The sequence below is a fragment of the Ovis aries genome, chromosome 9, assembly GCF_016772045.2.
Source record: "Ovis aries strain OAR_USU_Benz2616 breed Rambouillet chromosome 9, ARS-UI_Ramb_v3.0, whole genome shotgun sequence".
NCBI classification, from domain to species: Eukaryota; Metazoa; Chordata; class Mammalia; order Artiodactyla; family Bovidae; genus Ovis; species Ovis aries.
In genome coordinates this window covers 74,484,908-74,629,086 of record NC_056062.1, presented here as the reverse complement: position 1 = coordinate 74,629,086, position 144,179 = coordinate 74,484,908, and the positions used below count along the sequence as shown (strand labels likewise).

The window sequence follows — 144,179 nt, the reverse complement described above, 5'->3', positions numbered from 1 at the left end:
TAACCTCTGAGCCACCAGGGAAGCCCAACATTGGCAGTGGATATATTCTACCCTGCAGCCCACAGACCCTCCCTACTGATTGCCCTCAGGAATCACCTGGGGAGCTGCAAAAACAACAGCAGTTGGGCCCCCGCCCCAAGGTCTGCGTTAATTGGCCTGGGTTGGGTCCCGGGCAGTGGAATTTATTAAAAGGCCCATAGGTGGCTCCAGTGTGTAGCCTGCATTGAGAACCTCTACAAGCCTAACCTACTATATACACCTGCCCCCTACCACAGGTAACAAGCGGAGTTTATACGAGAGTAAGGGCTTCGCAGTTGTCACTGCTAAGGGGCAGAGGTGTGATGGGAACTCATATCTGACCTCAGAACTGCAGCTTCCCCATCAAGCACACAAAAGCCCATCCATTGGGATGCCCTAACTGGAATTGCTGGGGATTCTGTTTCAGAAGGCTAGAGTCCCCCAGCTCACTCTCACATCTCAGGGGCACCCCATTCCTTACCCAGGGAGGCCAGCGGGAGTTCATGCTACTAATAACTGCTACTAAAGCTGCCATGTGTAAGCTCTTCCCATTCACAGAGCTTCTCCCACATATTATTCCTGTTTGGTCCTCACACTTGCACCACGAGCTGAACCCAGTGGGAATGATTAAATCCTCTCGACAGTGAAAGGAACTAAATAATTTGGCCAAGGTCACAGAGCTAATTACTTGGCCCAGGGGAGACTAGAATCCAGGTCCTCAGTCTCTAAGAGCAAAACTTCTTTTCCTAGCTTGTTCCTGAGCTGGGGTTTTGACATTTGGCGGCTCAGAAGGTAAAGAAAGTGAAAGTGAAAGTGAAATCGCTCAGTCGCTCAGTTCTGAGATGATCAGTCTCCAATCCTCAGCTCAGGCTGAGGGCCCTTCGACCAGATTCCTGCATCCAGGACTGGGGGACTAGAAAAGCAGGGAAGGATAGGAAGGGTTAAGGAGAGGAAAGAGAGAGGGAAGGGGGGAGAGGTCAATAAAGTCTCTTGTTCCTTACCGGTCAGGGCACTCTGGCCAGTTGTCCGCGTCAGGAGGAGACCAGGGACAAAAGGGTCCCAGTTGCGGCCGCTGGTTCTGGTCCATTGACAGGCAAGCTGGCCCCTGAGTACCCCGAGTGGTCAGGATGTCAGTCTCAGCGAAGAAGAGTCCCCACCAGAGTTGCCATTTGTTGTAGGAAGAGGGACCCCTTCCAGGGCCCGAAACTGGGCTCTTGTCTAACACTCGGAAATGAATTGTCCGAGGAGACACATGTGCTGACAAAGCAAGAGATTTTATTGGGAAAGGGTAGACCATCCCCATGGAAAAGAAATGCAAAAAAAGCAAAATGGCTGTCTGGGGAGGCCTTACAAATAGCTGTGAAGAGAAGAGAGGCGAAAAGCAAAGGAGAAAAGGAAAGATATAGGCATCTAAATGCAGAGTTCCAAAGAATAGCAAGAAGAGATAAGAAAGCCTTCTTCAGCGATCAGTGCAAAGAAATAGAGGAAAATGACAGATTGGGCAAGACTAGAGATCTCTTGAAGAAAATTACAGATACCAAGGGAACATTTCATGCAAAGATGGGCTCGATAAAGGACAGAAATGGTCTGGACCTAACAGAAGCAGATGATATTAAGAAGAGGGGGCAAGAATACATGGAAGAACTGTACAAAAAAGATCTTCACGACCAAGATAATCATGATGATGTGATCACTAATCTAGAACCAGACATCTTGGAATGTGAAGTCAAGTGGGCCTTAGAAAGCATCACTATGAACAAAGCTAATGGAGGTGATGGAATTCCAGTTGAGCTGTTTCAAATCCTGAAAGATGATGCTGTGAAAGTGCTGCACTCAATATGCCAGCAAATCTTGAAAACTCAGCAGTGGCCACAGGACTGGAAAAGGTCAGTTTTCATTCCAATTCCAAAGAATGACAATGCCAAAGAATGCTCAAACTACCACACAATTGCACTCATCTGACACGCTAGTAAAGTAATGCTCAAAATTCTACAAGCCAGGCTTCAGCAATATGTGAACCGTGGACTCCCTGACATTCAAGCTGGTTTTAGAAAAGGCAGAGGAACCAGAGATCAAATTGCCAACATCCGCTGGATCATCAAAAAAACAAGAGAGTTCCAGGAAAACATCTATTTCTGCTTTATTGACCATGCCAAAGCTTTTGACTGTGTGGATCACAATAAACTGTGGAAAATTCTGAAAGAGATGGAAATACAGACCACCTGACCTGCCTCTTGAGAAATCTGTATGCAGGTCAGGAAGCAACAGTTAGAACTGGACATGGAACATAAGGCTGGTTCCAAATAGGAAAAGGAATACGTCAAGGCTGTATATTGTCACCCTGCTTATTTAACTTCTATGCAGAGTACATCATGAGAAATGCTGGACTGGAAGAAACACAAGCTGGAATCAAGATTTCTGGGAGAAATATCAAGAACCTCAGATATGCAGATGACACCACCCTTATGGCAGAAAGTGAAGAGGAGCTAAAAAGCCTCTTGATGAAAGTGAAAGAGGAGAGTGAAAAAGTTGGCCTAAAGCTCAACATTCAGAAAACGAAGATCATGGCATCCCGTCCCATCACTTCATGGGAAATAGATGGGGAAACAGTGGAAACAGTGTCAGACTTTATTTCTGGGGGCTCCAGAATCACTGCAGTTGGTGACTGCAGCCATGAAATTAAAAGATGCTTACTCCTTGGAAGAAAAGTTATGACCAACCTAGATAGTATATTCAAAAGCAGAGACATTACTTTGCCGACTAAGGTCCATCTAGTCAAGGCTATGGTTTTTCCAGTGGTCATGTATGGATGTGAGAGTTGGGCTGTGAAGAAGGCTGAGCGCCAAAGAATTGATGCTTTTGAAGTGTGGTGTTGGAGAAGACTCTTGAGAGTCCCTTGGACCGCAAGGAGATCCAACCAGTCCATTCTGAAGGAGATCAACCCTGGGATTTCTTTGGAAGGAACGATGCTAAAGCTGAAACTCCAGTACTTTGGCCACCTCATGTGAAGAGTTGACTCATTGGAAAAGACTCTGATGCTGGGAGGGATTGGGGGCAGGTGGAGAAGGGGCTGACCGAGGATGGGATGGCTGGATGGCATCACGGACTCGATGGACATGAGTCTGAGTGAACTCCGGGAGATGGTGATGAACAGGGAGGCCTGGCGTGCTGCGATTCATGGGGTCACAAAGAGTCGGACACGACTGAGCGACTGAACTGAACTGATATAGTCCTTGGGGCTGCAAAGAGTCGGACACGACCGAGTCACTTGCAGTTTTCATAGAAGAAGGCACAGTTGGCGACAGAGCAGGCAGGCCAGCTCAGCATGGTCGGCGGCAGGGCTGCCCTTGAGTAGCCTAGAGAGCTGTTCAGCCACTCGGTTGCATCCAACTCTTTGTGACCCTACGGACCTCAGCACGCCAGGCTTCCCTGCCCTTCACTATCTCCCAGAGTTGGCTCACACTAATGTCCACTGAGTCGATGATGCCATCCAATCATCTCATCCTGTCATCTCCTTCTCCTCACTAGAGAATGGCATTTGGGAAAGTGCTTACGGAAGTGTTGGTTACTCGGATTATTATTACATGGCACCAAAGTGTTCTGGGCCCTGCTGAATCAAAACCAGGAAGTAATGCACGGCAAGTTCAAGCTTTAGTGGGATTTCTTTCTTTCTTCCTTTTAAATCAAGATTGAAGACCTGTTTGTATGTATCTTTGTTTTGAAGCAAACTCCTGAAAGGTCACCGCACCACCCAGGGCAGGGTGTGAGTGGCTTGGTCTCAGAGCCTTCCTGCCTGCTGGAGAACGCGCTCTCTGACCTCTGGCAAATCCTGTAACCTTGGCAGAGGTGAGTCCGTCCTGTTGGAAGGGGTGTGGTTATAAACCAGCTTGAATGTTGCAGGATGAGACTTCTGGGTGGATAATTGCTGCTTGCCATAGGCCCCGGGGACTTTTGACTCACCTGTCTTGGCTATATGGCATTGTTAAGAGGCCTGAGAAGGAGGATAAGTAAAGAGTAAGAGCTGGAAAACCAGGAGACAGATTCCCACGTGTCCTCAGCTGACCCCGCCAGAGCGGGAGCCTGAATTCCAGAAGAGGTCCAGTGGCACAGTTGGTTTCTCACACAACTTCCATTCCTCGTCCAGGCTGCTCGGATCCCACGAGGGCACGAACAGGAACATGAGGGCAGGTGGAGGGTCTAGGCCGCCAGGGGACCTGGGTGCCCAGCCTCGCCCACTGCTGGAGAGCAGCCCTAGGAGGCTGCCTCTATATGCAGCTTTCTGTTCTAAATGCATCTCTCTGGGCTGAACTTGTGGAAGTTCCATTTCTTTTTTTTTCCTTCTTTTTGCTGGCTCACAATTTCTCAGTTGAAAAGTGAGTATAGCCCTGGAGAGGGTTGCATCCAACCACTGAATTCATTTTAATAAACATTGAAATCGAGGGATTATGAGCTTGCCCAAGGTACAAGGTACAGAGTGAGAAAGACCCCACCTTTGCCCCGAGGGAGACCGGATTCTCTACTTTGCCCTGACCTCTTTCCCTCTTCTTCTCCGTGTGCTCCCTACACCACCCTTCACCCTCACTGAGGCTGCCACGGTGCTGCCTGCCCTGATGCCTTTGCACAGGATGCTTGATGTTCTCCCTCCCTTCCCACACCTACCTCCAAAGGCACCAAGTCTTCGAGACTGAGCATCATGAATAAATGATGTTTGTGTGTGTTAGTTGCTCAGTCGTGTCCGACTCTTTGTGACCCCGTGGACTGTAGCCCACCAGGCTCCTCTGGTCCATGGAATTCTCCAGGCCAGAATACTGGAGTGGGTAGCCCTCCCCTTCTCCAGGGGATCTTCCCGATCCAGGGATTGAACCTAGGTCTCCTGCATTGCAGGCAGATTCTTTGCCATGTGACCCACCAGGGAAGCCCAACTGATGTTTACTGAGGACCCACAAAGTACCAGGCACTATGCTAAGCATTTTATGGTCATCACTCCTCAGCGCTCAGAGCAGCCTTGTGCGGTCTGTACGGTTAGCAACCCATTTTACGGATGACATTACTGAAGCTGGCTCGGCTAGTTACAGGTAACTCTAAGTGGCAGGGCTGGATTCAAAACCGGTGCTGCCTGATTCCACACCTGTGGCCTTGCCAAACAGCCTCTAGGATCACCTAGGAAGTGAAAGGCTCACTGCAACTTAAGATGCAATTAATTAATGGCCTTGTAACTCAGAGTTCCCTCTGCCCTTTGCACACGTGGCAGTCCATACCTCGTTCTGGTGTGACTGCTGTTCATGCTAATTGCCCCATGTAGGAATTTCTAAAGAGTAAGTTTTCCGTTTGACCTTTGAGTTTCCAGAGCCTAGCAGAGTGCCTGGTATGTATAACATGCTCAAAAAATGTTGACTATTATTGAACAAACGTAGAGTGAATGAATAAATAGGCAAATAATGCAGAAGACAGATTATGACAAATACTAAAAGAGGGATCTGAACAAAAACAAGAGGAGTTTGGAGCAGGAAGTGGTCACATATGGGTGGGAAATCAGGAAAGCTTTTCTGAGGGACGGGGAAGTGGGGTTTGGTCTAAACTTCAGGCCTGGCTGGGTCTCAGTATAGTGAGAAGGGAGGGAGGGAGTCAGCTAAGGGAACAGGCAAGTCAAGGCCCAAGTCCAGAGTGTGGTCACAGCTGGGGAGTCAGGGGGACACAGCAGCATGCTGGGGAACTGTGGGAGAAGAGCATGCATGGAATATGCTGGTGTTATGGGCTGAATTGCGTCCTCAAAAGATATGAGGTCCTAACCCCCAGTACCTGTGAATGTGACCTTATTTGGGAATAGGGTCTTTGCAGATGACCAAGTTAACATGAGGTCATTCCAATATGACTGGTGTCCTTCCAAAAACGGGAGATTTGGACAGAGACAGATCAGCACACAGGAGGAACACCACCTGAAGAAGAAGGCAGAAGGACTTCCCTACTGGTCCAGTAGTGAGGACTCCACACTTCCATTGCAAGAGGCCTGGGTTTGATTCCTGGTCAGGGAACTAAGATCCCACATGCCTTATTGTATGGCCAAAAAAAAAAAAAAAAAAAGGATGAAGGTAGAGATTGGGATGATGTGTCCACAAGCCAAGGAATACCAAAGATTGCCTGCAAACCATCAGAAGCAAGGAGAGGCCTGGAACAGATTCTCTCAACCCATAGAAGGAACTGCTCTACCCGGGGGAATAGCACAGCTGCAGCAGGACCCCACTGGCCCACTGTGGGGGGTTGGACCCTGGTAGCCAAGGGAAAGTCCGTGAAGGCTTCTAGGCAGGAATGGTCCCAGTCAGGTATTTGTCCATCTGTTCTGCCCTGATGGCAGTAGGGGATTCTCTGGGTGGAAAGGTCAGTGGTGGCCAGCATGGAAATGAGCTGAAGGAAGCTAAGGATGGATTACACAGCCTGAGCTCAGCTCTCCCCTAGAGGCTGAGAGTAAGAGTTACGGTGTATGTCCTCCACTGCTCACAGTGGAGCTGGGAGGCAGGAGAAACATGCAGGGATGGTGGTGAGTAACGCAGCTCAAGGATGGCATCCAGCATTGGGACGGGGTCATGCATGACGATGGCTAGAGAAGAGGGTGGGCACATGGCGGCAGCAGCCCTCCTCCTGGCTCTGCCCGGCCTCGGGTAGTATATTCGTTCAGGTTTGAGGGGATTCCAAGCTACAAAATACAATTCTAACTTGAACAAACAGAGGAATTTATCGGGCATATATAATCAGTGTGTGAATAATGGTGAATACAGGTTGAATGAATGGAGCTGAGTTGGCACATAATTATATGCAAGTCAGTGACAAATACTAAAAGGCAGATCTGAACAAAATTCTAGGAGGCAGGATGTGACCACATGTGTTGTAGAAATCCAGAACCATCTCCCGAAGCTCCCAAATGAAAGGAACGGCTGCCCGCAGGAAGGATAAGAACTGGGCAGCTCTGGAGAGCCCAGTGGGAAATCTAGAGGTCTCTAAACAGGGGCCGTCAATGCAGAAGCTCTGAGTGCCTCCCCCAGGATGCCAATTCTTAGGAAGAAACTGACTGGCTTAGCTTGGGCCACGGTGCCATCCCTGGGGGTGGGGCCTGTGACTGGCAGCTCAGGTCAAAGGGCCTAGTTCCTGAAAGGAAAAGAAGACCATTCATTAAAACCAGGTGGAGCTGCAAGGGATTCTAGACAGGCAAAATAGCCAACACCCCGCGCAGGTGAGGAGAGGGCTTGAAATTCGGGAAGCTGAATGACAAGGCAAGAGTTGGAATGAGTCATGGGTGAGACTCAGACAGGGAGGAGACACACCTGGTCTCCCAGTGGCAGCGTAGGAGTAATGGACACCTGCCCTTTCGTCTGCCCGGAAGCCGCACCCTACACCTCTTCCCTCCTTCTGAGAACTTTCTCTCCCCTTCTCTGCCCCTACCTGCATCGATTTGGTTCCCGTGGTAGCCTCTCTTATATCCCAGCCTAGTGGATCAATCCGGGGCTCCCACCAGACCCAGCCTGAGCCAACCACGGTCTTTACCCCAAATCCTTCCTTCCTAGTAGGTCTCTCCAGGAGTTTGAATTACATTTCTGCCCCTCATGGTTGTCTAGATTTAGGGTCTTATCAATGCACAGTCCCTGCACTCAGGGAGCTCAAAACAAAGTAAGAGAGACAGACGCTGCTAGAAAATAGTATGAGTATACTTCTCCTGTATTGACTTGCACGTTGAGCACACAGGGAAATACAAGTCATATACATGCATTCATGTTCAGAGGTACTGGAAACAGATGAAACTTCCTAGCCAAAGAAGGACATTCCAGGAGCAAGAAGAGCAAAGGGTGGAGGTAGGAAAGCACTTGCCAGTTTTGAAGAATTTAGTCCAACATGACTGGGGTATGGTGTAGGTGTCAGGCAGTGGCTGGAGAGGAGGTGAGTCTGGTTCCTGTGGTTCAGGTGTAGACTTCATTCTTAGACACAGAAATGGAGAGCCAGGCAGGGAGCTGTGCCTTGTGACTGGCATGCAGCTGTGATGTGGAGAGCAACTGTGCTCTGATAATCAAGACCCTCCCCTATCAGTTGGGCAAGCAGAGAAGCCCAGAGCTAATGTGAGCTTGGGGGCCAAGGGGTCTCAACAGTCAGACAACAGACGCCAGGACCAGTATCTAGAGATGTGCTGAGGGTCAGGCCAGCAGCTCCCAAACTGAGTCATCAGTCCGGAGGGCTGGCTGTCAAGGATGGAGGCCCAAAGGAGAAGTTGAGAGGGCAGTACAGACTGGGAAGAAGGAAAAGCTAAAAGCTAGGAGTGGCAGGGCTGCAAACAGGAAGTGAGCGGAACCAATTTTGGAGCTAGGTGGGCTCCCAGCAGCTCTTCATGTGCTCTTAGAGGGAACTGCAGGAGCCCCAGGTCCACTTAAAGGGGCCAGAACTGGACAGGAGCAGAGCCAACAGCCAGGAGGCTCTTTTCCTACTTTAAGCAAGATTTAATAAGGACCTCTAGCAGTGGTGGTAGGGGTAAAGGGGAGGAGATAGCCCAGAAGCAGGTTTTAACTTAAATTTTAATAGAAAATGCATTCTCATGGTTAAAAATAAAAAGTGTTAAAAAGTATTCAGAGAAAAGCCTTGTTCCCACTGCTGACACCTAAACTTTATTATTAGATTTGGTGTATTTTCCCAGTTTTTTTTTTTTTAACAAAATAAATATTATTATTTCTGTTCTTTTTTACTCAGTTCTATAGATACTGTTTTACACTTTGTTGTTTTCTTTTCCCCACTTAATATATTTGAGATCTTTACAATACACAGAAAACAGCATTGTCTTTTTTGATATTTGCATAATATTTGCTTTTGTGAATATACCAGAATTTATTTAACTAATCCCCTGCTGATGGACACTTCAGTTTTTCCCAATCTCTTTTTATTTGAGACACCACCCCAGAGAAGAGCATTTGTTATTCCCCATCTGTGCAGAGATTTCTGTAGGATAGACTCTGAAGGAGGGATGGCTGCCACAGAGGACCTATGCCCTCTACAAGAGCTATACCAATTTATACAACCACCGGCAGTGTGTGAGAGTGCCTGTTTCCCCAGAATTGCCAGTAGAGTATGTGATCAAACTTTTGGATTTTTGCCAGTCTAGAGGAGAAGGCAATGGCACCCCACTCTAGTACTCTTGCCTGGAAAATCCCATGGACGGCGGAGCCTGGTGGGCTGCAGTCCATGGGGTTGCTAAGAGTCGGACACGACTGAGCAACTTCCCTTTCACTTTTCACTTTCACGCATTGGAGGAGGAAATGGCGACCCACTCCAGTGCTCTTGCCTGGAGAATCCCAGGGACTGGGAAGCCTGGTGGGCTGCCGTCTATGGGGTCGCACAGAGTCGGACACGACTGAAGTGACTTAGCAGCAGCAGCAGTGGGTGAAAATGGTATTTCATGGTTTTCAATTGCATTCTCTTATGAATGTAGTTGAGAAATATTTTCATGTAATTATGAACCATTTGTATTTCTTTTCTATCAACTGTTTGTTCATATACTTTGCCTAGTTTTCACTTAGGTTGTGACTTGCTTCTTTTAAAGTCAATTTCTTGGAGTTTTTGAACCAGGGCGGCCATAAGATGTGGAAACAGACATGAATATACATAATAAGTGGTTTATTAATATATTTCAATGCATGTTATATTCAGTGACATTTCATGGTATGTTCCATGTGTTATCCCTTATTAGCAACTGCTATGCAAAATGGCAATGGCTCTGGTACATAAATGTCACATCTCTATCAATTCCACAGAGGCACATGTCTTTCTGAAACACTGCCACAGATTACTTGCATCTCTTATTCTCACAGAATAAATCTACACCTCTTAGCACACTCCAAAGAAACAGATCAAGGGCTTCTACTTCCAGGCGTGGTGGAAATATCCTCCTGCCTTAAACAACTAAGAACCTGAACAAAACGTATGGGGCAATGGCATTAAGTCCCGGATAACAGCTAGCATAGAGAAAGGAAACAAACAAGATGAGCCCTGCACCTTAGCTTACTGCTTCAAGAGAATTTTCTGTCTACGAAACACAGGATGGGTACCCAAACAGAGCCTGGGATTTTTCCTGAGCTAAGAAAACAGCGTTCAGGCTTGGGGAGGCCCGTGTGACTGGAACTGTGGGGCAGAATACTGGAAAAGGGAGCGTTACACAGAAAGAACACTCTGGAGCCCTGAGGAAGGTCTCCCTCAAGTCTTTCGCTGAGTGCTGATCCGTGGAGGCAGGTAGGAAAACCATCTAAGGTCTGGGGGAGAAAAAAATCAAACACTAAGATGGATCAATCAGAACAATTGCAGAGCTCGCATAGGATCGGAAACAGTTCATGTTACCACTAGCCAGCCATTTCCAAACAGCCATTTACTCACAGAGAAACAAGGATAGTAATATCAGTAGACTTCTCATTGGAAGCACAAGTCAGAAGATGGTGAAAGGAGGGGCGGGGAAAACTGTCAGCCTATAGTCAGATAAAATATATTTCAAACACAAAGATGAAGCAGACTTTTTCAGATATACAAGAGCTGAAAGAATTCACTGCCTCCTCTGGGGCCCTGAGGGGCCTTTCCAGGAGGGCCTTCTTCCCAGAAGGAAAATTTAGGAAGGGACATCAGCCCCGGAACAAGAACTACGTGGAAGCTCAGAGACATCCAGAAGGGCTTTGCATCTCTCACAGGGCTCCCTCAGATTTCAGCCACCACAGCCAGCAGCGAGGGCCTGGGTGGGCACAGACTCACTGTGTCTTCCCTGGGGGTTTGGGGACTGGTCTGAGGGGATATTGGTCAGCATTGTCTGGTCACTGGGAGGTAGAGAGAGGTGGTGCAGAGGGGCAGGCAGGAGGCCTCTGCTCCCCGTCTTCTGGAGAAGTGTGGCCTTGGCATGGCCACGGGTCTTGCTCCAGCTTCTCCATCGTCCCTAAGTACAGACATCTATCCACAGTCTTTTTTCATGAGGCCTGAAGACTGTGAGGCAAGTAGGCTGGGCTGGGGCGGAGGGTGAAGTTTGCTACCAAGAGGTATTATGCTTCCTGCCTTCTATGGCTTCCTGTCTGAGTGACAAGGCATGAACGCAGAGTGGCCACAGGGACGGGCCACTGGGGCACTTCCTTGCCTTAGGAACTCTCACTTGGACGTGGACATCACGGGAGAACGAGGAAGTTCGTCACTCTGTGTCCCCAGACCCCCTAGTGAGTCTCACCCTGCCAGAGCAGTCACAATAAAGCTCCTTCCAGCAGCTTCCTGTCAGCTGAAATAGGTGGCTCCCTGAGGTGCTCCGTCTCCTGGAGGCTCTGTGGAGTTTTCTGAGCCTGCCAGGATGTTTCCTCTTCACCACCCTGACGGGAGCGCAGGCTCTGTCAAACAAGAGTGCAGGTCTGCGCGCTGCCTGCCTGCGAGCACAGCTGGGCCGGTGCACACAGCTGCCAGCTGCAGAAGGCTTATTTTCATAGCAACCCTCCCTGTTCTTGACAACAGCGGCCTGGGGCCCAGCTGCAGATGACAGGTATGGTCAATGAATTGCCGCAGTGGCTTTTGTCTTGCCCGCCCACGAGTGCCAGCAAGGCGTGTTTGTTCCCGTCCCTCGTGAGTCTGAGTCCGACTGATCCCCACACCCCGCTGACTCCACTTCCTTCAGAGCCCAGCCTGGCCTGAGCTCTCGGAAACTTCCCCTCACTAAGCCAGGGCCTAGGGAAATGTAGACCCATTCCCAGGAACTGACTCAGGAAGAGAAAACGTTACAGAAAACACTGGAGAAGAGAGAGTGTTGAGAAGGCAGTCAGAGCCCATGTTCCTCACGCCAGTGGGCCAGGCTCTATCCAGTGTGGGTTATGTCCCTGATGGCTACAGCCATGAGGGCACTTACCCAGCTTACCATCCTGAGCAAAGAGTCCTGGCATGGATCTGCCTAAAGATGCCCCAAACCAGTCCTGTCATCTAACAGACAGGCCCAGGGATGCCAGGTGAGATGCACAGAACCAGACAGTGGCTGGGTGGCTAGGCTAGCGTTAGAACCTGGGACCTACCAAAGCAAAGCCAGCAGAACTGACCTTCAACTTGCAGGCCCAACACACAGGCCTATGCATGCCCGTGCACATATATCGCAGGTGATCTTCTGGGACTTCCACGCCCTGACAAGAGTTCCCACGACCTGAGTTTGTCTGCATACAAATGTGGGCTCTAGGGGTGCCTGGAACCCACTCCATGATAAGTACAGCAGCTTCTTTTTATCACTCAGCTCTGTGCCAAGTATGGGGCCAAATGCCTACCTGCCTTAGCTCATGTAATCCTCACATCTCAGTGGAGTAAGGATTATCCCCAGTAATGCTCAAAATTCTCTAAGCCAGGCTTCAGCAATATGTGAACCGTGAACTCCCTGATGTTCAAGCTGGTTTTAGAAAAGGCAGAGGACCAGAGATCAAATTGCCAACATCCGCTAGATCATGGTAAAAGCAAGATAGTTTCAGAAAAACATCTATTTCTGCTTTATTGACCATGCCAAAGCCTTTGACTGTATGGATCACAAGAAACTGTGGAAAATTCTGAAAGAGATGGGAATACCAGACCACCTAACCTGCCTCTTGAGAAATCTGTATGCAGGTCAGGAAGCAACAGTTAGAACTGGACATGGAACAACAGACTGGTTCCAAACAGAAAAAGGAGTACGTCAAGGCTGTATATTGTCACCCTACTCTTTTAACTTCTATGCAGAGTACATCATGAGAAATCCTGGACTGGAAGAAACACAAGCTGGAATCAAGATTGCTGGGAGAAATATCAAGAACCTCAGATATGCAGATGACACCACCCTTATGGCAGAAAGTGAAGAGGAGCTAAAAAGCCTCTTAATGAAAGTGAAAGAAGCTAAAGCTCAACATTCAGAAAACGAAGATCATGGCATCCGGTCCCATCACTTCATGGGAAATAGATGGGAAACAGTGGAAACAGTGTCAGACTTTATTTCTGGGGGCTCCAAAATCACTGCAGATGGTGACTGCAGCCATGAAATTAAAAGATGCTTACTCCTTGGAAGAAAAGTTATGACCAACCTAGATAGTATATTCAAAAGCAGAGACATTACTTTGCCGACTAAGGTCCATCTAGTCAAGGCTATGGTTTTTCCAGTGGTCATGTATGGATGTGAGAGTTGGACTGTGAAGAAGGCTGAGTGCCGAAGAATTGATGCTTTTGAAGTGTGGTGTTGGAGAAGACTCTTGAGAGTCCCTTGGACTGCAAGGAGATCCAACCAGTCCATTCTGAAGGAGATCAACCCTGGGATTTCTTTGGAAGGAATGATGCTAAAGCTGAAGCTCCAGTACTTTGGCCACCTCATGCGAAGAGTTGACTCATTGGAAAAGACTCTGATGCTGGGAGGGATTGGGGGCAGGAGGAGAAGGGGACGACCGAGGATGAGATGGCTGGATGGCATCACTGACTCAATGGACGTGAGTCTGAGTGAACTCTGGGAGATGGTGATGGACAGGGAGGCCTGGCGTGCTGCGATTCATGGGGTCGCAAAGGGTCGGACACTACTGAGTGACTGAACTGAACTGAACTGAATGAAGGAGGAGCCTGGGCTTGGGAAGATTCCTTCACTTGTGCAAGTCATTCAGCAAGAAGGAGGCAGAGTCAGGATGTGTGCCTGGATCTGCTGGCTCCAGACCCATGCTCTCAGCCACTCCAGATCCACCTGCCTCAGACAGAACCTGCTTCTATTCCCCTCCCTCCAAGAGCCTCCCAAAGGGGTTCTCTGGAGTTGTCTTCTGGGCCTTTTCTGCAAATGCAGGCATATATTTTGGCAGAGGGGAAGGCCAAGGACTGTAAATTTTCAGGAGCATCAATCCACAAATAAGTGCATAAGAAGCTCATGGACCAGCATGGGAGCCACACAGACCCATCGAGAGGTTACTGGAATCTAGACTGGCCGGTGGGCTGAGAGGGGTGGGCCAGAGACAAGAAGGAGACTGACTTTGCAATGTGTGCTGTTTTATCTTTCAAATCTAGTACTGTATATATATTTTGTCTTTTTAAAAATAAAATAGATGTTCTTTTAAAAGTTACCCAAATGTTTTCAGAAGGGCTTATAACCCCGTACTGACTCGCAATACACGTTTTTTGTAGCTCAACCCTTGTGACAGCTGCCAGCCTCCAGAACCAGCCAAGCACTTCATGCTTTGGGGATTTATTGTGATAAATAATAACCTGTCACCACCTTGGTGGAGCAGCACAAATGGGTTCTCACATCTCCTGGCCCAGTTCACACTTTGACTAGCCTGAAAGTTCCACTTAGCAGAGGTCTGGGTGTTCTAGCCTCCTTCTTACTCATCCATGAAGACAGGTAGAGGTATAGAAGATACGGTTGTCATCAGCCACTACCCACCCACCCGCTCCGGCACATCGCCTGAGACTTTCTTCAGAGCACTTGTAACACTACTTGAGATGATCTCACTTGTGCATTGGATTCCTGCTAATCCATCTCTCCCCAGTGAGCAAGCCCCAGGAGGGCAGGGACTTGGGCCTCTTCTCAGCACCTAGGACAGTGCCTGGCACACACTGGGTACACAAGTAGGCAAACATTTATTTTAATAAATAAATGACCACACACAGATCCATAGATTGTCAGAGCAAAATTGCATCCCTACGTTATAGAAAGGACCTGACAGGTGAATGAATAATGATTGAATTCATCATGATGCATGATGAATAAATGAAGGGTGAGAGGGACCTTCAAGATAAATTGACCCAGGACTTTGCTGGTGGTTCAGTGGTTAGCAGTCTACCTACCAACGCAGAGGTTCAATCCCTGGTCCCGGAAGATCCCACATGCCCTGGAGCAGTTAGGCCCATGCACCACGGCTACTGAAGCCCAAGCGCCCTGGAGCCTGTGCTCCACAATGAGAGAAGCCACCGCAATGAGAAGCCCGTGCACCAGAACTAGACAGTAGCCCCAACTCCCTGCAGTTAGAGAAACCTGCATGCAGCAACAAAGATCCAGCATAGCCAAAAATAAATAAACTAGCCCAAACCAGGTATTTAACGGAAGACAGCAAGCAAAGTAAAGTGGCCTTGACTCATTTCATCCCCCTTTTGGTTATGAACCAGATTTTGGAAACTGCTAAGCAAGTATCAATTGCTGTCCCAGCCTCCACCCAGCCCTGTAGCCCACAAGAGCATTCAGATCCCTAGAGACAGCCCTACTCACCTCCAGCATCCCTGAAACAGCAAAGAAGAGCATCAGTCTTCCTCTTTCCACTGTCTAATGGGGTTTGGAAAGATCAACTTTTGACATTGTAGTCCCAGGAGCTATTGATTCTCAAGGGTCAAGAATCTCTCTGTATTCTAGGCATTTCAGAATATTTAAGGAGAGGCCAGTCTGGCCAGACAGTGTCTTCTGCTAGGGTCCCTTGGGCCCGGCTCCTACTTTAGCCTATTGGCCCTTGCAGCATCTCTACACCACACACTGAAAGCTTAGCCCTTGTTCTGCTCTTTCAATCTGACCTATTTGAGCTGGGCTGGAGCTCCCAGGCCATAATTCATATCTGAGCACAATTGTCCAGACTTCTCCTGAGTTCATCACTTCAGCGTTGGCATTTGCCCGTCATTTTTGCTTGCTCCCCAGCGTTGCTCTCAGCGTGCCCCAGGCCCAGAAGAAAACCCCGAGCACCTCCTGGAAGTCAGAGGTGAGCTAGGAGTACAGTTGATCAGTCACTGCCTCCATGGTTTCCAACCCCTCCTTACAAGGATGTGCACACACTAGGTGGCCAGCAAATCCAAACTGAACTGAATTTCCTTTCATTTTTCTCTCTTTGCAAAAGTCCCCTTCTGCCTGTAATCTAGTTACCTGGGTGGTGATGAGCACAAGTATTTAACAGAGGTGAGTAACCAGATAAGCTGATAGATTAGAAACTGGAACAGATATTCTGAGAGATTGCATTTTCTGCTCACTCTCCACATGCCAGCTACACATCTGGTTTCCTGTGGGTACAGACACCCAGGCAGGGCCAGACTGCAGCCCAGGCAAACACCCAGGAAGGAAGGCGGCTGGTTTCCAAATCAGAGGGAAGAAGTCTGTAAATCGCCTGAGTAGGCCATGGGGCAGGAAGAAGAGCTATGCAACTTCACCCTCTCCAGGTGTGGGAACAGGACAGTCCAGTTATGAACAGCAGGAAGCACAGCAAGGCAGAGGGCAAATGCTTGACTGGCATTTCCTGGTACACCCATCTGGCTTGGTAATTTCCTGCTCCTGGGACATGTGGGTGCTTGGGAACATTTTAACCCAGAGGCAAGTAGGGAAGGTTTTTGTCTTGATCAAGACTCTCCTGGCTAAGTAACAGAAAACCCACCTCCAGTAAAAGTAATGAGGTAATTTTGTATAGTGTTCACTGTCATCAGGCCATGTCTAAGCCTGCTATACCTTACCTGCTATTCCTCCCAACAGCTCCATGAGGAAGGAATCATTGCTGTCCCTATCTTACACACAGAGTCACGGAGGAACCTGCCCAGAGTCACAGAGCTGGGCAAGCCAGGATTAAAACTCAGTGATGCAGGGGAAGGGAGGTTCAAGAAGAGGGATGTATGTATACTAATGGCTGATTCACGTTGTATGGCAGAAACCAACACAACATTGTAAGGTAATTATCCTCCAATTAAAAATCAATTAAAAAAGAAGTTTCCATTCATTAAAAAAAAAAAACCCTAAGTAATGTGGTTCCTCCTATACTTTTCCTGCCTCTTCAGATCAAACAAGCAAAAAGAGGTCTGAGCCGGCTTGTGCCCCCATACCCCAGTCATACAGAGGTGGGGTGCAGGTGAGGCTCAGAAGACCGGGGACAGGACTCCCCTTCAGACTCCCCTTCTTGGTCTTTAATCCCTCTTTTCCTGGAAGCTGGACTAACTCTCAACTACTGCAGCCTGATTTCAGCCTGATTTCCTCCATACACAGAGGGGAGCTACCCTCAGTGCCCTCTCTCTGTGCTCTGAAGCTGGAAGCCTCCAGAAATGGCCAGTTAGCCCACTGACAGTGCTTGCTCCAGGCAAGGGGTGGGGATCTATCACAGAGTGGTTTCTACTATTCCAATTCTTGCTCAGAGCCGTGGGAGGTGCCAGTTCTAAGAAGAAGCGGGTAGAGTCTTTTTCCGGACCCAAGTGCCCTACGTCCACAGCCCAACCGATGGGAGTGAGAAAAGTCTCCAAATCCTGCCCCCAAAACACAGTGGCCAGGATCCTCTGGGGGCTCCCAGGGCAGCCAGGTGGGGCAGAGAGAAACTACAAAGGGCAGACGGCTTGCTCTGGAAGGCAGTGGGGTGAGGGGAGCAGAGGAGGGAAGGGGAGGTCAAGCATAGACGCTGGTCAAAATAAGGGCCCCGAGACAGGCTGGGAGAGGGCACGTGAATATAAAGGACAAAATGCTGGGATTCCCGGGTCAAGGGGAGGAGCCAGGGGCAGTCCTTGGAGCCTCTCTTTATTCTACTCCAACAGGCTCCACAGTCCATCAGCAGGCCTGCTGGAAATTAGTCCTCACCCTTCCTCCCGGCTTGAATGGGACTATTCCTGGATAACAAATGACCCCCAAACTTAGCTTGACAATGGTGTTTGTTTATTCTCTCAGTTTCTGGGACTCAGAAATCTGGGGGCTGCTGGACCCGGTGACTCTGGCAGGGGTTCTCTCATGGGCTCGTGGTCCCACCACGGCCGGGCTGGGTCACCTCTAAGGCCCCCATGCTCACAGTCTGCCTGGGTCGGGGGGTCACAGCCGGACCTCCTCGGCACTGCTCTGAGGCCTCTCCACGTGGCCTCCCCAGCCTGGCAGCTTCAGGACACCGGACTCCTTCCACATTGGCTCATGGCTCTAGGGGACACCACCCGAGAGACAAATGGAAGTCGCATTGCCTTCTATGATCTTATCTTGAAAGTCACACATCACCTCCTCAGCACTCGATTGATGAGGAGAATCTCAAAGGTCCACCCAGGTGCAGGGGGATGAAACACACTCCCCCCCATGGAGGAGGGTCAGGGTCATGCTGTCAGACGAACACATGGGACGGGACGCAGAAAGGCGCGGCCTCTGGAAACTGCACTTCTCCCAGCGTTCTTCAGCAGCAGCGTGATCTAGAAATAGGAAAGGAGCCAGGGCTGACGTTGCTGTCTCACCCCAACCGTGCCTCTTTTTTGTGGTAACTCAAACAATACAGACCTTAAAGCAAAAGGTGGAAATCCTCCTGTATCCTGCCACCCAGAGGAAACCTCCCTGAACCATTTGATATGCGTCCTCTCACATCCTTTTCTGAAGCATTTACAAATATGCACAGAAGTCTTAACATGCTGGCAACTTTTCACCAGCCCTTGAGGTCCCCTCTCCACACTTCTGCACTTGCTCTCCACCTGCCCCAGGAGGCTGACCCCCCAGTGATGACCTTCTGGCTTCCAGGTGGGTTTGGCAAATGCGGAATAGCAGGTGGAGACTGGCGGGAAGAGAGTGAGGTCAGGGAATTGATTTGCCTTCTCCCTCCTTGGCTGTCAGAGTGGGTGACTCTCAATTCCTGTGGGGTGACCCCTCCACACTGTTCTGTCTCTGGGTTCCAGCAGGCAGTGATAGAACTCCCAGTGTTATACTGCCTAGGGTACTGCAGCGCCATGCCTGGTGGTCTCACTCTATGCTGCCCACAGCTCTATGAGTATTCCTTTTATTAAACTCTCCTTGAATTATCCAGTAAGAGTGTGGCCCTGGTTGATAGAATATAACGTAGCCCCATATTTTAAAGGCATTATGCTATGCATATTATTTAGCAACTAGTCTTTTCCACTTTATAAATCGTGTATGCTGTTCCACATCAGCACATATAAGATCCACTTTACGTGTGGTTATTAAAAGGAGCAGTCCTTTTAATATCTACCTGTACCATCTAGAATGTTTGCAACCTAACTGGGGTGACCTTCCCCCACTGAGGGACATTTGGGTGGTTTCCAGCTTTTTCCTCTCTACAAAGACTGACACAGTGAACACAGGGTGTATTCTGGGTGTGAAAACTGTTTCACAGCCTGAGGTAACTTAGAGGTTAAAGGGGAGGGGGGCGGTTTCTGGAGCTACATCCCTGGGTTCAAACCCAGTCTCCTCTACCTAATATATCTGCTGTGCGACCATGGGTATATTTAACCTGCCCTTGACTCTTCCCTCATCTATTAAAAAGAAAATGATACTTTCTCTGTTGGGAGGGGAATCTCACAGGATCAGCCTAGGGATGATACGATAGGAACCTGTAAAACACCTAGCACATACAAGCTCTAAAACTCCAGGTTCCCCATCTGTAAAATGGTGATATTATTTCCCTGGTTGAGTGGTTTTGAAGACTAACTCTCACAAGGTTGTAAAGATTGAGATAATCCAAGTAAAGCACTTTGGACTGAACCCAGCCTACGGTAAGAGCTCAGTGGCTCTTGCTGTTAGCACCCATAATCTCTACTAAGTGTGATATTTTATTATAGGTATTAAGACTACTATATAGTTTTACAGCAGTTATATTTTATGTTGATTATAGTTCTTAACAACTAAAATTATTTGCTGAGAGTAATCTAGGCAGAAGATGCTGTTTAAATGGACCCTTTAGGGATAGAAATGTACATAGAAACATAGCTTATTAATTTGTTCTCTGTTATTTCCTGTTGGGGAAATCAACCAAAGTTCCTTCTTTAGCTACAATATGTAAACGAGCATTTGGGGGTTGGTGGGGTGAGCGGAATGGGTTCCTTTGATGATTATCCCCATAGAGACGAACCCCAGATTGATTTCTTCTTCCGTATCTGCTGCTTCCATATGTCTGGTCACTGGTGAGCTGAGGGGAGACGGGAGGAAGGCGTTTGTAGTTCTGGAACCTATAATATTGGACTAGAACGCCAATCCCACTGAGCGCCCGGGTCACCAGGGAATCCCTGCGGTGTCATGGCGGTTTCAGAATAGACTCCGCACAGCAGCCAGGTGGTTCACAGCTGTTGAAGAGGAGCCTGCGGTTTTGTGAAACCAATACCCCTACCAGAGAACTGCTTGTTTTAACTGCAGTCGTGACAGTGAAGCAAGCGACGGACGAACATATTGCCTCACACCCATCTTGTCCCTAGGCCGTCAGCAGCCTTCTTCTCGAACTTGACATCTCTATTGGCACCGCCTCGGCAATGGCGTCCATACAGAGAGTTCACCGGGAAGCCACAGGCATCGGGCAGGGGCTACTGCCCAGTGGGGTAAAAGCCACCAGCCTGGGCATCCAACCACGTGCGGCTGCGGACAGCCAGAGGCAGGCCGGGGAGGGAGCGTTCTTCCCCTGCAGGGCCCTCTCCGCCACGCCCCTGTTCCTGGCACACGGAAGTATGTACTCTGGACGGCTGTTTGCCTTGAGAAACTGGGCCCAGGCCACGGGCGTTCCAGTGCCTGCACAAACAGGGAACGTGATCCTGCCTGCCCAGCCCTCCACGGCCTTCCTTACAACATCCCCTGGTGGTTCTCAAACTCCAGCTGCCTCAGGCCGCCTGGGGCTGGGGGGTTGGGCCGGTGGCTGGGAGGGGGTGGGGCAGAGAGGAGGCTCGGTTAGAAGGCGGATTCCCAGGTCGGGGGGTGGGGGATGGTCCAGAGATGCTGCCTCTGTGAATGAGGCTCTGCCTCTGAGAAACACATCCCTGTCAGAATCAGACTGGTGAGCAGTTCATCAAAATGGGCCCCAGACAGTGTTTTTAAAGTGCCATCATGTAAAAAAGTATAGATTTCATATTAAAATCTTACTTTGATCCAGCGTGGCCAGGCCCAGTTCTATTCACCAGTAAGAAACCAGTGCTAAAGCAGCATCTGCCCCTTGAGACAGGACTGGTACCCCCTAGTTTGTCATAGCACCAACCCCCCAAAACACACACACAAATGCACGTGCGCTCAGCCCCGTGGTTCTCTCACCATGTCCAGTGCCCCTGAAGCCTTTGAGTTTGCAACCTCCCATGCACCCACCCGGGCAAGGAGAGGCAGAAGCAGCCCACAGAGCTCGCTTCCCTGCTCTTCCAGCTGCAGCCCAGTGGTCCTACTGTCCCTGCTAATGAACACAGTTCAGTCTCCTAAATCCATTCTCCTGTGTCATCCTCCCACCGGGATGGAACTGCCACCAAAGCAGAGCCTTAGTTGTGTTCTCCGTAGGATCCCCAGTGCCTAGCCCAGTGCCTGCCACACGGTAGGGGGTAAAAACCATGTACTGAGCGAGTCAAAGCCACCATGAGATACTACTTCACACCCACGAAGCTGGCTACAATCCCCAAACCAGAAAACAACAAGGGTTGGCAAGGATATAGAGAAATTGGAACCCTCATACGTTGCTCATGGGAATGTCAAATGGGGCAGCCACTATGGAAACAGTCTAGCAGTTCTCAAAAAGTTAAACAGAGTGTTACCATATAACCTAGCAATTCTAATATATGTATATAGATAGGTGTTCAAGAGAATTAAGTACAGATGTTCAAGCAAACACTTGTACACAAATGTTCATAGTGTCACTAAAGCCAAAAAGCTGGAAACAACCCACATGTCCATTGACTGATGAATGGGTAAACAAAATGTGATATATTTGGGATGTTATTTCAAATGGAATATTATTCAGTCATAAAAAGGATGGAGTTCTGATGCATGCTATGGCATGGATAACACTGTAAGTGAAAGAAGCAAGACAACAAAAGGCTACGCATTGTATGGTTCTATTTACATAAAATATCCACAGTAGGCAAATTCGTGGAGGCAGAAAATAAATTGATGGCTGCCAGGGCCTAGGGGGCTTCCCTTCCCTGGTCCAGGAAGATCCCCTGGAGGAGGGCATAGCAACCCACTCCAGTATTCTTGCCTGGAGAATCCCATGGACAGAGGAGTCTGGCGGTTACAGTCCATAGGGTCACAAGGGGTCAGACACAACAGAAGTGACTTAGCACACACACACATGCACACAGGGGCTGGGAGGAGAAGATAATGAAGAGTGACTGCTTAATAGATAGGGGGTTCTTTTGGGAGTGGTGAAAATCTTCTGGAGCTAGATAAGGTGATAGTTATACAGCAGTGTGCATATACTAAATGCTACTGACTGTACACTTTCAAATGGTTAAGATGATAAATTTTATCTACATGTATTTTATCAGTTTTCCTTGCCTGGAGAGCCAGGAAGAGGAGGAGGGACCCACGGTGGTGGTCAGGCTGGATTGCAAAAGAGCTCTCAAATTATCCCCAAGATGGTAGGGAGTCACCGAGGAATTGTAAGCAGAGCCCGTATCTGATCAGATTTGCAGTTTTTATGTTCTTTGAACCTACAAATGTTCCATGAGGCCCCCAAAGCAGCTGTAATGCAACCCAACTTCATTCCTCTCTGGACCCACACTAAGGGCCTTTCTTATAGGTCAGGCACCCTGGAAACAGACTTGGGAATTTGCATGTGAGGAGGCCTATGGGGAGAAAGCCAGAGCAGCACTGCAAGGGGGATGAGGGAAGCAGGATTAGGCAGAGGCAAGGCTGCACTGGGATGTGCTCACATGAGACACAACAGCTGATCCCGTGGGGAGCTCTGCAGCTGGGGTGTCATCAAAGGAGGCAAGGGGCCTGGGTCTTTGTGCCCCTCCTTATTGACTAGTCATTGTATGCAGACTGCCCTGTGGAGGGGACACAGCCTTGCACCTGGCAGCTCCCTTCATCAGAGGTCAATTCCTAGGGAAGGACTTTACTGTGAGCAGTCAGCAGACAAGCTTCCTGCAGCTCGGGGTGAAGTGCCTGAGCCCTGCAAGGGGATCTGGGTGGGACCCCACAGCATCCATCATAGGCCTCCCAGGCTCAGAGCTCTTAACAATCAAGTGTTCATTGAGCTCTACCCTTTCCCCCAGTTTCTGCTCCCTGCCCCTTTACTCCAGGGGGAGCCAGCCCTCTGCAAAGTTCCCCTCAAGGGATTCAGGACATCAGCTAGGACATAATTCCTGTCTTTTTCTCCCTTCTCTTTCTCCAGTCCTCCTCTTCCAGGGACCACCTCATCACTAGGTGCTATCACCGTAGCTGCTGAGTTCCTCCGCCAACACCCCACGTGGTTGCCCAGATGCAAACAGAGTTTCTTGGTGATCTTCTCCAGCAAAGTTGTGGAGAAGGGCCCCGCCCCTTTGTGAGAGATTCCCCTAGAGGGACCCTAAAGAACTCTTATGCCTCTGTTTCCAGGGTTAGCTCCTTCACTTGGCGCCTGCTGGGCTGGGGAGTAAAAGTACCTACAGCAGTGGTTCTCAGCCTTGACTGCCCAACAGAATCCCCTGGGAAACTTAAGAAAAATACCAGTGCCTGGGCTCCACCCCAGACCGATGGAATCAGAAACTCTTAAGGGAGGGGCCAGGCACTGGGAATGCTTTTTCAGTCTCCCCTAGCGATTCAAACACCCTGCCAGAGATGAGAACCAGAGACCTCGATTATTTTTTAAATTAAAAAAAATTTTTTTTACAAAGATCAGAAGAGTGGAGGACAGGAATGATTTAGGGGAGAGAAGTGAAGATTTGAGCTTCAGTAGAGGTGAAGGGAGTGGAAAAGATGAGGGTAGAGACTAAAGAAGGAGAATGAAACCAGGGTCGGAGTTGCAGGGTTTAGTTGGAGGAATCTCCTGGAGAGCCAAGAAATGCTCACATTTGGGCCCTGCTCCCCAGGGATCCTGATTTAACTGGTCAGAGTGGCTGAGCCCTGGAGGTGTGGGAGGGTATCAACTGACCCAGGTGATTCTGAAGCACAGGCCAAGCTGAGAGCCAGAGCTCTAGGCCATGTGACTGCCTCTGGCCTGGCAGTGCCTCTGAGCAGGTGTCCAAGGTATCCAGGTGACCTCCACCCAGTGGTGAAGCCAGCCGTGTTTCTCACCACCTGGCCCCTGGAGTGAGGTCTTGAGCAACCTCAATTTCTCTCCGATCTAAACTCTAACCCTGGCACTCCCAGCCTGCCTCCTGGGGACATGTCTGAGTGGAGCTTCTCAGCAGGACGTGGCATGAACAGCTGTGTGACTGTTGTTCTGGGCATCCAGCGGGGCTGTCTACCTTTCTCACCAAATGTTAGGTTTACCCAGTTCAGCGTTTTCTTATGCAGCTGGGTTTTTTTTGTTTTGCTCAGAAAGAAAAGAGCTATTTTTATCAAGATAAATGTAATACATGATTTAAAAAAAAAAAACAACCAACCATTTTCCAGAATATGAAGTAGAAAATGAAAATCACTCTTAACCCCAACACGCAGAGCTTTAAGATATACCGTTAAGAAAGAGCAAAGCAGCAAACCAGCCCCTGATGGCCGAAGCTGGCAACACTCTCACAACCAGGCCTTGGTCTTATGGACAAAGAATGTCGCCTGCCCTTCTCTTATTGAGCATATCCAGCTCCACAGAATACCCACAGTAGCCGAGGCCACTGCCACTGTAAAGATCAAGAAAAAAACCACTCTGTATTCGCGTCTGCACGAGACAGAAACAAAAGCATCATCCAAACCAAAAAATAACCAAACACCCCCATATTCTGGCTTATAGGTTACTGTTGTTTTTGTTTCTGTAACATCCACTTTTTAGCTGTGCCGGGTCTCAGTCGAGGCACGCAGGATCTTCTGTCTTCATTGCGGTGTGTGGGCTCCTTGGTTGTGGCATGTGGGATCTAGCTCCCTGACCAGGGATCATGTTTCCTGCATTGGGAGCGTGTAGTCTTAGCCACTGGACCACAGAGGAAGTCCCTGCTGTTTTTGTTTTGTTATTACCAATTATAACCTCATTCCATTCATCTTGATGCGAGTTATTAAGACAGCGAGTCATGAAATTACCCCCACTTCCCAGCAGCATGGAGTCCAGAGCAAAGCCCCGCTCGCCTGAACCATCCCCCAAGGCAATGACCACAAGCTGAAACCTGATACTAATTCCTTTCTAGAAGCTTCTTCTTGAGATGCCCCTCACTGCCCATAAACCCCACTATACATGTGTTCCTGCTGTTCTTTGGCTGATGAGCCCTGACATCATATATTTGGGGATATATCCTTCCAGACATTTTTTTCTTTGACTATAGATATATTTTCATTTAAAAAATGAAAGACTATAATTCTATTTCATGATCTGCTTTTTGTCAAATTAACAATCTCGTAAGAAAATTATTTTCAACAGCTGCATCTCCTGCTGTTTGGATGCTACAGACATGTTAATACCACTTCCTGTGTGATTCTATATCTCTCTGGTCACCTGATGTGAAGAGCTGACTCATTGGAAAAGACCCTAATGCTGGGAAAGATTGAGGGCGGGAGGAGAAGGGGACGACAGAGGATGAGATGGTTGGATGGCATCACCGACTCAATGGAAATGGGTTTGGGTGGACTCCAGGAGTTGGTGATGGACAGGGAGGCCTAGCGTGCTGAGGTTCATGGGGTCGCAGAGTCGGACACAACTGAGCAACTGAACTGAACTGAACTGAACTAAGCCCTGTGAGAGTAGGCTCATGTGCTTTTTTTCTTTTTTAAGTATATTTGCACCCACTCATTACTGATATTGGTCTTTGATTTTCTTCTTTGCACAGTCTTTATCGTCTCTATCGATTTGTATCACATTTACTTGAAAAACGGAATTTGAGATTTGTTTTCTTCCTTTGCAGTGTGTGTTTGTACATTCTCAGTCACGTCCGATTCTTTGTGACCCCATGGACTGCAGCCCGCCAGGCTCATCTGTCCATGGAATTTTCCAGGCAAGAATACTGGAGTGGGTTGCCATTCCCTTCTCCAGGGGATCTTCCTGACCCGGGGATTGAACCCAGGGATTGAACCCAGGTCTCCTGCATTGCAGGCAGATTCTTTATCATCTGAGCTACAGGGAGTTCCCAAGTTGTCTGGTGCAACCAAAAAAAAAAAAAAAGGTTCTAAAGAGTTTTGCTAACCTCAGGACTGACAAGTTCATGAAGGGTGACTAAGGGTAGGGAAAGACAGCAATTTAGAGACAAATCTCTTAACCTCCTCGGGGCAAGCGTTTCTCTAGACCCCCTTCTGCTTTTGGACCCTTGCTTCAGTCTGGTTAGGTATTTCTCATACTCCCACGCACTCCTCACTGCCTGTCACCACCTCTCCCACCACCTTGGTCCCTGACTGACTCCCTTGCCTCCACTCAGCAGGAACTAAGTTGCAGAGGGGCCCATGGATAGTATCAACTGAACAGTGGCCAGGCTTCTGGTGATCAAATTCTGCACTGAGCAGTAGGGAGCTTCCATTTTCTTGACCTGGAGCTGCGTGTCCAATATGGCGGCCCCCAGCCACATGTGGCGTTTACGGTTCACATTAACTAAAATAAAATTCAGCTCCTTAGTTGCACAAGCCACATTCACAGTACTCAAGGGTCACATGTGACTCATGGCTATGCTATTGGACGGTCCCATAAATGCCAAAGAATTAATGCTTTTGAACTGTGGTGCTGGAGAAGACTCTTGAGAGTCCCTTGCTCTGAAAGAAGATCAAACGAGTCCATCTTAAAGGAAGTCAACCCTAAATACTCACTGGAAGGACTTTTGCTGAAGCAGAAGCACCAATACTTTGACCACCTGCGGCGAAGAGCTGACTCATTGGAAAAGACCCTGATGCTGGGAAAGATCAAAACTCAGTGGACACGAATTTGAGCAAACCCTGGGAGACAGTGGAGGACAGAGGAGCCTGGTGTACTACAGTCCATGAGGTTGCAGAGAGTTGGACATGACCAAGTGACTAAACAACAATAATTACAACATAACATTTCCGTCTTTGCAGAAAGTTCCACTGGACAGGGCTATCTGGATGTTTCTCACTAACACTAGCAAGGCCATAGGGTAATTGTGTATGTTTTAGTCACAGGCACCCCTTCCTTAAGACACCTTACTAACCCCTGCAGGGAAAAACCAAGCAATAAATACTCAGATCTACAACCATGCGGTATGTGCCATCCACTGTTGTGCGGTTCACAGCCTGCTTCATCACATGTAGCAATCAATGAAAGTCCTTCATCGATCCTTTGAGTTTCATTTCTCTCTGCCTTCACCACTTCAAACCATGGCCCCTTATCTTTTCCTTTTCCTTTTAGGGTACAGATAGGCTGTGGTTTGCATTTGGTCCTTGTTATTAATTTCCTGTAACTGTTGAAACAAATTACCACAAACTGGGTGGCTTAAAACAACAGAAATGAATTTTCTCACAGTTCTGAGCAAAAAAATCCAAAGACAAGTTGTCCTCAGGACTGCATTCTCTCCAAAGTTTCCCTTCCAGCTTCTGGTGGCTCCAAGCTTGCTTCAGCTGCATAACTTCAGACTCTGCCTCTGTCTTCACTCGGCCTTCCCCTCTGGGTTTGCAAATCCTCCTCTTCTACTTTTTACGAGGACACTTGTCATTGGATTTAGGACACAGACAAATAATCCAGGATGACCTCATCTCAGGATTCTTAATGATATCTGCAAAGACTCTTTAAAAACAAGGTCACATTCACAGGTTTTGGGGGCTAGAACATGGACATATTTCTTGGGGAGCCACCCATCAACCCACTAGAGTCCTATTGTATGAGTGTCTTAATTGTAACCTCTGAAACAGGAGGGAAGGGGGCAGGATACAACCTTTAAGAGAATGACATAGTCATTGTGGATACAACATAAACTGATTAGAATCTACTAGACCCAAAATGGTGGAAGGTTTGACTTCCAGTAGACCTTGAGCCTCATTATACTCTCACTGTAACATATCCATATGCTGAACAACACCCCCTCTGGAGCTGTGACAGTTAGACCAACCACAGAAGGCCAAAAAGGGGGCAGTGGCTCAGTTCCTAGAAATCCCCACCCCTTCTCCAAAATGGCTGGATAACCCTCTTACTCATTAGCCTAAGAATTTACCCAGCCCCAAAAAACTAACCACTTATTCTGGGGCCTCTTGCCACCTGAGATGGCCTATACTCTGTCTCAATAAATCTATTGACACTTCCTACCTATCCCTTTGCCTCTCAATGAATTCTTTCTACACCTTGACACAAAGAACCTGATCTTCATTAAGTCCTGAGACCAGGTGTGTGATTTCAATGAAAAGACAGTGGGTTCAAGTCCCAGCTCATGGGTTCAAACCTCAATCAGAGTTTGGGCTGGGTTTGAATTCCACAGGAGTTGCACAGTTTCATCCCACGTGAGACCAGGTATGCGGCTTCACCTCCATCTGGATACACTCAGAAGTCCTCTGACTGATTCGTTTTTCTCTGAACTATTTGGACCCAAACCAAAGTTCCCTCATCACCAGGAGACACACCCCTTGCTCTAGGCAGCTGCACTGCTTTCAGTACAGCAGAGAGTGACTTGCTCCTTCCCACCTCAGAACCATCTGCAGGGGTCCCCACACCTTCCCAGAGGCGCATGTTCATCTCCACGGGAGAGTCTCCAGCCTTCCAAGGCCCCTACACCAGCCTGTAAGGACAGCTTTGCCCAGCCAGCCTGCCGAGGCTTTGGAGGACAGTGCATCGATAAAGTCTAGACTGGAGATGTGGAAGAAAAGGAAAGAGGAGACAGAAAATAATCCTAATATTAATAATAAGACAGCTGCTAACACTTCCATAGCACCTACCATGTACCAGGTACTATTTTAAGTCTTTTACAGCTGACAACATTGCAATCTCAACAACTCTGGGCTATAGATGCTCTCATCCCCACATCAGAGGCGAGGGATCAGAAGCAGAGAGGGATTGAGGATCACCCCCAAGTCTGAGAGGTTCAAAGGCAGGATGGGAACCTAGGCAGTATGGTTCCAATGGCCACACTTCAGTCAAGAAAAGACGTTGCGTAGGCTGGATGTTTCTGGAGTCTCAGAGGAGTTGCAAGCTGTGACAGAAGAAAGGGGCTTCTGAGAAATGCTACTGAGTCAACTCTCAGCAGAGGAGGTGCAAGCAGAGCTTGGAAGTCCTTTCTAACAATGTCTGGTTAACAAACATCTGTGAACAGACTTGGAGCCAAGAGCCACTGGGCTGGTATTACCACGTCCAGCCTCCATCTCCTCCCATGTTTCCCCATCCAGCCAACACACATGCATGAGTCAATAAAGGAAGCTCATGACTGGGAGAAGCAGAGCCTTCCCTCTCACCTCCCGGCCCCCACGCTCTCCCCACCGTGCTCAGACGTTTCTTGTCACCCTACTGCTGTGAGGTGCTGAGGGGGTGGGATGGTGACCCAAGGGGGCTGGAGTGCCAGAGACACTCTGAGAAATGCCCAAGATAAGGAAGGCTTGAGCCCTCTGTGGGAGACATCTAAGAAGGGCTAAGGGGCAGGGACAAGTCAGAGTGCGGGGCATCACGGCGGCCTATATCCTCCAGTTTAACCAAACTCAGCCAGCCACACAGGCTGTTTGAGAGGCTGGTTTGCAGTCTGTCAGGGATTACTGAGCGAGCCGTCCGAGAGCAGGGACCAGGGACAATCCCCAACGTACTGCCGAGACCACCACAGTCTTGCCCAAGAGCTCACTCGGCTCTGTGAGAGGAGGGTTGAGAGCCCAGGAGATGGGGTTCCCGGCGTGGACACAGAGAAGTACAGCCGTTTCCTTTCAGCATGATTTTCTAGTCGAAACTTCAGTCATGAGCCAAGTCTTAGGGGTAGCAGAGGAGGCAGGGACCTAACACAGTAGAAAAACAGAGTTGACAGTAGATATTTCCTCCTGAACTAGATCGGAACTCTCCTGGGCCACAAAGAGGCACAGAATGGACCCAGGTTTAACACTCAGAGAGGTCTGGCTGGGAATCCTGAGGCTAGCATTTCTGTGTCACCTGAGAGAGATTCCATGACCTCTCTGGACCTCAGCTTCATCTTCTGTAAAAATGGGACTAAGAGCACTTCACAGGAGATACTTATCAAAGCCAGGCTCCCTCACAAGCTGTCCTTCATTCCTTCCTTTCTCAGCACCCCAGGGAGTGCTCCCATCCAACATTTCAAGCTGAAACTTCCCAGGGCAGGCCTGCCCCTCTTCCTCCCGCCCTCTCCCCTCCTTGTTCGCTGGGAAAGGACACAAGAACGGCTCCCACACAGCTCTGGGAGGAAGGCCCCTGAGCAGGGCTAGCAGAGCAGGGGGGCTGAGGGGCTGGAGGGTCTTTGGCTGGCCCAGAGGCCTCAGGCAGGCAGGCTTCACCTACCTTCAGGGGAGAGATCACAGGACCCTCACTCAGGGGTTTCCCCAGAATCCTGGGGAGCAGACCCCTCCCCAGGGTACCTGTGGGCAGCACACACAACTAGTCGCCCAATGAATGCCCATGGATTGGCACCGCAGCCTTGCAGGAAAGGCCCACGGGCATTCAATGACTTCAGCCCCAGAGAATGTGGGGCAATTCAGCGTCGGGCCTGAAGGAGAGGTCAGTGCAGGCTGGCCCGTCTACAGCGTCAGCTGAGGTGTGGCTCGGGGGTCAGGGTGACCTCTCAGGCCCACAGGAGGTGGCCTGTGGTGTGGTCGGGGGCCCTGGCGCACTTGTAGATGTGTTGGCAGCTGCCCGGAGAAGCCTGAACTGTTTCCAGGTTGTTTTCCAGGCTTCCTTCTGCAGCTGCTGGGCCCTGCCTATTCCCTCCAGGGAGCCAGAGCTCCGAGAAGAGGCCCAGGGCCTTTTCCCAGGGTCCTGGGAGGCAGGCCTGGAGCCAGAAGCCTGGTCTCCCTGGAGTCCCTGACACAAGGCACCAGGCAAACAGGCCGGACTCTTTTCCAGAAGTCACTTCTCTCCCTTCCCCTATTGGAGTGGATGGGATGCCCATCCAAGGTGGCCAGATTGAGCAAATGAAAATACATGATGGCCAGCTCAATTTAAATCTCAGTTCAACAATGAATATTTTTTTTTTCATATAGGTATGTCCCATGCAATATTTGGACCATGCTTTTATACTAACAAAATGCTCGTTGTATTATCTAGAATTTACATGCAACAGGCCACGTTGTATTTTATCTGGCAACCCAGCCCCACCTCATTCTTCAAATTCTAAGAATATCCCCCTCTCTGCTTCTTATCTGGGAGGAGATATTTGAACCTTAGGGCACCCTGGTTATTTTTCATGTTATTGTGGATTTAACTTGGTTTTAAAACTCTGGAATATCACTGACATTTGTAAACATTTTTGAAGCTGATCTATTTTATTAACTGGCTCAGACAGTAAAGAGTCTGCCTGCAATGCAGGAGACCCAAATCCCTGGGAGAAGGGAATGGCAACCCACCCCAGTATTCTTGCCTGGAGAATTCCATGAATAGAGGTACAGTCCAGGGGGTTACAAAGAGTTGGACATGACTAAGTGACTCACACTTTCATTTTTCATTTCACAGTCACTTACTGTAATAAAAACCTCCGAAAATTTTTAAAAATCAAAAACTTCCAATGGATAATTTCTTTTCCTTCACATTTCTTTCTTACTTTTGTTACTCTTGTATGTTTTGGAAATGCCCTGCTAGTATATAGGAAAGCATCTTATTCTTGCCTTATTATCGGTGCTAAAGGAAAATACTCTTTCCCTTTCTCTTCTGTTGCTTTTAAGAAAAGTCCACCTTCCACCATGTACCCTGTTTCCCTTTGAAAAGGGAGGCTGCTAGGTTGGTCCCATCTCTCTCAAAAGGGGAGCTCAGAGGTGAATGACAGACACCCCGCGTGTGTGGACACTGTTAAAATTACTCTCTGGACTTGGAATGTCCTAAGGGCCAGGGCCAGAGAAGATCTCCAGTGAGGCATGCTTGGGGCTTTGGAAATGTGTCTCATCCACTTTTGCCTCCTGTTCCTTTTCCCACAACCCCACCCCTCCGCCCCCACCCAAAGTATTTCAAGTAGCAGCACTGCAACATCCCGCGGCACAGGGGTAGACACAGGCACAGAGGTTCCAGGGCTCTGCCTCTGGGCGGCACGGCAGGGACCTGAGTACGTCTTAGTCGCTCAGTCGTGTCTGACTCCACGGACTATATCCTACCAGGCTCCTCTGTCCCTGGGATTCTCCAAGCAGGAATACTGGAGTGGGTTGCCATTCCCTTCTCCAGGGGCTCTTTCTAACCCAGGTCTCCTGCCCTGCAGGCAGATTTTTTTACTGTCTGAGCCACCAGGGAAGCCCTAATGCAACACAGACGCTCTTAACACTGAGGGTCTGCCCTGGCAGCCCCCCGGCCCCTCCAAGACCCAGCTGTTCCTCTGGGTCCCTGGGGAAGAACCTTTGGGAACATCCAGACCTCTCCAGGCAGCACCCTGGCAAGGGCCCAGCCTGGGGCCTCCTTGCCTCACAGGGGAGCCACTGCCCACCCTGCCCAGCATCCTCTGACGCAAGCTGTCCTCAGCCATGCCAGGCAGAGCCTCCTGGGCCAGCCTGCACCACTCCCTCCCTCCTCCCCCCTGCCTCCTCCCACGCCTCCCTCCCAGGATTCCCTAAGACTTTGTCAGGAGTGCCTCACACCGACATCACACCCACCTTGGCTCACAGAGAATGTATCTGCCACCCAGGGGTGGCTCTGGTAAGCTCCCAGGTTGCCACCTGGGCAAATGACTTAATAGCACTCACCCACTTGCCCCACAGCCTTGCCAAGAGATTCTCCCCCCATTTTACATCATCTTCTTCCGTCTCTTAGGGAGCAAAGTGGGTAAGCTCCCAGTCTCAGATTGAAATAGCTGGGTTCTAATCCTGGCTCTCTAACCCACTAAGTGGTTGTTTGACCTCTCGGTATCTCCGTTTTCTTACCTGTGAAAGGGAGGTCATCATCAGCTCTGTTTCCTAAGGCTGCTTCGAGGATGAAATGAGGCAAGTAAGCAGCATGTAAGGAGCTCAGAAAAATTCCTGGCAGATAGTAAATGCTTATTAAACGTTAGCTGTTCACCATTTTCTAGACTTGCCAGATTCTTTTGTGGTCACCAACGTTTGGTCTCTGCAGTGGGCAGCACACACCACCAGGCACTAAAGGGGAGACAAAACAGCAACATGGTTGTTCTCATCCTCTGCTTGTGGGTCCCCTTGGAGAAAATCTGAAAGCACCTACATAGCAGATTCCTCTTGTGCTTTGTGGCCACTTTCCCATGAATCCTTTGAATGCTCTTCCTGTGTTTGGGTAAAATCCCACATTAGACGCCCATCCTTCCCAAGGTGAGAAGCCAGAAACTGAATTTCCCAGCCTGCCCTGCAGCGGGGCACAGGTTCATGACCAGGTTCCACCAATCAGATACATTCACCAGAGACCTGGAAGAAGCAGGAGACTGCAGGCACCTCAAAGGCAACTGACTTGCCTTCACACTTTCCTATACGTCTCTGTAGAGGTTGTTATGACTTGAATTGTGTCCACCTCCCAGAGAAGAAAGCACCCTGGAGTCCTAACCCTTTGTACTTCAGAACGTGACCTTTGTTGAGGATAAAGTCTTTCCAGAGATAATCAAGTTAATAAGGCCATTAGCTGCTGCTGCTGCTGCTGCTAAGTCGCTTCAGTTGTGTCCGACTCTGTGCGACCCCATAGACGGCAGCCCACCAGGCTCCCCTATCCCTGGGGTTCTCCAGGCAAGAACACTGGAGTGGGTTGCCATTTCCTTCTCCAATGCATGAGAGTGAAAAGTGAAAGGGAAGTCGCTCAGTCATGTCTGACTCTTAGCGACCCCATGGACTGCAGCCTACCAGGCTCCTCCATCCATGGGATTTCCCAGGCAAGAGTACTGGAGTGGGGCGCCATCGCCTTCTCCGAAGGCCATTAGGGTGGGCCCTAATTTTATATGAGTGGTGTCTTTATAAAAAGGGGAAATTTGGACACACAGACACACAGGGAGAACACCCTGTGAAGACGCAGAAAGAAATCGGGGTGACTCAGAGGGAGCCAACCCTGCCAAGACCTTGATCTCGGATTGCTAACGTCTAGAACTGTGAGAAAATAACATTTCTGTTGCTTAAGCCACCCAATCTGTGGTGCTTTGTTAGAGCAGCTATAGGAAATGAGTGCAGAGAAGCTCCCAGGCTTTTGTGCCAAATGTAAGCTCCTGAGAGCAGGAAATATTGTTTCTTTTCTGGCACCTAGATGGGTGCCTAATAAATATATGTTCAATACATGAATGTCCTCTTCATAGTTCACAACACAGGACAGAGAAAAGCCCTACGTTCAAAGACTGCCCACTTCTCATCCACTACCACTGGCTTCAGCGGTGGTCAGAGGACCATGCCTGCCCCTCCTGCTTGCAGAGGCCACAGGGCCCACCTGATGCAGTAGGGTTGCAGGGGCTGTGTGGACCGCCCTGCGACCCTGTGGCTCTCGGCCTGACTGACTGATGAAGAGAGCATAGAAAAAGTATTCTCTTAACTTTTTTTCATTTGATTTTTACCTTTTTTATTGGAGTAAAGTTGATTTACCAACTCTCATTGTAAAACCCAAAGCCCACCAGGCCCAGGGAAGGTTTCAGTAACTTCCTGACCCATCCTTTTCCCTGGCAGGGCATAGCTGCCCCAGGGGATCCGTGAGCATCAGCAAAGATATACTCTGGTCAGTACAATGGTTCTTGTTACACGTTGCTAGGCCTGACTTCTTTGGGGCCTAGTCTTAACTTCTTTGAGGCAACGGCCTGGGAAAGTGGAAAGGTCTGCACAATAGAGTTGACCAGTCTGAGTATAGTTGGGCGGGTCGTTCTCTCATTTAAACTGGGAGCTAATGAATGTGTGTGCATGTGTGTGTGTGTGTGTGTGTGTGTGTGTGTGAGCGCACACATTAGTGTGTCTGTGGTGGGGGAGGGGAGGGAACCTAAGAAGGCTCTTTCTCAGAGGAAGAAAAGGCAGATGCCCATGTCCTGTGGAGTTAAGCAGCCTGTCCAAGCCTTTCTCCATCCTCATGTGCAGACCAGAGGATAAGGAGGGCTGAAGCCACCCAGACGGGTCACCAGGAGTCCACAGTGGGGTGGTGGTTGTGGGGTGACGCCTGCCCAGCAGGCTTCAGCCTCCAGGCCACACCCAGGACGGTCTGGGAACGGGCCTCCTCCTCTGTCAGGAAACGTGAGGCTCCCGCTTGCACATGGGGCGGGCGTGTCCCTCACTTGGAGCTCTTTGTGCCCAGTGGGGAGAACGCTGGCCCTGGTTTGTTCTGGCGATTGCCCAGGCCCTGCCCACCTGCAGCCACCCCACCCAGGGGCTCCCTGCCTTTCTTCTCCAGCCACCCCACCCTTCCTCACAGCCGGCAGCCGCCCAGCGGAGGGCAGGGCTCTAGGGAGGAGGCCTGGGCTCCACCGGAAGGGCAACCTCGGGAGCTGCTGGCTGGAGACCCGGGATGACTCCGAGGACGGCTCCTGGCCAGGAGAGGGCTCTGGGGCTGGCTCCCCAGGAAAGCGTGGTGGCTGCAGACGGCCCCCATCTCCTGAGTACCGGCGCTTCCTGCTCACCCGCCCCAGGTCAGGCAGGAGACAGCACCATCTGGCTCGTTGCTGGGGAGATACTATCACCGGAGGAGGTCCACGATTATAGCTGCAGCCGTTCGTGTTCCTTTAAAAATTAAAAAAAAAAAAAAACACAAAAACAAAAACAAAAAAACACGACAAATCTCATGCTTGTCGGAGTCTTCCTCCTTCGCTGTCAGCTCCCATTATGAATTTGTGGCACTTTCTGTTGAGAGTTAATTACACGTTGTATGAAAGATACAGGGCTTCCTTTGACATTTCTTTCCCTCGATGGGCCCTAACCCTTTCAGAGGCCTTCCTGCGCTCCCTCCCAGTGCCGCAGGGAAGAAGGCCTGTCTGGCCCGGCCTCCCCAGCTCCCTACTCAGCCTGAAGGCTGGGGGCCTCCCCGAGCTGGTGAGCGGATGAGGATCCATCCACCCAGCTCTCATTTCCCATCCACTCAGGCCAGAGCGCTGGGGATTACAACACAGCACAATCGGAAGGTGTTATTGAAAGGTGGCCACGCACTTTGCCCACCTTTTTTTTGCCCCCCTCCAGCCCGCCCTCCTCCCACCCAAACAGGTTGGGTCAGGCACAGGGTGATCTGCTTCCTGAAGCCTGAAGCCATCGCTCTAGAGAGGGCCCTGGGAGGGGACGTGCCCTTTCCAGGCTGAGACAGAGTTCCACAGCTGCTGGAGCTCTCAGCTCTTTTTTTTTATAATCATGACTCCCACACGTGGCTGTCTTCATTCTCAGGATATTTCGTTCTCCCAATGGCTCATCTTTTCTCCCTGAAGCAACAAGTGTGGACTAATACCCTGAATGCTGGCCTCCTTGTGGTGTTGAGTTTCACCTACTGAGGAGATGGCTAATTGCACAGCTGCCTCCCTTCTCTCCCCCGACCCGAAGCTACAGCTCCTCTGGGTCTGGACAAGTCACAGCCCACAGGACCCAGAGGGTGTTCTCAGCCAGCCCCTGCCCTAAGCCGGCACACACCTCAAAGTAGAGAACCTTCCGTCTTCTAACATTGTTCCCCTAAACCATTCGTTAAGGGCATCTCAGTTCAGTTCAGTCGCTCAGTCGCGTCCGACTCTTTGTGACCCCATGGACTGCAGTGCACCAGGCTTCTCTGTCCATCACCAACTCCCAGAGCTTACTCAAACTCATGTCAATTGAGTCGGTGATGCCATCCAACCATCTCATCCTCTGTCGTCCCCTTCTCCTCCTGCCTTCAATCTTCCCCAGCATCAGGGTCTTTTCCAATGAGTCAGTTCTTCCCATCAGGTGGCCAAAGTATTAGAGCTTCAGGTTGTGAGTTAAAAGTGATCACATCTATAATTACGATGCTGAACTAACGGCATGTGGAATACATGCTTGGTAATAGGGCAAAGCTTTTCCTGTGGGCTGACATTCTCCTGCAACTGCTTTTCTTAATTCCAACCTAGGTTAGGGGCTTCCCTGGTGGCTCAGACAGTAAAGAATCTGCCTGCAATGCAGGTTAGACCTGGGTTCAATCTCTGGGTCAGGAAGATCCCCTGAAGTGAATGGCAACCCACTCCAGTATTCTTGCCTGGGAAATCCCATGGACAGAGGAGCCTGGCAGACTACAATCCACAGGGCTGCAGAGAGTCGGACACGAGTGAGGGACTAACACTTTATCACTTATCAGGCTAGAGTCTGGAATGTTAACTCGTTTTCATTATTAGCCTAACATAAATTAAGACACACCACCTGCTGTTGCTTAATTCCAAAATAAAATATAATTATGAATTTTCTATTATTTTGAATATTTGGTTTGCAGCTTCCTGTCCTAGGGACAACCAAGAGTAAACTTTAGAAAAGCAATAACTTCTCTGTTTATTTGGTTTTATTCCTCAAAACGACTGATGTGAGAAATCATGCTGGATCCATGCTGGATTACTGATGAGTGGGTATCCCTAGCCTCTAAGATAAGGGGAATTCAAACTCAAGTGTGCAGAGCCTGTAAGAATGCAAATTCCTGGGCCCAGTTTAGTAGGCCTGGGGTGGAGCCTAGAATTCTGCATTTTAAAATAAGCATCATGGGTAATTCTGAGGCAAGGAGCCATCCAGCTACATGTTGAGAAATTCTAGAGAGGTTACGGCTGTGGCTTATAAACACAGAAATCAGCTGGACACCCAGCAGCTGCTACTCTCCTCCCAGCTAGAACTTTCCTGGAATGTATATTCCAGGAAACTATTTATATATCTCTTTGTAAAATAACATTAGGGCTTTTTTCTCCTTGGTTATCAAGCTAATGCAGAGAACATATATAGCTCCATAATAATAATTTTTTAAAAAAATCACTCATAATCTCTCCTAAGAAGGGGGGAGACTGTTAACATTATATTGATTCTTTTCTTCCGTGTTCATTTTTAAAATAAAGTTGACAACATACAGAATATATCATTTCACTTTATCCATGCTTCAAATTTTTTTCCTGGAGATATCATTTCTAAAATCTATTAGCACCCCCTCATGTGGGATGCGGCTTATTTTAATAACCATCCTTAACTGTTGGATGTTGAAGTTGTTTCTAATAAACAACACTGAGAAGACCTCTGTGCATTAAGTTTTACAACATTTTTATTGCTTTTCTCCAGCTGGATTCCTACTGGTGCATCGCTGGATTAAAGGATATGAGTGTTCCTGAGACTCCTGACAGGTGGATGCTAACTTGCTGTTTCTATCTGCCCCCTTGCTGGCACAGGGCAAGACACCCATGTTGACTACCCTCTTGGCCTGTGCAGCAGCCCATTTATCAAAGGCATCACTCTTACCACATGTTACAGGCTGAACTGTTTTTCCTTAGAAGATACTGTGAAATCCTAAACCCCCTCCCCCCCCCGGCCAGTACCTGTGGATGTGACCTTATTTGGAAACAGAGTCTTTGCTGGTGTAATTAAATTAAGAAGAGGCGATTAGAGGACTCCTCTGATGGTCCAGTGGCTGAGACTCCGTGATGCCAATGCAGGGGGCCTGGTTTGCTCTCTGGTCAGGGAACTAGATCCCACATGCTGCAACTAAAGACCCTGTGTGCCACAACTAAGACCTGGTGGAGCCAAATAGGGTGGCACTAGAGATAAAGAACCCGCCTGGCAGTGCAGGAGACATAAGAGACGTGGGTTCGATCCCTGGATCAGGAAGATCCCCTGGAGGAGGACATGGCAACTCACTCCAGTATTCTTGCTTGAAGAATCCCATGGACAGAGGAGCCTGGTGGGCTGCAGTCCATAGGGTCACACAGAGTTGGACACAACTGAAGCGACTTAGCATGCACAAATAAACAAATAAATATTTTTAAAAAACAAACAAAGAAGAGGCTATTAGGGTGGGCCCTTATTCAACGTGACTGGGGTTCTAATAAAGAGACTGCCATGTGAAGACACATACAGAACGCCATGTGCTAACAGAGGCAGAGATGGGGGTGAAACAGCTGCAGGCCAAGGAATGCCAAGGATTGCAGGAGGTGTTGAAAGAGCCTAATAAATGCTTATTCATTGAGTCAAATCCAAGAGTTTGAAGAAAAAGTGCAGAGTTTATATTCTGGGTACCCCTGTGCCAGGTGAGATGTGACCCTGAGGGAAAACACTAAATCAGACCCTGCTCCGGTGGGTGATGGGTCCTAGAGCCTCATGCTGGGCCCTGGACTCACATGAGGGCCCTTCCTTGGAAAAGACAAGGAAGGATTCTACCCAGAGTCTCAGAGGGACCAGGGCCCTGCTGATAACTCCAGCCTCTAGAATTCCGAGCAAATACATTTCTGTTGTTTTAAGACAGCCAGTTTGTGGTTCCTTGGTTATGGAGTCCTAGGAGAATATACTATACATTCTCTGGACTGGTGTCAGATGGGCCAGAAAGAGCTGAAACTTAAAGTGTTAGTCACTCAGTCTTGTCTGACTCTTTGGCACCCCATGGACTGTAGCCGGCCAGGCTCCTCTGTCCTTGGGATTGTGCATGCAAGAATACTGGAGTGGGTTGCCATGTCCTCCTCCAGGGGGATCTTTCCGACCCAGGGATTGAAACTGGGTCTATCTGCATTGCAGGCAGATTCTTTACTGTCTGAGCCACCAGGGAAGCCCAGAAAGAGCTGAGGTGAGGTGCAAAGAACAGTTCTTACTCCCTCTCCCAATGGTGCGCAATGCAGCCCGTCAATCTGTCCTTCCTGGGAATGTGATCTGCTCCCATTCACAGAAGCAAGAGTCCAGGGCCCGGTGTGAGGCTCTGGGACCCATCATCCACCGGAGCAGGGTCTGATTTAGTGTTTTCCCTCAGGGTCACATCTCACCTGGCACAGGGGTACCCAGAATATAAAATTTTCACTTTTCCTCCAAACTCTTGGATTTGACTCAACGAATAAGCATTTATTAGGTTCTTTCAACACCTCCTGCATTAAAGGCTCAAACATGCCAATGTCTGGACAAAGGTCATCTTTGCCACTGATTAGGCCTCAGAATGATTCATTATCAAGTTTCTCTCAGGCCTGAAATCCATCACTGGCTGGCAGATTGTGCTGCTCTTAAATTCCTTACCTCTCCTAGAGATGTTGGTCTTTTTGCTCCAGTGGCTTCTGAAAAATAGCTCAACATTCTCTCAATTTGACGTTCTTGACCCTGGACAGAACCTAGACAGAACCCCAATGGAGAAGATTCTACACTTAAGGAAGTTGTTACCCCCAACAGCTAAACCATTTAATTTTTATTGGAGTATAGTCGGTTCACAACATTCTGATAGTTTCAGGTGTACACTGGGCACCCTCTGGGCCATCGATCACTTCCTCTGGCCCTCCAAAGAGCCCCAAGAAGTAGGTATAAGGATCTCTATTTTACAGAAGAAACCTAGGCACAGACAGATCAGCAGGTGGCCCAAGGTAGTGGAGCTCAGACACAGAAAAGCCAGAACTAGAACCACATTTTTCTCACACAGAGGGTCCCTGGCCCTCTGCTCCACTGGTCAAGGACAACTGGAGAAGGTTAGCTTTTCAGTGGCGTGACAAATGCTACCATGCAGTACCAGATGTTTTGAGGAGTAACGCCAAGTCCTTTGAGGGTGTTCCTAGTTTGGCTCGGTTTCCTCTCCAACTTTTCTGGCATGTGCAGTGATACAGAACTTGGTTACATGACTCCCTGAAAACAGACTGATCTCTGCCAATTCATCTCCTAAATTCGTATCTCACTTTCAATTTATCCATTCCCCAAAAGTTGCGAGGAAAACGAGTCCTCCAAATGCATATGAGGAACCTCATATTCAACAACACGCTTGGAAAATGTTTTGTAAAGGAAGGTAGCCCCTACTTTATCTGTTATAGCATTGCGGAATTTACACATGACATGTTAGCTTCAGTTAGGGCCACCTGCGTTCCTGGGTGCGCATGTACAGTCAATGGGCGGGTTGGCTTTAGTGAGGTACACTTAGGTCCCATCGATCCTCTGTCTAGTGACGCAGTCGTGTCTGACTCTTTGTGACCCGATGGACTGCAGCCCGCCAGGCTCCTCTGTCTCTGGGATTCTCCAGGCAAGAGTACCGGAGTGGGTTGCCATTCCCTCCTGCAGGGGATCTTCCCGGCCCAGGGATCGAACCCGGGTCTCCTGCATTGCAGGCACTCTCCTTACCGCCTGAACCACCAGAGAAGCCCATAGGCAAGGTTCTAAGGGGAGGCACACAGGCTCTTCCTGCTGAGCAGCTTGCAGGGGTCCATCAGGCAAACAAGCCAGGGTCACAAAGGCTGAGCTGAATCGTGAGGCAAAGGGCAGGGTGGGTCAAAACTCAGGATGAGGCTCTCATGGAGGCAGCAGACACAGCAAACAGGAAGCGCCCTCAGACACGAAGGAGGCTGCCAGGCCAAGCATGGAGCAGAAGAGGATGGAGCTGACAGCTAATTCACTTCCTCATGCGTTCCACCAGGAAGGAGTTGCAAAGATGAAACCCTGGGCCTTTTCAGCAGGCCTCTGGGTAGAGAGGGAAGCTGAAGACAGCAAAACCTCTCTCTCTCAGGCCAAGCAGAGCGTGGGAAGGCTGACAGTGCAGGTGCCAAGGGCCACAGGCACGCAGATCAGGGAGTGGGAGAAGAGAGATCGACAGAGGTCGTGATAACTGCCTCTCTGACACACACACACACACACATGCAAAAGCAGAATCTGAAACAGTGGAGGAGACAGCCCCTACAGAGGGCGTTCTCAGCATGAAGAAAGAAAAAAAAGTGGAAGTTGGGGGTTGCAGTGTTTGTGGCTTCAGTATCCGGGCCGGAGCCAGAGGCCCCTGCTGCACGTCGTGGCCTCAGCTCCCAGGATAAACCCCAGTTGGTCCAGCCCACCAACTTCCCCCGAAGCGCAACCACCCAGGGCCCAGGACCTTCTGCTCCTAACAGCGCCCATGAGGATCACCAGCCAGTCCTGCTCTTGGACGCCACAGGGCTCCGCATCTTGTCCCACCTCAGCAAATGAGACCCCTTGGTTTCCCAAGAGCTGTCATTTTTACCTCTTCTACAGAGGCCTGGAGGACAGAACTTCCCAGGAGTCCAGCTCAATGTGGTTTTGACCAGGCGGGAATGAGCCACCCACCTGCACACTTGGGAGAAGGCTGTGCACGAGGGGAAGGGGGCCGGGAGCTCTGCTCTGCCTGGGTCTGAACGAGGGTCACACAAGGTGAGAGGCAGCTCACGTGGTCCTGGGAGGCTGCACTGACAAACAGCTCTGCACAAACCCGGATGGGTTCTGGGCACCCAGCTGTTGTGCTCCTTCTGCCTGCAAGATGAGACCCGGACACCCGTCCCGGGGCTGGCATCACTTGCTGAGCCGTGGCTTTGGAAAGAAGGGCAAGTCAAATCCCGGAAAGAGATTGAGAATGAATTCCAGCTGGAAGCCCCCCACCCACAGCAGTTGTATAGGGTGGGGTGAGATGAGATGGACTAGGAGGGGAGGAAACCCAGGCGCCCGTGGAGGTCTGTTGCCTTTCTGTCTTCCTGGCTCCTCTCCATTCCTTCCTGTCTGACAAGGGCAGGGCAAAGGGTCAGGGAACTTCTAGGTGCAAGCGGGTGCTCTTTAAGAGGTCTTTTGTCCTTGAGCAACCTAGAAACCTTGTGGCTCAGCTGGTAAAGAATCCACCCACCATGAAGGAGACTTGGGTTCGATCCCTGGGTTGGGAAGATCCCCTGGAGAAGAGAAAGGCTACCCACTCCAGTATTCTGGCCTGGAGAATTCCACGGACTGTATAGTCCATGGGGCCGCAAAGAGTGGGACACAGAGTGACTTTCACTTTCACATCCTAGACCCGCAGGAGGCAGCCTCTCAAAGTGGTTGCTGAACCCAGACAGTGGCAGATAATCGCCTTCAGAGACTCCAGCCTCTTACCCAGAGCAAAAAAGGCCCAAACTCCACCTTCCTTCCTGCAGCTAATCCATTTTCTCTCCTCAGGATTTTGGCCTAGTACTTCAGGTAACAGGAAACTCACCTTTCCAAGGACTGCGGTTAAGTCCTTGGCAGGTTCTTAAGATTTTCCTTTCTTTTTGTGCTTCCTTTTTCCTTCCTACCACTCTCCTCACCGTCACTGGATGGCCACCCACCCCCAGTTTACTCAGCCTCTCAAATTCTTCCACCCCTGGACAGATATCCTCTTTGAGGTGGTGGTGGGCAGGGGCGGGGTGAGAGAGAAGACCCTTCAGCCTCAACCCCATCCCACCGCGGGCAGAGGAGGCAACTAGGTTGCTGCTGCTGCTGCTGCTAAGTCGCTTCAGTCGTGTCCGACTCTGTGCAACCCCAGAGACGGCAGCCCACCAGGCTCCCCCGTCCCTGGGATTCTCCAGGCAAGAACACCGGAGTGGGCTGCCGTTTCCTTTAGGCCAGGGCATTTCTGCAAGGCCATCCCTGGGCAGGCAGGGCCGGCCCTCCGAGGCTCGGCCAGAGCTGCTCCCATCAGAGGGATCTTGGGCCGCCTTCTCCAGACACGAAGGTCCCCGGCTGGCCTGGGGCCGAGCGTGTCCACCGCGGCGCATCTCCTCCCCGAGAAACGTGGCCTGGGGCCTTTCCCAGCAGCGGCCTCTCCTTCCCCCACGCCTCCGCGAGCCACCCACCCCGCGCCGGCTCCAGCACGTGGCTCTGGGCGCAGGTTTCCTCTCCGCCCCCGCCGCTCTGCAGGGCGGTTTTCACCCTCTCGGTTCCCCCTAACCGCCCCCGGCACCCCCCAACCCCGTGACTTCTTGTAAAAAAAAGCTTCGCTGGTCCCCACCCACCTCCGCCCTCCCGCGGCTGCCGGACCCAGCCGCCCCGCCCCCTCCGCCTCCCCCGGAGGCAGCGCTTTCTCCCCGCCCCTGGCAGCGGGCTCGGCTTCGGAAACTGTTGACTCAGAGGGTGGCCGGGCGGCCAGCGTCTGATGTCAGCTTGGACTGGGGCCAGGAGCGGAGAGGCGCGGGGAGGAGAGCACCGCAGGCGGGCGGGAGCCGGGGGTGGGGTGGGGAGGACGCTCGAGGCGGGAGGAGCCCGATGCCCCGCGCGGGGCGCGGAGCGGGGTCCGCCCGGGGCCGGTGGGGGTGGCGGGGGGGGCCTGCGCTCGGCGTCCCGACTCGGCGCTGCGCGCTCGGGGACTGCGGCTGCCCGGGCGCCCGTGAGTCACGGTGCGTCACCGGAGCAGATGCCCCGGCGCGGCTGGAGGCTCCCGGGCTCCCGCTGACTCATCAGAAAGCCCTGCCGCGCGGCCCGGGAGGCGGGAAGCCGGGGGGGTTGGGGGGAACGGGAGGAGGGAGCGGCCCGGGCCGGCGGCCGGCGAGGTCATCTGAGGCGCTCAGAGCCGGAAAACCCCAAGGAGGCGTCTGCGGCAGCGGGAGCGCTGGGGTGGGCGCGGCCGAGGGGAGCGGGGACCACTGGCAAGCTGCCGGGGTCACCTGCGGCGCGGGCCGGCGGCGGGCGACCGCAGGAAGGAACAAGCCCCCACACCGCCGGCACTGGGCGGGCAGCCTCCGGGACCCCCTCCCCTTCCGCGATCTGGCCGTGCGGCGCGGGACCCCGGGGCGGGTGGGCTCCAGGAGCAGGCGGTCCCGCGGCACCAGCGCTGGCCCCCGACTGCCCCCCGAAGTGGCGGGGTTCCAACCCCCAACCCTCTTTAAGACTTCGGGGGGGGGGTGTCTTGGGAAGAGACCGCACCAGCATGCAGGCCTCCACGCCCTCGTCTCCCGCCCCGCTCTCTCGACCCGCCCCTCCCCCGAGGAAGCCGCTCCGGTGCTGGGGACACCACGTGCTGGGTCAAGGCCTGGCCTCGGCTCTTTCCTGTCTTTGCCGGCTAACCACAAGCCCCCCCTGGCACTCAGAAAATAGAGCGGCCGGGCCATGGAACTAGCAGCAAAGGGGCCTGAGCGGAGAGGGTGGATCTGTGTGACTGTCCACCCTGCCTGGGAACAGGGACAACTTCTGTCGCATTCAGGAAATGCGTGCAGCCCCTCCTGGCAAGGCGCCCCCAACTCCAGGGACAGGCGGGGCAGGAAGAAGCCACAGAAGGTCCCTTCCTGCATCCACAGCCTGGCTGGGGAGACGACCCTGGGCACACCCTGGCAGTGTGAGCACACAGAGCGGGAAGTGGGGCGGGGGTGGGGAGGGTGGGGGGGAGGGACAGGCGCTTACAGAAGCCCCCGGGAGGAGGCTTCCTGGTGGAGCTGGCCTGAGGGCAGGGACCTTGAAGAGGAATGATTTGAACAGATGGGGGAAAGGACATTCCAGACGGAAACAAATGCCTGGAACCAAAACCTGGAGGGGGAGACAGCGGGCGAGTTCTGGGAACAGCAAGCAATCCAGTTGGACTGGAAGAACAGAGGCTCACAGCATCGGGGCCTGGCAGCATAGAGGTGGATCTGAGAAGCAGGCCTGGTGGCCCAGAGGGGACCTGGAGCTGCGGGGTCTCGCCCTCTGCCCCCCGGGGCACCGAGTCATGCCAGTTCCCAGACTGATGGATTCTTTCCAAGAATTTGTCAGCCACAGCTGCAGGAGCCATCCTGCCTTGGATGGCTTTTATTAGCTGGTCTCTAATGCAAATCCTCCTTTGTTCAGATTTCAAATACTTTCCTATTCTGTTCTTTGATCACACTCTGTATTGATTTCCCTCAGGATTTCTCAACCCCAACAGCACACTGAAATTACCTGGGGATGCTTTAGAACACACAGATGGTGAAGCATGGGCCCCCTCCCCACCAGGTGATTTCACCTGGCATCAGCATTCTTTTACTGGGGAGCCAGGGGTGAGAGCTGCTGATGCAGATGGTCACCATCGAGAGGGTCCAGACTCAGAGTAGGGGGCCCCAGGCCTGAGAGCCGCACTGACAAAGATCTCCAGGAGCAGTTGGACGCCCCAAGGCTGGAGTTGAAATGTGTTTCCCAAGCATCCACTCTGCAGCTGAGGCCAAAGTTTCCAACAGGAAGGGTGGGTGAGGCTTCTGTTTGTTTCCCAAGAGCCAACTGGCCTTTCAAACCAGTGATAACCACGGGGGAACCTCACCAGTGGGAGGACCAGGCAATGATAGGAACTGTAGCCATTTCCCGTTGACAATGCCACATGGCAGCTGGAAGGGGCCCTAGGTGGAGGTGGCACCACCTCCTGTGACACTCACTGGTCCTCAGAGGTGGAGGAGGATCCAGCTAAGGACAGACTGGGAGTGCCAGGCAACAGGACCTCTGCTTTCTCATGGGCAAAAAGGAGATGATTCCCACCTCCAAGGTTCTTCAGAGCCTTGGGATAAATCACCCCAGCATGGGGGTAGTTTTCAGTAAGCATTCTTTTCTTCCTGTTTTACTAGGAACTCACACATTGAGGGAAAATGTCCCTATCTGGGCCTCTCAGCTTTCTCAGCATCTGTCCACAGGATGACCCTGAAACCCTAGTCAGGGATAAAGGAAGGTCAGGTTGAGGAACTTGGCAGTGGCCCATCTCCTCCAAGAGAAATGACATCGATTAACAAGGGGGTGCAGATATATAGCCTTGAGCCTGGGGAGGATCTACAGCTCCAGAAAGAATTTCTTGACAAAGGGCAACTTTGCCAAAAGGACGCATGAGAGTCTGTGAAAGTGGGAGATTAATCCTGAGCACCCGATCCTGTCACCACCAAGCAGTGTTCCCATTTGACAGCTGAGAAAACCGAGGCCGAGTGACACTCCACAGCTTGGTGAAGCAGCCAGACAGCAAGTGGCAGAGAGCTGGGAGGAAAGACCAGCAGTTAAATGTAGTGGGGCTAGCCCTCCCCGCCTTTTGATTCTAAGATCCTGGGTTTTTTGAGTTTTTCATATCAAGCCTTGTCCGCAATCAGAGTCCTAGAAAGGCCACACTTGAAAACCTAGAGCTGAGGCATTTAACCCAAGGAGAAGGTGGGTCACTGAAATGCTGGTGCACTCTTCGCCCTTTGAATCCTCACCACCGAGAAGAAAACTATGAAGGGTAACCAGTGTTGGTTGGTCTCGATGCGAGCCTACTGGGAGGTGGATATCGACTTTTTCCATTTTACAGACGAGGAAACCGAGCAGGGCCGACGTTGGGAGTCGATTCTGGCTGTGTTCTGACGGCATAAATTCCTTCCCCGCTCCCTGAGGGTGGCCTGACCACCTACGGCGGACCCGACTGGTGACCTGGCCGCCCTCCCGGGCCAGACTCCCCGCGGCGGGTTGGCCCGGGGCGCGGCGGGGCAGACGAGCCGCGGGAACCGAGGCGGCGCGCGCGCGCGCGCACGCACACACGCGCCGGGGCGCAGGGCGGGGGCCGCGGGCGCCGGGAGGAGCGCGCGTCCCTTCCCCCTCCCCTGGGAACCCGCGCGCGGGGAGGGCTTGGCCGCTCCCCGCCCCGACCGCCAGGTGCCCAGAAACCCGGCCGCCTCCTCCCGCCCCCGCGCCTGTTCCCGGCGCAGCCCTGGTCTCGGCGGTCACGTCTCCCCATCCGGCTCCAAAGTACGAGTCAGCCGGCGGCCCGGCCGACCCCGCGGAGGGGCGGGGGCAGGGGAAGGGCGGCGCCGGGGGCGGAGGGGGGCCGGCGGCCGGGGCGCGCGAGGCCCTCTCCGCCCTCCCGCGCGGCGCGGGCGGGTCTTGCCAGGAGCCCAGCCCGGCCCTGGGGGCGAGGCGCAGGCGAGGTCGCCGCGGCGAGGCCGCCGCCCGGCTGGGGCGGGAGGCGGGGCGAGGGAGAGGCCCGGCGGGGGATGCCAGGAGGCCGCGCCTCCGGAGCGGCGCGCGGGCCGGTGTTGCTGGGGAGGAAAGCGCGGCCGCGGCCCCGCCCGGAGCTCCGCGGGCGCGGCGCCCTCTATTGCTGCGCTGTAGAACTGCACTGAGCCTCCTGCCCGAATCTACAGCTACGCCGCGGCGACTGCGGAGGGGGAAGACGGATCTGGTCTAGTTCATTGATACTGCTGGTTAATTAAAGATCACCATTCTCTTAAAGAGAATGGACTATAAAGAAAGCTGAGCGCCGAAGAATTGATGCTTTTGAACTGTGTTGTTGGAGAAGACTCTTGGACTGCAAGGAGATCCAACCAGTCCATCCTAAAGGAAATCAGCCTTGAATATTCGTTGGAAGGACTGATGTTGAAGCCGAAACTCCAGTGCTTTGGCCACCTGATGCGTAGGGCTGACTCGTTGGAAAAGACCCTGATGCTGGGAAAGATTGAGGGCAGGAGGAGAAGGGGACAACAGAAGATGAGATGGTTGGATGGCATCACCAACTCGTTGGACATGAGTTTGGGTAAACTCTGGGAGTTGGTGATGCACAGGGAGGCCTGGCGTGTTGCAGTCCATGGGGTTGCAAAGAGTCGAACATGACTGAGCGACTGAACTGAACTGATTCTCTTAAAAAAATAATAATTAAAAAACGAGTCCTGAGCACTGGAGGAAAATTTGGAAACGTGGAGGAGAAAAAAAATATTACTCATATTGCCTGGATCAAGAAACGCTCTTGAAATTTTACTGTCCGCCCTTTCAGAGCTTTCTATCTGCTAATCTGTGTGCACATCCTTTATAGAATTTTAAAAATACAGTTTTGTCAGTTTTGTGAACATATAGGGGTTGTGTTGTTCACTACCCTCCTCAGTGTCTAGGACGTTGTTTAGCAGTGTTCCGGGTGCTCAAAAAACAATTGTTGTTTCTACCAACATGAGATTATGTTTTTCACACTTTCAGGATCTTCATTTTTAGCATGGTTATGTTTTCTTGTATACTCCCCTGAGTAGTAAAAGATTGATGATAAAATGATCCACTAGCCAGCCCCCTTCTAGAATCTGAAGGAATGTGTTTAGAATTTAGATTTTTCACCGAGTAGGTATAAGGTAACCCCACCACCTCCACCACTAGCTGTGGGCTCTGGAACAACACCCTGTAATCAAACACCCCACATTCCTACAGCAAAAAGGGTAAATAAAGACTATAAACATCTTCACGTCCCTTCTGTCAGGTTATGAGGCCAAATGAGTTTACACCAAACTAAACAAAAAAACTTGTGAGTTTCCAGAACACTTTGAATTTGAAGAGACTGCACTGAAATCTTGGACACAAGCGTTTGGAGATGTGAGTGAGTCTCTGCTGTGAGCTTGTGTTTTCTCATTTACCTCAGTCTCTTACACGCTGCATGCTCAGTGTGTGTGTGAGCGCATGCGTGCGCTCAGTCGCTTCAGTCGTATCCGAGTCTTTGTCACACCATGGACTGTAGGCCAACCAGCACCTCTGTCCATGGGGTTCTCCAGGCAAGAATACTGGAGTGGGTTGCCATGCCCTTCTCCAGGGGATCTTCCCCACCCAGGGATTGAACCCGTGCCTCTTATGACTCCTGCCTTGGCAGGCAGGTTCTTTACCGCTAGTCACCTCAGTAACCTCAGATAATTGAGGGGCCAGCTGATGCGATGTGAGTGAGCATGGGGTGCTGTGTGAAAGGGTGAAATCTGGTTGGGTTAGACCTTTGGGTATGGTCACACCTGCGTCTCCAAGCTGCCACCTTCAAACCAACGGAGGTCACCACTTGTGCGGGTGCCTTGGTTTCTTCCTGGATTCACTTTTAGGGCTACCCTGGTCCCAGTGGACCCTGCCTGGGGATTCTGGAAGAGAGCCAAATTCCCCCCAAACTCCCCCAGCCCCCTAAAGTACTACTATGACCAAAAGGTCACAACAGTGATGTCCCCAGAAGGGCATGGGGACCGAGACATTCATCAGTTAACAGTTGCCGGTTGTGCTGTTATCACGTACGCAGGCCGTATGTGGCCTCTGGGCTGGGCCTCTCTCTGAGCTCCAGACTGAAAACCCAGCCTCCTACTGTTATCCCCACCCGAGTCGCCTCAAATGCCACATGTCCAAGACCACACTCACAGTCCTCCCCTCAAAACCTGGTCCTCTTCTCTGGGGACCCACGTGTCAGTGACCAAGCCCGTCATGCCGTTACACAAGCTGGAGGCGTAGTGCGCCTTCCATCCCCTCGTCCTTATCCAGCTCTGTGCCCATCTGCCTCTGAAACAGCCCTCCACTGCACCACCCCCATCTGGTCCCAATGCCAGAGTCTCATCAAGCTGCCACTGCCAATTCTTGCCCTCCCTCAGGTCCCTTCTCCAGAATGAAGCCAGACAAATCCCTCTGAAACACAAAAGTCAGTTACTTTATGCACACCCCCAGGAGCAGCTCCAGGACTCATGGCTGCTTCACTTAGGATTTCTGCCAAATCATTTGATGTCTCTAAAACACACCCCACCCCTAGCTATAAAAACAGTAATGCCACCTCCCTATTTCTTAGGATAAAAATAGAAATCCATAAAAAGGCCGGCAGAGCCCTGCTTGGGCTGGCCCTGTCCTGCACCATGCTTGTGCTCTGAGGCTCTGCCCTCCAGGGAAACTGGCCTGCTTCCTTAGCCGGTGAATTGCCATCTCCTGGACTTTTGTACTTGCTGTTCCCCTTGTCTGGAACATTCTCCCTCCATCTCTTTACCTATGTAAAGAGGTAGGTTCACTCTTTGTTCACATCTCACTGCAACTATCATTCTCCCAGGAAATCTGACCAAGCCATGTTCCCCATCATATGTTCTTTAGCATCAATGCTGCTCCCTCAAAGCTGAGGCTCTTTTGTGTAGCCTTATGTTGATTCCGTCAGGACACAGTCCTGTTTGGTTTGCCCATCACGGTGTTCCCAGTACCTAGCCCAGTGCCTGGCATAAAGTAAGTGCCTCAGTGAATTCGTGTGTTCCATGAATCCACTTCCCTGTCTGCTCACCCATCGTGGGACAAGCCCAGGAGGAAGAACCGGAAGCACAAAAAGGAAGGGGGTGTTTGTGAGTTCCTTCTCCTACCCTTCAAAGAGCTTCTGGTATGTGCCACACTCTGGGAATATGGAAAAGATACACCCCTGTCTTTAAGCGCTATTGGAAGATGGCAGACTGAGAAACCAGCTAACTGAGTGCCTTCAAGATCTTAACTTTAAGTCCTAACAACTGACCCATGGATCTAGCGAAGCCATAGCCACACAGGGAAGGTTCACCAAAGTAAAGTAGATTCCTTTTTTGAACCTGAACCAATCAACAGTCCCTTATCTCCTAACCCACCAGCCAACCACTTGGTCCTACAAAAACCCACCCTGACCTCAAAGACCGAGAGGCTCCCATGGCTTGCCTGGTGTGTGGGTTTCTTGTATGCATCAGACTAAGTTAACTTGGCTTTGTGTGACATAGGCATGTCATTGGTGGGCCTGACACCCCAACTTGAAGGAAAAAGCCGCATTCTAAATGTTAAGAACCACATTTCTTGAGCATCCAGATGTTCCAGCCTTTGGTTGTATTGTCTCAGCCCAAGAACAAGGGTTCCCCCTTGGTCTAAGAGTTGTCATGGTAACTTGTTAGTGGGCGCAGCTCCAGCAGTTGTCATGGTAACTGCAAACCTGTACTTTGTTTGGGATTTGCGGTGGCAAAAGCTCATGCTAATGAAGGTGGGTGGATGGAGGAGGGGAGGGAAAGTGAGGAAGAATCCTCTCTTCCTCCTGGCTCCCACCCCTCCAACCTCAAAACCCACTGTGACAGTACAAAGGACAGAGAGGCGGAGGTTTGTGTGACTTCAGAAACATGATAGAACAGACGAATTTAATAACCACGTGAAATCGGCTAAGAAAACGGAAAAACTGCTTGTAACAACGTCGAGGCGCTGCGAGCAATAATGATCCACGAGCGCCATCTAGTGGGAAGAGCAGCCATTGCCGCCCAACCCCTGAGCCCTCCTTGAGTGGCAGCTGCGTAAGAAGCCTGGTCGGTTCCCACCAACACGGAAGGCCAGCCACCTGCATCTGGGCCCTTGCTAGAAAAAAAAAAAAAAAAAACAAAACATTTTGGGCTTAATGGGCCCTGGCGTTGTGCTCTACACTGTGGAAAGAAAGCCTCACTCATATCCTATGGATGCTTTGAATTTTGTTAAACAGTTCTAAAATTTGAATTTAAAGTGTTTCCCTTTTAACGCTGGCTGCTAGGAACCTAGGAGAAGGCAATGGCACCCCACTCCAGTACTCTTGCCTGGAAAATCCCATGGACAGAGGAGCCTGGTGGGCTGCCGTCTATGGGGTCGCACAGAGTCGGACATGACTGAAGCGACTTAGCAGCAGCAGCAGCAGCTAGGAACCTAAGAGACAAAGTGGGGTCAAACCTTAGCAGGACCAAAAGCGGTGATCACTTCTGGATTAACCTTACCTCTGCTTTATCTAAAGTTGTTTATTTATTTGAAGTGGTTTCACAGGTTTTGCCATATGATAGCTTGTTTTTTTGGCTGCGCAGGGTCTTCATTGCTGTGCATGGGCTTTATCTAGTTGCAGCAAGAGGGAGCTACTCTCTAGCTGTAGTGCACAGGCTTCTGGTTGCAGAGACAGGCTCTAGAGCGCGGGCTCAGTAATTGTGGCACATAGACCCAGTTGCCCCCTGGCCTGTGGAATCTTCCCCGATCAGGGATTGAACACGTGTCGCCTGCATTGACAGGTGGATTATTAACCCCTGGATGGCCAGGGAAGTCCCTCTAGTTTCTATTTTATATGAAGGATATTTCAAATAATTTTTGGAAGAAGGTAGAGTCATCAGTAATTCCAGGCAGTCTCCATTACCAAAACATCTTATCCAGGAGTCATCAGGAGTGAGAGGTTTCTGAGCCCCAGGGATATCAACAAGCAGGAACCCAGGAGACACAATGGCAAACACATGCTTAAACTTTGCCACATGCTGAGCACTTTTCTAAGTACTTTAAAGGTAAAAGTTCAGTTCAGTCCAGTCGCTCAGTCGTGTCGGACTCTTTGTGACACCATGGACAGCAGCAGCACGCCAGGCCTCCCTGTCCATCACCAACTTCCAGAGTTTACTCAAACTCATGTCCATCGAGTCGGTGATGGCCTCCAACCATCTCATCGTCTGTCATCCCCTTCTCCTCCTGCCCTCAATCTTCCCAGCATCAGGGTCTTTTCCAATGAGTCAGCTCTTCACATCAGGTGGCCAAAGTATTGGAGTTTCAGCTTCAGCATCAGTCCTTCCAATGAATATTCAAGACTGATTTCCTTTAGGAAGGACTGGTTGGATCTCCCTGCAGTCCAAGGGACTCTCAGAGTCTTCTCCAACACCACAGTTCAAAAGCATCAATTCTTCGGCACTCAGCTTTCTTTATAGTCCAACTCTCACATCCATACACGACCACTGGAAAAACCATAGCCTTGGCTAGACAGACCTTTGTTGGCAAAGTAATGTCTCTGGTTTTTAATATGCTAAGTTGGTCATAACTTTTCTTCCAAGGAGCAAGTGTCTTTTACCTTAAAGGTAAAAGCTCACTGAATCTTATAATCTGTTTTTTATAGGTGAAGACATGAAGCTCAGAGTTTGAGTGCAGTTTGTTTTACATCAAAGTATGGAAGAGGTAACTGAGAATCAGAGAGGTTAAATAACTCATCCAGGGTCACACAGCTGGTAAGTGGTAGAAACGGAGTTAGGATGCCTCAAGTCCGTGTTCTTAACCACTAGGCTTGACTGCAGCCTCATGAACTCTGAGTCTGGCAGTAGGCAAGACCAGCAAGCAGAAACAAAGCTCCGTTTCATGGTCACAGGCTGGAGGAGGAAGCAGCAGAGAGTTGGGGAGCTGTGCAGCGCTGAGCCACCTGCGGTTGCTTGGTGTGCAGTTGTGTGAATATTACACAGTTGTGGACTCCTGCCCAGCCCCGCATGCTGGATGAGGGATATGGGGTGCCCTGGAAGGTCAGACCACTTACTGCAGCAGGCCTGAAGATCACGTAGGGGCTGGCCTCGCTCTCAGAATTCAGACCTGAGTTGAAAGGCTCTAGGACACCTCCTGGATCTTAAGTCCCCATTGAAAGACACTTTCAATCCAGGCTAGGGCTTGGGGGTATTTTGTTTACTGCCACCCCGATGCTGGAATAGTTCCTGGCCTCAAAAGATCAAAAATTTGTTGGAGAACGGACAAGCAAATGAACGAATGAATGATAAAGTTATACTCACCCCTGGGCACGGCATGAAGGAGCCACGCTGAGAAGCGCTGTGGGATCTCATGGGATGTGTAGCAAGATAGCACTGTCTGTTTGAAGGCTGACCAGGGCCTAGAAAGCACAGGTCCCAGACGGGACTGCGGAGATGACTGACTGTAAAGCAGATGAGTGATTGAGTCAGACCAGTTTCAGAAGCTCACCCAGCAGCCATAAGGATGGTGGCTCAAGGAGGAGACGCTGGTAGCAGATCAACTAGTAGAAACCATGTAATAGTTCAGGTCAAAGAGAGGCGGCAAGGCTCCAGATCTCGGTCTCAGGCTGCCTCTGGGCCCTGCCGCAACCTTGAGGCAGTTTGGCGCTGCGGATTTTCTGGGTCATGCTGTGTGGGGCATGGGTTTGATCCCTGGTCAGGGAACTAAGATCCCACATGCCACTTGATGGGGCCATTAAAAAAAAGGAGGTGGAGGAGGCTCATTTGGGTTGAAGAAGCTACTTCTTGGACATGCTCTCACACCTCCAGGTGTCCTCTGAGCCAGGCCTGACCTCAGACTCACGTCCCCGAGAGAACCATCTGGAGGGTGGCAAAGTCTTCATATCCCTTTGAATCTACCCTTTCTAGGCATTGCAAGTGCCCCCGAAGTCTCACCGGAGGGAGGGGTGAACTGACCTCAAGACAGTCTCCCCGGATGTTCCCCTCCAGAGTCATGGTGCCCCTGCAGGGCCTGAGGCCTGTTCTCTGTACTGTTAGAGATAAAAAGTTCAAGATGATTGGAAGTGGCAGAAGTAAAATGCTGGAAAGTGTGTCCAAGATGGTCAAACTTTTCCCACAAGGAGAAGAGGGGTGGGAATTTGAAATGAACGCAGGTATCTAGAAGGCAGTGCCACAGGAAAGTAAAAGCAGTGGTTTCTGCTGGAGAGTTTTCAGGTGGTTTTTTGGTCAGATTTTTTTTTTTTTTTTTTAGTTTATAAGAATTTTTAAATAATAAGAAAAAAAAACCCCACCAAATCCCTTAACCTTGTAGGGAAAAGGGAAGATAAAGAAAGCGGGAAAGTTTGAAAATGTGCTAAGTGAGGAAAGGGAGGGGGCAGAAGGAAGCAGCGGCTACTGTAGGGGAATGAGGTGGGCGGGGCGGGGGAGGGGTGCCCACAGGGCAATCAAGCCAGGGGTCAAGGGTCAAGCTAGTGCCTGGTTCCAAATAGCTACAATACATATCAGTTGTTATAGGTTGTGTTCCTCTAAATTCACATGTTGAAGACCTAATCCTCAGGACCAAGGGATGTGAACCTCTCTGGAAATAGGATCATTACAGACATGATGAAATTTCATCTGAAGTCATTAGGGAGTACCCTAATCCAGTATGCCTTGTGTCCCCATAAAAAAGGGAAGTGTGGAGACAGACTCATACATACGGGGAGAAGGCCATGTCCACATGAAGACGGCGGTCTACACGCCAAGGAGAGAGGCTTAGAAGAGACCCTTTCTTTCCTCACAGGCTTCAGAAGGAACTACCTTGACCTGGGACTTCCAGAACTGTGAGACAATAAATTTCTGTTGCTTAAGCCCCCCTAGTTTGTGGTACTTTGTTACAGCAGCCCTAGTAAATGGATACACTTTTTTTTTGGCTGCACCACACAGCAATGTGGGATCTCAGTCCCCTGACCAGGGATCGAACCCAGCCCCCTGCAATGGAAGCCTGGAGTCTTAACCACGGGCCAACCAGGGAAGTCCCTGATACACAACTTAGCAGAATTTGTGGTTCTGATCTTCTTAAGTAAATACTGAACATGATATAGTTGTTTTATTCTAATGACTGAGTACAGTAGAAACTCTGCCAAGAAGCTCTGAGGGCCAGTGGACCCATCCCTGCTACCAGCCTGCTGAAGGCTCAGGGCTGCATTCCTCACTGGGAACTGGCTCACAGCATTGTTCACCTCTGAGGGGAACTGCTTGCCCAAGGTTCTGTCTCTTCCCAAGGTGCAGCTTTGTAGCCAATGACTGGCTAATCCTGGGATACCAGGTCCCAGCCCCCAGTTCTCCATTTGGTCCAGTTCTGAAGGGCCATCCCAGCTCCCGAGCCCCACATAAGATCAGCTAAGGCCTCCGCTGGAACTACAGCACAGCTTGCCCTCTTTGCCCACTCCTGCTTTCCATGTCCTAGGAGCACTTCCAATCAACCTGCACACAGCTCTGTTTCCATCTGTGTCCAGGGAACCCAACCTAAGACAATGACACAGGTTTGTCCAGTCTTAGGTTCAAATCCCTGCTCTGATACATCCTCATTGTAAAACTGGGGGGCAAATTCCTTAACCTGTCTGGGTCTGCGTTTCTGCAAATGTGAAATGAAGAAATTAGAGGAAAATGTTTCTAGGACCCTTTGAACCCCTTATTTGCGTGTCACATAGAAGTATCATGAGGCTGCAGAGATGCTGGCCCTTGAATAAATGGCTTAGGTAGGCTTTTAATTCCACCGTGTCCTGTGTTTTTGCTTAATTGCCATCAAACCGCTGTCATTCAAGTGGGCTTGCAATAGTGAAGACGCTAGCATGATCCTTTATTATTGATACAGTCTTCAAACCTATTCCCAACAGCGTGCAGGAAGTCAGTTTTGAAACTGCTTGTTCCAGGGTGACTGGTTCACTGGGGATCAACGTTAAGGTAACATGAACTTTGTGGTTTTTAATATACAAATATGCAAAATACACACTCCTCACATATGGACCAGTTACCTCAGTTCACCAAGGGTGCAACAAGCTACACCCACCCATCAACTGGTGGTTCAGTTCAGTTCAGTGTAGTTGCTCAGTTGTGCGCAACTCTTTGTGACCCCACGCCACAACTCTGGACTACAGCACGCCAGGCTTCCCTGTCCATCACCAACTTCGGAGTCTGCTCAAACTCATGTCAAGTCAGTGATGCCATCCATCTCATCCTGTCTCATCCTCTCCTCCTGCCTTCAATCTTTCCCAGCATCAGGGTCTTTTCCGATGAGTCAGTTCTCATCAAGTGGCCAAAGTGTTGGAGCTTCAGCTTCAGCATCAGTCTTCCAATGAACATCCAGGACTGATTTCCTTTAGGATTGACTGGTTTGATCTCCTTGCAGTCCAAGGGACTCTCAAGAGTCTTCTCCAACACCACAGTTCAAAGTACCAATTCTTCGGGGCTCAATCTTCTTTATGGTCCAACTCTCACATCCATACATGACTACTGCAAAAACCATAGCTTTTGACTGCTATGGACCTTTGTTGACAAAGTAATGTCTCTTTTTAATGTGCTGTCTAGGTTGATCATAGCTTTTCTTTCAAGAACCAAGCATCTTTTAATTTCATGGCTGCAGTCACCATCTGCAATAATTTTGGAGCCCAAGAAAATAAAGTCTGTCATGGTTTCCATCGTTTCCCCATGAAGTGATGGGAGCAGATGCCATGATCTTAGTGTTTTGAATGTTGAGTTTTAAGCTAACTTTTTCACTCTCCTCTTTCACTTTCATCAAGAGGCTCTCCAGTTTCTCTTTGCTTCTGGTGGTACAACCTTCCAATTTCAGATAACCTCTCCCACCACTTCCCAGATAGTGCTAGTGGTAAAGAACCCTCCTGCCAATGCAGGAGACATGAGCCGCTGGTTCAATCCCTGGGTCAGGAAGACCCCTGGAGAAGGGAATGGCAACCCACTCCAGTATTCTTGTCTGGAGAATTCCATCGACAGAGGCTATAATCCATGGGATTGCAAGGAGTTGGACACGACCGAGCAACTAACACATCCCCACCCCTTCACAATCCACAAGCTGCAACCCTTCCATGTCCATAAAACACGCATGTTTTTCAAGGTAGTGATACAGTGGTTGTAGTATCTGTGTATTTAATGTGTACAACTGTACAGCCATTTAAAAGTGGTTACCATCAATACTGTACTGCTTCACTGACAGTGTGAGCACTCCCAACCTCATATTACCCATCTTTACACTGATCTCAGTGTAAAGGTTTTTAGGCAAGCGCATGCCAAGTTCTAGCAAAACTGACTGTACCTAAAGGGGGGGGGGGGCGCGGGGACGGTAGCATTGTGCCACTTGGGCAGTATATTTTCTACAATGTGAACTTTTCGTATGTTCTCAAATGAAGTTTTACACCCCCTCCCCTGATACCAACCTAAAATACTCTAAACCCAGTTCCAGCTGGGAGAACATGAAGGAAATGTTAGCTAAACCAATTTTTAAGAAACATTTCAATATGCTTTTCTTTGGGGCAACACTAAAGTTCTCCTCCCTCTCCCAGCAAGCTCTTTACGTGTATTCTTGTAGAATCAGAGGAAGCCAAACTTCAAAAACGCCCTTGCTTTCTTTATTCCTGTTGAGAACAGTAAGAGAGACCATTAAGAGGGTAAATGTAAGTCATAGAAGTAACTAGAGCTGAGGGGCATTGCTGAGCAGTCATACAAGGTAATTGCCTAAGTGCATTAAGAGTGGTTGGGCAATAAAAGCTGAGCGTGTGACTATACGTTGCACAAATTATAAGTTAAAAGCACCTCAGTAAGCTTAAAAGAATTTTAAATAAATGCAGAAATTAGTATGAAACTTTAAGCCACCCCCCCAAATTTAGCTCCATGAGCAGATGGATAATCTCCCCAAATTTAAAAGGTCTAATTTGACTGTCTATGCATGTAGAATATATTGAGACATGTTTACAATGGTGACGTCAAACATGTTTATTCCTGAACTAAGGCAAAAACAAGGATGGAACCATGAGAAGATGAAGTTGGAAAGTACACAGATTAGTTAATGATTCAGAACTGCAGGAACTGGAATCCCAAACCAGGGGCAGGGTGGGAGGTGGCAGGGGGTTGAGACACCCCCCCCCCCAAAAAAACCCCTCAAATTCCAAAACATTGCAGAGAAACTGGCAGCAGATCCATCTGGAGGTAGGAGCAAAATGATGGTCTGCAAGTCTAAGCATTCAATTTCCGGATCCCTTTCTCTGCGCTGCACAGCTGGGCAAGAAGAGCCCACTCATTCATCAGGACTGGAGACTCCTTGTCTCAAGAGGGCAAACAGGCCTCTGGAATAACAGACATGGAGCACTGCTAAGGGCAGGGGTAGCCCCCTAACTACACAATACGGAAACCCAACCCTTTCGACCCCACTTGTCTTCTCGAATGCTGGCAGATGGCCCATTACTCCTCCAGCAGGGGATATGAAAAGTAGTCACTGAAAATGGGCAAAGACTTCAGGGTGACCTAAGAGGTTTCCCAACAGCTTCACTAGGACACAGCACATTGAGTTGACAAGCCACACACGAGCTCAGAGCTTCCTATTAGCTTTTTAGTCCCCACTCAGAAGGGTTACTACACATCTGAAGAATGCCTCTAATGGTGAAAACATACAGTCCAATCCAAAAACAGAGACAAAAAGACTATCTAGGACTGGGTTAGAGGGGAACTTATGAAAAACTTTCTTGGAGGCCATTAGCTTGTAAAAGTTTCAGAGGTTAAAAATTAAGACTTGGAATAGGGAGCCAAGAAAATCTCACAGAAAATAATTTAAGAAACAAGAAAATAGATGAGAGGAAATCAGTGAAATCCAGAGAATTAAAAATTTTCTGAATTTCAGCTCAATTTTGTGTCCCCCCTTCCTCGGCATACTGTTGCTAAAGGCTAAGTGGGACAGGGTTGCAGGCACAGGCACGGGAAGAAGTCTGGCACCGTCATTTAGGAAAAGCTTTAACTAGACTCTGGGACTAAACTTAATCAAAGCCAAATCCTGCGAGTTCAGAGGATCTTCTCTTGCACTCTTATGCAACTCCTTTTCTATTGCCAGTGCATTATCCCTTCATCTGTTAGTCAACTGTGGATTAACTTTCCGATTTCTCATAATTGACCCAGTGCTAAATTTCTCACTAAGCCATCACTTGCTCAGGGTTTTGACAGGCATGAGCAGTAGTATGGTAGAACTGGGATTTGAAAGATCATTAAAATGGAACTGCTTTTGAAACTGAAGCCATACAGCTCAAGGAATTAAGCAGTCAGATGGTGCTTACCTGCTCCAAGCATCATACAAAAGCTGGGAGCTTATTCCTTTAAGTAGGTAGAGATTAGCCTCCAGCAAAAGCTAGACTACAACTAGTTGTGGTTTGTTAACCGTAAACCAGGTTTGTTCCCACAAAAGCCTGCAAGAGCCGACACTGTACACCATACTTCTATTCCTATTTCAGGATGGGTGAGGCAGGGATTAAAGTAAAGTATTTGTAGGATTTATTCACAACTTGAATATAGAAAATTACTAAGAAACTTTTTCTTTCACTCTTCCAAACCAATTAAGCAAGCATTCTTCACTATATTACTGATCAAGTTACCTACCTGTTAATTACCACAAGGAAATTGAGAGTAACTCCCCAGAAAGGGACAAAAAGAGAACTGGTGTGACTTTTTAAATCTAAATTTGCATTCACTGATATCAGTGCCCATCTTACTCAGAAGGAATCCCTAGCTTAATTTATACAGAACTATTTAAGTCTAAAAACTGTTAGGAAGCTGGTGAATTAATGTATCTAAAAAAAGTGACCCTAGAAAAATCTTTGTGACCATATATATATATATATACACATATTGATTTTATCAAAGTCTTCAGTATTCCATATGTAATACCCAGAATCATTTTACCAGATTCAATTTGTTATTATGTAATAAAGTAAGATTTTGAAAGAATGCTTGCAAGTCAATGTACACAAAGCTGGTAAGTAAAATTTCAACTCTTTCGCAACAAAAGCCAAAGCAAAACTAAAACGTAAGGAGGAATTAAAAACATTTTATCTGTGTATTCAGAATCACACACAAGTTACCTTTACAGTTCAATTTACCATATAGAAATCATTTGGGTTTTATATTTTCAGTTAAATTCTGAACTTACAATATTGATTTTTTTTAAAAAAGACTGTTACATTAATTCAGTACTTTTTTTAGCATACCAAATTGAAATACATTAAGATCAAACTTTAGATTTATGGCAAACAGTCTTCAAATACAACACAAACATTTTTTAAAGTTACCGTATCGTTCACATGTGGTACTTGCAACTCTGAGCTGTTATACACAGAATAGCTCTCCTTGAAATACGGCAAAACTGACATGCCACGAAGCTCAAAGTTATATAGTCAAGCCAAGGACTCAAAGTTGTACCATCTCTTAAAAGATTTGGCATTTCTGAACCAAAAAGCACAACATGTAAAGAAGGTTAGGAGCAATTCCTCCTCCTCATTACAGTTAAAAAAAGTTGCATGGTAGCTCGGAATTTTGCATAAAACCCCACATTATACCTTGGAAAATTCCAAGGGTAATTAGATGACAGTGGACTGGAGTCCTTTTTCAATTAATAGAACCCATAAAATTCAAATGGGAATTAATCAAATCAAAAATATTAAGCACCTACTGGTTTAAGAGATTGAAATTTATTAGATTCATGATCAATTTCTTTTCACCTTGAAATCAAGGTGTAAAAACCAGCTATTAAGTGCATCCCAAACTTCTCCTATGTAGCACACGCAGAATTTTCTGTCCATTGGCACCAAAGTGAAGTCACATTTCCTCTTGGGAGACAGAAATTCCACATCTGAACATAGAATAAGTTAGGAAAAAATGACCCCTGTTGTTTACTTTATTACTATTGTGATTCTGAGATCTAGGATTACTAATATACTAGCCATGAACAACGCAAATTCCTGGCAACAACTGTCAGGTTAGTGACTCTAACTCACTTCCCCAATCACCATAAAATTTTAGTATGAAAAGCATGAAAACTAATTACACTAAGCTGCTGAACAAATGGGAAATAACAGGAAACTAAGTGAACAACAAAACAAACCCTAATTTGAAATCACTGCAATCGAGAAACTGAAAATAGGTGTGCTTCACCCCATCCCCTCACAGCTCTGAATTTAAATAATATTCCGTGCAAAGGAGCGTCAGGTTTCTGGATATAGATGTAGCCCTTCTTTAAGATTTAGTGCGCAGCAGAGTATTCTGCATTTCCCTCCCCAAAGTTTATTCCAAGTATTTAATAGAATCTTCCATTTCAGCCAAAAGATTTGTGATTCAAAGATTTACTAAGGTACTCTATGCATTCTATCTATACAGAAACACCTATTAATTATTACAATTGGTTTATGCAGGATTAACATTTTTGGTGTTAAAATTGTTAAACATCATGCTTACTGCACATCAACTCTCCATAATGAATCTGAACATCACAACAATGATTTACCAAACATTTTACTTAAATTACTAATTAAATAACTGAAAAATGTACTAAGCCAAACTAAACTTAAATGGGCTATAAAGGAAAATAACCTTCGAAACAGCCCAGATACACATCTATTTCAAAACTACCTTTGCTAGCTAGCCCCTTTCCCAAAATTTTAGCCTGAAAAAACAGTAAAATCTACACAAAATTTTATTGCAATCATACAAGGTTACATTAGGTCAAATACAACAAATACTATGATGCAATTTTACATTTATTAAACTACAGTTCAAAGCACAAATTTACACATTCTAAATACACTAAACGTATCTAATGAAGTCACACTGGTCTTCCACTGACAGTTGATATATCTGGGTGAAAGACATTAACTTTACAAGACTTTTAAACACGAATCCTTAGTATAAAAACTGTGTACTTGTATGTAAACGGTTTAATGGGGAACCCAATTAATGGGCTTCCATCTCCACTAAGTCATCCATTTTGTTGCATATTTTATTTTAAACGCTTAAGGGGTAGGGCAAACTGGTAGGTTTAAATCTGGATACATTATCTTAATTTCCCAATTACCCCCAGTGAATTATAGAGCTGATTTTGTCTGGTCCCAAATAGTTATTACTAGTAGTTTTTGTTTCCAAGAGAATTAACAGAATAAGATTGTTTAAATTTTTTCCACACTGGAATGTAGACCAGACAAGCTTATTAACCTGCAACTTCAGATCTACAGAAGCGTTAATGCCTGCTTAAGCTTCAGTGGGAAAGTTGTCTTCTTGGCTCAGCTGAATGCAAGAAGGCACAAAGAAGCAGCTCTTCATCGTCGTGTCTGAAGTGATCCCAGCGTCTTGCATCTCATACCTAAGAGAAAAATTAAGACATCTGAGTTTAAGCACAAAGACCACACAACCACACAACAAACAGACAATGAAAAGAACTATAAAATAACTGGTCTTCCAATTACGCTTAAAAGATCATTCTGTTATTACTTTTAAGTTGTGCATTCATTGTAGAATTAAAACTAGCAAACCCTGTCACCTCAGATATCCAATCTGCTTTAAAAAAACAATCCATCTTACCAATCACTGTAGGACATCATGTAATAAATAGCTGGCCTCTGAAAATCATTGAAAGCAGATGGTTCATGGAGAGAATCTGCTCCCATGTTATCGAAGATAAGCCAATCTCCCACATTCAGCTCAGGAAGAAGACAGTTTTCCACAATTTGATCAAGCTCATCACAGGATGGACCCCAAAGGCTGCTTGTAAACAGAGGCTCATCTGCCTTGTATTTCTGTAGGACAAAAAAGTTTTCTTTTTGGTAAGCTTTTAACTCAGGCAGGCAATGAACTTGAAGGTGGATAAGAGCGTTCGTTTTTTCACCATTTCAAATCAAATGTGCCCCTGAAGAAAGGCCTAGAGCCAAGGGCAGTGATACTCCTCCTTAACTCCATCTAAGGAAGCAATTTACAGAACAAAGGACTTAACAGGACTCAGAGAAATACAAACCCCCCCAAAAGGGGCAACCTTCCCCCATTCTAAAATATTTCTTTGAAATTGGGATGAGGGCTTCCCTAGTGACTCAGTGGCAAGGAATACTGCCTGCCAACGCAGGAGAAATAGGTTCGATCCCTGATCTGGGAAGACCCCATGTGGCACAGAGCAACTAAGTCCATGCACCACAACTACTGAGCCTGTGCTCTAGAGCCTGGGAGCTCCTGGCTGCCACAGCTAGAGAAAAGCCTGTGCAGTAAGAAGACCCAGCACATCCAAAAATAGATACAATTTTTAAACTGGGATGCATCCTAAAAATAACAGCTCCATTCAGAAACTGCCAAATAAGCAGGTTTTATAATAATCGTAATCAAACTTGCCTTGTGAACCTCTGGAATGGTATTTAAGTCCTCAGACAGTTTACTTGCAAAAGAACCATAAACACCATCATTCATATAATACATGAAGGCTGGTTCATCACTTCCGGTCTTTCCTACTGTAAAAAAAACAAAACACAAAAACAGGAAAGGCAAAGATGAACTTACAGTAAAACAGCTAAAAGGCATATCAAAGTCTGAATTAGTATTTATAGAATTGACTCATAGGTTTCACATTCTTCAAAATATAAAGTGATATATACTGACATAACTTAAAACCGTTAACTTAAAATACTGAACACACTTCACCAAGGAGGATAACCAATGAACACATAAAAAAAAAAAAAAAAAAAGCTGCTCTACATCATTACTCACCAGGTAAATGCAAATTAAAACTACACTGTGATACCACAACACACACCTACTGAGTGGATAAAATTTAGCAATGACCAAAAAAAGAAATTAGCAAAGGTGGGAGCAATCAGAACTTGCATATATACATTGCCAGCAGAGGAGTAAAACAGCAACACCATTTTGAAATAGTTGTGAACATCTACTCTCTGACCCAGCAATTCTTTTTTTTTTTTTTTTTTTGACCCAGCAATTCTATTCTTACATCATTCACCTAAGAAAAATGTCCACAATACTTGTAGTACTGTATAATAATATAGTAACAGTAATTTTATCCTTAATAGCCAAAAACTGGAAATGATCAAATATTCATGGCAGGAGACTGGAGACAAAGTATATGCATTCCAACAGTGGAATATAATTGGCAATAAATGTAAAACGAAATGCTCTATCAAATATTATACTGAGCTGTCTTAAACAGAAGAATATACATGATCCCACTTACAAGAAGTTCAAGGGCAGTCCAAACTAATCTATGCTGGGAAAATAATCAAAATTGAACAAAACAAATAAATTTTAAGATATGAAAATTATTTTATTTTGATAGGGATGAGATTGTACTGGTTCTTAAAGGGAATCAATCACCCGGGGAAGTTAATCTAACATAAGCCTATCTAAACATCAGCTTTGAGAAGAGTCTGATGGAGTGGAATGTTAGTTATGGCATTTTGAAAAGCTCCCTAGCTCCTCCCTACAGATGGATGAAGAATACCCATAATGTCATAAGCCATCAAATGTCCAAAATTATATTTACATGTGATAGTATCTGATGAACTCATCTTCAAACTAATTGGATTTACTAACAGAAAACTATAAACTTTTAACTTACCTCCAGAGGAAAACTTATCATTTTCAACAACTTTCTTTGCAACGATATTAACTGCAAGTGTAAATGCAGAAGACACAAAGTAGCTTCCAGGTTCAGAAATTATCTTGATGCCAGATCCTTCAGGAAAGTAGACATCCAACAAAGGGCTGATAACATGATTAACCTATGGATTTAAAAACTCATATTATGGTTTCAATATTGGATTAGATAATTCACAACATTAAGAGATTAACAGCAATTAAATTTTTTAGGAACATTAACTAGCTGAATTACGACTATGAAGCTTAGAAATAAAGCAGGCTTTCACATCACTGAAGCTGGTTTTCTAACCATCAGAATGACATTAATTTAAAAAGTTATAATTCCAGTGGCAAATGGCTCCTAGTGATTGAAAAGTCATTGTTTCTATAGTCAATCACTAGTGATGAAGGAGCAAAATTTCCAATCAGTTTCTATACCGGAGGAAGGTGCGAACTGAAGTGTATATGGATAGAACAGTTCAAGCTCTGTAAGTGATGAATGAATTAATCCTTGTCATCAAGCACTGAAAACACACTTTCCATGATAAAATTATGCTACAGAGTTTAAACTTTTCCAAGGTCTTCTATTACCTATTCATTTTCTTACAAATTTTACACAATATTACAGCTTTAGTTGCTGCTCTAAAAACTCTAGTCTACAAATCTACCATGTAAGCAGAAAAGAATGAGACATTAGTCCAGTGTGTCCATCCACTGAACAATGTTTACCTCCTCCAATTGAAATTCAGTTCCTGTGAAGCCTCCACCAATGTCTAACATGTTCATCGTGAAGCCAAATTCTCCCTAGAGATGCAAGAGGGGGAAAAAAATCTTAAAATGCTGTTCCAAATTGTAATGCATACAGGGACATCACACACACATTATTTACCTCCTCTAAGGGAGGTAAATAATCTGTTCTGACCTTTAGTAAATTTCTTGCTTTCTACTAACAGAGGTGGATTATTTCATTATATTTTCCTGCTATTGTCTGTACTGTCTTTAAACACATAACAAGTAAGTAACTATTGCATCTCTCTACACCCATGTTTTAAAATGTGCATGTCATAAGTAAGTACGCTCAGAATACTTTAGAAGTAGAAAAGCAGCTGAATATTTGTCTTAAATAACATCTTGGGTTAAAAAGCAAAATAATTTAAGGGAAAAACTTACAGCCATGTCAAACACACATCGAGCATCAGATAGAGCATGTACATATACTTGAGATTCTTTGCAAGCACTTGAAACATGAAATCTGAAAGACAGAGTAATAAATTTGAAGGTACAGCAAATTTTAGAGGCCGTTCCTTTCTAACTCACCATATTCACACAAAAAAGTGTTCACATTAACTTTACTCAATATTTAAAGCATTAGAAACATGAACCTCTAATTATCCAAGTTACAATACCAGCCTTTTAGAAAAGGCAGTGTTTGGGTAATAATTTTTTAAATAAGAAGTTATCAGTTATATTTCATAGCTATCAGATAGGGACACACTTTTTATATGGTAAAATAACAATAAATTGTTACTTTACCAAAAGTAACAATCACCCAATAAAACTGGGCAACAAAATCTTCAATTTTGAATGCACAATTTTACCTGAAAATATACAAATCTATTGTGGGACTTCCCTGGTGGTCCAGTGGTTAAGAATCCACTTGCCAACACAGGGGACACAGGCTTGATCCCTGGAAGATCCCACATGCCACAGAGCAACTAACCCCTTGAGCTGCAACTACTAAAGCCCAAGCATCTCTTGCACTCCACAAGAAAAGCCAGAGTAACCTCTGCTCTCCAGAATTAGAGAAAGCCAGCTTGCAGCAATGAGACCCAGTGTAGCCAAACAAATCTTTTTTTAAAAAAAGTTACCTACTGAGAAATAACTACAAGTTATTAATTAATTCAGTTGAGCAATACTGATAATTGTTAGTACTGCTCATTAATAGTGATACTTATCAAAGATTTGGACTTTTAAATTTGAGGGAATTCCCTGGTGGTCCAGTGGTTAGGACTCTGCCCTTCCACTGCAGACCCTGCAGTGGAACCCTGTGTTTAAACTCTGTCAGGAAACTAAGATTTGACAAGCTGTGCTACAAGACCAAAAATTAAATAAAATTAAATTTAAAGATTTAATTAAAATATGGTCCTTTCTGTATCGATTGTGGCAGTGGTTAAAAAAATGTTAAAATTCACAGAATACACCTCCAATCAATTTTCCTGTGTGTTAACAATAAACTGAAATATGAAAACTTTCAAATACTGTCAATATGGTCAGCTAAGGGAGAATTAAGTTTAACAGTGGTGATTCTTTATCCATCTTTATGAATGATTTTAAAATCTGTCGGTCACTGCTCCAAATCTGATTCAGATCATGGTTCAGAAACTATGATCAAACCATTAACTCTCTGGGTCTCAGGTTCCTCATACATAAAAACTGAGAGGAAAAAGTAGTCTACTGATTTTTTGAAGTGCCCCTGAGGGATTAAAAAGGGGAAAACAAAAAGTCTTGGGATGGGAAAAAGAAAAATTGAAATGACATGTCCAACAACCATTTTGGTATTCATCAGAATTCTAGTAAACCCTTCCACTCAATTTAAAAAGAAGTGATTTAAATTACTAACCGAACTGTTATTTACTATTTTCTCCCTTTACTAAGTGAAGGGGAGGAACATACAAGTACAAAATAGTATAAACATTTATTTTCCTAAACTAAGAAAACTATGTATAGTAAACCAGAAATTTTATCTATTAACGTTTATACAAAAGAAAACCTAAACTGGTAAACAGAAAGACTAAGATTATCACCACAAAATGAAGTTTAAAACAACTACTCACTTTACTCCAATAATTTGGACATCAAGTTCCTTAGCACATTCCAAAAGATGCCTACAGTTCTTCAGGGTAGTGCCAAACTTCATGTTACCCTCTTCACCTCCAATACTATCTTCTGTTGCAATATGTAGTAAGACCCTAAGAGAAGGGGAAGATGATTGGGGCAGAGTTGGTTTACATCATCATCAGCACATGTGAAGCCTGAAGATTGTAGGAAGTGTGTTGATAATGTTGTCAGTGCTCCATAATCCAGCGTCGGATGAATCAAGTGAACCTAATGAAAAACAATCCTGTATAGAGAAAAAACTAGCAATTAGGGACTAAAGCATGAAGCTTACAAGGATGGGAATTTGGAAAATGCAGGAAGTTAAGACTCTGTTGTAGCAGCAAGAGTCGGTTGGGCTCTGTAATGAAAGACGACATTACTTTCAAATGAAGTCCATCAGTCCATAAATCCACCTAGAAAGACTAAATTGAATAGCAATGCCATTACTGTCTTTCAGTAAAAACGATCAGGGCTTTAAATGCTTCAATTTCCTTAAAAAGTTCTAGCTAGCTAACTTTCTACCACTTATTCGGAACCATTCTTCCAATTAATCAAATAGATCTAACAAGAAAAAAAAATTTTTTAATGTATCTTAACAGCAGCCTTTTCAACTACTGATCCAAATCTGTTTGGTGTTTCCTTCCCAACCATGACAACCATGACAAAGTGATCAGCACTGTCAGGCCATCTCTGAGTGACCACAAATCACTTAAAAACAATTATACAAAACTGCTATTTGTAAAAGCAAAGTTATTCTACCTATAGGATACCTTTCAAAGAATACCATTAAAGTCAGTCAGAAAATTATCAATGTAACGAAAATATGGACATGATACACATTTTTGGTAACATATAACACACAGTAACTTATTAAAAAGCAAATTGTGTACTAGTATACTTTTAGCATAGGCTATATAGAATCCTCTTGATATACCAGTTCATGGTAATATTTATTTTGCCTTAAAATTTGTTTTTTGTTTGAAGCATGGCGAACTTACATTTATTTATTTTTTGGCTGCACTGTGTGGTACGTGGGATACTCCCCAGCCAGGGATCAAATCCATGCCCCCTGCACTGGGAGCTCAGTCTTAACCACTGGACCACCAGGGAAGTCCTAAAGTTTTGTTTTTAAACAGTAAAGTTTTTAGTTGGAAAATCAATCTTGGGACCCATGTAGGGTACAAGTAAAAACGTTAAACTTCCTGTTTGAAGAGAAGGAACTTAAGGACTAGGTTCCTAAGACACTGACACAATGGACAACCATCTAAGAAACCGAGGCTAAGGGCAGATTAAACCCTCAGTTAGAAGGAAAAAATCTGAGCAGAACACATTCTGTTCCTAATATGACAAATAACTAGAATGGTTAATATAATTGTGAAAATATAGCCATAGCTTTAATCTGATCATTCTACCAACCAGATTTTCTTCCTTGAATTAAAGATTATACATAATATCCCAAAATATCCTTATCTCATCCTAATTGCCCATGAAGGATCAGAAATAACCAATAAAAATGCTAGTAGTATTTTCTGTGTAGTAAGTTGCAATAATTACAATATATAACCACTGCTCTATATAAATGCCCCCCTCCCTTTCCCAGACTAAAGACAACCCCAAATCCTAGGTAAAAAAATATTCCCTTGCACCTAACTTTACACTTACTTGGCATTTGGGTGGTTACGTGCAATTTTCTTCAATTCAACTTCATTGTCACATGTCATGATATTAACTCCAACTTTTGCTGCATACTTTATCTGAGACACTTGCTTGCAAGGACTTATGCAAATGATGTTTTCTGGAGATACACCCAATTCTTGCACTAAAGCCATTTCAGTCTAAAAACAGATTTTAAACAGTGTCATCTAAAAGGTAAGCTTTCTATTACTTTTCAATCACTGCCATATACCTTTATTTTTTGGTTAAATTCAAATTATGTAAGGTTAAATTAGGATTATATACATCACAGTTCATATTCTGGTAATGCTTGCTATATTATACTCTGTTAAAAACCTTCTAAAAGGTATACAGGCATCTCATTTTATTGTGGTCTGCAGATAGTTCCATTTTTAAAACTGAAGATTTGTGGCAACCTTGTGCTGAACAAGTCTGCAGGCACCATTTTTTTCAACAGCATTCTTTTTTGAGGTATGTACATTATATTTTAGACATAATGCTACTGTATAGTTAATAGACTACAACATAGTACAAACATAACTTTTATACAAACTGGGAAATGAAAAAAAATTCATTGTGACTCGCTCTACTGCAGTGGTCTGGAACTCAATCCATAGCATCTCTGAGGTATGCCTATCATTACCAACAGAGAAATCTCCCAGTTTAGGATATTATCTTGCTGTCTTCAGAAGTAACTTGATCAAACTAGCTCTAGGCTAAGAATGAGGAACAAATAAAAGTTTCTGATTAAAGATAAAGCTTAAAGTCTCATCTCACCATAATGTTCCTTTCATTGGTATATTTGAAAGTTAGTAAATTTGCAGTATTAAACGGAAAATTTAAACAACTTAAAAAATGCATCCAGAAGTCAAATTTCCTCACAATTGTTCTACTGCTACTGGTCACCAAATGTTGTTTTTAGTTGCTAAGTCATGTCTCTTTGCAACACGCCCCTCTGTCCATGGAATTTCCCTGACAAGAATACTGGAACAGGTTGCCATTTCCTTCTCCAGGGTATCTTTCCAACCTAGGGATTGAACCCGAGTCTCCCACATTGGCAGGTGGATTTCTTTGCCACCGAGCCAACAGGGAAGTCCCACCAAAACATTAGTCAATTTTAAAATGTGGCAGTTCAATAACAAAGTAATGAAAATGACTTACTTTACTAGAACAAGCAAATCCAGTTCCAAGAGCTGCCAAAATCTCAAGCACAGCTGGAGTGGAGTTGCACTTCACCGTATAGAACGGCTTTATCTGAGCCACTATGTTCTGCCATTGACTGTGCTTCTTCACAATCTTTCCAAGATCTCCCACAAAAAATGCATTTTTCCCTGTCTATTATAGTTATGAAAAAAGAAACAGAAGAACCACAGAAAACAGAGTATTGTTAAGTAGGAAAGAACTCCCCTTTTCCTCCACAAATGAGCCAAGATAAATATTTACATACCACCACATTTAAGGCTGGTTTCTTTTTAAATTTGACTGTTTGCTGTGCTATGCTGACACAAAAAATTTTCTCTTAGATTTAAAAAATTAAAAAAAAAAAAAACAGTGTCAATGAGACTGGCTTTATACATCAGAACTGTTCCAATTTTACTTCTGGTGAGTGGAAGGGAGGGAGATTACTTATAACTTTCCATGCATTCCTTAACTGTTTAAACCTACTTTAACAGTACAGGATCTAATTCCCTAAAAAGGTGAGTAGAATGAGGAATGCTAAACAAAAAGCCGTATCCCCAATGTGAACTGCAGTTAAAGACAGTAAAAGGGAACAAAAGAAATCCATTTTTAAGGAGGTAAGTTAGTAGTATTTGTAGAGGTGACAAAACTAAATTTAAAAACACAGAAGTACATTAAATGCCAGATAAATCCAAGTCCAGTGGTTGGGACTCAGTTTTCACTGCCATGGCCTGGGGTCCAATCCCTAGGTCAGGGAACTCAGATCCCACAAGCCATAGAAAGAAGGAAAGAAAAAGTAAACTGATTTTAATTACAGATCTGGGAAAAGATCATGATTGATTCTTTTTTTTTTTTAATTTAATTTTATTTTATTTATTTATTTATTTATTTTAATTTTAAAATCTTTAATTCTTACATGCGTTCCCAAACATGACCCCCCCTCCCACCTCCCTCCCCACAACATCTCTCTGGGTCATCCCCATGCACCAGCCCCAAGCATGCTGCACCCTACGTCAGACATGGACTGGCGATTCAATGATTGATTCTGAAGCTGGAGCTACCCTGGCGGTAAGAGAGACGACTACACATATCATCCAGAGAATAAATTACCCAATGTTAGATGGCAGACAAAATAATCTTTATTTAAAACATACAACATTCAGATATTGTTTGAAATGTCATGAAAATATTAGTTTTCTAAAATCCACATTATTTGAAGATATACATTATTAGAATATACTGACCAAAGACAAGCTGCCACCTTAATGTTCTGACCCAGGAAATGTTGTAAAATTAACTAAGACTAATGACATGAGAGAATTAACTGTGGAATGATTTGGCTAGAGAATAGACTGAATGGTAGGACAAGTGTCATTCTTCCACAACCCCCAATAAAGAAATCCGATGACAGAAGAGAGCAGCAGGATTTTGCTAGTGTGAGAGAAGACTTAAACGTATCTATAGAGGTCAAGAGAAGCCTTTTGGGTATCCTATTACTGAACATCACTAACCTGAAAACACTTCTTCAAATTTGGGGAATATAGGAAATTAGCTCCAACAAAAACAAATTATTTCCATAAGGCAATAAAAATTACTGTATCAGTAAGTACAAAACAAAAATGATATTAAGTAGCAGTAATGATGCTTCATATTTCAGAAATTATTATAAACACTGTTTTAAGAAATCCGATATGACACACTTACCAGGGTATGCTCATAAACATAGTTATCGATAACATTTCCAAGGTTTGTTCCTTCATCCAACAGGCCAACGGAGTAGTTTGCATCGTCAATAAATCCTTTCATCTCAGCCGTATTCCACAAAGCCGAAAGTCATAAACCAGGAAAAACAAGAGACGGGCCACCAAGCCTTACGTCTGGGTCCTTAGAATATGCAACAAACTGTCAAAATAGAAGTTATTTCAAAGTCTGTATTATTTTTTCATTAAACTTAACATATGAGCTGTCAGTTGGAGTGTGCTAATAAGAGGAACCTAATTTAGTGAAGAATCTGCGTAATCACTTACCATTTTCAGAAACACTATATCACCAATATCCTTTCCTTAGTGCCCTTTTAAAGCAAATGTGAATTTATACATAAAAAGACAAGCTTAATATGACAAGCTTCTTTCTTGAGAAGGTAGCTGAAACATACGCAGAATACGTTACAAATCAACATCATCATCTTATTTACATAGAATTGCAGAGCCAGTCTTTTTTATGCATCTTGTTTTGTGGTTCTCCCATATAACAACTTTACTCATTTTAAGTAAAGAAAGCTAGCGAAATAAATGTCTGCAGCTAAGCAATCCAAATAGTCTGAACTTCAATACACTGCCAGTCATGTACCAGTGTGATACCAGGTAACTGCAGATAAACGTCTTCTAGGTAAAATTCTAGAGTAGGTGATGTGTAAACAACAGGAATGGGTGAAAGTGGAGGCTGACTTCAGGAGGACATCTGTAGCTCTGATGGAGACTATCTGGATCCCACACCACAAGCTACAACAGAACTAGTTCAATCAAGTTAACAATTAAGTCTCTTTGAGGTAAGCTTATTTGGTGAAAATATTTCTGGAACATAAGTCAGAAAACCTAGTCCTGGCTTTGTCATTTAATAGCTGTGCAATACAAGGTCAACTACTTCAAAAAACTGTTGGAAAAAAAAAAATTACAATCACTTGTTTAAGTGCTGACTTGAAAGAGCTAACTGCCAGAAATGCAAGAATGTCACTGTAATTTGAAACTAGGTATAAGTTAGGGACCTATATATACATCATGAACATTTATTTACTAAGAACTCTGCTTTTTAAAAAGGCATCATACTGAATCCAACTCTTCCCCCATCAAATAAAATTTTCCTCTTTCTCCAAATCATCCACTGTCCTCTGGAGCAGCCCATACCTAAGTTTATCGTCTTTGCTGAATTTACTGGTCCTTATCCCCTGGAGAAGGACATGGCATCCACTCCAGTACTTTTGCCTGGAGAATTTCATGCACAGAGGAGCCTGGCAGCCTACAGTTCATGGGGTCGCAAAGAGCCAGACATGACTGAGTGACTAACACATACACACATACCAGGTTACTTTAGGCAAAGATTTCTTTTAATATAAAGTCTATAAACATAACAAGTTCTTGAGACAGATGCTGTCATTGCTCCTTGTCTGGGACTGATTTCTGGGTGCCACATTAATTTTAATGGACTGAGACCAGATCCTGGCAACATACACAGCTTTTCCTGTCTTCTTTGATTACCGCCTTTCTCTTACCCTCCCCATGCTCTATGCCAGAGTTCAGCTCAAGTGGAGGCCCTTGTCCTAAAAATGTACTTCATTTCAATGGTTCTCAGAAGTATCAGCTTTTTGGTTGCACCAAAATAAAATTCGTCAATAAGCCACAGCATTAGTCAATTTCATGAAATACACAAAATAATTTAAAAACAGTAACAGCTATATTTCCAAGGAGTCAACTACATTCAGTTTACTGAGAAAATCTTAAGATTGTTATACCAGAAATGATTTAAATCTGTGCCCATAAAGTAGACATTTAGGCTTGAGGATACATGTTTATTTTAAGCAATGTAAGACCAATCAGAACATCGATTTTAGGGGGATATTCAACTGCACTAACGCACACACAACGATAAAGGTTACACATTAAAAAAGATAATTTATCCTATTAATAATGAAAAATATTTAATCAAGATCTTTAGCCTGGTGTTTCAGCTCATCAGATTCCTAAGCAGTTTCTACTCTCTACGCAGTATTTACCTGGGAACCTTATCAATTATGGACCATCACAGGCAACTGCTACCAAATGTAAAGTTCTAGTTTTTAAAGTCAGGACAAAAAGAATCTCAATTTCCTTCAGCTAGAGATGGCTGGATGGCATCACCGACTCAATGGACATGAGTTTGAGTAAACTCAGGGAGTTGGTGATGGACAGGGAGGCCTGGCGTGCTGCAGTTCATGGGGTTGCAAAGAGTCAGACACAACTGAGCGACTGAACAGGGTTTACAGGAAGGCTAATTTTCCTCTGACATTATGATCCTAAACAGTCACAAAAACATCAGGTCCATTCATCCTAGTCTTATCTGCTGAATGCCCACATTCTTCACAAATTTTTGTAGATTAAGTAAGGCTATGGTTACGTGAGTGACAGTTGCCTAGTAGTGTCCAACTCTGTGGCCCCAGGGACTGACTGACTATACAGTCCATGGGATTCCAGGCCAGAACACTGGAGTGGGTACCACTCCCTTCTCCAGGGGATCTTCCCAACCCAGGGATCGAACCAGGGTTCTCCTAAGGATTTTTTCAAACTATTTCAAACTACATAATCTACAGATTCAGTCAAATCTCACGCCTGCTAAACTATCTTAATCTAAAGGCAAACATTTTTTAAAGCAGTGTGCCCAAAACTTTGTACAATATTCTCTTAACCCTCAAAAACCACTATGACAGTATTATTCCATTTTATTGAGGCACAGAAAAATCAGGCTAGCTTGGGAGATGCTGATGACAAAATTACAGGCATATCTCAGAGAAACTGTAGGTTTGGTTCCAGACCACTATAATAAAGCGAGCATCCCATTAAAGCGAGTCACAGAAATTTTTTGGTTTCCCCAAGTTCGGTTAGTCTATCAAGTGTGCAAAAAAACCAAAACCAAAAACAAACCCCACCAAAACCCCAATATACATACCGTAACTAAAAAATAATACTCATGGAAAAATGGCACCAACAGATTGCCAAAAACAAGGTTGCCACAAACCTTTAATCTATAAAAAAAATCCAACCTTTGCCAAGTGTAATAAATCCAACACAACTCTCAGGCTCTTTGATAGAGACAATGACATCCCCAAATCAATTAACCATTTCTCAGACATATGAACTCTCACAGTTGTTAATCAACTCTACACTTTATTCATATATGGTACCAAAACATCTTCTCATGCCTTCTTACAGTCTTCAAACCTTTTTTAAGACTAGTTTCTACATAACAACCTTGTTCCTTCTGGATCTCTTGCCTAAATTCTCAGGTAAACCCTAAACTTTTTTCCTTTTTTAATCTTATCAATAGTTTACATGCAATAATGTACACCCTCATTCTGACTAATGTATATACCAGTATAACCACCACTATCATAAAGATAAATTTCTTCATGTCCTTTTGTCCACCTCAGGCAAACATTTGCTATCACTACAGACTCTTGTAGAAGTGAAATGATTTTAAATATTAATAGTAAAGGTCAAACTAAACCAGCTGACAAATAAATGTAGTATCAATATGAATAAAAATATGTTAAAGTACTCCTTGCTCTAAAGGAAAGACTTAAGAGTGCATGCAGATTGGCTGTATTCCAATCACTGAAACAGAACTCTCACTTCTGAAGTAGGGTTAGCTTACCAATCCCCATCTGACTCACAAAAGGACTGTGACAAAAAAATAAAATTTGCTACATTGGCAGGACTGACAAAAAGGATTTGGGGACTAACACACTTGAAACCACTAAAACAAGGTGTCAACGTAGTATTTTTTACTTCCTTAATTATACTGAGCCTGCAATAAAAGTTGATTAAAACCAATCTAATAACATCTATCCTTAGAAGATGGTCCATGTGGAGCTCCATCTTGGTTTACCTTCTCAGGTGCTCCCTAGGAAGGTCTTGAGATTCCTGGCGCATGGCAGGTGCTGAGAAACAGAGGGCCCGAGGACAACTGATTCTAAGAATGGGAGTTTTGAAACTGAAGGTCTGTGGTGGCAACAGCAAAGAATGCCCTATAGTATGCTGGAAAAAAAGGTCCATCTTTCACATCTTAAAAGGAGCCAAAACCTTGATATACACAAGTGACCCACATGTAAAAGCAAAAGCCAGTTAAAAACTAAAAGCCATGTCCAGAAAAAACTGTTTCCTCAAAAGAATCCACCAAACACAAAAACCTTCAGGAAAGCTGGTTTCTAACAAATTTTAAGCCAACAAACCCTGTGCTCAAATGAAACATTCACTTGGAAGCCCAGTATTTCCAACAACTGAAAAGGCTTAAGTAGGTAGATAAGAGTAGGCTGATCTTGCTTGAGTCTTTCCTACGCCCAATCTCACTGAAGCAGTCCTAAAAAGCAGTTCATAATCATACCCTAAGAAGTCTATGCTTGCAATTTTCTTCACATGTAAGCAAAAATAGTTTAAAGTTCACTGCTGCAAAAAGGCTTATGTGCTACACTTCTGCTTTACAAGACACTGAAGTAAAGAAATATTTGACTGAAATATTTTCAAGAGACATATAGTTACTTGGTGATAACACTAAACCAAAAATCTGACACAGCATGTTCTAGGGAGTTAGAATGAAAATAAGTGTGTATGTGTTGGGAGCAGAGTTTATTCTATGCCATATCCGCCAAGTTAATCCACAAAACAGGGAATTTTCAGGAATCTCTGTTAAGAATGCAGACTTAAGGACTTTTCCTGGTGACCCAGTGGTTAGGACTCAGTGCTTCCACTGCAGGATGCCTAGGTTTGATCCTGCAAGCTAGGTGCAAGGTCCAAAAAAAAAAAAGCAGTAGACTCAAACCCAACCTTGATCCAACCCAACACACTGTGCCATTTTTAAAAATGGTGTATAAATCAGAAATAGGACTGATTTACTCGTTTCAGCATGTTATAGACCACTATATACTACAGCCTAGTGTTGCTGGACATTGATTTATTTTCACATTAAACTTTACTAAATTTACTCCATTTAAATCTTAGGTTCTCCTTAAAATGCTTTGTAACTTGAGAGCAAATCCATTTTTAATAGACGTTTCCAAATTTATTATCAACAGACCCTAGAACGTGCTCTCTACTCACAAGAGCCTTTAAGCTATTTTCACAAACATCTTAATATATGGTGAAAGAAAGCTCAGCTTATTTTACGCTAATACAATTGCTGCAATCACAATACTACATTTATAATAAGTAATTTCCTCTTGGACATCATAGCTGGGAAGAAAAAAGTGTTTAACAGTCCTTATTTACACCTTCATATTGGTGTTTTTTGACAATACATTTTTTAGGAAGAGCTGCCAAGGAAAGCAAAGGCTCCCAAGAACCACACTGCTCCCTAGAGCCTTCATAAGGTCATGAGTCCTCCTGTCATCAAGAGGGAAGCTCCAAGAGGAGTGGCTGCAGCAGCTGGGCACTTGCTTTGTTACACACCTGCTACAAAGGCTTCTACAGTTGATTGTACTTCAGAAGAAACTGATACATCTCTCAAATAATCACAAGATAATTCTGGCAGCAACAGCCCACTTGACACCAAGCTGGATGAATATGAGTCTCGGATTTCTGAAGTGAAGACCTCCCTGGAAGGAGAACAGGGAGAGCTGAAAAGTTGAGAGTACTGTTTCAGAGACATCTAAGCAGGAACCCAATCTTAACACATCACCAGTTTTCTAAAAGGAGTTTTACTCATTAAAAATGAGAATGTAAGATATTTTGAAATTTATACTACTACTATTACCCTGGAGAAACCTAAGGCTATTTCTACCTTTTTGATTATTTTTGCATAGGCATTTGATGACTCAGCACTCAGCTCACAGCTTTAAAACTAGACACAATGCAGGACTTCCCTGGTGGTCCACTGGTTGAGACTCCACGCTTTCACTGCAGGGAGTGTAGGTTCCAACCCTAGTCAGGAAACTAAGACCTCTCTTGCAAAGCAAAAAAAAAAAAAAAAAGCTGTCAAAAATCACCTTTGCCTTCTACATCTCACACAAAAATGTTACTTACCACACAGCGTACCTTTAGAAATAAATAACTGGTCACAAGAGCAGAAGGATGACATTGGCACTAAAAACATGAGGTCTGGAGCAGGCCTCCAGGAAGCCACATACCGGAACTGGTAGGTAAGACGTGCCAATAAATCTGTGTGATCATACGCCCATATAAAAATTTTCCATGCTGGATCAAAAATAAGTGATGGATTAAAAAAAAAGTGATGGATAGTAACAGCCTATTTTGAATACTTAGGATATCAAGACAGGGGTTGCTTTCATTGACAGTAAGAGGAAAGCCTAAAATAATGACAATAAATACCCTTTGGTTTCTTCTTCAGGTGATAAGGTTGAAAAAAACTTTAGAGTAAGAACACACACACACACACACACACAAAAAAAACCACCCATAAGACAAGAACAAAAACGAACAGGAAATAGATAAAGGGGGAGGTGACACACAAATCCTAAAGGAAATTAGCCCAACAGGCTAAGTTTGAAATGCTCAGGTAAAGGCTACTCAATGCAAAATGCTTCCCATTAAATTCTATAATACATCTTAATGAGAAAGGAATTTCACAGCAATATACTATTGCAAGTGATTGACAAGATTAGGCTCCCTTAACAAAAGTGTCTTGACTATTTGATGTGAAGACTAAGTTTTTTTCTAGAGCAAGTGTGTACCTGCATGGAAGTAAACTATGTAAATCCTTATGGTAATTAAAATGTAGTAACACTGCAGATAACTATTGTAATGCAACATGAACACCAAATACATAATCATGTTCCGAGCTTTCTAGTTTTCCTGGTGCAGCACAGGGAAATTCCCTTTAAACAAATGCAATGAACTACTGTTTTGAGTACCCAAGGGCAGATCTCACTGCCACCTCACCAAGAGGAAAATTTATTTTTACTATACAAATCACATGTACATTATAATTACTGCACTACACACCAGGTAAAGAGGACTGAATACCTTAGAAGCCCCTGCACACCATTACTGGGTAGTTGTGGTTGAATCCCCTCATCCCCTACAGAATAAACATGTTCAGACTTTTCTAATCATCATTCCCCTGTTATTTAATCTTTTTCTTCCCCTATATGCCCATAAAACATTGGCTTTATTGGTTTTGAACCATGAATGGAATCACTGTTGTTTTCCTACTATAACTTCTTTTGCTCAACTTGAAGTTTCAATTCCTTCACACAGACAGACAGGACTGGAGTCTGTTAATTTTCACTGCTGTGCACTATTCTTTATAGATGCACAACAGGACCTATGCGCTATATTGTTTATAACACCACATGTGAAGTAGCTCAGTCGTGTCTGTTTGCAACTCCAAGGACTGTAGCCTCCCAGGCCCCTGTCCACGGGATTTTCCAGGCAAGAATACTGGAGTGGGTTGCCATTTCCTTCTCCGGGAGATCTTCCCATCCCAGGGATTAAACCCAGGTCTCCCGCATTGTAGGCAGACGCTTTACCGTCTGAGCCACCAGGGAAGCCCTAACCACCATATAATCTCTTGCTATTATTTATGCACCCAAGAGGGGCATTACTCAAATTATGGTCCACAGGACTTCTCTGGTGATCCAGTAGTTGAGACTCTGTGCTCCCAATGCAGAGCGCCCAAGTTCAATCCTTGGTCAGGGAACTAGACACATGCTGCAACTGAAAGATCCGGCCTGCCACAATTAAGACTGGGCACAACAAAATAAATATTTTTAAAAAAGTGATCTGCAAACTAGCTGGTCCACAAATTAACAGCCAAGTAGTGTGCTACCTGACATTCTGCCACAGGAGTCCATCTTACTGACTGGGAGTTTAGGGAGCATCGGTCTAGGTGCTGCAGTCTAGGGTCACATACCTGGGAGTGAAACGGCTAGTCTGTAGAGAAAAACTGTTTTTAAGCCTTTTGTTCATTTTCCTGTTGTGTGTGGTGGGGGGTGGGGGTGGGAGGTGGGGGGGGGGGTCTTTTTCTTTTCTTCCCTTTTTCTCACTGACCTATAGGAGCTCTTCCAGAACTTAGGATAGCCAATCTCACTTTGAGTTTTAGTTTGCTATCAGTAGCCATGTTGAACATACTAGGACATCCCATCCTGCTTTTGGTCATGTCAAATATCACATGGCAATCATACTGAACCCTGATGATTAGCTAAGATACACCAATTTAGCAGCTCTTAAACTGGGCACTGAAGGATCTTTGTAATAAAAAACAAGAGATAGGGAATTTCCTGGCAGTCCAGTGTTTAAGACTCTGTTTCTACTGCAGAGGCCATGGGTTCGATACTTAGGGAACGAAGGTATTGCAAGAAAAGTGTGGCCAAAAAATAACCCATAGTCATATATTTAATGCAAACCTAATATTAATTTCAGTCTGATGAGCACATAAAGACAGGCAGGCAGCTTGACTTTAAGAATGTGCTAGGCAATGGAAGAATTCTTCAACAAGAATATGAGACTGAAAAGCCTCTACAGTTGAGGAACAGCTTTTCACTAGACAAATGTAGGAAGAAAGGTGACAGTGTGTAATTCCTATGATTCTTATTAATAGATACTTTAAGACGAATACAACTACTACTACTCACATTCATGGCAAAATTATCCTAGAGTGATGTTGTCCAATAGGATTTTCTGTGATGATCTGTCACCATCCAAAACAATGAATAGCCATTAGTCATATATAGTTCCCAAGCACTCAAATGCATCGAGCATCTGAACAACTGAATTCATTCACAAGTTTACAAAACTAGACAATAAAGGGAAAAAAGTCAAAACTTCACACCAAGTAAATCCTAGAGAAATGAAATGCATGCTTACATAAGATAATAAAGGTGGGAAAAGTTTAGAACAGAGCATTCCAAAAGAGTTTATCATCTTGGGTACTGCTGCAAGTCACTCAGATACAGGCATTGAAGACCTCGTGGTGGCTGGGTATGGTTTGGGCAGACTAAACATCATCAGCCTAATCCTTCGCAACTCAGCATGCTGTACAAGTATTTTCTATTCATGCTGCAATGTTCTTCACATTATTCACTGGATTAGAAAAAAAGGATGGCCAAATGGCTGTTTCAGTTAGCTTGTGACAAATTGCTTAATTAAGTGTGCACAGATGACCCTGGAATGGAGGTGAAGGACAAAAGGATCTGTGTTTTCTAGTAGGTGAGAGCATTTCACTTGCAACAGCTCCTTATGCTGGTCTGAACAACTGGCCAGCCTAAAAGCAGCCTACAATTTACCTAGATTTTATAGTTTAAAAGACACAGTTTATACAATATCTTATTTACTCCTAATCAAAAGAATTAAGTATCTCAAAATGCTTTTTTCAGGGCAAAGAATCCCGAACTCAAAAACTCTGAAATTAAGACTAAAGAGAATGTAATGGAATACACAGATTGGTAGTGACTTTAATTTTCTCAGCTCAACTATCTTCTGTAATAAATGCAAGAACCATTTTATTCCCCTTTAAGAATGGTCTACACTGCCTGCTATTCTATTTGGCCCTCCCAGGAAAGCCTAAATTTGCCTAAAGAAATAGTACCATGTCCCCCAAACCCTGTTTTATCCAGTAACAGGCTATTATTCCCATTGGGCTTATAAAGAATGCTTTTTTGGGGGCACTACTTTACACAGGCAATAAGGTACCACTGAATACTGCTCTTTGCATGCCAAGGGTATACACTTACTTGAAAAACTAGTCCCTAAACTAGTATGTTTCAATGATAGCTTTATTCATCACTGTGACTGTTGATGACTATCAATAATCATTAATAAAAAGTCTGAATCGACTTGCATCACAGAATCTCTAAATTACCCTAACTGTTCTCCATAAAGAGCCAAAAACCTGCCCTTCCTACTGACAACAGTAAAACACAAAGGAATAGCTCCATGCAGTAAATTCATAAAGAGCATTTTATGTCCCTAATTAATTTCAATTTAGGTAAGGCAGCCCCTTTTAAAGCATGTAGATATTAATAAACAGGAGAGAGAACATGAATACTTAAAATTTTAAGGCTCCATCTAGATAAATCAATTAATCGAATTCCTTTTCCATTCTTATCAATAGGAACAAAACATTAAAAAGAATATACTAATAATTAATCTGACTTCGTCATTAGATCTGCTAATAGAAGCTGCTGGTTAGGAGAATTTGGTTTTCTAAAATAGTCTTTAGAATTTTTGCATTGGGCTGATCTATTAATCATAATCGGAGCTCTAGTTAAAATAATTTGAAAAATCTAGCCCACTGAAAAACTACTATAGCTTAGAGTCTAAGAAATTTAAAAGGCAGTCCAAAGTTTTCCTATAATTTGAGCCCTTCATTAATCAGAGATATCAGTTAAGCATTAAGATATCTTTACAGTGCTCACACATAACACTACACACTACTCAAAAGAAAAAACTTTACTATGTAAGCAATTTATAAAGTTTCTAGATAGATACTTAATTACTATCTAAAAATTCAGATGACTACCTGATTTGAAAACCTAACTCTAAAAAGTCAATCCTAGAGCTTAGACCACATGCAAAGAAATCCTACTGGAATATTGGGAGTTATGTGCTGCTTCTGCTAAGTTGCTTCAGTCGTGTCCGACACTGCGACCCCACAGATGGCGGCCCACCTGGCTCCCCCATCCCTGGGATTCTCCAGGCAAAAGCACTGGAGTGGGCTGCCACTTCCTTCTCCAATGCATGAAAGTGAAGTGAAAGTGAAGTCGCTCAGTCGTGTCCGACTCTTCGAGACTCCCGGACTCTAGCCTACCAGGCTCCTCGGTCCATGGGATTTTCCCGGCAAGAGTACTGGAGTGGGGTGCCATGTCCTTCTCCAATTGGGAGTAAAATGCAATTCAAATAGAGCTTATTTAACTATACATTTTGCAGTGCTATGTGCCAACTGTTTTCCATGAAGGCCAGCATGTTAAGTCTTTTGAATGACTTAAAAGTTTTCAAATAGTATTGTTGCTCCACAGGAAACATCCCAGGATTTCAATGTCTAGTACTGCAAAACTGCTATTGATATCTAAGGACACTTCTGGAATGTAAAATTTCTCTTGCCATCTTTACTAATTCTAGTCAAGAAATCTTTGGGGATAGATAGCTTTCGGACTTCAAAATTTCTCAGATTTTAGAATAGCAATTTAATCTATATACTTATATTATTTAACAGTCTCCATGAGGCTGAGTCAACATGCTTATCAGAATACTTCTGCAGCAAAATTCAGGAATATTAGCACTAAATGGGATAAGTCAAAATAAAAATAGCTTCAAATTCAGCTCAGATTCAGGTCAACTTTTTGTTCCCAAATCAGGTTAGGTCATATCAAGGAAGCTGTAATTTTTTTTTTTTAACCTTTTGATTTTAGAATTGTATGATTAAGAGATTGTGGCTGTAGCAAAGTACTATGAATTAAAAGTTTCACTTAATATATACTGTACCTGGGCAGAATAAATAAGCCAGTCACTCTGGCTGCCAGAACCTGCAGAATGAATCCTGTTAGCATTTTCTATCTGTGCCTATAACCACAACACCTCCACACACAAAAAAGCAAGAAATTATAGACTTTCTGAATTCTACAGTAGTAACTACCCTACCGACTTTTCCTTAAGCTGAATCATTTATCAATGTATGAGCTCACTGATATTGGTTTCTCAAGTCTAAGAGGAAATACTACTAGAAATATGACATATAATGCAAAGTTAAGTTTTCATTAAGAGAGATTTGAAATAAAAGAAGTCATCCTTTAATACGGTCTTGCTTAAAACAAGAAGCTTGCTATGAAATTTCCACCTTAGAACCTACTTCTGACTATGGTATCAAGTATACCCCACCCAGAAAAGTTTTAAATCTTCAAGCCAACTTAGGAGAAGATATCAGATATGCTGGAAGTAGAATAGATGACTAATAAAATGTAAGAACTAACTGGCTTGGCACTGAATTGGTGACAACTATACATGCATACAAGCCACTTAGTTAAAATGCATATTTCTGATTCAGGTCTGGGTGGAATCCAGTGTCTGCAGTTCTATTCTAGGTTATGCTCATGTTCCAAAGTTGACACTGCATTAACAAAGCATGATTAAAATACTCAAAAAAAGAGAAATCAACCTATTTAGGGTTAAAGGAACTGTTCTAGTTTGAATTTCTCAGCTGTGATTTAAAAAATAAGTAATTTGCTCAAATTCACATAGCTAGAAGACCAGTATGGGAAACTCCCCAATCTGGATTTTAAGTCAGTAGAACTTTTCAGAAATCATTTTTCTCTGTTTAAGACAAAATGTAAAATTGTAATTTGAGTAATTAACAGTAAATGTGTTGAAAAGGTTTCCTTTAACATACTCTACCCAATTAGATCTCTTTCTTGAAATTTTCTTGTGTTACTCCCTCCAGGTTCTCTAGCCCACTTAAAAACACCCAAATCTCAACACCTAAACCCAAATTTCAACAGCTAAAGAAATCTACAAATAATAAAACAATTTTAATTACCCACACAAATTTAGCAGCACACATTCAAACACTTTACTATGAAACTGCATTCTGCACAGAGGTTTAATTCAAAGTTAAATCCATACACAGAAAATCAAGTAAGCGAAGTCAAAAACTATCCTTAAAAATCTCTTGGGAAGGCAGTATGCTGGGAGCTAGGCATGCATCATCATCTCTCAATAAGACCTTTGAAAACAACCAGTTTTCCCACCAGGTGAGTATTACACATTTTGTGAAAAAGAATATAAACTCTAGAAATCACACTGTATCTGGCAAGAAGCTCATAACCAGAAAACAAGAATTAAGATTCACCTCTTAAATGCAATGCTTTAGGATAGTGCTCTCTTGAGTGGAATGGAGAGTAGAATCTTTTACTATATTTAAAAATAAACTTTCTTTTCTGACTTAAGCCCAAATACTTGAATCTACCAAATTAAATGGTTGAATGGTGTGATGTTACCACCCACATTTAATTAAAAAAATAAAAAACCATCTCTCCAACTTATATTAAAATCTGGACTAATAAGATTTCATTGAAATTTAGCCTGCAGTATATACTTACATATAGTAATAATGCGCACAACTGAATCAACTATATGGGTAAGTAGGGAAGTTCCTTGATAGCCTAGTGGTTATGATTCCAGGCTTTCTCACTGGCATGGCCTGGGATCAACCCCTTGTCAGGGGAACTGATATGGCGCAAGCTGCAATGTATGGCCCAAAAATAGTTGGGGAGGGAGTAAGTGGTAAATACAATTTAGAGTTCTGAAACGACTGAACAAGAATCCTTTACAAGACCCTCCCTCAGCCTCTGCACAGATGTGAAAATACTTACATGGACAAGTTAGGAGATGGAACCCCCCTATCATCAGCTAGGTTCCCAAGGTGGCTCAGCGTTGAAGTCGAACTGTTCTCTATACAGCACTTCTCCTAGGCCCTCTGGGTAGTTGTATACTTGGTCAGAAAGTTCGCCCTAAAGAAGAAAATAAAAATATAGAAGTCATATGTTAAAAAATGCTAGGTTGTGCTTCAAGAAGGCTAAGTTGACGTAAAGATTAAGTTCAGGAAGAAGTTTCAGTTTGAAGTATTTCATTAAAGCACATTACACAAAATGATGTTTTCAAAGGGCTTCTCATAGTATCAAATGCTGTTTTTATACAGTAAGCATTTCCAAGCTGCAAGAACACAAAACTGAATTTGAGGGCATGGTCACCTTACAAGTGGCTCTACCTCACTCAGTTTCCAGGCTTCACTCAATTTCATTTTCACTTTTACTTACTCCTAAACCCAAATTTGTAAGTGGCCTAAAATTTTTAAATGTACAAGTGCTCTCACTAACCTAACATATATGCAATATTTTAAATGTGTATCTAATAATCTGAAACTAACCAGAACCTTTCCTTTACTCTCCAAATTCCAAGTTTTTCTTTGCTTAAGTATAAAATCCAACTACATATTAAAAAGAAAAACATTTTTTGTGACTTAGCTAGTACACTATGTATATCTGTGAAGTAACTTTTGTGACCTGCCTTACATATCTGACAAGTAACAGATGTCTACCTCCATCTCATTCCTAACCTATCTACATCTAAGTCACTCTACTATCACTAGAACAACATATGAATGTAAACATGCTTGGCACTCTACAAAATGATAATTAAGTTTTAGAAATGGTTTTTACCTATTAAGGTTTGACTGAACAGACTTATCACCTCTAACCTAAACAACTAAACCTACACTTCTATTTGTACTTCAGTGATTGCTATTTTAAAGTAATATAATCTGACAGTATTTCTAGAAGATGGGGGTAAGAATGAAACCAGAAAAATGATGAAACATAGGAATCATAAGAATCTGAGATTTCAGAAGCACTCTACATACATCTTCAGTATATCTCATATCTCAACCAGGATAGAGACACCCTTAGGGGAAGTAAAATGTTCTTCCAATCTACTAGGGGTATCCTGATCACATACTCAATGACACGGATAATTAGAAAAGAATCCATATCAACATGCGACAGTGACTATTAACATCACATTAGATTCCAACTAAATACTCCAAAACAAAGGTTCCAATTCTCCCCAAACCAACGTAATTTCAGTAAACTAAAAGCCATCGCCACTGGAGACAGACAGTGAGTTTATTCTCAACTATTCTTTGGAACAGGATAATTATTCTAGCTGAGCTATCCCCTTCCCCCCACATATCAGTAGCTATTTTGTTGCTCAGGGCAACTTAAGAGCAGTGGCGTGAAATGCTAATGACATTAAACTTTAGAAATTCATGAATGTTCTTCAGTAGTATCTCTAAAACATTTCCACCTAACAGAAAAGATACTAGTAGGAAATGAAGGCTCTGAATTTCGAAAGGCACGTTTTAATACAAATAAAGGGGGCACAGGGTCATTTACTTACAGGATAAACAGAATGCTCATTTGTACAGTTAAGATTAACCAACCATAAGAGGAGGTTAAATAAAAATATGAGCGGGGGTGTGGAGAAGACACAGGGAATGCTTTATTTTTCTCATTTAGAGTGGTGTTTATATCAGTTGGATCATGTACAACACTGCAATCAAATCTCTTAGTTGATTGAAGAGGATGTCCCTTGCTATACTATCTTGGCAAATAGCACAGAGAGAACTAGAGTTAACTGAGTCAGCAGCTGACCAATAAAAAGCACTAAAAACCTCCCATCACTTTGACAGTAACTACCCAGAAACTTAGTAAACCCAAAGTTATCAGTATGTCTCACCTTACACTGCCTTTATCAATGACTTTGGTATTCTTTCCAAAACTCCAAAACCCCAGCCTAATCATGAGAAAAATTATCAAACAAATTCAAATGGGGGACATTTTATTGGATATTTGGCTGGTACTTCTCTAGACTGTCAAAGACATGGCAACTAAAAGGAAATGTGGCACCTTAGATTGGCCTCTAGACAGAAAGGAAATTAAAAACTGGTGAAATCCAAAGAAAATCTGGAGTTTAGGTGGTAGGCATCTGGTCCCATCACTTCATGGCAAATAGATGGGGAAAGAGTGGAAACAGCAGCTGACTTTATTTTGGGGGGCTCCAAAATCACTGCAGATGGTGACTGCAGCCATGAAATCAAAAGACGCTTACTCCTTGGAAGGAAAGTTATGATCAACCTAGACTGTATATTAAAAAGCAGAGGCATTACTTTGCCAACAAAGGTCCGTCTAGTCAAGGCTATGGTTTTTCCAGTGGTCATGTATGGATGTGAGAGTTAGACTGTAAAGAAAGCTGAGCACAGAAGAATTGATGCTTTTGAACTGTGGTGTTGGAGAAGACTCTTGAGAGTCACTTGCACTGCAGGAGATCCAACCATTCCATCCTAAAGGAAATCAGTCCTGAGTGTTCACTGGAAGGACTGATGCTGAAGCTGAAACTCCAATACTTTGGCCACATGATGTGAAGAGCTGACTCATTTGAAAAGACCCTGATGCTGGGAAAGATTGATAGTGGGAGAAGGGGACGACAGAGGATGAGATGGTTGGATGGCATCACCGACTCAACGGACATGAGTTGGGTAAACTCCGGGAGTTGGTGATGGACAGAGAGGCCTGGCATGCTACAGTCCATGGGGTCACAAAGCGTCGGACAGGACTGGCCTACTGAACTGAACTGAATGTATCAAAGTCAGTTTCTTAATTTTGACAAATGTACCACCTCTTATAAGGTAAACTAGGTGAAAAGTATGAATAGCTCTGTATTATCTTTGTAACTTTTCTGCAAATCTGCAATTATTCCAAAATAAAGTTGTTTAAAGAAAAAAAGAAATCAAGCAAGGTATTCTTATAATGGACCACTATTCGGCAGTTAAAAGGAACAATTTACTGGTGAGCGCACTGTGGATGAATATCAAAAACATTCTGAGTTAAAGAAACCTTTCACACAATATATAGTTTCATTTATATGGAAGTTCTAGAATAGACTTCCATAATAACTAATCTATGGTTAATAAAAAGAACAGTGAATGCCTTTGTGGGTAGTGAGGGATGGAGCTTGAAGGGGCAAAAGAGAAGTTTCTGGGTTTGATGGCACTTTTCTCATCTTTGATAAAGGTTTGTATTACACAGCTGTATTTTTGTCAAAACTCGTCAAATGGTGTATTCAAGACGTGTGGTTTTTGCTGTTACGTAAAATTTACCCGATTTTAAAGAAATACTTAAACAGTGTTAGATTAATGATATGTGCATACTGAAGTTGAAGGGGTAAAGTGTTCTCATTTCTTCAACTTACTTTGAAATACACAGAATAAAGATTGATGAATGAATAAAGCAATTACAAGTAAAGCAAAATGTTAATCGTTTACTGAATCCACGTGAGGGTACAATTCTTTCACTCCCTCTGTATGTTTGAAAATGTTTAAGTTAAACCTGAGTGGCAAGAGGGACGGCACTGATTACTTGATTACGGTACCTTCCATTATCACCTATGACCATCAGGAGCCTATATCTTTCCCACTAACTCTTCAGGGCTTATTTGCCTTCATAACCAGCATCTGCATCCTATATTTGTAAAAGAAATCAAAGGGTTGGCAGGGCTCTGCCCTATAGTCATTCGCCGTATTTCTGCCAGGCTCATCTATAACAACCTTTCCTCATCACCTATCGACTCTCTCCCTAGAGCCTTCAGGTTCCTATCCAAGCAGGAGGCTGAAAGGTAGAAACACGACAGGACACAAAATATCTTAATGTGTCCACGATGCAACCACAAAATCCCGTTAAAGCTGCTGAAATATCCTGGGGCCGTTAACAGTGCGCCCGAACCAGTAGCTTAGCCTAAGACACACACGTTTAGGATATACACTTGGTAAGGCTGTTAAAACACTACCGTTGGTGGAAATTGTTAGCCGCTCATCGTGGCCGACTCTTTGTGACCCCAAGGACTGTAGCCCGCCAGGCTCCTCTGTCCATTGGGATTCTCCAGGCAAGAATACTGGAGTAGTTGCCATTTCCTTCTCCAGGGGATCTTCCCGACCCAGGGATCGAACCTGGGTTCCCTGCATTGCAAGGCAGATTCTTTACCCGTCTGAGCAACCAGGGAAGTACTGAAACACCACCGTTAATTGCCAAAATAGTACTTGATAAGCCATCGAAGCCCACTGCTCTCTCTCTCTCGGCCCAGGAATCGTGGCGCGGACGGGAAAACGAAGCCATGGTGACTAATCCTTGGGCTCCAGGAGGCGGCCCGGGGTGAGTGAAGGCGACTCGGCCCAATCGCCAGCGCCGCAGGGGGCGGGGCGGCAGCCCCGAGGCTTCCAGAAGGGGCCAAAGGCCTCTTGCTAGCTACCTGACACCGGGGTTTCCCCGCCGCCGGGCCCCTTGGCGGCGTCAACTTTCCTCCGGCAGAGAGGGGAGGGCCGCGCTCTCCGCACCCTCAGGCACCCGTCCTCCCCCGGCAGCTGTCACAGGAGGCCGGCGCCGGGCCCGCCCCGCTCCATTCATAACCTAAGGCCGCGACGGTTGCAGCCGGCCGCGCCGCCAGCCCGGGATCCCGAGACGAAAGCGCGGTGCCGCGCCGCTCAGGGCCGGGCGGCTGCACCAGGGCCCCTCGGGGCTGCAGCCCGGCCCCCTCCCCGGAAACAGCAATGCACCACGGGAGCGGGGTGGGGGCCGCCTGCCGCCGGGAGGCGACGCCGAGCCCCGCGGCGGCGAGACCCCCGAGCGCGCCCCCCAGTCCACACACACGCACACGCCCCCTCGACCCAACCGCAGCCGCTCGGGGCTCGGCTCGGCGGCCACCCGAGGCGCGCCAGCCGCCCCAGCCCGCCGCGCCGCCGCTGAGCCACCGGCCGCCGCCGCCACACACGCCGCCAGCCGCCATGTTCGAGGTGGCCGGCCGCGGGGACGCTGCGGAGGAACGCCGGCCGGTCGGCGGGGCCCAGCCTGAGGCGGCCGACAGCTTCCCCAGGCCGACCCACCCCCCGGCGCCCCGCGCCCCGGCACCGGCCCAGCCCGCCCTCCTAGGGTCACTACTCACGTGAGATAACGGCCCAAAGAGTCGGGTAAAGCGTCTTCTCTTTTTCGGCGGAATTTTTAAAGAGGGATGTGGTTACCTTGAGCAGAAATACCCAAGGCGGCCTGGGCCATAGGCTGCGGGGACGACGTGGGGGGGAAAGCGCGGCACCGACACCAGCTGTGCAGCAGCGGCGGCGGCGGCCGAGGGAGAGAAATGGAACAACGGCGCGGGCAGAGGAAGAAGAAAGGCGAGAGGGCTGGGTGCGGAGAGGATTCGGCCTCGTCACACCGCAGAGCCGGAGAGCGAGAAAGGATGAGAAGAGGCAGAGAAGGCGGAGGGGGGGGAAAAAAAAAAAGGAAAAAAGGAAACACACAGCAACCTAACGAAGAGCCAGCGAGTGTGGGAAGGCGGCGCCGGCAACGCCAGGCTTTATACTGAGGGGCGGGGCTTGGTGACGTCACAGCCAGCCGCGCGAGCCGGACGGCGCGGGGCCGCGGCGCTGAGAGGAGGGAAGCGGGCGGAAGAGAGAGGGGGCCGGCGCGGGGCGAGCCGAAGCGGGTGGGGCGGGGCGACCCCGCGGTGCAGGTGCCTGTCTCCCCCGCCCCCCGCCCCTCGCCCCCGGCTACTTCCCGCCCTCCACCGGTTCCCCGGCCGGTGGAGGGCCCGCTGCGCGGACGTGGGCGGGCGGGGGAGAAGGGAGGTGACCTGGACAGAGCGCGTCGTCGCCCGCGCCCCCGCCGCCCGGGCGCCTGCGCTCACGCCCGAGGCGGGCCGGGGCGCTTTGGGAGCTGGGCCCGGCGGCCGCGGCGCCAAGCGCGGTCCGGGCCCGAAGCTGGCGCGACGCCTGCACTGCCTGGAACCTGCTCTGCCTGGAAGAGGGTGAAAGAGGGGGGCCACCCCTGGAGCTTCCCGCCCCGCTACCTCCTCGAGAGCTCTCCGCTTTTTGCGGCCTCTGTAGGCTACGCCTGGGGACTGCCCTCCCGGGGTGAAGCTCCAGCCCCCGCGGGATGCGGCGCTCCTCTTTTTGGGAAGCGAGTTCCTAAGGGCCAGAACGGCTCGGCCCAGTGTTCGGGTGGTTGCAGGGGCTCGTGACCGCGTGGGCATGTCCCCAGTGTTCGCACGTTGCAGTGTGGTGCAGTAGGGTTTTGTTTTTTTTTGTTTTAAGGAGTGTGGCTTTTATGGCTTTCTTTTTAGAATGGTTGAGGCCAGCCGACCCGGTCCTTATTCATGAAGGACCTGTATTGGAGAGGGCATTACCGACGTTACAAGGGCACAGTACTTCAATTCCCTACGTCTCATTGCGCGGTCATTTTAATTTTACTGCTGCTGCTAAATCAATTCAGTCGTGTCCGACTCTGTGACCCCATAGACGGCAGCCCACCAGGCTCCCCCTGTCCCTAGGATTCTCCAGGCAAGAACACTGGACTGGGTTGCCATACAGAGCAAACTTATTTTTACTGGGGAGCCTAGGGCTACCTACATGGCTTTTAGTTTATTCTCATGTTTTTAAAATGTCGTCGCGCTCCCCATCAGAAACCCTGAGTCCTCCCGTGCTAATGCCTTGCAACTCAGCTGCAACGGCACAAATGAAATATATATTGACACACACTCCAAAATCTTTGAGATAAAGACAGACTTTTTTCCCCTGGCATTTCCCGACCATCTGTTTACTTTTAGCACTGTGGTTGCTACAAATCAGATATGAAAGAGAGAGCTTTCCTGGGTAGGAAGGTAGCAATGCTGAACATAGGCTCTGAGGTGAAAGTACTAGGTAAAAACTAGGGGCTGTGGACTCTGTTCCCGATTTCATATTTACATATTTCACTGTGCTGTCTCTTGGTTTTCTCTTTCATTCCTTAAAAATTCTTTTCGTTTCAGAACATTTACAAGCACAGCACTTTACTAGACCCCCTGCTGGAGGGAGGAAGGCTAGAAATGAATACACTTGAAATCTTGATAACAGTCTAGCAGGGGGAAATAACACTACATCAAATAACTAAGTAATTGTTGTAAACAGATAAAATGCTGTGTGGAATCCAGTGAAAGGGGGAAGTAACCGCAACTCAGTGGGAGAAAAGCTACTGGGGAAAGGTGGAGAGAGATTTTGAGAGCAGACACTCCAGACATGGGAAATAAGTGACTTTTGAGAGCAGATATTCCAGGCAAGGGAACTACTTAAGAAAAGGCACAGAAATGGGCCAGTTCAAAGAACTGTGAACTAGCTTTCTGGCTCCAGCATAGGTACGGTTGCAAATGAGGTTGAAAAGGAGGGTGACGTGAAATGTAGGGATCAGAGCTTGGACCTCATTTCGGAACCATTTAATTGGGGACATGATATACTCAAAGTTTTGTTTGTTTGTTTGTTTTTAAGATTTCTCTAGCATCAATGGGATTGAAAATAGAAAGTTTAGAAGAGAGGAAACCATGAAGGCGGCTGTTACATAGTTAAGAGAAGCAGGAAATGTGGGATAGAGAGGAAGGCATGGATGAAGGCATAGAGAGTAGGGATAATTTTGAATGTTAAGGGAGAGGAAGTGAAGTGAAGTCACTCAGTCGTGTCTGACTCTTTGCAACCCCAGGGACTGTAGCCTGTCAGATTTCTCCATCCATGGGATTTCCCAGGCAAGAATACTGGAGTGGGTTGCCATTTCCTTCTCCAGGGGATTTTCAGTGGGTTGCCATTTTCTTCTCCGGGGGATCTTCCCGACCCAGGGATCGAACCTGTGTCTCCAGCACTGCAGGCAGACTCTTTACCATCTGAGCTATCAGGGAATGGAAGGGAGAGGAGAAGTTAGCAGATTATTTGGGGATATGAAACTAATCAACAGGGAGAATTCTGGAATCACAAACGGAGAAATAGAAAGTCCCAGTTTTGGGGGAAGACTATGAGCCTTCCTTGAGCATAGTCCAAGCTGTCGATAGGATATTCATGTAAAAATGGTCCAAAGGCCTCTGAAAACACAGAGATCTGGAGCCCTTTTGGCTGTAAATTTGGGACCCTCTCCTATAGACATGGTAATTAAGGAAATGTTAAGGTCTAAAGGAACAGGGATCTAAGCACAGGACTTAGAGAAATGATAGAGAGGAGAGAAAGAGGACCAGCCCAAGGAGTAGGAGAAGAATCACAATAGTGGGAGGTCAAGCCATTCATGGAGGGTGTTCAAGATGGAATGAATGATCAGAATGTCATATTCCTGAAAGGGATTCTTCTGATTTGGGAAAATGGCATGTCATCGGTAAACTCCAAATTCATGTTAAGAAGTTTGGATTCTTAGCCAAAAATGTTTCAGTCATAAGAGTGAATTGAATTTTAGAAAAGGGGAGAGTGTAAGGGTGAGAAGAAAAGGGACTATATATTTGTGGCAGGGAGAACACTTGGAAAGCTATTATAAGTGTCACTCCAAATCTTTGTTGTGACTAGACAAAGAACCGAGGAACATACACTCATGTGACATAAGGATCCAGTAGGAGAATGATAAGGGCCTGAGAAGAAATTATGTGTGACCTTTAACAATAATTTCAGTGGAGTGAGAGGCACAGACACATGGCAGAGATTCGAGTCAAGAGAAGCTGAGATGAAGTCAGCGAATGTCCACTCTTTCAACTGGACTAGACCCTACTCCATCATTGTTTATACAGTGAAGCAACTCAACAATTTATTATTCAAACTATGGACTCTCATAAGTAGTATTTGTGTATTCAAATCTAAATCATACTAGCTTTTATTGCATACAACAGAGCCTTAAAAACTGTACTGCAGTGAACTAGACAGCATAGTAGGTAACTTTAACAGAATGATAGCTGCCTAATGAGAACAGCATGTTTAATTGTGTTTCGGGTTTGAGGTTTGGGGTTTTTTGCCAAGTCAGGTTACTCATACACAAATCACAGGTGGTGCCAGAGAAAGTATTATTATTAAATAGAGAGCCTTAAGATAAAATAATACCATTCACACTTAGATCATCCTGGTTTATTGATTCAAACTTGTTTGCTTTTGTGCCAATAGATGTAAAAGACTGAATGAATTAGATTGTTGATAAAGACAAGTCACTCAAAAAACAATGGGTAACCCTAAAATTATCAGCCTATAATAGAAATATCTTATAGTCACATATATAAATGTGACAGTCCAATGGTAATTGAGCATGAAAATCATAATTTAATGGGAATGTTTGAAAAGAGCTTAATAAGAATTTTTATTGTGATACCATGCAGGGCCCTGTGGAGCACCTGGGCACAGAGGCTTTCTGTGTCCCTCATTTCTTTGATTATGGAAAACCGCCTTCATTTAGCCTCCATGACCTTGCCTTAGTGTGCAGGGGGCAGATTCAAGCTGTTGTTAATTAAGGAAGGGAGGGGAATGCAAGACCAGGGAGAAATAATCAAGAGTAGCCTTGGGGCAAGGTCATGTTTTCCCATCAATGGATAAGAGTGAGTGAGTGAAAGTCACTGTCCTGTCCTACTCTTCGAAACCCCATGGACTATAGAGTCCATGGAATTCTCCAGGCCAGAATACTGGAGTGGGTAGCCTTTCCCTCCTCCAGGGGATCTCCCAGGGAGCAACCCAGGTCTCTCACATTGCAGGTGGATTCTTTACCAGCTGAGCCACAAGGGAAACCCACTAATGGATATACATAGCAATATCTTCGAGCTATTTTGTAGATACTGAAACCCCTTCCAGGAGGGAGAAGTTACCGATCAGTGATGATATGCTGCCCCAAAGCATGTAAACCCCAGACCTGTTGGACTTGAAGGTGGATGATGCCGACTCCTAGTTAGCTCACTGCCAACCCATCAGAAGAATGTCCACAAGCTGATCATGCTCTCTTTCAATAATTACTGTAAAACTTGTCACTATTTTCCCCAAGTTGGGACACCTAGTTTGGAGGGCATGAGCCCACTGTGTCCCTATTTGCCTGGCAAAGCAATTACGCTAACTTTTCTGCTTCACCCAAAACTCTGTCTCTGAGGTTTGATTCGGCACCAGTGTACAGAGAAGCTGAGCTTTTGTCACCAACTACTAAGATACATTCTTAGAGTATTATTTATTTTATAGAAAACCAAAATATATAGGTTTTGAATAGCTAAAACATTCACACTTTTTCAGTTGTCCACCACATCTTTTTGTACACTGATAATCTTCCATAAAAGCAACTTGCTTATCAAGAATCCAGAGAAGGCAATGGCACCCCACTCCAGTACTCTTGCCTGGAAAATCCCATGGATGGAGGAGCCTGGAAGGCTACAGTCCATGGGGTCGCTGAGGGTTGGACACAACTGAGCAACTTCACTTTCACGTTTCACTTTCATGCATTGGAAAAGGAAATGGCAACCCACTCCAGTGTTCTTGCCTGGAGAATCCCAGGGACAGGGAAGCCTGGTGGGCTGCCGTCTATGGGGTCGCACAGAGTCGGACACGACTGAAGTGACTTAGCAGTATCAAGAATCTGGCACTATGTCTTTTATAGACTAGTAAAAATCCAAAATCACTGCAGATGGTGACTGCAGCCATGAAATTAAAAGACGCTTGCTCCTTGGAAGAAAAGCTATGACCAACCTAGACAGCATATTAAAAAGCAGAGGCATTACTTTGCCAACAAAGGTCCAATAGTCAAAGCTGTGGTTTTTCCAGTAGTCACATATGGATGCGAGAGTTGGACTGTGAAGAAAGCTGAGCACTGAAGAATTGATGCTTTTGAACTGTGGTGTTGGAGAAGACTCTTGAGAGTCCCTTGGACTGCAAGGAGATTCAACCAGTCCATCTTAAAGGAGATCAGTCCTGAGTGTTCATTGGAAGGACTGATGCTGAAGCTGAAACTCCAATACTTTGGCTACCTGATGCGAAGAACTGACTCATTGCAAAAGACCCTGATGCTGGGAAAGATTGAAAATGGAGGAGAAGGAGATGACAGAGGATGAGATGGTTGGATGGCATCACCGACTCGATGGACATGAGTTTAAGCAAGCTCCGGGAGTTGGTGATGGACAGGGAAGCCTGGTGAGCTGCAGTCCATGGGGTCTCAAAGAATTGGACACAACTGAGTGACTGAACTGACTAAACTGAACTGAAAAATGAGTAATTAATCATGTACTTGCTTTGTAAATTACTTCGGGAAGACAGTTCAGATTATATACCATTCTCTTCAAATAGAATTGATATATGCTATCCTTTATTTGCTAAGCATCTGTTGTTATAATCTCTTAAGAGTTGTAATTCCTTTACCTAGGTTGATTTTCACCTCAAATGAGGACTCACTTAATTTGGAAGGAGACTTTATTGTCATGTTTTTGTTTTCTCACAAAATTTAGGGATCAGGTCAGCAGGGATTTGTGGCATCCCAAAACAGGCATCCTGCATTCCAGCGCTGGTGTCTTTGATATCACCCATGTCTTTGTCCTTTGACTTTCTCCAGTGGCTCAGAAATAAAGAATTTACCTTCAGTGCAGGAGCCACAGGGTCCATCCCTGGGTCGGGAGGATCCCCTGGAGGAGGGCATGGCAACCCACCCCAGTATTCTTGCTTGGAGAATCCTGTGGACACAGGAGCCTGGAGGGTTACAGTTCAGAGAGTTGCAAAGAGTTGGACAGTGGTAAGCATGGCAAGCAAAGGATGATAAGAGTCCAGACACAAACCCAGTTTAAGGGAAAAGAATTTCCATTTTCATGTCAGTGGCAATGTATGTCATTAGATACAGCTCAGTAAGTGATTCTGGGTGGTTTCTAAGATAAGCAAGTCATAAGCTGTACACTAACATCTTTTTTTACTTTGAGAAACAACAAACTATTCACGGTTAATTTAAGAGGACTGTTTTGAAACCCATATTAAAGGGCAAAGCAGTAATCCAGTTTTACAAATTAAATGTAACACACATGACTAGAATAATCAGTGGGCTGACACATGAGTTTGCTCCCTCATATCTTCCTCTAATCTTTGGGAGTTAGGAAATGCTTGGAAAATTCATCTCATTCTCACTTTACTGTCAGGTGTTATCTGATAAGTGTTTTGTTTGTTGGGTAATACATAGCAAGATAGGCTTGTCTCCAAACAGCTGCCTGGCAGATATACTAAACTTTTTCGTTCAGGTCATAGAAAATAGGAGCTCTGAAATCTATTTTTGTCCAATGTGAATTATGATATGCTCTATTTTTTAAAATAAATAGACTAGTTGCTGCCACATAAGCACCTAAATGATTGTTAATAGTGGTAACTGCAGGCTACGTTTTGTTCCTTTGTCATTTAATTTGAAGTTTTGCAAGTTCTGTGATAAACATCTATAGCTATTTAAATTTGCTCTACCTAATACTAAAGAAAATGAAAAAAAAAAAAACTCTTGCCATAAAAACAAAAAGATTAGTTGCTTCTTTACTAAAATAGGGAGAAGAAACATAAATGGTTTGATTTCACAAAAATAATATTTTTGTGTCATTCAACCATCTGTATCAACCTTCATTGTTGGTAGTAGTAACTGGAAAACGTTTCTTCGTCTCGGTGTTTCTTAGCTAAGTCATTTAATTTTAAGCCACTGCTTTTATTTTTTTAATCTTTTGGCTGCAGCCAGTGGCTTGCAGGATCTTAGTTCCCCGGTCAGGGTTAGAAGCCATGCTCTTGTGCCCACGGGTCCTAACCACTGCGCACCAGGGAAGCCCTGCTGAAACCATTTACCACAGACTGGGACTTGAACCCATGTACTGGGATTTGAACCCACATGGCTGGGACTTGAACCCAGCCAAAACCCACAGTACCTGGTTTCAGGACCTACTGAAGCTCAGGTTCTTGATGTCTCATCGCAGAAGGAATTTAGTGAGAGACAAAGTGATAGGTAAGAAGTGAAGTGAAGTCGTTCAGTCGTATCTGACTCTTTGTGACCCCGTGGACTGTAGCCCGCCAGGCTCCTCTGTCCATGGGATTCTCCAGGCAAGAATACTGGAGTGGGTTACCATTTCCTTCTCCAGGGGATCTTCCTGACCCAGGGATCAAACCCAGGTCTCCCGCATTGGAGGCAGACGTTTTAACCTCTGAGCCACAGATAGGTAAGAAGTGGATTTATTTAGATTCAGAGAGAAGCACACTCCAGACAGTGTGGGCCGTTGCAGAGGGCGGTGAAATGTGGCGTGGTTAGTTTTTATAGGCTGGGTAATTTCATATGCTAATGACTGAGAGGATTATTCTATTTGTGGGAAAGGGTGGAGATTTCCAGGATTTTGGTCACCGCCCATTCCTTGGTCCTGGCACCTCTGGGTGTGTCATTTCACTTGCTGATTGAGGAGTCTTGTCTGCCCCATTAGATTCTAATCAGTTTATGTTGTGTCTTCGGGCTGTGTCATTCTTTCCAAAGTTGTGCCCTGCCCTCTTCCCTCCTGTTACACCACCTCCATTGCTTATAGAAAATGTATTCCTCATTCCTTTGGGAGAACGTCTTCCCTGCCATACCCTGAACTCTGCTGGGCACTACAATCTTTTCAACCCTCTGACTTCCTGGGACGCAGTAACCGGTTTACAGGTTGATAGATTCTCACCCTATCTTGGTTGTAGAGGCAGCTCAATAACGATTGGTACATATTTGATTCAGACCTTGGTTGGAAGAAGGAGTGGATGAGGGAATCATTTCTTCTGTTGTCATCTCATGACAGTATGAACCAGGAGCTGCTGGCACAGAAGTCCTAGGAGAAAGCAATGTGAGAAAATGAAGCCACCGCTCATCTTGAAAAAGGAATAGTCAACAATCTAGTTGTCCCATTTTTCTTGTTCTTCAGCTATACCAACAGAGAAAATTGTTTTTCTTACCTAAGTTAGTTCCAACTAGTTTTCTCTTACTTGCAACCAAGAATCCTGGCCTACACAAAATAATGAAAAGAAAAGATCTTCATTTAGAGTCCAGAAATCAATTGCATAAGTACAAGACAGGAGAGACCTGATTGTTGATTATCTAAATACTACCTAAAAAAATAAAAAGAAATACTATCTAGAAAAGATAGTTGACCACAGCTGGCCATGAACCAAAAAGGCATGTGTTGAATTGCTAAAAACAAACCAAAAACCAAAAACACTTGAATACAATAATTTGGGACATTCAATAAATTAATGCATTGACAAATTACAGGTCAGAAGGAAGGTAACAGCTTGGTTTACTGTTTTGGTCAAAAAATAGTAAATTTGGGAAGGGAAAGTTTTACTGTTGTAAAGCACATTATAATTAGCACATTATACAGGAGAATGAAAACTAGATAGTTTGGAGGATAACCATAAAAATGGAGTCTTCCCACGTGTCACTAGTAAAAAACCCACCTGCCAATGCAGGAGACATCAGAGATGCCAGATGAACCCTGCATTGGGAAGATCCCCTGGAGGAGGGCATGGCAACCCACTCCAGTATTCTTGCTTGGAGAACCCCATGGACAGAGGAGCCTGGCGGGCTGCAGTCCATAGGGTTGCAAAGAGTCGGACACAACTGAAGCGACACAGCACAGCACAGCATAGCCATAAAGATGAGGAGGTCTAGAAGACAGCATACTAATAGGAGTGATAGAAATGTTAGACATAATTTGGGGGGAACTCCAGAGAGACCCCAAGTCTCTTGTGCCAAGTGAGGATACAAGAAGTCTGCCCCCTGAAACAGAGCCATCAGCCAACCAGGTTGGCACCCTGATCTGAGCCTTCCAACCTTCAGCACTGTGAAAAATAAAGTTCTATTGCTTGTCCATTTTATGATATTCTGTTATTAACAGTCCCCAGTGGAATTAACCTAACATTTTCTATAAATCTGTTCTGAGCCAGGCATTGTATAGGCATTAACTTTAATAGTCACAGGGATTTCTTTGGAAGGAATGATGCTAATGCTGAAACTCCAGTACTTTGGCCACCTCATGCGAAGAGTTGATTCATTGGAAAAGACTGATGCTGGGAGGGATTGGGGGCAGGAGGAGAAGGGGACGACAGAGAATGAGATGGCTGGATGGCATCACTGACTTGATGGACGTGAGTCTGGGTGAACTCTGGGAGTTGGTGATGGACAGGGAGGCCTGGCGTACTGCGATTCATGGGGTTGCAAAGAGTTGGACATGACTGAGCGACTGAACTGAACTGATAGTTTAAAAAAATGGGAAAATCAGAGGGAAATTGGAAAACCATAAAAGCAAACAGCTATGATTTTTTTAATACACTGGGTGCCAGGCACTACTCTAAAGTCCCTTATATTATCATTTAATTCTTCAATAAGTTTGTCAGGTAGGTCTTACTATGCCCATTTTACAAATTAAAAAATGGAAGTACAGGGACTTCCCTGGTGGTCCAGTGGTAAAGCATACACCTTGCGATGCAGGGAATGCAGGTTCCATCCCTGGTCAGGGAACTAGGATCCCACATTCCAAAGGGCAACCAAGCCCCCAGGCTGCAACTAGAGAGAACAACGGGCCGCAACAAAAGTCCCACGTGCTGCAGCTGAGACCCGACACAGACTAAATAAATGACTAAATATTAAAAAAATAACAAACGCTGGAAGCATAGTGAGGTTATGTAACTTGCTCAAGGTGATGCAGCTAAAAAAGAAAAGGTCCAGCTTCATAGCCAAAGATGTCTAATGCCCTAGACCCAGCTTCAGGCTGCTCAACTACATTGCCTCTTTGACTCATCTATAAATATGTCACCTCTACACATGGACAAGAGAAACCACAGAGTCAGTCCAGACAGCAGAACTAGGTCCAGTGAGTCCCCTTGGCTATGTTCTACCTCATTCCTAGCCTTGAGTTTCCAAGAGGTTTGGTTTGTTTCTATGGCCCCGTTCAGTCATGTCCAATTCTTTGCGACCCCAGGGACTATACAGTCCATGGAATCCCCTTTAGATTCTTGTCTTATGTTACTGTAATTATTTTCTGAACTTTGCCAACAGGGTATTAAGTTTCTTAATGGCAAGCATTTTATTCTTTTTTCTTTAATCTGATGGAACACTCAGCACAATGCCTTGAACATAGACCTCTGATTACTTTATAACAACGTAGTAACTGGCAGTGCTCTGGGTTGTCTCATGGAGCAAAAGGCTGTCTGGACTGGCTCAGAGATACAGATGGGATTCTGCCCTGGGAGGATACTGGAGAAAAGGGACCGCTTAGACATTCTCTTTACTTAATCACAAAGTAAGGGAGGTGGGAGGGGGGTTCATGTTTGGGAACGCATGTACACCCGTGGTGGATTCATGTCAATTATGGCAAAACCAATACAGTATTGTAAAGTAAAATAAAGTAAAAATAAAAATTAAAAAAAAAAAACTCAAAAAAAGTGGACATATTCATTACTACTCATTAAATATTATTTTTTTAAAACCGGAAAATTTAACATTACTTTAAATATGATGGTTACATATTAACATATAAAGAATTTCTATTTCTTTATAATGCTTTATTTACTCACACTAAAATTAGGGTGTATTTTATCTGTGATTAGCCATTATGATTCCTTCTCTTTTCCAAGAAAATCAGTAGTCTGCAATAAAGGAGGAAGAAAAGAAAATGCCTGTCTAATTTGAGAGAACTGAATAGTGGGTTTTTTTGTTTGTTTTATTTTAATTTTAAATGGTAGTCATAAAGTAGAGATAAGCTGTCCAAGAAAAACTGGGGTGTGTTTTTTCACTTGTGTGCCTAATTACCAAGAAAAGAGTGTTTGCTTTTCAAAGAAAGTGAAAGAATGGAAAATGTGGGTTACTATAATAGTATAACATCAAGAATGCTTAAAAAAAAAAAGTCAGTCATTGTTCTTTGTGCATGAAAACAATGGTGCTTAACAGCACCATTGATTCCTAAATCAAATTTCCAGCTGCCAACCCTCGAGTGGAAGATTGTTTAACACAGAGGGTCTGTGTTGTGCCATGCCTCTTACTTCCCAGGCACTGTACCCACTGGCAGCAGAGTTATATGACTATCAAACACTGGGATCCAATATTTGGTGGCTAATACCACAGTAAAATGATGAACCAAGCCTTTTAGTTGTTAGAGAACAATGGTCACGAAAAGTAAAATCAATATTCTTCAAATATGATGAGCTGGAATTACTTAGGGCCTCTGATCACTGCTTGTTCTGCCCTCTGGTTGCTCAGGTCTGGGGAGTCAGATTGGATTGGACCAAAGCTTGGGTGATCAGACAGCCCCAAACAGTACTCCACACTTGCAGGGAAGAACCAGGACTATGTATTCTACAGTGACAGCTCTAGTCACGAGGAGAGAAGCCCTTGGAAAAGCTCCTTGGTGTTCTGTTATTTTTGCCACTTTGGGAAACTGCCAAACCAGCTTACTTGACATTCAGTCACACATACAGAATGTATAGGTGAAGAAAGCAAGAAGGTACTAGAATGTGTCAACCTTGAGGGCCTCCAAAGCTCACAGAATTAGTAAAGTCAACAACGAAAAACAAAACTAGAATTTCAGTTTTATTGTAATAGAGTAATAGCTTTGAAAATGGGAGGATAGACTTTGTGCTTTTCCTGAGAGCATATTAATTGTAACCTTAAGAAAATTTCTGAACTATGGCAGGCAAGTTTTTCAGTTGATCAGTGTTGCTTCAGCAACAGTCCTTCCAATGAATATTGAGGGTTGATTTCCTTTAGGATTGGCTGGTTTGATCTCCTTGCTGTCCAAGGAACTCTCAAGAGTCTTCTCTAGGACCATACTTCAAAACCATCAATTCTTTGGCATTCAGCCTTCTTTTTTAGTCCAGCTATCACCAGATGAACTCCTGCTTATCCTTTAAGAATTAGTGCAAGCATAATTTCTCCTGTGGAAATTTCTGTGACTTTTCCTTTTAGGCAAAATTGCCTTCTTTGTGCACCACCTGTGCCTGTGCCTACCTCAGTGGATTCAATATTTATTGAATGGCCAACTTAGGTGAACCAGCTACAATAGTAAAAAACAGTCTAAGAATATAACTGTTTTGGATAATACGGCAGGCAGTCACTAAAATGGCCTCCAAAACCCTGCCTCCTAATATTCACACCCTTATATTACCCTTCCCCCTTATCTTGTTTCTGTGAATAGAATTTGGCAAAAGTGATGAGATGTTAGCTCTGAGATTCGGTTGTAAGAGACTGGGACCATCTCTCATTCACTTACTTTCAGAGACAAGTTAGTTGCCATGTTGTAAGTGACTTTATGGAGAAGAGTACATAGTAAGATAACGTTGTCCCAGCCACCGGCTAGGGACCAGAGGCCACGTGAGAGATCTTGGAAGAAAATTTCCCAGCTCTCCCAAGCCCCTTCTGGCAAGCCTTGATATGACTGCAGTCTGAGACCCAGAGGTCAATCAATTGTCAAGTTCCTGTAGCTAACAAATAGCAAAGCCAAAATTCCTGTCTCTCTTCTACCTCCTGATTCAATTCTCTGCTGTCTTCCCTATGTCTTTAGTCTCCTCTTCCCACTTTCTGTCCTCTGCCTTGGATCATTTATTCATTCCTACAGAATTATTTGACAGGTCTATGCCTAAGACTCCAACATTGTTGTCACTAGTTTTGATCTGTCATTAAAAATGCAGCTAAGAATGGTCAGCTGCCTCTAGGACACCCTTTCTAGGATGTCCTCTGTTATCTCAAACTCAAGATTTCCTTATCTGAAAAGCATGAAACTTAGTTGTCCCACGTGGCCAACTGCAAAGTCTCCCTTAGCTGTGAGATTGAAATGAATCTAGGTCCCAACTACATTCATCACCGTCCATTCCATCCCACTAAACTGATCCTCCCCTCATGTCTCCCCTGCCATGCTTGAAAACTTTAAATTCCTTCTTTATTTCTCCCATATATAAAATAAGTTCTGTTCATCTTTATTTTGAAAGCATCGTTTTTCTCTTCCCTAGTCCAGTTCTATACCACATATTTAGATCGCTGCAAAATCTGTGGCAGATCTGATTTTTCCTGTCCCAATCCACTTAGTGTAGATATTTCTTATACTGAGTGAGTGAGTGCTCAGTCGTGTCTGACTCTTTGTGACCCCATGGACTGTAGCCCACCAGGATCCTCTGTTCATGCGATTTTCCAGGCAAGAATACTAGAGTGGGTTGCCGTTTCTTATGCCAGGGGATCTTTCCGACCCAAGGATCAAACCCACGTCTCTTGCACCCCCTTCACTGGCAGGTGGATTCTTTACCACTGTGCCATCTGGGAAGTTCATTTGATGTACTAATCTTCCTTAGATGCTGTTTTCCTTGTAAAAACTCATAATAAAACTTTGTTTCTTACCAATCGTGTCTTGACTCCTCAGCTGGCTCATAAAGCTCTTCAGAATCTAGCCCCACCCTGGAGAGCCAGTGTCTCATCCCCCACGCAAACCAGCAACTTCAGTCTGTCTGGTTTGCGCACAGGCCTTCAAGAGTTACCCACGCTGGTGTCTGCCTCTGAGACTTTGTCCTGTTGTTTTCTTGTCTACCCAAATTCTACTGTCCCAGCTGAAGTCCAATATCCTGTTTGGATCCCAGGAGACCTGTTTCACTGTTACTAAACTTAACATTACAGGTCTTGCTGGGCCTTAAAGGCCTATTCCTCATTGAACTATGCTATTCCCATATCACATAAATGCCAAAATGTTAATGCCTCTCATCACCCATTTTATCCTATGTAGGCTGCCTGGTGCCTTCCCACACTCACTCCCCAGCTTCTCCTTTCCTTCTCACACTTTTCTGTTTTCTCTGGAACCTCCACTTCATGCTGAACAAATCCTTCCACATCCCCAGTCTGCCTCCCATTCCTGCCTTGACTGAACCCTTATAAGAACTTATAAGAACATAGCCTCCCTTGCCTTAGTCTTGAATGGAGAGGTGTTTACCAAGCTTCACATACTTCTGGGTTGGGAGGTGGGATTTCTTGGCTCTCCAATATTACTGCCAGACTAAAGAAGAGATGAAGCCAGCTGGCCCACCCATACCCCTACCCATGTATCACGTAACACCTTCCTGCCACTCCCACAATGATTTTTTTTTTAAGGGACTTAGGTCATTGTCCTCTTTTCCTGAACTGTAGTTCCTGTATCATAGCTTTTCAAAAAGCTTTCCGTATTCTTTCTCTTTAAAAAGATACCATTGACATAATAATAAAATTCCCCTATAATCCCAGCTGTCCCCACCCAACTCCTGTGATGACCACCATCCCTAGCTGGGCGTGTATCCTTCTGAAGTTGCAGTCTTTTTTGTTTTTCCGGCTGTGCTGGGTCTTTGTTGCTGCATGGGCTTCCTCTAGTTGTGGTGAATGGGGGCTACTCTTTAGTTTCTTGTTGCAATGGCATCTCTTGCTGCGGGGGCACAGGCTGCAGGGAGTCAGTAGTTGTGGCACATGGGTTCAGTAGTTGTGGGCTCTAGAGCACAGGTGGAGAAGGCAATGGCACCCCAGTCCAGTACTCTTGCCTGGAAAACCCCATGGACGGAGGAGCCTGGTGGGCTGCAGTCCATGGGGTTGCTAAGAGTCGGACACGACTGAGCAACTTCCCTTTCACTTTTCACTTTCATGCATTGGAGAAGGAAATGGCGACCCACTCCAGTGTTCTTGCCTGGAGCATCCCAGGGATGGGGAAGCCTAGTGGGCTGCTGTCTATGGGGTCGCACAGAGTCGGACACGACTGAAGTGACTTAGCAGCAGCAGCAGAGCGCAGGCTCAATAGCTGTGGTGCATGGGCTTAAGTTGCTCTGTAGCATGTGGAATCTTCCCAGATCAGGGATGGCACCCATGTCTCTTTCATTGGCAGCTGGGTGCTTTACCACTGAGCCACCAGAAAAGCTCCTGAAGCTGCCGTCTTGAATTACCTGGTGAAGTCAGTGTCTTTGTAGATAAGCTTTGGATCACCTTAGCCATTTTTATTGCTCAACCCCAGGGACCCTCACCAGCTCTAAACTATACAGTATTGGGGCCTTTAATCCCAACATTCCTCCCTCTGATCACAACCTCCTTTACCTTCCAGCTGCCTCATGCCACACACATTCCTGGTCTTCACATATAACTGCCCAATCTTTTTTTTTTAATTGAGCTCAAATTCACATAGGATATAATTAACCATTTTAAAGTATAAATTCCGTGACATTTAGTACATTCAAAATGCTGTATAAATACTACCCAAAGCAATCTGCAGGTTCAAATGTAATTGCTATCAGTCTTAATGACTTTTTTTGTATGTGTGACAGAAATAGAAAAATCCATCCTAAAATTCATATGGAATCTCAAAAGAATAGCCAAAAAAAAAAAAAAACCCACCTTGAAAAAGAACAAAATTGAAGGACTCACACATCTGGATTTCAAAACTTAACTACAAAGTTGCAGTAATCAAAACAATGTCTTTCTGGCATAGGACAGACATACAGACCAGTGGAAGAGAATAGAGAGCCCAGAAAGAATGATTTTTAACAAAGGTGCCAAGACCATTCAATGAGAAAAGGATAGTCTCTTTAACAAATGGTGCTAAGGAAACTGTATATCTACATGCAAAAGAATGCAGTTGGACCTTACTTTATCCCACAGACAAAAATTAGCTCAAGGGCTCTCCACTAGGATGCCAAGGGGAAAGAAGGCTGAGGGGCAAAAGACAGACCAGGTCCCTGCTGTCATGAAGAATCAGGAGGCTGAGAAAGTGGACTGGACATCCAGCCCCAAAGGGACCTCACCTGCTTCATAAAGTGACCCCGCTACATTCTGCTGCAGTGACATGTAGTACCTTACATAAGCGGCTGACAGTGCCTCCCATGATTAACCAATTCAGCCAGGTCTTGGATCGCCAGACAGCTACTTAAGCTGGTCCACACGTGCAGACCAGAGATGAAGTAAGAGAGGAAGCAGAAGTTGCTGGCCTGAGCTGAGACAAAAGCTGCAGGCCAAGGGGACGTCCCCACTAAGAGCCACCTGTCTTTTGAGCAGGCGTTGATACTGTCCCCACCTTGGAGGAGAGCAAGAAGGCTCAGCTGGTGGTGGTTGCCCATGACGTGGATCCCAGTGAACTGGTGGGTTTCCTGCCTGCCCTGTGTTGTAAGATGGGGGTTCCCTACTGTATCATCAAGGGGAAGGACAGTCTGGGTGGGGTGTATGGTCCACAGGAAGACCTGCACAGTTGCCTTCACACAAGTCAAATCAGAAGACAAGGGCACTCTGGCTAAGCTGGTGGAAGCCATCAGGACCAATTATAATGACAGAAATGAGATCTGCTGTCACTGGGGAGGCAACTTCCTTGGTCCAAAGTCAGTGGACATTGTGTTATTTTGTCACTAAGTCATATCCAACTCTTGTGCAACCCCAGGGACTGTAGCCCACTAGGTTTCTCTATTCATGGGATTCTCCAGGCAAAGATACTGGAGTGGGTTGCCATTTCTTTCTCCAGGGGATCTTCCCAACCCAGGGATTGAATCCGCCTCTCCTGTATTGCAGGAGGATTCTTTACCGCTGAGCCACCAGGGAAGCCCATTGTCAAGGTGGAAAAGGCTATATAGAAGATATAAAAATTCTCATTCAGTCAAAACAAACAAACAAAAATTAATCAAATGGATCAAAGACCTGAATGTAAAATTTAAAACTAAAAAAAGAAAAACTTAAAGAAAAATTAGGAAAAATCTTCATGGCAATGGATTTGGCAGTGGTTTCTTGCATATGACAACAAAGAAACAGGCAAAAAAAAAAACAAAAACAGACAAATTGGACTTATTGAAAATTAAAAACTTTTGTGCATACTATCAACAGAATAAAAATTAACTCACAAAATGGTAGGAAATGTATGCAGATTATATATATAATAAAGGATTCCTATCCAGAATTTACAGATAATATTTGAAATGTTGTCATACTGTTTTTGTGAGCTAAAAGATGATTAAAATATAAATGTTTAACTCTCTTCTTATGTACTTTTCTACATGTGTGTGTGTGTGTGTGTGTGTGTGTGTGTATGTTATAAAATATATAGAGGGAATTCCCTGGTGGTTCAGTGGTTGGAACAAGTCCCTGGTTCAATCCCTGGTTGGAGAACTAAGATCCAGCAAGCATCATGGCACAACCAAAAATCAACCAGTTAATTAAATTAGAGAAAGGCATCAGTTCAGTTCAGTTCAGTCGCTCAGTCGTGTCCGACTCTTTGCAACCCCATATATACACACAGAGAGACTGTAAATTTCATGAGATTTGGTTAGTCCTAAGCTGAAACTCCAGTACTTTGGCCACCTCATGTGAAGAGTTGACTTATTGGAAAAAGACTCTGATGCTGGGAGGGATTGGGGGCAGGAGGAGAAAGGGATGACAGAGGATGAGATGGCTGAATGGCATCACTGACTCAATGGACATGATTTGGGTAAACTCCAGGAGTTGGTGATGGACAGGGAGGCCTGGTGTGCTGTGTTTCATGGGGTTGCAAAGAGTCGGACACGACTGAGCGACTGAACTGAACTGAACTTAAACATTTTTTCCCATGGGTTTGATGTATAGTCTTGTCCCACAGGAAAATTTCAATATATTAATTATTTTTAATTGAATGGAGGAGAGAAAAAATACTCTATTTAATTCTTCCATTACCAGTAGTGTTGTTTTTCTAAAAGTCAGAGGCGATCTTGTCATTCCTTGCTCAGAATTCTCACATGACTTCCATCCCAGTGCCTCCAGAGTTGAGTGTGGACTGGTTACCTGGTGGGCAACCTCCCCTCATCTACTGTCTGCCATCCTCTCCACCTCGCCCTCAGCACTGCATGAAGATGGAGAGAAGGTCTTCGGCCTCGGAACCCTTGGTAAAACAGTGGCAATAGACGCCACCTCAAGGACTGCTGAAAGGACTAAACGCGGCGACATCTGAAAATGTCTGGCATATGCTTGAGAACAGTTAACTCATGCTGGCTTCTTTTTCTCCCTCCTGCACCCTGCTCTTCAGCCACATGAAACCTTTTGCCCTCTCAGAACACACACATAGTTTCACTCCTCCAATTATCCTTTCCCACTGCTTCACGTATGTGCTCTTGACCTCCGCCACCTCACTCTGTAAAAATGTAATGAGCACTTCAAGACATATTTTAAACAGTACTTACTCAAGGAAAGTTTTCTGCCTCCCCTGTGCGTGTTCTTGCTCAATCGTGTCCGACTCTTTGTGACCCCATGGAGTGAAGCTCACCAGGCTCCTATGTCCATGGGATTTCCCAGGCAGAATACCAGAGTGGGTTGCCATTTCCTCCTCCAGGGGATCTTCCTGGGCCCAGGATTGAATCCCTATCTCTTGCATCTCCTGCATTGACGGTAGATTCCTTACCACTGGGAAGATTCTTTACCTGGGAAGCCCCTGGGCAGGGGGCAGGCTAGGGAGGGTGGCTTATAAAACTGCCGTGGGGAGGGGAGCAGTTATAAAACTGTCAGGGAGGAGAAAAAGCTTAACTCTACCTTCTAGGTTCTTCTGGCTGGTCTAAGAATGAGATTGATGTAAGACAGAACAAGAGAAAATATCTTAACTTGTACATATGGAAACCCCACATCCAGGAAAGGTAGAGACAGAAACACAGAACAAGGCATAAAGGAGCTGAGGAATGGGATAGGAACTTCCAAGGAGAAGAGGGAGATTCCAGATTCCAGGGAGATTCCAAGAAGAAGAGTCGATGGCTGGAAATTAGATGTCTACTCTGCCATATAGATAGGGCCACTTGGATAAAATGCATCTCGGTAATAACTCTTTTTCTGGGAAAAAATCTCCAATTTTAATTCTTCTAGGTAGTTAAGGGAGGGGCAGTAGTTTCTCTTGAGCCTACAAGGTCTCCACTGCCTTTAGTGCAAAATAATCCTCGTGCCAAAGTAGCACACCTTAAAGAAAGGCTGTTATTAACCCCTACAATCCTTTTTTATGCTTCCATGAAATTTTGTAAGTTTCTTAAAAGTTTTTAAAGAGGCTTTCATAGACTGTCTTGTGTTACAGTTATTTGTGGCCATATCTTATGGACATATACATCTATCTTCGGAGCCGAAAATGATATTAAGATGAATTGTTTTGTTGTTTTTTTGACTGCACCCTGTGGCTTGCGGAATGTTAGTTCTCTGCCCAGGGATTGAACCCAGGCCCTCAGCAGTGAAAGTGTGGGTTCCTAACCACTAGACTGCCAGGGAATTCCCTTGAAATGATTTTTTTTTTTTTGACCAGGAAATTTAGGTCATATATTTCATAACCAAAATATATCATAATATCATCCCAAGTACAGTCTACCTATAAACAGTTCCTCTCTTTATGTGATAACATCCAGCCAGGCAATTTAGCACCCTTGCCACCCACAGCTCTCTGGATGATAGAGCTGCACCAGATAACGTAAGATAATGTGACTTCTAGGGAGGTGGAGGTGGGGAAATGCGCAGCTGATTGGACCTGGCATGCACACACCTGAACCAGCAGGAACAAACCTAGTCATTTGCTCAGAAATGACTTGTGTGGCCCAGGTTCTCTCTCAGAAGAGCCAGGCTAGTCCCTTTCTCCCTGCAGAACTTCAGTGTGTATATTTAGTTGAGTCTGGGTCCTGGAGCTTAGTGGCCGTGGTGGAAGTCCAGGGTGAACAGCAAAATGGGGTGAAGGCAAAATGGAGCAAGGGGAAAGCTGGTGCAGAAGCAGAGGCAAAGAAACACAGGGAAGAGCTACCCTGTGTCTCAGGGCTCCTCAGTTCTCTGGCCAAGTTGAGTGAACCCGAGCAACAGTTTGCTTTCTGTCCTTGGAGCCTGTGAGATCTCTATGTACTCTTAGTGAAGTGGTGAAGTGAAGGTGTTAGTCATTCAGTCGTGTCCGACTCTTTGTGACCCTGTGGACCGTAGCCTGCCAGAGTCCTCTGTCCATGGGATTCTCCAGGCAAGAACACTGGAGTGGGTAGCCATTCCCCTCTCCAGGGGATCTTCCTGACCTAGGGATTGAACCCAGGTCGCCTGGGTCTCCAGGCGATTCCTTTACCATCTGAGCCACCAGGAAAGCCTGTATACTCTTAGTAAGTACCCCTTTTTACCTCAGTTGGACAGATGCTTCTTACAGTCACCCACATCCTGGCTACAAAAAGGAAGTTGTTTTGCTGAACTAACTCCAGCCTGTAATGTGTCCAGTCACCTGAATTTATATCTATCTTTGACCCTTTCTTTTAGCTAATTAGGACTTTGGGGAAATTTTTTGCTCACTCTGTGTCTCAGTTTCTTTAATAGGTAAAATGTAATAACTTCATATCGTGTTTTACCACTTACCAAAACTTTCCATGCATTCTCTCATGTGAATTTTTTTTAAGTTCTTAGAATATGGACAAGGAATTTTTATTCGTGTTTTACAGACTTTCCCAAGATCTCTATCTACTCAGGTCACTGTCAACTTTACCTCAGATAATACAGATATTTTTTAAAAGGATAATAAATTGAAGATTGAGTGAATGAATACATTTTAAATCTCTTCTGTAAGAATACTTGATGAAAAAAAACTCCCAAGTCATTAGAGGCAACAGTGACTTCATATTCTACTTTTATGAGTCCCATTTCAAAGTATACTGATACTGAGCTCAGTAGTTGGACTGCTAGATTGAAGGGTTATGGCTGTGATGAAGTGCTCTATTTCTAAAAACGTGTAATATTCCTACCTGTGGCACGTGCTTCATGAAGGATTCATTACCATCTGGAAATTTAATTTCGAGGCTATAGGCTTCAGACCTTCCCTGGACCCATGAACAATACCTGGTACTTTCCCACTTTAAAAATATGCTATTACGGGTCACAAAGAACTTTCGTTACTAGGATGATGCCACATGGTCCTGTTCCCCAGAACTTCCTCACGAGATCCCCAAGGCCACCGATACAGCCTAACCAGCTCCCACCGCAGACAAGCTTCTTGCTCTCCGTACTCACCGCCAGGGCTGGCTGTCAGGCTGGTTCTGCTCAGAGCTCTCTCAACCCCCCGTGTGGCTTAGGGGAAGCCAACCATGATGCTCCCCAGAGCTGCCTGCACCGTTCCACTCAAAGCCCTGCTGAGTCATCACCCTCTCCTTCCAGCTGCCGCCACCAGACCACATGGCTTCTTTCTCAGTTCAGCTCCAAAGAGAAGAGCACGTTATGCAAACTAGGTGCGAGCGCAAAGAATGCAACCCCCTCCCTCCCTCACACCAAAAAGCACACCGAGGACTCCTTATGTAATACAGGGATTAACCAACACAGCATGTTGTAATTGCACCCACCTGAAAAAGAGAGGCAAGGAGAAACCAGTTTGGAGTTGGTTCACAGCTGAAAGGGCTGACCCTCGGTAGGATCTGTTCAATATGGTTCCAAAGAAACACCAAGTGTGTGGATTGGAAGAGATCCTAACTTTCTGCTCTTTTTCTACAATCATAACTCCCTTTAAAGTGATGTGTAACAATGTTAGTAACACTGACATATACCATGTTAATTCCTTTATGAACATTCTGCATATATTAGCCTTTAACATAGTGTCTGTCACAAATGTGTTCAATGAATGACAGCTATAGAAGTAGTAGTAGTATATTATGTTGTTATATTGTATGTATATTATATTATTATTGCAGTACCCGTAGTAGTTTCTTATCCATCCCCAAAGCTTTGTTGCGCCTGCACATCCATCAGTCACTCCTTCAGGAAACATCTACTGAGCACGTACTACTTACCAAGCTGTGTGTTAGGCCCTGAGCACACCCAGAAGAATAGGCCCAGGCTCTTTCTGGCTTGGGTTCCAATCTTCCTTAAGCATTATCTTTCTGGGTGGTGTTAGGCATGCTCCTTAAGCTTTCTGAGATTAGATTTATTCAACTGTTAAATGAGTACAATAATTTCCATGTCATAGGATTCTTGATGGGATTAGAGGCACATGCAAAAGGCTTAGCCCAGCATATTACTCATAGAAAGAGCAGCTCTTAATATAATCTTAGCATCACTTAATGTGGAATTTTTATATATCACACTTAAGCATACTAGGAGAGAACTCCTCTTCAGGCTCACACAGAGATCAGTAGTAGAACCTGGGATTCAAACCTGCAGGCCACGTAACAGGCCCATGCAATTCCAAGTTTGAAATCAGGATTTTCTCTGAGACACCCTGGTGTCTCTAGATTCCACACGTCTCCCGGACAGATGAAGCACTGATATATATGGAAAGGAGACTTTTAAAAATAGAGGACTCTTAACTCATGCATACATTCAAATTTTTTAGAACTCTTCAGACACCTGGCATGACATGAAGTTAAATACAAGAGAGTCCCTGTTCCGTGATGTTTCTAATGAAAACATAAGAACTGTGAAGCTGCAGAGCCAAACAAACCTCAAAAACCCTCCAGAAAAGAAATTTTTCCCTGTTGATCACCATCCAGAGCTAACATTTTTGGAAACTTTGAACAGGATCAATTTGCAAGGATGCAGCCCTTGCTCCTACCCCCTCCCCCACCCCTCCACACTGAACTGTATCTTACCCTCTGAGGTCCTTAAAAAGTGATAGTGATAGTCACTCAGTTGTGTCCGACTCTTTGTGACCTTGTGGACTGTAGCCTGCCAGGCTTCTCCATCCATGGGATTCTCCAGACAAGAATACTGGAATGGGTAGCCATTCCCTTCTCCAGGGGATCTTCCTGACCCAGGGATTGAACCCAGGTCTCCTGCATTGCAGGCAGATTCTTAATGGTCTGAGCCATCAGGAAAACCTTAAAGTCTGAGATCATTCAAGTCTTCAAATCTGAATGATTTGCAGTCCCAATGAAAAAACTAAAATCAAAACTGATTTGGGGAAAAACAGCAACTTGCCGACCTCTTGGTACTCATTCTTCAGAGCATTTATATATGCTTATTTTCCTAATGTCTCTTGGTTATATGTTTTTCTTGTTTTGGTTTCGTATATGAAATGTTCCATCTGTGTATTCATTTTCTCGATTTATTCCCTAGAATTTTAAGTAAAAGATAGTTTAGAGCCATGTTTGTCAAGCTTTTTCCTCTTCAATTCATAATAAGAAATATGTTTATATTTTAACCCAAATACATATGTATTTACAAATAGCTAGAAGTTTCATGAACTAATATCCATACTATGAGGTATGCACTATGATGTTTTGTGTGTAAAAAATCTTGTGTGTAAAAAATTGAATTAGAGGTCCAAGAGGAATGGGGAAGGGATGAACAGATGGAGCACAGGACAGTTTTAGGGCAGTGAGGCTATGCTGTATGATATGGTAATGATGGACACAGGACATGTGTGCACTTGTCCAAACCCATAGGATAACACAGTGAACCCTAACGTAAGCAACGGACTTTAGTTAATAATGGTGTATCAGTCTCTGTTCGTCACTTAACAAATGTCACTTCTGTGAAATTTTTGTTAACCTAAAACTGCTCTAAAAGATGAAATTTTAAATTTGTATTAAAAACATCTTAAAAATTTTAAAAAAAGTTGGTTGTAACATAAAATTAATTTTACTACTTGTTAGTGGCTTATTCTCCACAATTTGAAAAATTGTGACCTATAGGAAGTGCCCTGGCCTTCTAACCAGCTCTGTTGCACCATGGATCCCGGCCTTAGACAAGACACATGATATTGTGTCTTAACTTACCCACCTGAAAAATGAGGGTCTTGATCATAAAAATGTCAAGATCCTTTCTAGCCCCTAAATGTAAGTATAAATTCTAAAAATCTTAGAATGAAAAAAAAATCATTAAGCATGAATTGTAAATTATGTATGACTTAGCGACTATACATTATTTATGCCCACCTTATTTTTATAGGCATCTCATGGGAACTCTTATTTTGTCTCTTTAAATAAATAAATGAAAAGTAATGGGTCCCTAACAAACTGCTACTGCTGCTAAGTCACTTCAGTCGTGTCTGACTCTGTGCGACGCCATAGATGGCAGCCCACCAGGCTCCCCCATCCCTGGGATTCTCCAGGCAAGAACACTGGAGTAGGTTGCCATTTCCTTTTCCAAATGCATGCAAGTGAAAAGTGAAAGTGAAGTCGCTCAGTCATGTCTGACTCTTAGCGACCCCATGGACTGCAGCCTACCAGGCTCCTCCATCCATGGGATTTTCCAGGCAAGAGTACTGGGGTGGGTTGCCATTGCCTTCTCCGCCCTAACAAACTATATAATTACAATTTCCTCTAGGCTCCCGATTTAAGATCCTTATGGAAGAAGCAAATGAAGAGCATTTAGAAAAGATGCAATAGTATTTCTGGTGTGGGTGTCTGTCTGCTGTCCTGCCAGGGTCTGGCTGGCACTTACCTGATCACAGTTCTCACTGGCCTCTTTCAGTGTTTGCTGGGAGCCGATGATAGCCAGGGCCTGTGCTGGGGTGAGGCAAGTGCTTTCCCACTTCTTGTAGCTTGGGTCAGAAAATGGAAATCCAACTGTTTGCAATCCCGTGGACTGTAGCCTACCAGGCTCCTCCATCCATGGGATTTTCCAGGCAAGAATACTGGAGTGGGTTGCCATTTCCTTCTCCAGGAGATCTTCTCAACCCAGGGATTGAACCCAGGTCTCCCTCATTGTAGGCAGACGCTTTACCATCTGAGCCACCAGGGAAGTCAAAATGGAAATCAGGCTACCTCATTTCCAGATCTTTCTTGCTTTCCCTACCCCAGAACCACTATGGCAAAGGCAGCAATCTGGGGAAAATGCATGAAAGCTCTGGCTCAGGCTGACCTGGAGTGAATCTCAGTGCCCAGTGCTTCCTGACAGCTCTTGAACCTTAGGGAAGTTATCCAATCACTCTTTCAGCTTTTAGCTTGATTGCATGGCAAATATAGCATCCTAGTTCAGTGGTCCCTAGCCTTTTTGGCACCAGGGATCAGTTTGGTGGAAGGTAATATTTTCACGGGTGGAGGCGAGGGTGGTTTCGAGATTATTCAAGCACATTACATTTACTGTGCACTTTAAGTTTATTATTACATTATGATATGTAAGAAGCTTGTCCACCACTCACCTCCTGCTGTGCAGCCTGACTCCTAATAGGTGACGGACCAGACTTGTCCATGGCCCTGGGTTGGGGACCTCGATCTAGGTTATTTAATGCATGTCTATAATTTGTAGGCCATGTGCTAACCAGTCTACATAAATATTGCCAAACCTCACAACCACCTTGAAAGGCTAGGTTTTCGTTGGTGTCCCTTGAGCCTCTCCATGAAGCAGCAACATGAGCTCGGATTCTAGGTCTATTTCCCCTGAGATCAAGGAAGCCCATTCTGACAGTGAGGTGTGGGGATGGTGGAGGGGGAGGAGCGGTTGCTTTAACAACCATCACAGAAGTCCCTGGGGAGTAGTTACCAGGGTGAGGGTACCAGCCCAGGGAATACCCAGGAAAGACCAGCCTCCAGAAGGGAGGGGGCCACCCCTACTGGTGTCTGGAGTCCAGCGATCCCACTGACTGGAGGTGGTGAGCCAAGCCCGTGTCGGGCCTCACTGATGCATGGCTGGGCTGAAGAAAGAACTCATTGAATTGTTCATGGAAAAGAGTGGTGCCTGAGAGGCCAGAGCCGGAGAATGAGGCCGCCTCAAGCACAGGGCTTGGCAGGACACCAGGCTGAAAGGTACAGCAATGGCCTCTCAGAATCGGTTCTCCGAGCAGGCTTTTGCGTCACAAGCTGGCTGGTGGCTGCAGGGAAAGATGTACACGCGCAGGTTTTGTTTGCGAGTTTGAGGTTCAGTGCTGCTGGACAAGTCAGAGGGTGTCTGAACTTCGGCTCTACCTCCATGTGAGAGGGGAGACCTGGACCAGCTTGAGCTGCCTGGAGCTGGAGGAGTCAGGCTATGTTAGGGCTTTGTCAGCAGGCCCCGGCTCCTTGCTTCCTCAAATCTACCCGCACAGTCCGGAGCCAGAGGCCTTGGTGGCTGATAACTTGGGCCTAATTCTGGCTTGTCAGCTAGGCCAACAAGGTGGCAATGATAAAAACATTATTTACTGTGTGCAAACACTGCCCTAAAGCATTTTAGGGCATGTCTATCTCCCTCTTCAAAGCAACTCCAGGTGCTAATATTATTAACCCCCCATCTACATGAGGAGATCAAACCAGTCAATCCTAAAGGAAGTCAATCCTGAATATTCGCTGGAAGGACTGACGCTGAAGCTGAAGGTCCAATACTTTGGCCACCTGATGTGAAGAATGGACTCATTGGAAAAGCCCCTGATGCTGGGGAAAGATTGAAGGCAGGAGGAGAAGCGGACGACAGAGGACGAGAGGGTTGGATGGCATCACTGACTCGATGGACATGAGTTTAAGCAAGCTCCAAGAGAGAGTGAAAGACAGGAAAGCCTGGCGTGCTGCAGTCCATGGGGTCACAAAGAGTCGGACGTGACTGAGCAACTGAACAACAGATGAGGAGACTGAGGCAGGGGATAGTTAGGTAGTTTGCCTAAGGTCCACACTGCCAAGTACTGATGGAGTCAGGATTTGAACCTGGCTGAGCGACTGTAGAACTTCACCTTGGGCCATTATCTTACCCTGTCTCTGATTCATGAATTGTAAAATGGGCTAAACAGGGTGTGGTGACAGTCAATTTGGGATAATCCGTTAGTAGCGTGGGCACAGTGCCTGCAGGGAAAACAATGTGAGCTGCTGTTGGTGTGATTCATCACGGCCCTCTGCAGTCTTGTTACTCTTTCTGTTTCTTCTCAGATAATGGTCATTTATTTATTGCTGTGCTGGGTCTTCATTGCTGTGCTCTGGCTGCTGTGCTAAGTCACGTCAGTCGTGTCCGACTCTGTGTGACCCCATAGACAGCAGCCCACCAGGCTCCGCCGTCCCTGACATTCTCCAGGCAAGAACACTGGAGTGGGTTGCCATTTCCTTCTCCAATGCATGAAAGTAAAAAGGGAAAGTGAAGTCGCTCAGTCGTGTCTGACTCTTAGCGACCCCATGGACTGCAGCCTACCAGGCTCCTCCATCCATGGGATTTTCCAGGCAAGAGTACTGGAGTGGGGTGCCATTGCCTTCTCTAATTGTGGCAAGAGGGGGCTATTCTCTAGTTGCAGTGCACAGGCTTCTTATTACGGTGGCTTCTCTTGTTGTGGAGCAGGGTTTCTAGAGCTTGTGGCTTCAGTAGTTGTGGCCCACAAGCTGAATTGCTCCTCAGCATATGCGGTCTTCCCAAGCCAGGGATCGGACTGGTGTCTCCTGCATTGCAAGGTGGATTCTTAACCACTGGACCACCAGGGAAGCCCCTCAGAGAATTTTTTTTTTCAAATAATTTTTTGATTGAGATTCATGAGCCTTTCAGTTTCTTGGGTTGGGACACGTTGTCTGTTTGGCATGTGTGGAGGGGCCAGGCAGCAAAGTTCAAAAACCCTGTGGGATAAGTGGGGATTCTGTCCCCACCTGAACAATATTCCAAGAATCCTTTAAGGATTGAAGTTCAAGTTTTGTCCTCTGAGCAAAAATTTTGGAGAAGTTCTTCTATAACCTTATTGTTGTTCAGTTGCTAAGTCATGTCTGACTCTTTGGGACCCATGGACTGAAGCACACCAGGCTTCCCTGCCCTTCACTATCTCCCTGAGTTTGCTCAAGCTCCTGTCCATTGAGTTGGTGATGCCATCCAGTCATCTCATCCTCTCTGTCATCCCCTTCTCCTCCTGCCCTCAATCTTTCCCAGCATCAGGGTCTTTTCCAATGAGTCGCCTTTGTTTGTGTTTGTTTAAAGGTTAAAAAAAAAAAAAGTTTTCATAGCAATAACACAAACTTCCGGTTTGATTATGTCGTGGCTCTTAATACAGAAAAAGAAGAGAGAAATTAAAGCCACCTGTGTCCAGGGGTCCCATAGGTAAGAGAAGGAACGCTTTCTCCTTCTTGTGTGGGAGCAGATACAGGGAGGCAGGGGAGGGGTTTCACACCATTCTGGTGCCTCTCCTCCAAAGCTGAAGTTGAGATGCACTGAGTGACCCAGGAGAAGCCCCAGGGAAATTCTAGATCTTGCTTCCCTGCAGGCCAAGGGGATTCTGGAGTCTCCCCTCAGGGTAGGGAGCCCTCAGATGCAGCCCAGCCCCTCTATGAGGAGAAGTTTCTACTTTGCAGTTCACCTCTTAAAGAAGGTACATGTTGATGAAAAATTAATCAGTCAATCTAAGAAAGGAATGGAAAATTCTATTCGAGCCAAATTTGAGGATTACAAGTTGAGAAGAGTATCTCAGAAAGCTCCAAGAACTGTTGCACTAGTTGAAAGCCGAGACACATAAGTTTTCTGAGACAGAGAAATAATGATACATCAAATGTTTTATTACTGACGGTTTACTACCCCGTATAAGATCAAGAAAGAATGTTATCTCTAAGGAGTTGTTGATGCTTGGAGGATGTTGCTCTTTATGGCTAAGCAGGTATTGCTGCTAATTGGTGGGGGTGGGGGTGGGGCTGGAAGGGTGTCTGGTTGATGCCTAATGCAGATACACAATGTGCAGAGGTGTTTTGTTTTTTGTCATGCCACATGGCTTGTAGGACCTTAATTCCCCAACCAGAGATTGAACCTGTGTTCCCTGCAGTGGAAGCATGGAGTCCTCACCACTGGACTGCTAAGGAATTCCCCCAGAGGAGAATTTGTAGGTTTAGATTTTTTTTGTCTTGCCATGAAATATGAATTTCATTTCACACGCCTAAGGATTTGTGGATGGGGAGACTCTGGATTCTTTTTACTGTCCCTTTTCCAGGTCTCTTGGGCTCAGCTGCGTGTTGCCTGGTCATTAGGGAGCTGCCAGCCCAGGGCCCTTGTATACTGTACTCAGGCCCACCCACAGTGTTGTAACTGCTTGTGTCCTGATGTCAGCACTCTAGTCACTCCAGACCTCTGTAGAAGGGACAGAGCAGAGAGGCCTGGGTCAAGTGGGCTGCTTCTGAGGTTACCCCAAGAGACCTGCAGAGAGCTGGCGGGCTTGAGCACTAAAGCCATGAAAAGACTCACAAGCCAGTGGCTCACTACGTCTCTTGCTATTCCCAGACAGAGGCATCAACTGTTAGAATTATTGTTTAGTTTCTCGGTTGTGTCCGACTCTGTGACCCCATGGGCTGTAGGGGGTTTCTCTGTGCAAGAAATTCTCCAGGTAAGAATACTGAGAGTGGGTTTCTGTTTCCTTCTCCAGGGGATCTTCCCGACCCAAGAGTCGATTCTTTACCACTGAGCCACCAGGGAATGCTGTGTGAGATTTTAAGCTGGGGCAGGGTTTGTCTGTCCAGCCATCTTCGCTTCCCCACCCTAGCTCTGCTATTGCCTGGTAGGGCTGATTTGCTGGCCTCCAAAAATGTCTGTGGAGGGGAGCAAAACAGAAGACTCTAAGGACAGATGAGGGAAAGGGAAGGAAAGAGAGGAAACCAAAACTAAGGATTCTCTTAGGAGACTTTTTTGGGGAAGGTCAATCTCAAGCCAAAAAATAATAAAGTTACAGACTTCGTTTTTAGAGGAGATAATACACTTTCATGAAACTGGGGGCTGGAGCTCCATGCTTCCTGCTGGGAAGGAGTTTCGGGGGCTTTCAGGCCCCAAGGGCACTGGCCCCCAGGGGATTCCAGGAAGAATGGTCTGGTTCACTTGTAACTACCCAAGAGGGCCCAGTTCTGAAAGCTCGCTTTTGGCAAAGAAAAGCTGGCTTTGGCTGAGAGATAAGCCTGGGCACCTTTGTCCCTTTTGTGCTAGGCAAGAAGGGAGGACTGACCTCAATGAGATATAAGACTGTTTTCCTTGGAGCTAGAGGACTCAAACTCTCTTTTCTTTTGTTTCTGCCTGGAAGGCAAGTAGAGCTCATTCCAGTCCTTTCAGAGGTCACCCAACATCAGCACCCCTCGTCAGAGTGGCTGTGTCTGTGACGCCTTCAGGGGTTGACAACTGTGCTCAGGAGGGGCCAAAGACACCTGGGTTTGTTGCGGTCACGGTGGTGGTGGGTTTTGTTTTGTTTTGTTTTGCAAGAGTGGGTACAGCAGTCGTTTAAAGTCTGGTTTCCCTGGTGCCAAAAAAAAAAAAAACAAAAAAAACCCACACCACAAAAGCCCCAATCCTAGTACCTCCTGCTTCTGGCTCAGCTGTCCCCAACCCTCGAAAGTTACCCAACTGGAACAAGAAGAACAGAGAGGGGGCAGATTCCCCCTTACTGTGGGTGGGTTCCCTTAGAGTTCTTGCCCAGGACAGCACACTCCCCCGTGCCAGCCACAGAGCCCAGCATTTGGGACCCAGCCACCGTGTCCCCACACTGGCCTCAACTCAAATTACCTCCCCAAACAGCAGCAATTGGTTGCCTGGGGCAGTGGCGCCCCAAAATCTGCACTGCTGAACTAGTTTGTCACAAACTGGTCTGCAATTTTAAACATACCTGTGCCCCACCCAGATGTCAACACATTAGTAATTAACGCTAATCCTGAAACCTGGTGCCTGGGAGAAATGAAGGAACAGGGGTGGGGATTCAAAAGAGCAGCTGCAGGGCCTAGTTGTGCCGGGCAGGGCCAGCTAATAATAGCTCACATTTTATCTAGCCCTCACTCTGCCAAGTATGCACTAAACACTTCTCCTTTATTTCCTGCAATCCTCACCTCGATACTGGAAGGTGCAGGCGATTCCCATTTTGTTGACAGGGAAACAGCCTTTTGTTAAAGGCTCTGAAGTACATCTAGTCAAAGCTATGGTGTTTCCAGTAGTCATGTATGGATGTGAGAGATGGACCGTAAAGAAGGCCGAACGCAGAAGAACCCATGCTTTTGAACTGTGGTGTTGGAGAAGACTCTTGAGAATCCCTTGGACTGCAAGGAGATCAAACCAGTCAATCCTAAAGGAAATCAGTGCTGAATAGTCATTGGAAGGACTGATGCAGAAGCTGAAGCTCCAATACTTTGGCCACCTGATGCAAAGAGCCAACGCATTGGAAAAGACCCTGATGCTGGGAAAGATTGAAGGCAGGAGAAGAAGGGGATGACAGAGGATGAGATGGTTGGATGGCATCACTGACTCAATGGACATGAGTTTGAGTGAGCTCAGGGAGATGGTGATGGACAGGGAAGTCTGATGTGCTGCAGTCCATGGGGTTGCAAACAGTTGAACACAACTAAGTGACTGAACAACAACAAGGCTCTGAAAGATGGAGTCATTTGCCTAAGCTCACACGGCCACTAGGAACTGAAAGCAAATTTGAACTCTCATCTGATTTGCAAGCCCCACACTTTTCAGCATCAGGTTGCACTGCTGTTGCAGGCCGATAAATTTAACGAGAGTGGGTGCCAGGAAATGCCACCTATTCCAGGAAGGCAATCATTTCCAACGTGCCAAAATCGGAAGGGGTCTGAGACCTGAGAAGTGGTACCTGAAACTACAGGGCCAAGTATAAGTGTTGCTGGAACACTGAGTGGAAGTGAGAAGACCACACATGCCTGATGAGGAGGGTAGAAGGCAGCACCCTCGGCCACTGCCTTCTGCTAACCCAGTTCAGAAGCTGCCAAGGTGTAGAGAGCCAAGGAAGGGTTTCTGAATTTGTGTTAATGTAATCTCCTGCCTCTGGGCTTGCCTGGTGGCCCAGCGATAGAGAATCCACCTGTCAATGCAGGAGATACGGATTTGATCCCTGGGTGGGGAGGATCCCCTGGAGAAGGAAATAGCAACACACTCCGACTTAGTGACTAAACAACAACAATCTCCCAGCTAATGGCTGGTGGAAACAATGAAGTTGATGTTGCTTCAGTCGTGTGCGAATATAAGCTGGTCTTCTTCCAAGATGTTTTGAATGGAATGAATGCCCCTGTCCTGGGTACCTTCCAATATCTAGCCCCTGTAGAGCCCCAGTGGGGCTCCTATTTCCCTCCTAACCTCAGCTAGCTCCCCGCACCCCACTATGCAGGTGTCTCCCCGTAATAGTGTCGGTACCCACTCTGCTGAGTGCCTGCCCCGAGGCGTGGTACCTCACTATCTTCTCTCTTGCCACACAGCCAGACGTGCTGCCTGCTGGATAGGGGGTCACCCTCTCCATCTGTCTCTCTTTGATAGTTTTGTTTCTTTCCCATTACTGTGTGGTTAGTGGTTGATGAATTCAGAGCATTACATGTACTTTTTAGAATTTTATTGATTTGTGTTTGGCTGAGCTGGGTCTTTGTCGCTGCGTGTGGGCTTTCTCTAGATCCAGCTCACGGTCTTTGTGTGGTGTCTTCTCTTGTTGCAGAGCATGGGCTCTAGAGTGTTTGGGCTTCAGTGGTTGTGGGACATGGGCTTAGTTACTCTGCGGCATGTGGAATCTTCCCAGAGTAGGGATCGAACCTGTGTCCCTTGCATTAGCAGGCAGATTCTTAACCACTGGACCACTAGGGAAGCCTGTTTCATATATTTTTAAGAGATCACTTACTATACACCAGTTCTAGGTACTGACTCTCTTTATCCTCATAAAAGAATGTGAGTTGGGTAATACCCTGATCTCCATTTTATAGATGATAACATCTGGGGTCCAAAGAGGTGAAGCTACTGGCCCATGTTACACCACCGATGAATAGCAGAGCCTGGATAGAAATCTGGGCTGCCTAAGCTTAGTAGCCACACTCTCAGCTGTGCTGCCATGGAGATTCTGGACTGAGTCAGGGTATGCATTCAGGCGTCTCTTCCTGGGCGTGCCAGACATATCTGTGGGTGGGTTGCTGCTGCCATAACTGACTTTGGGCTAGAACACTGGGATGATATCAAGTTCCCAGGTGAACATGAGACTGTCGTAGGTGGTCAAGAAAAATACCACATAGCATTGTCGATGCTCTGAAGAGGGTGGGGCTGAGTGATTCAACCTCCCTGGGACACCCTCTTCTTTAGGTTTGTGCCTAGGCACATTGACTCCATTTCTGATGTCATCCAGTGCTGGACACCCTCGGGAGCATCACCTCCTATTCGTAGGAAATGCAGTCAGTCATCTGGGAAAAGTGTAGAGAAGAAATTCACAGGCGGAGCAACATCTAGGGTCACTCCCAGGAACATGCCAATTCCAGAGCTTAACAGGAACCTTGGAGGGAGTGAGGATAATAATAGCTAATGCTTATTAAGCCCTCACAACGTGCCATCCCTGGTCTAAGCACATTCCAGGAACTTTGTCATTTAATCCTCACCTTGGCCTTCTGATGTGGATCCTATTATTATCCCACGTTGGTATACAAAAAAAAAACAAGGCAGGGAGATGTGATTCCCTAAGATCACAGGCCTGATAAACAGGGGATTTGGGATTCAAACGCCATCATTGTCTTCAAAAACTGAGCTGAGTCATGGTGCTACAATGAACACCTGAAACCTTGTTCTTAACTGCAGCTCTTTTTTAGGGGAAATGGGGTCTTTCAGCTATCTTATCACCGGCTTCACTGTCAGCCTCGGATGCATGAGGCCCCAGAAACAGAGTGAAAAGAAAGCTTGGCCTAAAATAACTGCATGACTCCTGACTAGGGAACAGGATCAGGAGGTGAGAAGTTGGGGTGGGGGAGTTCTCTCTCCAGGTGACAAATTCTGTAAGTGATGTTTCTGAGTAGGCTCTGGGAGGAGGGTTCAGAAGAGACTTTTCTAGTCAACATCCATGGTGGCAGGGGGCACAGGAAGGGGGAACCCAGATCTCTCCCTTGACCCTCTGAGTTTCTGAAACAAGACTCCCACTCTGGTCTCCTTCTCCTCCCAGCCTGACCTTGCTGGGCTCCCATTCTTGCCACCTGCTGCTATCGGTCGCTTGCCCCCACTTCCGCGGTGCTGACAGGAGGGAAGCGCCTCTCCTGGCTGGTGACATAGCTTTCATTTTAGCATTGGAAAGCCTGGGCATCACCTCTTTGGCTTGTAAGTATAACATCACTACTTTCTTTTAGATAAAATCTTAACATTTTCCAGAGGTATTTGCAAATCATATATCTGAAACAGATTAATATCCAGAACGTATAAGAACTATAACTCAATAAGAGAAAAATAAACACCCATTTTAAAAATGAGCAAAGGATTTAAGTAGGTATTTCTTCAGAGAAGATAAGAAAAGGGCCAATGAACCCATGAAAAGATGCCCAACATCATTAATCATGAGGGAAATGCAAATCAAAACTACCAAACTCATTAGGATGGCTATTACCAAAAAAATGGGAAAATAGCAGATGTTGGCAAGGATATAAAGAAACCATGAGTGTTGTTTCTGGGAATGTAAACTGGTGTAGCTGCTTTGGGAAATAGTTTGGCAGATCCTCAAAAGGTAAACATAGAATTATCATATGGTACATCAATTGCACTTCTAGGTATATACCCTAAAGAATTAACCCCAAAGGCTCAAAATATTTGAGCCATTGTTTATAGCAGCATTCTTCACAACAGCTAAAAGGTAGAAACAACCCAAACGTCTATCAATGCATGAGCAGCTGAACAAACTGTGGTATATCCATATAGTGGAATATTATTCATAAAAAGGAATGAAGTTCTCACACATGCTGCAAAATGGACAAACATTGAAAACATTATGTTAAGTGAAATAAGCCAAACACAAAAGAACAAATATTATATGATTCTACCCGTATTATGTATGTTGTTGTTGTTGATTAGTCGCAAAGTCATATCTGACTCTGCAACCACGTGGACGATAGCCTGCCACGTCCCTCTGTCCTTGGGATTTCCCAGGCAAGAATACTGGAGCATATTGCCATTTCCTTCTCCAGGGGATCTTTCCAGCCCAGAGACTGAACCCACATCTCCTGAATTGGCAGGCAGATTCTTTACCACTGAGCCACCTGGGAAACCCGTGAGGTGCATAGCATTGGCCAGTTCATAGAGTTAGAAAGTAGGTTATCAGACGCTGGAGGGGGAGGTGAATGAAAAGTTTAATGAAGACAAAGTTTCTGTTTGGGATGATGAACAAGTTCTGGAAATAGTAGTTAAACAACATTGTAAATGTACTTAATACCATTGAACTATACCTTTTAAATGGTTAAAATGATCAATTTCGTTATGTGTATTTTATTACTATTTTTAAAAATCACAAAAACTATGCTATAAAGAGCTCTGTAGGGTTTCATCTCAGCAGTTTATAATTCCATTGACAGTCGCCATAACTACCCTACAGAGAGGAGTACCATGTGAAAATTGCACTTGGCTTTCCAAGCTGGAACTGAAAACACTACTCGTTACTCCTTGGAGTTCCCCCAGAGTGAATCTATCCACTCACGGTTGCCATTGGGCCTTACCTGTTGCTACAGTATCACTGCGCTGTTACTAGGGAATGAGACGTGCCCCGACTTCCAGTGCATTCACACGGCACACAAAACCACTCTGTTCCTTTGCTGCTTGGTATAAGGCCACATCTCCTTCCAGTACTTAAGCATTAAAAAAAAAAAAAAAAAAAAAAAGTGAGCTAAGGATTTATTTGGCTAGAGTTTAAACTCCAATCATTGTTTAGTCAGGGACAGAGCCAACTGCAGTGTTTAAACTTCATCATTATTTAGACAGGGACAGAGCCAAGTTTACAGAATTCTGGAAGACAAGCTTAACCTCAGGGTACCTTAGCAGTTCTCCTCTGTGGTCAATCCTGAGGATTTCATTCGGAACAAAACCCTCATCCATATATAACCCGAGTATCTTCTGTACACTGAAAATACAAAGATGAATAAGGCATAACTCCGGCTCTCCTGAGGCTAAGAATCTGATAAAAATGCAGAAACACTAAGTTTGCAAAAGCAAACATGAATAGGAATGTGTTCAAAGTGTTGTGGAGTGATTGAGGTCAGGATTAGGGCCAAAAAGAGGAGCGATCATGGGTCACAGAGACAAGATGACATTTCCATCAAATCCTGATGAAAGAATGCCGTTTTCCAGGGTGACTAAACAGGAAGTGGGAAGGAAGGGGCAGCATATGGAAAGCCACAGAACGTGACAGAATGGGCCATCCAGAAACCCACAAGCAGCCAGGTGTGGGTGGAGCAGGGTGAGGGATAGAGTGACAGGATCCCCCAAGGACTTAGAAGGAATTGAGGTGTTATCACACGCTCCAGGGGAAATCAAGGAAGGACACTATCCTTGGGGACCCTCCTGGATGGGCACAATCAGGTTTTCACTTCCACAAAGAAATTTAAAGACTGGTGGACGGACTGGAGGTATTAGAACCTTGGTACAAGGAAGCCAACTGAAAGGTGGTCAGAGTACACAAGGTGAGAGATGAAGAAAGCCCAGATCCAAGGGCCATTTCAGAGGCAGCAGGCACAAGATAACAATTGCAACTCTCTTACAAGCTTGAGGTCCAAAATGAGATCAGATTTCTTTTCAGTTCTGCAGAGCTGGCAGGCAGCTGGTCCTCGCATACCCCCTTCCAGTGACTATGCTGTGGGAACCCCACACTCGCACTGGAAATAGGGTCTGTGTCTTCTTCCCAATTCCTTCCTCTTCTCTAGGCATTCTTGATCAGCCGCCCTGTGTTCAGTTCACTCGCTCAGTCATGTCCGACTCTTTGTGACCCCATGGACTGCAGCACGCCAGGCCTTCCTGTCCATCACCAACTACCGGAGTTTACTCAAACTCATGTCCATTGAGTTGGTGATGCCATCCAACCATCTCATCCTCTGTTGTCCCTTTCTCCTCTCACCTTCAATCTTTCCCAGCATAAGGGTCTTTTCCGTGAGTTGGCTCTTCACATCAGGAAACCCCATGGACTGTGGCCGGCCAAACTCTTCTGTCCATGGGGATTCTCCAGGTATGAATACTGAAGTGGGTAGCCATTTCCTTCTTCAGGGGATCTTCCTGACCCAGGGATCAAACCTGTGTCTCTTAATGTCTCCTGCACTGGCAGGCAGGTTCTTTACCAGTACTGCCACCTGGGAAACCCTCAATTTCCATCCCCATCTACAAAGAGTAACTATTTTTTCTTTTTTTTTTTTTTAATTTTTTGGCCACACCCCTCAGTATAGGATCTTAGTTCCCCAACCAGGGATGGAACCCAAGTCCCCTGCAGTGGAAGCCCCGAGTCTTAACCACTGGACTGCCAGGGAAGTCCCAGCAATCACTCTTTCTGGTTTCTTATGTATCCTTCCAGAGATATTTAAAAATAATTCAAGCAAATATGACGATACATCCTTCCCTTCCTCCTTTCCTTTCCTTCTTGGGTGTCCTTCTTAGAATATGCTTACCAAACCCCAGAGGAGCTCACTGAGTCTTAGGGAATCAGTCCTGTTATCATTATGTGTACTGATAAGCCCTTCTCCTCTGGAATGACTGAAGGAATAAGGACCCCAAGCAGAAGGTTCCATCAGGGGAGGCCTCATCTCCTCAGGAGGCTCCATCCATCCCTGGACCTGCTGCAGAAACTGAGGCATGAACGGCAGCCAACACAACAGTCTAGGCCAGACCCTGAGCGCAATAGCAAATGAGGTACCACGGAGGGGCCCAGCCTCAGGCTGAGGAGGGAGAGGCCCTGTGTGATGCTGGCCTGTGACCACAGCCAAGAGGACCCACCCTCTCAGCGACTAACTTCCATTCGCACTTACCCATCTTCCCTGGGCCCACCCTCTGGGTCGAGTGACTGGACCCCAGGGCTCCAGCTCTGGGACAGCTCCCAGAGTCAGCTCTCCAGAACTGAACTCCTCTGACCCTGACCCCCTCAGGCGGCACTGCTGCTCTTTCCTGCCAGCCAGCCTCAGCCCAAGTCCAGCAGGGGTAGTACATTAACTTTTATTTTGTGAAAAGAGGCCCTAAGTCTCACTGTTTCCTTCCAGAAGGCTCTTTGCAGATTGCAAACACAAGAGCCTTTGGGAAGAGCACCTCTTCACTCCACATACCAGAAGCAACTCAGCCCCGAGGGCTTGGTGACATGCATAGGTTTTTGATTTTAGTGCTGGGGGGTGAATTCCTTTTGGTGGGTAAAGTGGATTGTAATAATAAAGGAGGAAGATTGAGTTTGGGGAGGGCCTGGGAGATGAAATCAGTTCGGAATATATAGAGCTTATCCATGTGACCTCTCAGCTTCCTATTATAAATGTAAATCCTGATTTTAATGGAATCTCAAAGCTGCCTATCACTGAATTCCTTCCCTTGAGTCTATACACACCACCCTTCATGATTAACTTTAAGCTTCTTCTGGATCTTAACTAATGAAAGTCATATTCTGAAATCTACACGGGATAGCTATTTAAAACAACGCACCATGTAAAACTCAAGGGATACAACTGATACACACCATATATAATTATAATAGTGTTTAGTGGTTGAACAAAGATATTCAAATGCCAATGAGAAGAGGAAGGCTATATAGAGAATGAACTTAAAACTACCAGAGGGTACTATTATGTTGTGCATATAATCGGCATTCAGTAAGTTTAGTCATAACAGCTAACACTTACAAGTACTCATCGGGCTTCCACGTTAGCTCAGCTGGTAAAGAATCTGCCTGCAATGCAGGAGACCTGGGTTCAATCCCTGGGTTGGGAAGATCCCCTGGAGGAGGGCATGGCAACCCTCTCCAGTAGTCCTGCCTGGAGAATCCCCATGGACAGAGAAGCCTGATGGGCTACAGTCCATGGGGCTGCAAATAGTCAGACATGACTGAGCGACTAAACACAGCATAGCATGAGTACACATCATGGGCCAGAAAATGTATCTAATCCATTGACTTGCTATATCCCTATGAGGAAGGTATTTTTATTATTGTTGTTGTCATTGAAATTTCCACATTAAAAAAAATTATTTTTGGCTGCCCTGGGTCTTGGTTGCTATGCACGGGCTTTCTCTGGTTGCGATGAACAGGGAGGGGCTACTCTTTGCTGCAGTGCTCAAGTCTCATTAGGATGGCTTCTCTTGGAGCAGAGCACAGGGTTTAGGCACAGGGGCTTCAGCAGTTGCAGCTTGTGAGCTCAGTAGTTACAGCTCTCAGACTCGGGTAGGATTTCCTCTCATCCTTTCCTTGTAGACTTCCAATTTTTAAATTTTCTTGTTTTCTTTCTCTCTCCTTTCTGTCTTTCTTTCTTTGATGAGTTGCCAAATGACTAACATGTTTGTGATGCTTGGTATATTTTTCGATTATCGGTTTAACAATTTTCTCTGCCACCAGTCTGCAGGATTGGGCTTGGAAATCACTCCCCACGTATGAAATATCCCAGTCTTTACATTAGCAAGTGGGAAAAGCTAGGGTAACCTTTTAGAGTGCTTAGAAAGTATGAGAACCTTCAAAATTAGGTTCAAACTTCAGGAATTTGCCACAATTTAATAATTTTCATTAAAAGAGTAATTTTTATCTCATTCATTCCCAAGTGCTCTATTTTAGGGTTGGCTCAGTAGGATACCACCAAAAGCAGGAAGCTTCATAGCAGCCCATGTATGTACAACTGCATTTCTGATACCTCTTTTCTCTCACCCCTGTAAAAAGCAATTTTGCTTGAACCTCTTAAGACACTCGGGACATGTTTTATAAAACTAATTTATGGTAAGTATAAATTCAATTGAGCATTCCTGGTGTGGCTATTTCAGCTGTGCAGAATGCCGCAGCAATGAGGACATTGTTTGTTTCGGAGCAGGAGATGCCAATGCGATGACAGACATTTTTTTTAAGGCATGTAACTGGTGGCTGTTAAATCTGCATTTCCTGACATTCATAATGGTCCATTAGCCACTGGACGTGAGCAGAGAGTTAGCTAATAATCAGGCCTTCTTTTTGCATTGTTTAACAATGTAAAGTGCTTTTAAAGAATTATTTCATCTAATCTTAACAATAACCCAACGAGATCGGTGGGGACATCCTGGCAACATTAAGAACCTGTCAAACGTCATTCTCTCAAGACAAAGGCCTACTCTCTGTATTTAGAACCTGGGTACTCCCTAGTAAGTAGAAAGCACACTTAAATTATTTTCAACAAATGTTCATTGAGCCCCTTCCATGGGCCAGGGTACTGTGAGATGCTGGGGAGCCGCAGGTCAACAAGACACAGTCCTTTCCCTCAAGGAGTTCTGCCTGGCAGGGGAGAGAGGTGAACACCCCTATCTATCATCAGATGCTGAAAGGCCATAATGAGTGTCTTTTGGGAAAGTGTCAGAGAGAGATGGTTTCAGAGAGTCACAGGGGACATTTGTGCTGAGTCCTGAAGTGTAACTAGGATTCTGCCTGGAATAGGAGTGCAGGGAGGATATTCCAAGAAGTGGTCACAGCCTGGAAGGGGGACAGAAGCATGGGCCAGAGTGTGGATCAAAGTGGGTGGCTGGAGCCTGTTTAGGGGAGGAGGGTTGCCTCCAATTAGCCAGGTGGAGAAAGCTTTGTTTGCTTCAGTGAAGGGTGTGGTTTAGTCCTGCAAACCAGGGAGGTGGTAGAGAGTAGCTCTGGTTGCATCTAAGTCTAGACTCCAAGGGTTTGTTGACTTGGAGACATTACTTAACCATCATCTGTAAAGTGGGGGTAATAGTCATACTTATGGGTTAGTTTCAAATGTTAATGAGCTAGCGTATGTGAAGTGCTGAGCACACTGCCTGGCACACAGTAAATGCTAAATAGCTATTGACTTCTACCTGGCTAATTATCCTTTACCTTTTTTGAATCAGACTCCTTTGAGAACAGAAGCAATCTTCTCTATGGGCACAATATTTGGTGTATAATTTAATGGGGTTCACAGATTATTTGAAACTGGATTCCAAGTTAACAATCATGCTGTAGGATATAGGAAGTCATCTGAAGCTTTAAAGCAGAAGAATGTTAAGATCAGATTTGCTGGGGGCATCATGAGGGAAATACTGGATACTGGAGAAAGAAATGATCTGTGGTTCTCAAACCTGACTGCACGTTATAGTCATCTGTAGAGTTGTTTTTTCCCTTAATATTTATTTATTTTATTTATTTGGCTGCACTGGGTCTTAGTTGTGACACTCGGGATCTTCGATCTTTGCTATGACATCTAGGATCCAGTTCCCCAACCAGGCCCTCTGCATTGGGAGTTCGGAGTCTTAGCCACTGGATCACCAGGGAAGTCCCTTATCTGTAGAGTTTTTTAGGAACACCAGAGCTCCAGCTTCACCACTATACATTTTGATGGAATTAATCTGGAGTGGGGCTGAGTGTCAGAATTTTTTAAATCTCCCCAGTGATTCTAATGTGTAACCAGCTTTGAGAACCAGTGAGTAAGGCTACTGTTAGCCAGCTAGGACAAGGATAATTGCACCAGAGTAGGGCTTCCCTGGTGGCTCAGACAGTAAAGAATCCACCTGCAGTGGGAGAGACCTGGGTTTGATCCCTGGGTTGCGCACATCCCCTGAAGAAGGGTATGCAACCCACTCCAGTATTCTTGCCTAGAGAATCCGCATGGACAGTGGAACCCGGTCGGCTACAGTCAATGGGATCGCAAAGAGTTAGACATGACTGAGAAACTAAGCACACATAGAGAAATGGAAAGGAGAAAAGAGGAACATTTCCAGAAACATCTGGGAGACAGAATCAACAACATTGTGTGAGCAATTGGATGTATGAGACAGGAGGGTGTAAGGCGATTCCACTAGTCCAGACAGAAGGGGAAGACTGTTTATGCTTTGTTTATTGTTTATTGCTTTTTCTTTATTTTTAACAGATGTGTGAGACTTTAAAAAATAATTTTATTTGTTTTAATTTAGGCTGCATTGGGTCTTTGTTGCTGCGAGGGCTTTTCTCTAGTTGCAGCGAGTGGGGGCCCATCTTTGTTCTGGCGCATGTGCCTCTCATTGTGGTGGCTTCTCTTGCGGTGGAGCATGGGCTCCAGGGCACTCAGGCTTCAGTAGCTACATCACATGGGCTCTGTAGTTGCAGATCTCAGGCTCTAGAACAGGGGTTCAATAGCTGTAGTGCACAGGCCTGGCTGCTCTGCAGTGTGTGGAGTCTTCCCGGATTAGGGATCGAACCCTGCATTGACAGGTGGATCCTTTACCACTGAGCCACGAGGGAAGCCCTATTGCTTTTTCTTTAACGTGTGGGAGGCAGGTGTGGGCAAGGAGAAAGCAGTTCATTCAATAAACATGTACTTAATATCCATCTATTAAGTGCACACTGTGGGTGAGGTTTTGTTTTAGACATCTTTGACATGCCTGCAGGACATGGAAATCTCAGCTGGGCAGCTGGAAATAGCAGTGTAAGTTGTCACCAGTCATCAGATCACAGACGATCATGGAAGGGTCTGAATGTGATCACCTGGGAGCAGGCAGAGAAGGAGACCAGACCACCAGTTATAGAACCCAGAGAGTCCTGTCCCCTCACCCCCAACCAGGCCACCACGCTGGGTGGGGGGAGGGGCGCTGGGTAGGGATGGTGAGGACTTTGAGAGGAGGAAGCGGGAGTTTCCAGAAGGAATGTGTGGCCATTGTGTGAACACAGCAGGAAGATGGCCTGAGGTCAGAACCTGGAGGAGCAGACCCTGGGTTGGATAACTTCGAGGTGGCCATGGCTTTGGAGACAGTGGCAAGGACCCAAGGCAAATTCCGTGGTGAAAGAAAGTGAGGAAGCATGAGCCTTGGTGTAGGAAGTTTGGGGTGAAAGCAAGGAAAGCAGTAGCTGCAGGGGAGGAAGGGTGGAGGAACAGAGCTTTCTTTTAGGCTGGAATAGCATTATTGTAGTCTGAGGGGAAGGAGCCAGGCTAGAGGAAGCCATCAAAATACAGACGAGGGAGGAGACCGCCAGTGGAGCCAGGGTTCAGCTTCAGCAGGCGGTCCAGGCCTCGAAAACACTGGGTGAAGAATTGCTCTTGGATGGGAGAAGGGATGCTCATTTCTGGGAGGTGAAAGGGAAGAACGTTTCCAGAATGGCGCAGCCTTTCTGTCCGAGATGCCATCTATTATTATACCTGAATCCTAAGACCTCTGCTACCTGTCTTTTCCTTTCCAGGCCCAATACCTGAGACTTGATCTGTATGTCCTCTCCCTCTTCAAATGCTGCTAGCCCTTCAGGACAAGAGGCTGGCTGCAGAGATAGCTGTAATAGATCTGAGGTTTCTTCACTTCTCTACATGGGGCCATCTGATGTTACAAGGAGCCACAGATTCCCAGGTTCCTTTTTTTTTCCCCCCCTAAATGTTTATTCATTTATTCTGTTGCACTGGATCTTGGTTACAACCCATGCAACCCTCAATCTTTAGGGCAGCGTGCAAACTCTTAGTTGCAGCATGTGGGATCTAGTTCACTGGCTGGGGATTGAACCCACGGCCCCTGCATTGGGAGTGTGGAGTCTTAGCCACTGGACCACCAGGGAAGTCCATCAAGTTCCTTAGTCACTTTGGCAAGTTCTTCTTTTCTTCCCCTGGAGGGTGCTCCCCTCTGCTGGTATGCCAGTCACATTTGGAGTAGCATTGGACTAGACTGGAGATGGAAGAAGTGGACAGATTTCAATATATTTTGGAAGCAGAGTAACAGGATTTACTGATGGATTGCATCTGGGGAACAAGTGAAAGAGAAGAATCAAGGATGACTTTGGGATTTGGGATCTCTCATATCACATATTGCTCCCAGGCACATTATTGGCCATTCCATCTTTCCTAAAAGGCTTTCTGCCAATGGCATGAATGACATTAAGTCTGAGTTGTCTTCTTACCCTCTGGTGCCTCTGCTTTGCCTGACTGCTAGGTGCTGGATACCCAGGGATAAGTTCTATGCTCCTTCTCCTCCCCAAGTCTGATCTCTCCCTGGGGCACCCCTTCCAGTCCCATCACTTTAAATTCCATCTTTATGCTGAGGTCTCTGCAGTCCTGATCTCTTGCCCCAACACCAGAACTCACCACCCAGCAACTGGCATTTCCACTTGGATACCTCTCATGCTTTACACGCCCAAAACAGAACTCTCGGGTTTCTCCCTCTTCATCTGCCCCTCCTTCCACTTTCTACTGAGTGTGTGCCTGCAATTATTTCCTCGGTCACTAAACCAAAACCCAAAAGTCATCCTTGATTCTTCTCTTTTGCTTGTCCCCTAGATGCAGTCCATCAGTAAATCCTGTTGACTTGGGTTTCCAAAATATATTGAAATCTGTCCTCTTCTTCCGTCTCCTGTCTAGCCTCATGCTATTCAAAGTGTGGTTGGCAGACCAGCAGCAGCAGTGTCAACAAGGAGCTTGTTAAAAATGCAAAAATCTTGGAGTCTTTTCCAGAATCAGAAACTCTGAGGATTGAGCCCTCCAGAGGATTCCTGATGCCCTCTAAAGTTTGAGTAGGGACTTCTCTGGTGGTCCAGTGGTTAAGAATTTGCCTTCCAATGCAGGTGGTTCAATCCTTGGTCTGGGAACTAAGATCCTGCAAGCTGCACAATGCAGCCAAATAAATAAATAAGTGAATAAAAATAAATGTACCATCTTAACCGTTAAAAAAAAAATAAAGTTTGAGTAGTACTACTCTGGTCTAAGCCCTTGTGATCTCTGGTCCAGCTACCTCCGTAGCCTCCCATACTTACTGGTCTCCCATACTGGTCTCCATAGTTACTCTCTCACCTTACTACAATCTGCTCTCCTAGCAGCCAGAGTGATTGTTTTAAAAAACAATTAAATCATATTATGTCACACACATACACACTCCCCACCCCCACCCCCACACCAGTTTAAACCTCTCAGCTTAGCTTCCCACTGGACACAGTAAGGCAGGTTTCTTTCCAGATCCAGAGAGCCCCGAGGTGAGATCTGATCACACCTGCCAGTCCAGCCTCTCTGGCTGAGCCCCACCTCCCGCTGCCTCCAGGCTCTCCCGTCTGCAGATGCACCAGCTTGTTCCCATCATGGGACCTTTGCACTGGCTGTTCCTCTGTCTGCGATGTTCTCCCCCAGACTTCGGATTATTTATTTTCTCAGTGTAACTTCCTTTGGAGAAACCTTCACCTACTCACCAATCCAAAGCCGCCTCTTTACCAAATCACGCAGTTTTATCCCTCTAATAGAATACTTCTTATTACTATTATCGGGGGAGTATGTAATTTTCTCGGTTCTGTCTCATGGCAACAAAAATTTGACGTGACGGACGGACCAGCGTTACAGCCCTCAGTCGGACCAGTGTTACAGCTCCATGTTACAGCTCAGCTTTATTTAGAAAGTAAAGGAAAATACATCCTGGAAGCGTGAGGTCATGGCCAACCTAAAAGACTCGCAGAGAAGAGGCCCCCAGCCCAGTTTTGGCTCCCTTTTATATATATATATATATATATATTTTTTTTTTTTTTTTTCTCCTCCTCCTCTGCCTGCCCTGTGTAAATTGGGCTAGCCAGGAATGCTGTTTGTTTTATCTGAGGTCCTCACTCTGGTCCTCGGACCCTCAGGACCTTCCTTTGCTCTATTTTTGGCGGGCTTTCCCCTTCCTTGTCTTTTAGCCACCGCCATTCTGGACTCCTTTTCCTATTCTAACTACCTAACACTATCATTTTGTTTCTTGTTTATTTTTTGTCTGACGTCAGTTTCATGAGAACAGAGACCTAGTTTGTCTTGTTCACTGCCGTGCGTCCGAGTTTGTGGGACACTTCCGGGTACGTAATAGATGTTCGATAAATATTTGCTGAATGAATGAACTTTACCTCCTCCTCGCTCGTAGGCCTGAGGTTGCTATTTGTGAGCCAGTGTCTGGTGCAGTTGCCCACTCGCTCCTCTCACAGGGCTGCACTTCCAGGAGGCTCCAATCAGGCTCTCATCTGCGCGGCCCCTGCGAGCGCATCTCAAAAGGAAGCAAGAACCCGAGGAGACGTTAACCTCAGAAAGAGGCCAGAGAGTGAGAGGACCTCAGCAGGTGATGTCCTTAGAATCTCTGGGAGATAATCCGAGAGTTGGTGCCCTGGGGCCTCTACTTATGTTGTGCTTGTTGAGTCTCAGGTGAAGGTGCCTTGTGTTGAAGAACGTGGGTTTGTGGTCAGAGAAGCCTGGTTTCAAACTGGCCTTGCCTCTTGCTGCTGTGAGACCCTGGGCAAATCCCTTCCATTCTCTAAGCCTCAGTTTCTCCATTTGTAAACTGGGATCATAATAGTCCCTACAATGCAGAGCTGTTGAAAGGCATAAATGAGATGTCTGTAAAGTCCCTGGGAGGTATAAGTGCCCCCGTCAATGTTCACCACTATTGTTGTGGTTATCATACTTTTATATGTAGAGAAGAAAGTATGAATAGCACTGAGGACTTGGGGGAAAAAAAGTGCAGCCATACTCATGATAAGAAAATTGCAAGCTTGAATACACTGAGATGCTATTCATCACCTTCCAAACTGGCAAAGCCTCGAAAGTCAGCTGAGGCCACTGGTGGAGATGGAAGGAAGCTGGTAGGAGGGTGAACTGGTACAACCACCTCCCTGGAAAGAACACTGGCAAGAGCTAACAGAATCACCAATGAATGTGCCCTTTGGCTCAGCTAAACTACTTGTAGGAACTTCCGCTACAGATACTTGGTCACATGTGCAAAATGATGCCTGTAAAGGTTATTCCTTACGGCGCTTGTAATATCAGAAGCAGCCTGTATATCCACGAGTAGGGGAGTGGTTATATAAATTTTGTGCTATATCTATATAGATGCTTAGTCGCTCAGTCACATCTGACTCTTTGTGACCTCGTAGACTCTAGCCCGCCAGGCTCCTCTTTGCATGGAATTTCCCAGGCAAGAATACTGGAGTGGGTTGCCATTCCCTCCTCAAATATCTATATAATGTACAAATAAAGTGAGACATTTTCCTTATGTACTGACTGTTAGGTGGAAAAAGCAAGGTACAAGATAGGGTGTATAGTAACATCGAGATGTCTTAAAGGACAAAGTAGGAGCAAAAATTTTTATTGTACACTCTTCAGTCTTTTGAATTGCATGAATGCATTATCTGTTTAAAAAGGAAGATGAAGATTCTGATTCTTTAAAACTTAATTATTGGTACTACTGCTCAGTGCCTCTTACTTCTGAGGCAATAACTGGTTCCAGGAATGGTGAATCTCAATAGTTGCTCATGTCAGAGGCAAAAGCAATGATAACAAAGATAGCAAGAGTGCAGATGTTCTTTGGTTTCAGTGCTTGAAGGTGAAAGATTAAACTGCAAGTGGATAATAAACAATGCCTGTGGGAATGTATCAGTCTGTGGAGAATGGTCTGAATTTCTTCTAAGGTTTTGGAAACAAAATTTTTCTTTCTAGTTTTTCTAGCATAAAAATAAATAGCATGCATCTGGAAGGTTTGGTTTTTTTTTTTTTTTTTTTGAATAATAGGATTTCAATTATGCTCTTTTGGAAAAAAGCAAGAAGGAAAGTGTATATACTTTAGTTTTGTTTTCAAATTTCTTTTGCTTTCCATTTAGCTAGCGATTTTGTGAGAGTACTTAAGAGCTTAGTGAAGTCAGCCTTCCCAAGGGCATGGCCTCTTCATTTTAAACGTTTCTCTACACGACAGCCCATCCACAGCCCATCTTACTCCTGCCAAACTCTGCCTGCTTCCCCCAACTTCCTTACCACACCTTTTCAAACCTTCTGCATTCCCTGCTAACTCCCTGTCAGTCTAGCTGTTCTGTATCCTACTACCTAAAACTCAAGGATATAGATGAGTATTGATATTGATCAATTGATTATTTCATTCCATATATACACTTACTGACTTCCTACTATGTGTCTGGCACCATGACAAGTGTTAGAAACTCAGAGAATAAGAAATGATTCTGAAAGTTGTATCAGATTGCTCATAGTCATTTAGGGGGTGGACAGACGACAGAATTGTAACAGTAAGAACTACATGAGGGGGGGAAAAAAAGAACTACATGAGGGTCATGTAAGCACCAGGAAGGGGTACCTACCTGAGCTTTAAAAGGAGAAGGGTGTTCAGGAGAGATTCCTGGGGAATTGAAGTCCTAGCAGAGTCTTAAAGGATAAGTGGAAGTTAACCAGGGGAAGGCAGCAAGGACAGGGGCACCTGGAGGGTGAAGGGGGCAAGTCAGAGTTGGGCACTAGAGGTGTGGGGGGGATGACTTCTATGGTTGTGGCGGTGATCCAGTTTTAGCAAGAGCAAAGACTTGAAGGTAAGAAACAAACCCTAGCTCTGTGTATGTTTATTCATTCACTGTAACCAGGGCATGACAACGTCTGCAGCAGGAAGTTGCAGCAGATGATGTTTGGAGAGTTGCAGAAAGGAGGAAGTAACCAACAAGATCACATGCAACAGAGGGCCACACACTGACAGGTCATAGGTGACCTTTACGAAGCAGGATCTCAGGGGTGGTTGGGCCTGAGCCAGGTTCTGGTACTTTGAAGGACAAAAGGGAGTTGAGAAGGTAGGATTCAGATCATCCTTAACGTTTACTGGCCACCTTCTGTAGGACAAGTTTCTGTGTTAATGCTTTTAATTCTCACAACGACCTGGAGGGAGATAATATCCAGAGCCTTACTTTACAGAAGAGGAAACGGAGGCACAGAAAGTTTAAACGAAAGGTTGTACAGTTAGAAGTGGCAGACCTGGGAGCCGAAGTCTCAAGAATCCAAACTCCTGGCCACTCAGACGTTGGGATTCCAGAAATGGGGCAGTTGCTATAGAGACGTGACGTGAAGCCATGGTTATTCATTTTTAAATTATTTTTCAAGGCTACCGGAGATTGAGGCATGTTTATAGACTGAAAGGAAAGTGCCTGGAGACGTGGCGAGAGTGATGATTAATGGAGCAAGGTCCAGGAAGATAAGGCCGAACCCTAGATTTGGCAGTATGTCAGCAGTGCTGGGGGCAGGGGAAGGCAGCCAGATGGAAGTTGAAGAGGCAAGGGCTTAAGAGCCTCCAGCGAGCGATGCACGAAAGGTGGGCACAGCCAGGGGTAGATGGAACCAGCTGACCGCAGAGACATCAGAAAGGGATACAGAGTAGGACCGGATGCAAATCTGTGTTTTGGAAAACAATGTTCAGAAGCTGGTAGACCAAAGGCTTAGAGGACTGCCTGTTCCAGGTAACATGCATGTATTGAACTAGAAACAACACCTTAAACCAACTTCAGCTGAATTCCCGAGAGCAGCCTGACCTTTTCCTTTCCTCAGACCTTCATAGGAGTGGATGTTTAGCCTCAAATTAGTAACTTATTTACAATCTTTATTACCAGCCGAAAAGATGCTGGGTTTGCCATTGGCATTTAGCAATTCTGAGTTACGTTCTGATGAGGACAGCTGCTTGCTCGCCGCATTCACCACCTTGTATCACCTACTGTATACACATGCTCAGTTCGCTGAAATGCCTCAGCCCCTGGACCTTCAAACAGATGCCCGAGTGAGGCTGGGCCCATGGGTGACCTGTCTTAACACCTGCGTCTCAGCCAGGAAGCTTCACAGCTGGGATTTAAATCCATATCTGCTAGACACTGAAGTCAAGAGCTCAACCACCATGCAAACACACCTATACCCCCATCCTTCCCCCCATCAGATTTCGTTCTAAAGGATCTTACAGGAACAATAAGATGAAGAGCTTGTAAGATGCTCAGAAAATAGAAGGGATATAGTTGATGTCTTCATTGGTTTTTCTTCAAAATATATAAAGTACCTTATTTTTAAATTTTAAGACTTTTTCTACTAAATAAAATTCAAATGCTTATTTCAGATAAATTTAAAAAGGGTGATGTTGGGACTTCCCTGGTGGTCCAGTAGCTAAAACTCCACACTCCCAATGCAAGGGGCCTGGATCTGGCATGTTGCCACTAAGACCCAGGTAGCCAAATATATATGCATATAATTTTTGGAAGGGTGATTTTACCACACAGAATTAACTGTCACATCCTGACTCTGTTTTCTCGCAGACTTTCTATAGACATACACAGTGTGTATGTGTACATATGTGTGGGTGGATATATTTCTTCACATAAAGAGTATCCATCATAGTGAACATATAAACACATAGAATATAGTTTCAACACCATTTTTGATGGCTGCCTTGAAACACTTTGTAAAGGTTTATCTGTGCCACAATGTGCTTGGGAAGATAAATGATCATGAATAAGAATATCTTGCAATTTTCTTAATAGATGCTGGGAGGAAAACTGTTCAGATTTTTAAATAATTTGTACTGGGGTGCCATGACTGTTTAATGTGAACCTGGCTGATGATGGGGGATAAGAGGGTGGTAAGAGAACTGGTTAGGTGCACAGGCTCTCAGAAGCCAGACTGCCTGGGCTTGAATTTGAGCCCCCAGTTCCCCATTTATTAGCCATGTGACCTTAAGCAAGTTGCTTTTTCTCTCTGTGCCTGTTTCCTGATCTGTATATAGGAGAATGATAGTACCTAAATGAGTTAGTTCATTCAAAGTGCTTAGAACAGTGCCTGCCTCCTAGTGACATTCAATCCATGTTTGTGTTTTAAAATACATTTGCTTGTATTATGTAAATATTCAAGTGGCTGAGTCATTTTGTCCAAAATACCCAGAGTCAGTTTGACACGGGTGAGGAAGATACAGAAGTGTTTCGGGTTGATGTCAGAGGTGGGAAATGAGAGTCTGTATTTTTACAGAACTTTGCAAGTGAGTGAGTTTTAGGATCAGCTGGGTTCATAATCCACTGACTTGGAACACTGGATACAGATGAACAGAAGTTGGATGGCGGGTGAGGTTAGACTTGGAAGAGTTTGAGATACCGCCCCCGCCACCCAGACACAGTAGTCCTTTATCTGTAGTAACGAAGGGTGATATGGTATTTAAAACTGGAACTTTGTCAGCTGAGAATCAGTTGAGATAAAAATGGCCAAAGCCATGAAAAGGTGGAAGAAGCGTGCAAGTAGAATAGGCTTCTTTCTGAAGTTAATCAGTATTTTTTTTTTTTTTTTTTTAGTATTTTTTGAGTAGGGATATTTTTTTCTTCTTTTTGTGCCATCTGGTTTGTATTCAGAGATATATTTTTGTTTATTTAGCATGTGTTGGGCACTGTGCAGTTTTTATGTGTAGTTTTTATGCTTTATTTCATGTAGACTTCCAGGCCGGGGAGTTGTATGAAGTATTGTTCCCATTTCACAAATGACAAAACTAAAAAATTTGGAGAAGTTAAATAATTTGCACATGGTGCAATATCCATTTCCCCTTTCTTTGATAACACAGTACTAATTTTATTTGGGGTGGTGAAAAAACTACATTTCAGGTGTCCCTTGTAGCTAGGTGATCAAGTGCCTACATTCTAGCCAATGAGATGCAAAAGGAAATACTATGTGGCCCTTCTGGGAAGATTCTTTAAAGAGTATTGACTCTGCCATAAGATCCTTCTCCATTCCTTCTTCCTGAAGCCTGAAATGTAGATGTGGTGACAGGAGCCTCAGTAGCTATTTTGCAATTTGAAGATATAAAGCCTGTATTGGGTGGTGATGGAAAAAGAAGGGACTTTGGTCTCTGATGACTGGAGAACTGCTGTACCCACCCTGGGCTGCCGGTCTTTGACTTATATAAAAGATAAATAAACTCCTGTCTTGTTCAAGGCCCTCTTAACAGACAGCATGATGCTAACTATAGTAATAGTCTGTGCTTATCCTGTGCTTTATTAAAGCTAACTAAATGCCAGACACTTTTCTAAGTGGTTTGTACATATCGACTCATTTCAATCCTCACAATAACCTTATGATGTAGGGTTGAAACAAAGAGAAGGTCAGGGACTTGCCCAAGGTCACACAGCTGAAAAAGAGCCAGCAAACACACAGCTAATAGGAATCAGACGTGGGAGTAAAACTCAAGTCTATCTCACACCCAAGAGTATAACAATTATACTATTTGGCTTCCTTCATGCTCTTTGTGGTTTTCCTGACCTGAATTTTACCTTCTGCTATTATTCACAAAATAGAGGACTCCCAGCAGACAGCCGTTAAAAGGAGGCCTACAGTTTCTCCAGATGATCAAAACAGCCCCCTTAGGACCCACCTCAGAGACCTAAATCCTGAGGAAAACTTCCATGCTGCTGCTGCTGCTAAGTTGGCTTCCGACTCTGTGCAACCCCATAGATGGCAGCCCACCAGGCTCCACTGTCCCTGGGATTCTCCAAGCAAGAACACTGAAGTGGGTTGCCATTTCCTTCTCCAAAGCATGCAAGTGAAAAGTGAAAGTGAAGTCACTCAGTTGTGTCCAACTCCTAGCGACCCCATGGACTGCAGCCTACCAGGCTCTTCCGTCCATGGGATTTTCCAGGCAAGAGTACTGGAGTGGGGTGCCATTGCCTTCTCCAAAAGTTCCATAAGAAACGTCAAAAAGCTAACTATTTTAAAAAAGCATTCACGTAATC

The 144,179-nt window shown here is 45.6% G+C and overlaps 1 protein-coding gene and 1 pseudogene across 5 annotated transcripts; one reads left to right on the top strand and one right to left on the bottom strand.

Moving 5' to 3' along the window:
- Nucleotides 1–60,620: 60,620 nt before the first annotated feature.
- Nucleotides 60,621–91,572, bottom strand: AZIN1 (antizyme inhibitor 1). Of its 5 annotated transcripts, XM_042253803.2 has the most exons (14): nt 91,188–91,570; nt 86,012–86,149; nt 81,281–81,336; nt 78,138–78,283; nt 72,649–72,846; nt 70,927–71,100; nt 69,754–69,926; nt 68,049–68,183; nt 66,385–66,466; nt 65,944–66,018; nt 65,195–65,357; nt 63,958–64,073; nt 63,163–63,377; nt 60,621–62,944 (listed from the first exon to the last, which is right to left on the bottom strand). In XM_042253803.2, exons 5-14 carry the CDS (start codon nt 72,748–72,750, stop codon nt 62,833–62,835), a joined length of 1,347 nt encoding a protein of 448 aa, XP_042109737.1. In that variant the 5' UTR covers nt 72,751–72,846; nt 78,138–78,283; nt 81,281–81,336; nt 86,012–86,149; nt 91,188–91,570; the 3' UTR covers nt 60,621–62,832.
- Nucleotides 91,573–107,672: 16,100 nt separating this feature from the next.
- Nucleotides 107,673–108,382, top strand: LOC101103821 (large ribosomal subunit protein eL8-like; annotated as a pseudogene).
- Nucleotides 108,383–144,179: the final 35,797 nt, after the last annotated feature.

What these genes read in the sequence shown, in the direction of transcription:
- AZIN1 (XM_042253803.2), bottom strand. Translation starts at nt 72,750, where the DNA reads ATGAAAGGATTTATTGACGATGCAAACTACTCCGTTGGCCTGTTGGAT. An exon ending in GATGTGTGTTTGACATGGCT is followed by an intron (nt 66,019 to 66,384) that starts GTAAGTTTTTCC and finishes TTGCATCTCTAG; the next exon opens with GGAGAATTTGGCTTCACGAT. An exon ending in CCATTCCAGAGGTTCACAAG is followed by an intron (nt 63,378 to 63,957) that starts GCAAGTTTGATT and finishes TTTGTCCTACAG; the next exon opens with AAATACAAGGCAGATGAGCC.